This window comes from Epinephelus lanceolatus, chromosome 1 (genome assembly GCF_041903045.1).
Source record: "Epinephelus lanceolatus isolate andai-2023 chromosome 1, ASM4190304v1, whole genome shotgun sequence".
NCBI lineage: Eukaryota > Metazoa > Chordata > Actinopteri > Perciformes > Serranidae > Epinephelus > Epinephelus lanceolatus.
The window spans coordinates 15,408,256-15,541,784 of record NC_135734.1 but is presented as its reverse complement, the minus strand read 5'-3'; the positions used below and the strand labels follow the sequence as shown (position 1 = coordinate 15,541,784).

General features: G+C 40.2%; 10 protein-coding genes across 20 annotated transcripts; 7 read left to right on the top strand and 3 right to left on the bottom strand.

The window, feature by feature from the left end:
- Nucleotides 1-1,719: 1,719 nt before the first annotated feature.
- arfgap1 (ADP-ribosylation factor GTPase activating protein 1) lies at nucleotides 1,720-13,032 on the bottom strand. 7 transcript variants are annotated; one of them, XM_033626499.2, is made up of 14 exons: nucleotides 12,826-13,032; nucleotides 9,793-9,863; nucleotides 9,041-9,150; nucleotides 8,776-8,947; nucleotides 8,255-8,355; nucleotides 8,077-8,163; nucleotides 7,865-7,979; nucleotides 7,729-7,785; nucleotides 7,534-7,566; nucleotides 7,277-7,306; nucleotides 6,348-6,404; nucleotides 2,991-3,050; nucleotides 2,425-2,480; nucleotides 1,720-2,324 (listed from the first exon to the last, which is right to left on the bottom strand). In XM_033626499.2, the coding sequence occupies exons 2-14, from the start codon at nucleotides 9,850-9,852 to the stop codon at nucleotides 1,985-1,987; spliced, it is 1,278 nt and encodes a 425-aa protein (XP_033482390.2). In that variant the 5' UTR covers nucleotides 9,853-9,863; nucleotides 12,826-13,032; the 3' UTR covers nucleotides 1,720-1,984. The 7 variants fall into 7 exon arrangements, with proteins under 7 accessions (XP_033482390.2, XP_033482393.2, XP_033482392.2 ...); XM_033626502.2 differs by lacking the exon at nucleotides 2,991-3,050 and having other exon boundaries at nucleotides 2,425-2,474; XM_033626501.2 differs by lacking the exon at nucleotides 7,277-7,306.
- A 2,054-nt stretch (nucleotides 13,033-15,086) lies between these two features.
- Nucleotides 15,087-16,882, top strand: rh50 (Rh50-like protein). The gene has a single exon (XM_033627363.2). The coding sequence runs from the start codon at nucleotides 15,124-15,126 to the stop codon at nucleotides 16,588-16,590; it is 1,467 nt and encodes a 488-aa protein (XP_033483254.1). The 5' UTR covers nucleotides 15,087-15,123; the 3' UTR covers nucleotides 16,591-16,882.
- A 5,033-nt stretch (nucleotides 16,883-21,915) lies between these two features.
- Nucleotides 21,916-28,488, bottom strand: LOC117257470 (uncharacterized). The gene is made up of 6 exons (XM_033627694.2): nucleotides 28,318-28,488; nucleotides 23,773-23,889; nucleotides 23,648-23,684; nucleotides 23,462-23,523; nucleotides 23,307-23,386; nucleotides 21,916-23,159 (listed from the first exon to the last, which is right to left on the bottom strand). The coding sequence occupies exons 1-6, from the start codon at nucleotides 28,349-28,351 to the stop codon at nucleotides 22,911-22,913; spliced, it is 579 nt and encodes a 192-aa protein (XP_033483585.2). The 5' UTR covers nucleotides 28,352-28,488; the 3' UTR covers nucleotides 21,916-22,910.
- Nucleotides 28,489-35,390: 6,902 nt separating this feature from the next.
- LOC117256436 (translocon-associated protein subunit alpha-like) lies at nucleotides 35,391-42,497 on the top strand. Its single transcript, XM_033625855.2, has 9 exons — nucleotides 35,391-35,548; nucleotides 36,616-36,734; nucleotides 36,825-36,918; nucleotides 37,113-37,240; nucleotides 39,529-39,663; nucleotides 40,141-40,217; nucleotides 41,118-41,196; nucleotides 41,462-41,555; nucleotides 41,687-42,497. The coding sequence occupies exons 1-9, from the start codon at nucleotides 35,479-35,481 to the stop codon at nucleotides 41,749-41,751; spliced, it is 861 nt and encodes a 286-aa protein (XP_033481746.1). The 5' UTR covers nucleotides 35,391-35,478; the 3' UTR covers nucleotides 41,752-42,497.
- A 2,297-nt stretch (nucleotides 42,498-44,794) lies between these two features.
- Nucleotides 44,795-47,596, top strand: LOC117256601 (neuritin-like). The gene is made up of 3 exons (XM_033626112.2): nucleotides 44,795-45,065; nucleotides 45,863-46,019; nucleotides 46,763-47,596. The coding sequence occupies exons 1-3, from the start codon at nucleotides 45,014-45,016 to the stop codon at nucleotides 46,995-46,997; spliced, it is 444 nt and encodes a 147-aa protein (XP_033482003.2). The 5' UTR covers nucleotides 44,795-45,013; the 3' UTR covers nucleotides 46,998-47,596.
- A 4,100-nt stretch (nucleotides 47,597-51,696) lies between these two features.
- Nucleotides 51,697-58,498, bottom strand: sys1 (SYS1 golgi trafficking protein). Its single transcript, XM_033627035.2, has 4 exons — nucleotides 58,349-58,498; nucleotides 56,263-56,525; nucleotides 56,099-56,166; nucleotides 51,697-54,585 (listed from the first exon to the last, which is right to left on the bottom strand). The coding sequence occupies exons 2-4, from the start codon at nucleotides 56,422-56,424 to the stop codon at nucleotides 54,345-54,347; spliced, it is 471 nt and encodes a 156-aa protein (XP_033482926.1). The 5' UTR covers nucleotides 56,425-56,525; nucleotides 58,349-58,498; the 3' UTR covers nucleotides 51,697-54,344.
- Nucleotides 58,499-60,310: 1,812 nt separating this feature from the next.
- LOC117256459 (bile acid-CoA:amino acid N-acyltransferase-like) lies at nucleotides 60,311-75,901 on the top strand. 3 transcript variants are annotated; one of them, XM_033625887.2, is made up of 12 exons: nucleotides 60,311-60,510; nucleotides 61,776-61,900; nucleotides 65,566-65,718; nucleotides 69,970-70,069; nucleotides 70,240-70,430; nucleotides 70,528-70,703; nucleotides 70,844-70,960; nucleotides 72,805-72,890; nucleotides 73,230-73,323; nucleotides 73,433-73,513; nucleotides 75,103-75,238; nucleotides 75,403-75,901. In XM_033625887.2, the coding sequence occupies exons 1-12, from the start codon at nucleotides 60,359-60,361 to the stop codon at nucleotides 75,501-75,503; spliced, it is 1,512 nt and encodes a 503-aa protein (XP_033481778.1). In that variant the 5' UTR covers nucleotides 60,311-60,358; the 3' UTR covers nucleotides 75,504-75,901. The 3 variants fall into 3 exon arrangements, with proteins under 3 accessions (XP_033481778.1, XP_033481777.1, XP_033481779.1); XM_033625886.2 differs by having other exon boundaries at nucleotides 65,566-65,775; XM_033625888.2 differs by lacking the exon at nucleotides 75,403-75,901 and adding an exon at nucleotides 74,124-74,224 and having other exon boundaries at nucleotides 65,566-65,775.
- Nucleotides 75,902-77,046: 1,145 nt separating this feature from the next.
- On the top strand, nucleotides 77,047-104,115 carry LOC117256189 (acyl-coenzyme A thioesterase 1-like). Its single transcript, XM_078166081.1, has 12 exons — nucleotides 77,047-77,243; nucleotides 79,487-79,614; nucleotides 81,201-81,410; nucleotides 82,222-82,321; nucleotides 82,492-82,682; nucleotides 82,780-82,955; nucleotides 83,081-83,197; nucleotides 84,935-85,014; nucleotides 86,953-87,046; nucleotides 87,139-87,219; nucleotides 88,491-88,626; nucleotides 103,868-104,115. The coding sequence occupies exons 2-12, from the start codon at nucleotides 79,506-79,508 to the stop codon at nucleotides 103,966-103,968; spliced, it is 1,395 nt and encodes a 464-aa protein (XP_078022207.1). The 5' UTR covers nucleotides 77,047-77,243; nucleotides 79,487-79,505; the 3' UTR covers nucleotides 103,969-104,115.
- LOC117256968 (peroxisomal succinyl-coenzyme A thioesterase-like) lies at nucleotides 93,850-102,658 on the top strand. Of its 2 annotated transcripts, XR_013490751.1 has the most exons (9): nucleotides 93,850-94,005; nucleotides 95,357-95,566; nucleotides 100,737-100,836; nucleotides 101,007-101,197; nucleotides 101,291-101,466; nucleotides 101,598-101,727; nucleotides 101,953-102,038; nucleotides 102,385-102,478; nucleotides 102,615-102,658. XR_013490751.1 is itself a non-coding variant. In XM_078166088.1 (8 exons), exons 1-7 carry the CDS (start codon nucleotides 93,879-93,881, stop codon nucleotides 102,033-102,035), a joined length of 1,017 nt encoding a protein of 338 aa, XP_078022214.1. In that variant the 5' UTR covers nucleotides 93,850-93,878; the 3' UTR covers nucleotides 102,036-102,038; nucleotides 102,385-102,522. The 2 variants fall into 2 exon arrangements, 1 of the variants encoding a protein (XP_078022214.1); XM_078166088.1 differs by lacking the exon at nucleotides 102,615-102,658 and having other exon boundaries at nucleotides 102,385-102,522.
- A 14,829-nt stretch (nucleotides 104,116-118,944) lies between the features above and the next one.
- Nucleotides 118,945-121,862, top strand: LOC144462451 (peroxisomal succinyl-coenzyme A thioesterase-like). Of its 2 annotated transcripts, none has more exons than XM_078166095.1 (4): nucleotides 118,945-119,016; nucleotides 119,933-120,013; nucleotides 120,559-120,694; nucleotides 120,857-121,862. In XM_078166095.1, the coding sequence occupies exons 2-4, from the start codon at nucleotides 119,996-119,998 to the stop codon at nucleotides 120,958-120,960; spliced, it is 258 nt and encodes an 85-aa protein (XP_078022221.1). In that variant the 5' UTR covers nucleotides 118,945-119,016; nucleotides 119,933-119,995; the 3' UTR covers nucleotides 120,961-121,862. The 2 variants fall into 2 exon arrangements, with proteins under 2 accessions (XP_078022221.1, XP_078022218.1); XM_078166092.1 differs by lacking the exon at nucleotides 118,945-119,016 and adding an exon at nucleotides 119,071-119,844 and having other exon boundaries at nucleotides 120,857-121,860.
- Nucleotides 121,863-133,529: the final 11,667 nt, after the last annotated feature.

The window sequence follows — 133,529 nt, the reverse complement described above, 5'->3', positions numbered from 1 at the left end:
GATAAGAGTGTGAGGATATTTATGACACCAAATCCTCACAATACATAATGAGCAAGGTGCTGCAATAACACGGAAGTGGAGAATAGATCACACACAAGGAGTTGCTTCATACCAGATAAACTATACAGTGACTGTTCAGATCAGTTCAGTTGAGGTCACAAGTTACAGGCTCACAGGCAACACCATGCACTTCACAATGTAGTCTACATCTGTGTTCAGTTATTGAAACACACCCTCCACACACTCATTCTCTACATACAGTATATCACCCTGTGATGAGGGACTTCTGTGTAATTATCTACAAACTGTATATCTCATCTTTAAACACCAATTACTTAAAAATAACAAATGTTGTTGCTTGAAAATAAAATTACAAAATTATGGATCAAACAATTACTGATGTCCAACAAGTGGCTTTCAAAATATGAGACATTGTTCACTGTTTTTAGAGCATCACCTGGATTTACAAAACAACAAGGGAATACCGTCTGTTCTGACTGTGTGAACTCTGATTGGGAAGTGTCAATTCAAATACTCAGCCAGCTTCAAGGTCGGAAAAAGAAAGAAAAAAGAACAAACAAATACACAGTATAATAATACATTAATCCCCCTCCTCTCTCCCAGTAGATCAGTAACTATTGGCAGGTATTGTGACATTTTTTGATTTAATGCTTCAGGATTTAATTTTGCGACTGATTTCTGACATATTCTCAGCCCAAAGAAATTAATTCCAACTGTTATAAACACACAATGTGATTTATGTTTGATTGATTAATGCTGCAGTATATAGTAACATTACTTGAGGAGATGCATACCAAAAAAAATCCTAAAATAATGTTAAGGATGTGCTTAAACTGTTATTTTTACTTTACAATAAACATTTGAATGGGAGTCAATGACATGTCTTGTACTGCTGTTGACAACAGATAGTGACAGTATTGTATCAACCAATCAAAATTACTTTCAACAGCTCATTGATGTTAAAGACATTCATTTGGTGCATGACACCACGGTGATACAATACAAGCATTGAACCCTACAGAGATTTACCTAACCCTTTTACCAGATGGGCAGTTATTGATAAACTTTATGTGTTTAGGACACATTCAATTTAACTTTTAAGCATCCTGTTATATAATTTTGTGGTCTTGATAACATGATCATGTATATGCAGCTCTCTGCTGTCAAACCCATTGACTGTTTGCACATTTTAAACAAAAGAAATTAAATCAAAACTAAAAAACTATAAAGGTCATTTAGCTCTAGCTCATTACACATTCAATTATTTCATTTAAACTTTACATTCCCAAATAAATTTGATTAATGAGAGCCAATTTGTTAGTGATTATTTGTTCCTTTGATTTAAGACAACACTTTCTGACTACAGGGTAGAAAAGGCTCCAACTCTATTAGAGAAAAACAAACTCTTCATAATCAATTCTACAAGAACAAAATGTGCAAAAGGTCCAGGGGCAGAGCAAATCAATTTGATTGAACAAACAGAAAATCATGTCATTAGTGTTTAGTCAATCACACTGTATTTACAAGGATTTATATTTACAACGTCAGATTTCCTCTGTCATGCATCGTTTTTTTTTTTTAATGTGGTGTATTAAGAACCAGTATCGTTACACCCACACAGTATGAACACTGGCTTATTCACCATTAAGAGTAATATATTAGGGGAGCCCAGGCAGAAAGTTATGACCATATCTACACTGATTTATGCCTCATTTATTGTGATGGAGCTAATTTACAATAAAATACATGACGACATGTCAGTATAGCTGTACATTTTGAGAATGTGAGCTCAACTTAACCCTGGGCTTTATTTATTGTTTCTTGGGTTCATAATAAATATATTTTGAATGGATTGCCAGGAACTAAGCTGACACAGCTCTTTCCCTAAAAGTGCCAGTGAGATGAACAGAGAGAGAGAAACAGGGGGAAGAAAAGGATGAGGAGATGTATGGTTGTGAGGTCACTACCAGTCTGCATTATCCCAGGTTTCCTCCGCAGGTTTTGTGGGACTCTTCTTCGTCTTACCATCTGCGTTCTCCCAGTTGTTGTCCCAGGCTTCCCAGCTCTCCTCTGTGCTGTGTTTGTTGTTGGACGCTGCTTCGGAGCCCCAATTGTCCCAACTGTCAGAGCTCTTCTTTGCGGAATTATCTGCGATGGTCCAGCTGTCACTGCTGGGAGATTTCTTGGCCTTTAAGGAGCTGTTGCTGCCAAAGGTTTCCCAGAAGTCCCTTGACACAGGCTGGCTAGAACTGCCCTGATATCCCTCAGTGGCATCCATGTTCTGGTAGCTCTCTCCAGCAGACCTGAACAGTCACAACATGAAAACAGGCTTAGCTTTAAATCACACAGTACAAAAGATTTTGCATGCGGGAGATTTAAATTGTAAGAAGCGGTTATTATTACCCATCCTCCGGTTTTCCAGAGAAGATATTGGTCAATTTTGCACCAGCTCCCTGAACCTAAAAACAGAGGACACTTCAGCCTACAAGAATTTTCTACAGATGTTACTGCAGGTGTTAAAACACTGACACACTTTAGCATTTAACATGATCTAAAAATTGAATCAAGTGATAATAAAAGGAATACAAATAACACAATATTTGCGACACAACAAATATTATGCTGCAGTCAGAAGCAGTAACACTAAAACTACAGAGATGTTTGCTTTCTAACACATCACAAAGGTTCACCACCAAGTACTCACCGCCAGATTATAAATGGCAGCAAGAAAACAAGAGAATGACAAATTAGAATTGTTCAAACATTCATCATCAGAGCAAAACCAGTCTCTTTTGAGGGTTATGATGTTTGGGGACGGGGCAGCCTCTGCAGATACTGCCAGTCTAAGAGACACTCAGGTATTGAGACACCCAGGTATAAATTTATAAGTGTTGGATCAGAGCTGCTGCTGCTGGCTCAGGAGACTGGTTTTGCATCTGCACAGTGCGGCAGAGGTCTGCCCATCCTACCTTGTTTGCCAGCTCAGAGATGCCGACTGCCATTTCATCTAGCAATTTGCCATCTTTGACCTGAATGAGCCAAATTATTATTAAAACTAATGAAAAAAATACATCCATATATATTAACAGAGCATGTAGTGAGCAGCAGTTTGTTTTTGATTGTGAGAAAAGCAATTTGTGATTTGTTAAAGGCACTGATAATCAACATGAGGAAATTACATTTTGTTTGAGTCTTAACAGAAATAGCTCCACGGAAGCAGCTACAATCATTTAGCCAGAGAGCAAGAAGACTGTTACAAAGGCACAAACTATACAGACCTTAAGTCACCAACGGCAACTGTACATTAGACGACAAAACATTTGGTTTAATAGCAGTTTCACCACAAAGGGATTTTTAACTAATTAAAAAGTAAACTCTACTTAAATCTTCCTCCATTTTGATTTATGAACGTTAGCATGTTTTCATATGGCTACACAGGCCTCATTTGATCTCATTAAAAGACGCATCCAGGAGCTGCTCACTTGACACCAAGAGTTAAAGCAGGTGTGTGGAAACAAACTCACCATGACCTCAAGGATAGTGACATATAAGTGCATACATGATTTAAAAACAATAAAGCAACTGTCAACTGAAGAGCCCCAGGTTGAGTCTCTTAATGTTTTCTGAACTCAATAAGAAAATCTCACCATTTAAGAAACATGAGGACCAAGACTGTGGCACTTTATCTTTTGTGTGTGGCTTGAATTTCCAAGATAAAAGCCAAATTTGAGATTTTAAAATCATCTACCTCGCCAGATGAAAGGGAAATTAAATTTGAATATGATCTTTGTGTCAAATATACAGTACAGGCCAAAAGTTTGGACACACCTTCTCATTCAATGCGTTTTCTTTATTTTCATGACTATTTACATTGTAGATTCTCACTGAAGGCATCAAAACTATGAATGAACACATGTGGAGTTATGTACTTAACAAAAAAAGGTGAAATAACTGAAAACATGTTTTATATTCTAGTTTCTTCAAAATAGCCACCCTTTGCTCTGATTACTGCTTTGCACACTCTTGGCATTCTCTCCATGAGCTTCAAGAGGTAGTCACCTGAAATGGTTTCCACTTCACAGGTGTGCCTTATCAGGGTTAATTAGTGGAATTTCTTGCTTTATCAATGGGGTTGAGACCATCAGTTGTGTTGTGCAGAAGTCAGGTTAATACACAGCCGACAGCCCTATTGGACAACTGTTAAAATTCATATTATGTCAAGAACCAATCAGCTAACTAAAGAAAAACCAGTGGCCATCATTACTTTAAGAAATGAAGGTCAGTCAGTCCGGAAAATTGCAAAAACTTTAAATGTGTCCCCAAGTGGAGTCGCAAAAACCATCAAGCGCTACAACGAAACTGGCACACATGAGGACCGACCCAGGAAAGGAAGACCAAGAGTCACCTCTGCTTCTGAGGATAAGTTCATCCGAGTCACCAGCCTCAGAAATCGCAAGTTAACAGCAGCTCAGATCAGAGACCAGATGAATGCCACACAGAGTTCTAGCAGCAGACCCATCTCTAGAACAACTGTTAAGAGGAGACTGCGCCAATCAGGCCTTCATGGTCAAATAGCTGCTAGGAAACCACTGCTAAGGAGAGGCAACAAGCAGAAGAGATTTGTTTGGGCCAAGAAACACAAGGAATGGACATTAGACCAGTGGAAATCTGTGCTTTGGTCTGATGAGTCCAAATTTGAGATCTTTGGTTCCAACCGCCGTGTCTTTGTGAGACGCAGAAAAGGTGTACGGATGGATTCCACATGCCTGGTTCCCACTGTGAAGCATGGAGGAGGAGGTGTGATGGTGTGGGGGTGTTTTGCTGGTGACACTGTTGGGGATTTATTCAAAATTGAAGGCACACTGAACCAGCATGGCTACCACAGCATCCTGCAGCGACATGCCATCCCATCCGGTTTGCGTTTAGTTGGATCATTTATTTTTCAACAGGACAATGACCCCAAACACACCTCCAGGCTGTGTAAGGGCTATTTGACCAAGAAGGAGAGTGATGGAGTGCTGCGGCAGATGACCTGGCCTCCACAGTCACCGCACCTGAACCCAATCGAGATGGTTTGGGGTGAGCTGGACTGCAGAGTGAAGGCAAAGGGGCCAACAAGTGCTAAACACCTCTGGGAACTCCTTCAAGACTGTTGGAAAACCATTTCAGGTGACTACCTCTTGAAGCTCATGGAGAGAATGCCAAGAGTGTGCAAAGCAGTAATCAGAGCAAAGGGTGGCTATTTTGAAGAAACTAGAATATAAAACATGTTTTCAGTTATTAACTCCACATGTGTTCATTCATAGTTTTGATGCCTTCAGTGAGAATCTACAATGTAAATAGTCATGAAAATAAAGAAAACGCATTGAATGAGAAGGTGTGTCCAAACTTTTGGCCTGTACTGTAGATTTCTTATTCTTGAAGTTGGATGTTGCACAGCTTTGAAGCTGAACTGAAACATTTTTAAATGCAAGGGCGTAGGTTTTGTTTCAACGTCGGGGGACACACACATGAAACAGGGGTTTTTTGTGTCCTCTGCCAGACATTTTTGAGCATCAAACACTTAATGCTCTGCATTGTGGTGGATTTGTATGTCCCAATTTGTGCCTTTTCTCCATCAATTTATGGAGTAACTGTCTTAAATTTTGTAGAAGTTCCTCTGCTACTTTTACATTAACAAACTGTTAAGGTTTAAAGCTAGGATGTATTTCTACAGAATCTACAGTTACTTCCCTATGTGGCCTTTACGAGTATTGAGGGGGATGTGTTCCTTGTGTCTCCTCCAAAATTTATGCCTATGCTTAAATGTAGTGTTGATATGAGGATGCTTGTATAATTAAGTATAAAGATGGCTCATGTAAGTGACATTGAAACCTATTATAATTGCTATTTACAAAAAATAAAAATAAAATCAAATTACTCTTATGTTACTTTGAAACTAAAAAATGAATGCCTTGAAGTTGGCATCATGATATCCAAACAAAGACATAAGCTCCTAAAAGTGTTTAAATGTATTTTAAGCCTTGTAGAGTGACTGTGCTGGAGTTAACACTGACTCACATCCGTGACCAAACAGTTCACAGCTGTGTGCTTCTGCACATCCCATTGCTGAGTCACTAACTGGGGGAAACAAAAGGATTTTAACAAATTCTTTTTCTGCATCCTTGAAACCGTAGGTTCTGTCGTTTAATGTAAGCTGGCATAAAGCAGATAGACTGACACAGGCAAGCAGTGGAGAAAATAGCACATTCACATCTGAAGCTGTTTTTTTGCTATGAAGCACTGAATCCCACCACCAAGTCAACAACTTCAAACATCAATGTTACCTTTTCTTGGGTGGGTTTGATAACATTCTCATTTATTGTCTGTCCTAACTCTGTGGCCTAGTTGGGAGTCAGAGGGGAGAATTCACTTGAATGAAACAGAGTTTAACATTCACAGTAGAGCAAGACACTGAGCCGCTTGTTCTGCAGTTGCATTAAGTGACTGATCATTCCCATTCACCATGACACTGAACAAGCACTAGAGGGTGTAATGGTTCCAAAAAAACTTGCATCATCAGTGTACAGTACATTTTTCTTACAAGGCAACACTGCATACACCTTATTTTTCTGTGTAGTTAAACTAGAAGCCTTTTAAATGTACATCTGCAATGCTAGATATTAAAAAGACAACATCTTTGCTTTATTATTTTACCTCCTAAGCTCTGCAGGGTAACATGCTGCATAAAGGATTTTTCCAATTACCTTGTTGCCTTATTTATGGACAAATCACAAAATAGTTGAGCAGCCAACACCTACACATTAAACACCTACCAAATGTTGCTATGCTTTTATTTTAACGAATGCCAAACTTAATTGTTTTTACATACCATTACACCTCTATGACACAGTTAGCAGTCAACACAAACACATGCATGAATGGATAATCCATTATTAATGGATACAAGTGAACAGTTTATGGAACGTTTCTATATTAGGGGTAGGAATTACAGGCACTCCCCACCCCGCAATACAGTTACCAACTGTCTTTCACAGGTTATCCATAAACTCAAAGTACATGAACAAAGAATTAATAAGTATATCCAAGCAGAAGCGTGTAAAGGTGGCATTCACCATTTTGCAAAATGTTTGTTAAGCTGTGAATACTAACTGAAAAACTGACAAGCTGACGAAAATAAAGAAAATGGTTGATGCGTATTTTAAATAAAAAACATGATGCGGAAAAAGCGCCATGCACCTATTATCTGCTTTACCGGTTCTGGGGGCGCTTTATAGCCCCTTAACTACATCCAGAGAAGGCAAAGAGATATTAAAGTAGTAACACAGTTATTGCAGTTTGAGAGTTTACGTTATATGTTAACAGATTTACAAGGAAAATGGTACACATTAAGAAAATGTGGGGGTATTACTCAATAAAACAGATGGAGAAGGACAGGGAAAAACTTCAAATGTAATTCTGACTGACAGAAACCTTTAGCAGTGCAGGTACAGGTAACTATATGAGTCTTACCTTTAGGGTTGCTTGGTTTGCCAGTTTAGATGTCTGTGTGAGGGGGGAAAGGACAAACATGAATGAATGAACTGCCTTTACTTTATAAGGGTTGGTATTTAGATTGTTAATTTTTAGTTTTTTTACACAGAAATTCAGACTCAAATTCGACACTGCTGAAATATGATACAGCATTTATTGCGTAAATACACTTACATTATCTTTAGCAATAGAAGCAAACTTGCTAGCTCCAACAGTGAAACTGCTCCAACCCTGTGAAAAATAAAAAATAAATTACTAGGGGAAGAAAAATGCCACAAAAAGTACAACTCAGATTTATATTATGACTTACTGAATAAATAGAAGACATGGCATTGTTGATGAAGTCATCCTCTTTCTTCTCTGGGGTCACTGTGTTGCCGAAGCCAACATACCTATTCTCCTGATTCCCACTGTAGCCCCCTCCACTGAAGAGGCATAAAAACATTTTTAAAAACACTTCTTTTAAGGAAAACAACAGACAAGTGCATAATATAAGAAATATAAAGACTGTGAGGCTCTCACCTCTGATATGAGTTAACATCGTCACTCAACCAGTCTTCAAAAGCTTTGTCGTTAGATTTCCCTGAGCTTTGTCCAGGTCCTCCAGAGCTGTATGACAGAAACATGAATTCACAACTTTAACTCCTGTCCTGTAGTCTGGCACTGCACATAGTGTGTAAAACATTTCTAGCACTTTTACCGATGAGCGGATGAAAGGCTGGTCTTGGGTTGAGGAGATGTCCAGTTTCTGGCAGGGGACGTCTCAATGGACCACTCCTTACCCTCTGCTAAAGTCGCAACCTGTCATGTACAGTGTCAAAAGATGGTGAAACAATGTGATGAACAGAGGACACCCTCACAAGACAGTAATCTCACAGAAGCCTCAGTGACAATCAGACCATTCTGCAACTAGCTTTCTGGTTGAAGGTATAGATCTTGTCTGGCACACACACTTACAGTTAGAATTAAAGATCAAGTTCCCTCTTTGGTCAATTTCATGGTCAGTTACTCCTTTAGTTTATTTATTTTAACTGAATGAATGGACAAATGGATTACTACTGACAAACCACTGACATGCTTTAGCTTCCTGAATTAAATAATGGAGACCCGGACTCGGATAAGCGGAGGACGACGAGACGAGACGAGACGAGACGAGACTTAAGTCCTAAATGTGAAATGTGTAGGATATCAATAGTTGACCATTAGGTGTGCATATCTCACCTTGTCTCTAAAGAGCGCAGCAGCTTTGCTATTGTATTTCTCCTGTAAAGTCCAGGTGGGATCATAATCATCTTGGAGTTCAAGAAAAAGGCGGAATTTTCCATTTCCTCCCGCTTTCATCTTCTCAAGCTCAATATCTTTCCACTTGTCCATGGTGACAGAGCGCACAAAACTGCAAACAGGGCAGAAGAGATACATTAATCATTATCGGGCTGTTCAGGGTCTCCAAAATCATCAACACCATAATACATTCTACTATTCTTACCTGAGATGTACTCCCAGGCCCCGGTGCTTGCCAGAGCACTCAAGACAAATCCAGATCCCATAGGTCACACTTACCCACTGAGGGTTAAAAGCCCCACACTCAAAACACAGCTGATAAAACAAGACACAGGACAATTAATGAATTTACACATAAAAACTACTGAGATTGATTTACACACTTTTGCACATTGGATATCATATGAAGGCTGACCCTGCATTATAATACAAATGTCTAAGACAAACAAAAAGTCCATTAAAACCAATGTATTTCACCATTGTGCACCATTGTTCTTTATCCTAGAACAATCCTAAATCCTAAATCCTAAAACAAGACTATTAAACATTTACATTAAAAACATTTTTATAACATTGACATTTACTTGACTGATGTTTCAAGAGTGAGTTATTTTCTTTAAGCATGTCAGTTAACTAACAGAGCAATAATATATTTAATTATATGGTGTATTTATTTTTAGCTTAGGCGACATATCTGTCCTACTGTTACTGCCAGAGATGCAGGCCAACAAGATGTCCACTGGCAGCAAAACTGCCACCTAAAATTACTCCCACCATTTATTTGAACAAGGATAAAAGCGGGGACATTTTGTGGAGGACTATGGAAAGGTGCTGCTTTGCGAGCCTCCCAAACACCTGCTACCTGCTATGTGAATTATACGCTTCCAGTAGGTGACTCAATTATGACCAAGAAGTGAAAATGACAAGCCACATGAATAAGTTCCTGTGAAGACTTACATTGTTCTCGTCTTCTGTTCTCACTTCCTTCAGAACTCTTCTGGTCCTTGGACTCGCCATGTTGACCCACACTGAAACAGAACGGCAGATGAAGCACAGTTAATTATCAAAGCAGAGTACTGACACATCATTCCTACTGTATTGTCTCTTCAGGAGAAAATCCACCCTAAAATAGAGGTGACACTTTTTTTTAAATTATATAATAGAGGTCAATTTTAATTTGTGAATTTAAACCTGTCTGTGGTTCATAGCTGACAGCAGTGAGAGAAGATGTTTTGATGATGTCATCCAAAACAACCCTGGACCTGCTCCATGACAGCAGGCTTGTTTGAAATGAACTGTGCCTCGCCTGAAGCGGATGAAAGCAGCAGGCAGGTTGCAGCCAAGGGTAGTGACAAAGAGGCTGCAGTAAAACCTTCCCAGTGCAGCACAGAAAGTCAGCTAAAGCTTTTTAAACTTGTTATAAATGTAAATATATACAACTTTTCCCCCATTTTTTCCCCTTAAAGGGTTTTTTGGGGGACTTTATCCACTGTGAGGGTCCAAGGACAGAGGGATATCGTATGCTGTAAAGCCCGCTGAGGCAAATTGTATTTTGTGATATACAGCTCTATAAATAAAATCGAATTGAACTTTTTCAGGTCACAAATAATTACGGTTTACTGCTGTGGATGTTCTGAGAGATAAACCATATGAGAATCTCATCTACCTATACATATTGTTAGAGGGGCTGCAACTAATAATTATTTGGATTATCAATCAGTGTTTGGACTATATTTTTGATTACCTAATTATCTTTTTGGTCCATAAAATGTGTCAGAAAATAGTAGAAAAAAATTACAAGGTTATCTGTGTATTTGTCCAAAGGCATTCAATTTGCAATGATATCAAACAGAGAAGAAGCACCAAATCCTCCCATGTGAGAAGCTGGAGCGAGTGAATATTTGGCATTTTTGCATGGTAAATGGCTCAAAGATTCAACTGATGATTGAAAAATTGCTGTTAACTAATTTTCTGTTGATCCAATAATCAATTAATCAACTAATTATTTCTAAAATAGTTGTGAGCTTTTAATTCTTTAATTCTAAATGCACTATTTTGCATAGGAATTCCAGGTAATTAACCTGTCAACTACTGACATATTACCACCCAGTGTAAAGACATATCTGTGGCCGCCTCAATCCCCTAAGGTTATCGCTGCCCATGGCACTATGGCACCACAGCAAGTCAGCAAATACATGGACAACATGAGTCATGACAGATATGGGTACACATTAACTGCAACTATCTCTACACAGACTAGCGGGGTTGGAAATTAACTTTTTTGTCCATCTGCCTCAGTAGCTGGTGGACTTCAAAATCTACTAGCCACTTGAGTATTTTACCAGCATGTGGCCAGTGACTGTTGCTAACTTCTAACTCTGGTCTGGTGATGTGTGTTTCTTTTAGTCAAAACATTCCATGAAAGAGACTACAATTAACATTTAATTCATCTTAAGAGAAAAAAATCTATGAAGCCAAAGTCTGATGTATCTTATTGCTCCTGTTACAGGCCTGTAATGTCATCCCAAAACTATCAAAACATGTCAGTGAGCCACACCCTTACAATGGGTGACTGTATGGGCACTGTAGTTTATTTTGAGCCAATCCTACACCCAACTTCCTGCTGGCGTTAATACTCACGAAAGCACCAAATGTGTATTAATGCACAGCTGGAAATAGTCCCTAACAAATACCATTTTTAGTCCTGTTTGAATGATGACAGCTAAAATCTACAGTGCCCAGCTGTTGTAGATGTTTAAATTTATGTAGCCTTTTTCTGAGAATATGTGGGCCTGGTACTGAGAGTCACAGACAGGGCAAAAAGTCAGAGGACTAAGAGAACACATGAAGGTTGGTATTGATATTTCCGTGTAATTAGATTACACTAATAACCATAGAAAGATGGCAGCCTTCCATCAGACTGTCGGGTATGTTTTAACTTGTAGAAAAGTTGTCGCACACTGTCTAACATGCAAAAATAATGATTTTAATGATGCAGCATTTCAGTAACTAGACCTTCATTAGGTTTGCCTGATGAAGGTCTAGTTACTGTAACATTAGAGCAGTGTGCTAGAGTCTTTTCTACAGGTTTTATTCTTCTCGTCCCTCTCCTACGCACCTGTTTGGAAATAGATATGTGAAGTATTCCTTAATTTTTGGGTATGTTTTGGGTTTCGTTTGACCAACAGTCCCAAACCCAATTAAATATTATTTACAATAATATAATGATCGGCTGATTCTAATCATTACAGCAGGTTTAAAGATACTGGCATTATTATCCAAAAATCACAGAAGCAGCACAATACACAGTACAACCTCTGCATTAGGGTGGATATGAACTGTGCAGGTGTGGTGGTTTTACAGAGAAACCTTAAGAGAAACCTAAGCATAGACACCCTCAGTCGACTGGTAAGTTTACATTCCTCAAACCAACATTGCTTCACTGAGCAGAGGAAATGTCACTCGTCTCAACCAAGCACTGGCAATTTTGGGATTACTGGGAGCAACAGGATAGATTTTGATGGATATTCTTAATAACAACAGTCAGAAAAAGCGATGCTGCTAGTTAAGCTTATCAGATTTTAATATCAAGATTCACTTGAAGCGAGGCCTAAAGGCAAATAGCCATTACTATACATTTATTAACTACACATAATGTCGCAAATATCCTTCAGGTCATGATGACTTGTGTTTCTTGAGGAAATTCAATCAGTAATGTTGAAACTATTGAAGGTCTCCACACAGAACTGCAGTCGTGTCAACGCTTCTCGACTCGTAGCATTCACTACCGATGTCAGTCACAGGGCTCCATGTGTATTTGACCAGACACGTCTAAATGTTGTGATGACTTGAGTATGTCTGACTTCAGGTTATCATTTAAAGCTTATTCCCACACGGACATTACACTAAAATGTGATATTTAACTTGATTTATATGGTAACTATCGGAGATGCTAACGTTAGCTCCCCACCGAGCCAACCGAACCGTTACCTGTCTGTGATTGATGAACAACGAAGACGCTGTTTTCGGAGGGTCTGCTGGCTCCGCCGGGAAACTCTACGGAGGCTTTTCTTCTGTGGCGGAGGCTCAGCAGAGTTTATATTGTCACACACTGTGTCAGGCCCACAGAAGGGAAATATAACGATAGACTGCTGATGTTAAACACCGGTAGCCATGTTCCTGTTTGCATACGTTGGCAGTGCGGTGCATCATGGGAGTCGGTCTTTTCGTCGGTCTCTTCTTCGTCGCCGTGTTGTTTCTTCTTCTCTCTCTGTTTGTGTCTCTGCTGCCACCATCGCTTCGGAGAGTGAACATGCATGTGACCGTGATATTACAGACAGGTAAAGCTACAAAATCTAAATTTAGTTTGGTGCATTATTATCATTTAAGCAACATGGCAATAATAGTGTTGTAGGCATTGCTCATTAAATTTCATATACAAAAAATCGACCTCCAGGGTTGAAACACCAACACGAAAGTGACAAAAACTGCAGTTCCTTGAATGGCCACTTGAGGCTGGCTCCAGAAGCCAGTCAATTCCCAGAGACACCTGTGCTAAAATTACCAATGTCATTTAGTTAAGTCTTACAGTTACATATAATTAAGGGCACCAGTGCCCATAGCGTCCACTGCACCTCTCTCAGTCAAATCCACCCATTGCTCCTCCACAGTGCCAGCCTCTTCTCACCCAAATATGGCCACTTTTAGTTCTAAAAACCTAAGATGGGGACAGCCACAAACCACTTGGTGATATCACAGTAGCTGCATCTATTATTTTTTACCATCTACAGCTATAACATGAGAAAACCCAAGGTAGGCCAAGTGTAAATTAAACTCAAATTTAACAACTGCTAAGTGACACAGCACACTCAAAAAAAAAAAAAGCTTTGTTGTATTTACTTAAAAATGTCATGTCAATGTTATGTTATATTAACAAAGTTACGTGGAACCACTTGGCATAACATTTTTAAGTAAATACAACAAACCTTTTTTTTTCATTTACTGTCAGAATTCAGCCTTTATTGTGGATTTGTTCTGTCATTTTATCTTGTTTTACAAGACCTTTGCTAATCTATCTACTGTCAGCAAGTGGTATTATCGGTGGTAGTGGTTGTTGATTAGGTGGGTGCAGTACTAGGTAGATGGGTGGTCACTAGTCACAGAGGAGGAAGTGGGTACACTCCCTTTAATATCTTATTGGATATTACTTTTTCCAGTAACAAGTAGTGTAACTTAGTACTGTAAAATTTCAGTGATAATATTACAGTTACCCCAAAACCAAATAACTCGTAAGAACGTTACTTTTGTTATTACCCCACTACTGACTTGAAATACAACAATAAATCACATTAATCTTTAGGAAAATACCAGTCACAGACCCCCAGGTAAAAAATCATTTACAAGCTATCTAGCCTTGGCTGTGTCTACCAGAGTTACCCTGACATTCACACAGAGGCACATGAGAAGTCAGAATTTTGAGGGAAAAGGCACAAAATTACCAAATTTGTAAAGGTGTAACGGAAAAGTAATGTAACGAGTAGTGTGCTGAATTACTGTTGGCAGGGAGTGATAAGTAAAGTAGTTATATTACTTTTGAAAAGAGCAATTAGTAATGCATGATATTCTTAGAGTAACGAGCCCAACGCTGGTTATAATTGTTGATGCTACTGTTGCTACTGTTGCTTTCATCAGAGCTGAGCAACAACCACAGTTTCCACAGTTACTTTTGATGTCCCACTATCTCTGCTACTGGGGATAGTGGCTGTAAAGAACTTTAATTGATATTCTTCAGTCACTGGGGATAGCTACTGATAGCTACTTGGGAAAGCAAATGGGCTATCCTCTTACTGTTTTGGTTGTGCAGAGGTTGACACAGTACTTTGTGCCATGAATCAAGCCTTCATTTTCCTGAGAGATCGTACCTGGTGACAGACAGAATTGCATAGTGAAAACGAGGCTTATAAGGAACCAATCTAAATACAGATGATTTCATTATTTTATAGCCATTACAACATTTACCTCATGATGACAAGTTAAAGTAGGAGACTTGTCTATTTCCACTTTAACTTTAACTAGGACTGTGATGTGTAACAGGAGGGGAAGAGAGAAGGTAATTTTGAGAAGTCTGGGGGATTAAAGTACAATCTGCACTCAGGGTGCTGCAGTGTTAAAAGCCATGTCATCAGTGGGGTTATGCTCCAGTGCCATTAGTTGCTCTTATCTGATAAAACAGAGGTATAAAAGTGGCGTTGCTGCAGCTGGGGGAGTCACTGTGAGCTGTGCATCATCATGAATGTGTCTACAAGTTTGAAGGTACGCCTGCCCGGCTTCGTGCTGGTGATGGAGGTTGTCATGATAGTGCTTTATGCTCTTTTTGTCACTTATGACAACGATACCGACGCTAAAATGCAAAACAATGCCACCAACCCGATGGAGAACTCCATGTATCGAGACTATCCCTACTTTGCTGATGTGCAGGTGATGATCTTCTTAGGTTTCGGCTGCCTGCTGGCCTTCTTCCGATTCTACGGCTTCGGTGGGATGGTCTTCAACTTTCTTACGGCTACATTTTCGATCCAGTGGGCGATCCTGATGCAAGGCTTCTTCCAGTTTTACTATGATGGTAAAATTCACCTGGGAGTGATCAACCTGGTGAATGCAGAGTTTGCCTGTGCTGTGGTGCTCATCTCGTTTGGGGCCGTGCTTGGAAAGACCAGTCCTATTCAGCTTTTGGTCATGGCTTTGCTGGAGCTCCCTATCTTTGCTGTGACAGAGTGGGCTGTATTGAAATACATTAGGATCAACGATGCAGGCGGCAGTATTCTTATTCACCTGTTCGCCTGCTACTTTGGTCTTGGGGTGACTTTTGTGCTGTACCGCCCAGGCCTGAATGAGGGACATTCTAAAGAGACCACTAGTTATGTTTCTGACATCCTCTCTGTAATGGGAACCTTGTTCCTCTGGGTGTTCTGGCCTTCATTTAACTCTGCCCTGACCCTTAAGGGTGACGATCAGCACAGAGCAATACTCCACACTTTTATAGGTCTAAGTTCATCCACTATCACTGCCTTCGCGCTCTCTGCACTGTTCAACAAGAGAGGCAAGATCACAATGGCTGATATTCAGAATGTGACTCTGGCAGGTGGTGTGACTGTTGGGGCTTCTGTGGACATGATGATTTCCCCTGTTGCTGCATACGTGCTGGGCATCATGGGCTGCACTGCCTGTTTCTTGGGATACAAGTACCTGACCCCCTTTTTGGCCCAATACATGAGGATCCAAGACCAGTGCGGTATTCACAACCTCCACGGGCTCACTGGACTCATATCATCCACCGCAGGGATCTGTGCCATCCTCCTAGCCACTGAGGAAACCTACGGGCCCAGCATGTACCAGATCTTTTCCCACCGTGCTCCACCTGAGGGAGATCCAAAGCTCCTGGAACTGCAGCAGCTGATTCCCGGGCTGAAGCCGGGCTTGGGTCGTACTGGGCAGGAGCAAGCTCTCTTCCAGGTGGCAGCTATCTTTGCCACCATCGTAGCATCTGCAGTTGGAGGGATACTCACTGGGTCTGTTATGAAGCTGCCCTTCATGGCATCCCCGTCTGACAAGGACTGCTTTGATGATGAGCTTTTCTTTGACATGCCCTCTGACTTTGATAGTGTTGAAGTGCTCAAGACTGCCATAAGCCTTGATGAAAAGGAACAAATGAGCTCAATGGAAACCAAAGTCGACATACAGAGGCAGTCATTTTGAGTCATTACATTTTTAAAATTATTGTCATTGCAACTATTTCAAAATGTAGATGTTTTTCACACTTGTTTGTGAGTTTTACAGATTGACTGTTATTTCGTGTTGGAGAGATGAAATATATTTGGGATTTGAGCTGAAACATTGGCATTTACTGAAAAGCTGCTTATTGTTTTAGCTGAAATTAGAGTTTTGTATGTAAAATGGCAAATGGCAAATAAAAGTTTAAAATGTGAGAGTTAATATAATTTGTATTGTGTTTTATGAATTCACTTTGAAATAAATGATTTTTAAAATATCCTAAATAATGTGTCTTTTTATTATTATTTATAATGTGTTGTATGTTACTGGGTGGCATTTAAATATCATTGGCTTCCTTTCAGTTCTTCTATTTTATCTTACATTTATGATTAATTATCTCATGTGTAAGAATGTATACATTTGAATACATGAATTGATCTCACTGCAAAAAACATTCCAGTGTCACATCTTTGACTGTAACTGGACTTGGTTTCTTTCTCCCACAATACATGCAATCACCCATACATTACAAATTATTCAGTTTCATGAAGGCGACAGTAGCTCAGTCCATAGGGACTTTGGTTGGGAACCCGAGGGTTGCCTGTTCGAGTCCCCGTCCGGACCAAATAATGAGCGTGGACTGGTGGCTAGAGAGGTGCCAGTTCACCTCCTGGGCACTGCCGAGGTGCCCTTGAGCAAGGCACCAAATCCCCTAATGCCTGACGGCAGCCCCCTCACTCTGATATCTCTCCACCTTGTGCATGTATAGGTCCTGTTTGTGCATGTGTGTGTCTTTCGGACCTGTGTGTTAATGACAAAACGAGTGAAAAAATTGAATTAATAAAGTATATATATATATCAACCAAAGTTGACAGGGTGCTATTTTTATCTGGTCGTAGACCAGGGGTATCAAACTCATCATAGTTCATGGGCCACATACAGTACAGCCCAAGTTGTTCTCAAGTGGGTCGGACCACTAAAACCATGAATAAAAAGACTTCCAAAGTTTTCCCTTTCTCTTAGTACAAGTATAGACACTGAAAACATCCATTTACAATCCATGTACTAAACAGATGATGAACAACCTGAGATGTCTTGAGAATATTAAGTGCAGTTTCAACAGTGTGTCTCAGTGTACTACTCTCTGTCATTACATAAGCATTTTTTCATACATTTCCACCCCTACGTAGTAATGCTGGTATCATCACACTAAACTAAAGTGGTTCAAACAAGGTTAAGTCACCCCCTGCCAACAGAACACATTACAAGTTCCAAATTTTACAGTTCCACCTGTATTGTTTTAAGATAGAAGTCTGATACAGATTCTTTTGTACTGAAGCTGCTGACTGACAATATTTTGCACCATGTTTAATACATACACATAACTACATAACTACAAAAATGTTCACTGTTGTATCCAGAAAACAGTGAGAGATGCAAAAAGAAATCACTTCTCAAATATTATTCTTTCAAATTATAACAAGCCCCAAGTATTATTTAAGATCATTGACTCGGTCCTTAATCCCCCGCAGACTGCGGGCATTGAACCATCTCCTGCTATTTGTGAAACCTTTTTAAATTTCTTCATTGAAAAAGTTTCCTCATCCAGAGCTTCGATCACATTTCCTGCCTATGACCCCTCCATCTTGGTCCCCTACTCTGCTATTTTTGATGGGTTCGAGCCTGTTACTATGTCCCTCCTACAAGAGATTGTTGGCCACCTGAAACCTTCTGGGTCCCCAAGTGACGCAGTCCCTCCTCGACTCTTTAAAGAGGTCTTTCCCTCTGTAGGTCCGTCTGACCTTGCGGTTATAAACAGCAGTCTGCACTCTGCAGTCTTCCCAAGAATGTTTAAACATGCAGTGGTCCAGCCTCTGATTAAGAAACCAGCACTGGACCCCAGAATCCCTGCAAACTTCAGGCCTATCTCTAAACTGCCATTTCTTTCAAAAATCCTTGAGAAAATAGTTTATAGTCAATTAATGTCATTTCTGGAAAAGCACAATATTCTTGAAACCTTCCAATCTGGTTTTAAAAATCTCCACAGCACAGAATCAGCCCAACTGAGAGTTTTTAACGACATATTTTTAGCTACTGACTCTGGTGACAATGTCATTCTTGTGCTTTTAGATTTAACAGCTGCGTTTGATACAGTGGACCACAAAAATTTAATATCTCGTCTAGAACACTGGTTGGGTATTAGGGGTTCAGCACTGGAGTGGTTTCGATCCTACTTAGCAGACCGAACCTTCAGTGTCAACAATGGTGACTTCACATCCTCTTGTGCGTCCCTCCCATGTGGGGTACCACAAAGTTCGGTCTTAGGCCCTCTTCTGTTCTCTCTATATTTGCTCCCACTGGGGTCCATTTTACGCAAACACGGTATATCTTTCCACTGCTATGCAGATGACTGCCAGATTTACTTGCCCCTTAAAAAGAAAAATGCACCTTCCTTGGGACCACTTTTTAAGTGGCTTAATGACTTAAAGGCCTGGATGGCACTAAACTTTTTAAACTTAAATGAAAGCAAAACAGAGGTGATGGTCTTTAATGGTACTGTTAGGACCCCACCCGTTGATTTGGGTTCATTGGCTCAATATACTAAACCAACCATCAAAAACCTTGGGGTAATAATGGATCCTGGGCTTAATCTCAATAGTCAGATTAGGGCAGTTGTGAAGTCGAGTTTCTTTCAGCTGAGGCTGCTAGCAAAAATAAAACCTCTTCTCTCAAGGCAACACTTAGAAATGATAATCCACGCCTTTGTAACTAGTTGGCTAGACTATTGCAACGCTTTATATATAGGGGTTAGCGCATCCGCCGTCACCTGCCTCCAGATGGTGCAAAATGCCGCCGCACGTCTTTTAAGTGGCACAAACAAACGTGAGCACCGCGTTACACTGGCTGCCCATACGTTTTAGGATCCATTTTAAAATTCTTTTATTTGTTTTTAAGTCTCTTAATGGCCTCGCCCCACTATACCTCTCTGAGCTGCTAGAGCCATACACTCCTACACACCCTCTCAGGTCAGCTGACCAGCTGCTCCTGAAAGTTCCCAAAACGACAAGCAGGATCAGAGGGGACTGCGCTTTCTCAGTTGTAGCACCAAAACTATGGAATGACCTGCCTCTCCACATCAGACAAGTTCCATCACTGCATGTTTTTAAAAAGCGCCTTAAAACCCACCTGTTCTCCATGGCCTTTGATCCCGCATAAATTGATGTCTTTTAACTTGCTATTACTCATTTTATTGACTAATTTTACTTATGTGCTGTGCCTTAAAATGTTTTATTGGTTTTATATTGTGTTATTTTATTGCACTTTATGTTTTTATCTTTATTGTTTTTATTTTGCTTTGTTTTATGTATATTTTATGTCTTATGCCTATTGTGCACTTTATTTTTAATTGTGTACAGCACTTTGGTCCATTGGGTTTTTAAAGTGCTTTATAAATAAAGTTGGTATGGTATGGTATGGTATGGTATCAGAGAACTTTATTTTGGTCAGAGTAAAAAAACCTTCTCAAGCAGCATTTTACCTGAAGTAGGTTACTCACTGTTTAACTTGCTCCCGAAACCTTGCTGTTAAAAGTAGATCATTATTAGGTGTGCAAGCCATCCAGTGTTTTATACCCCTGTGTAGACCATACTGACTGGGGCCAATGTATGATTTACTGTAAATCACGCGTCTTCTGATCAATCATAAATGGACTTGCACTCGTATAGCACCTTTCTAGTCTCCAGACAGAATGTCCTTTTACACTACAAGTCACATTCACCCATTCACCCACAGGTGGTCAAATCTACTGTACAAGGTGCCACCCACTACCGATTTTTAGACATTCACACAGCCATCTGAAGCATTTGGGGGTTCAGTATCTTTCCAAGGATATGCGAACTAGAGAAGCCAGATTAAAAACTGCTGATCTTCTGATTAGTGGATGATCCGCATGTCCTGAGCCGCAGCCAGGGCACAGTTTGATTCAAAAGCTATCGCTACAAAGCCCTAATATTAAAATATGTCCTTCCAAAGATTATAAAACATTGAGTATCTGAGATATCATTAACTCGCCAACCTATAAACACCTGCCTAATGCCAAATCTCCTGCCAACACTTCCGGAGATCAAGGCATAGCGAGGTCTTCTTCACTTCTTCTTTATTTGATTCCTCAATTAGAAAGTTTATTGATTTACACTGTAAGCGCTTTTATGCTATTTACTGCTCTGTTATCTGTAGATTATTGGGCCACTTTAGCTCTTTAGATTTTTATCTCACTAAGATAAATGATGTGTTTAAGTGCAGAGAAAGTTTATTGTGTCCTTGAGAGAAAAAGTGACAGATACTAGATAACAGGTGTTGTTTTGTCCAGTCAGGACTGTGATTGCCTGCATTAACGTGCATGCCATTAGTTACAAAGGTTGGAGAATCTTCTCCATCATTATAGTGTCCTTTATTAACTGATAAGGTTTCCAGAAAGCCTTATGTAATCATGGACAATGGTCAAACAATTCAGTATCTCTACTAATTGCATTTTATATAAAGTTTATAACTCAGAGTGCTGATACATACTTTAATGCTGATTTGATCCTCCTCATGGAAAATTCCTCTGATGAAGAACTGTGTGTCACATTTACTGATAAGTAAGAATAATTTGGAGAACTTAATAAGCTCAGACATCATGATTTCAAGGGTTAGGACAGGACACATAGAATATTTAATGACTTACCATGACTAATATCTAATCACTGATATGGCAATCCATGCAATAGTTTTGTGAGTGAGCCATGAATGTTTTTGTGAATTTTGTGTGGATTCTTCCAGCAAATGTTGAGATTTTTCACAGGATAATTGTGAAAACTTTGAGCTGCTGGTGACACTAGATGAAAAATCAGCAATCCATCCAATCCTGAAACATTTCAGTCCGAACCAAAGTGGTGTAAAGACCGATCGACATTGCCATCCTTAGCGCCATGCTAATGCATGATGCATGTCTTTTGATTTTTTTTTTTTTTAGCTTTATGACCTTTTGATGCTACACAATGTCATCAATAATCAAAGAGTCATGGATAATCTGTCAGTCAGTTTTTATGCTCTGAAGTAGATAACACAGTGTAATCCCCCTCCCATGTGAACTCCCACATGCTGTTAGAGGACAATGTTACAACTGTCCTGCAGCCCACCATTAATCATGATAAAAGCGTATTATCTCCGACACTGATTATTGCTGACTTAAGTGTTATCACTGTCATAAATAAGGTTGTATGATAGAAAATACAAAGTGCAGACCAAAGCAACCTTTCCTCCAAGATGCCCGCTGTATAACAATATCTTTTGATTTTATTTCATTATATGAAGCAATGAGTATGGTGAAGGGAAACAGACATCGCCGTAGGGTACCTGCGTTTTGTCACTATGAGATTTTACAGAAATCACCAGTGAAACTGAAAAAAAAAACCAGATAAATAAGAAAGACTTGCTTTAAACAGAGTAATCTCAGTAATCAGTAATTTGACAGGTTTAAAGATTAATTTATCAAAAGGAAGTGACATTATTTGAACCTGCAGGAAAGATTACAGGAAGGAAGCTGGTATCTACAGTTTAACACAACTGACTTCACCAGTAGAGAATTAGAGGTCAGATATTGACCCATGGGCACCTGAGATGTATTTTAAAGTCCCCCTCCACTCAGAATTTTGCTTATTGTTACTTCAGTTGGATGTTTGAGCTTCAATGTGCAAAATTATTTTATGTGATTTTTCACGTTTATCCATTAAAGAGAGAAAGTTTCTCCGTGCTCACCTCAAATATAATTCTAACATGTAGGCTATTAGCATATTTTGTGACATCACAAAAAGCCAACTGTGATGAGGAAACCTGAAACTTGAAATTAAGCTTTTTGGTGTAAAAAAAAAAAAAACAAAAAAAAAAAACAGCAGAAACAGATAATAATTCAAAGCAGAGTATTTTTATCTTATGTCTTCAAACACATCAGGAGGAGATCTATACTAATCCATCATTTCAGTAAATGTTACACAATTAATGAATCCCAGTTTGTTAAAGCATAGAACCAACAAATTAAAGGTATAAGATATTAAGAATCAAACACATCGCTCTTACAAAAACATCTGCAACACCAAAACAAGGCAGGTCCAAAACATGTATCGAACATTCTCCAGTAAATACAGTTGTGTTCATGTGCATGGTGACATAGCTGAACAGAGGGCTTGTCATTTCTGATATAATGACAAACAACAAACAGTGCCATCCAATGGTGGAAGGTCAAGCTGCACAAAGACCATCTCATCTCAGAGATGGTTGGCATAGCCCTCCCCGCTGTCTGCAGTATCAATGGTTTTGGTGCGCTGATTTTGCACAGAGGCATATAGATCAGACATGGTGGAGAGGGCGTCTGCATTGCCTTCATCTTCCTTCTCTGACTCCAGCTGCTCCTCTAAATGAACCACATCTGAGTACTGTATTTGTGGAGAGCTGCGGCCAGACTGCGGCCCAGGAGGCTTCAGGGTCAGGTTGGCATAGCAATCCTGAGTTTTGGACTGGAGGAGGAAATAAAAAAAAAAACAGTTTTGCAAAGTTATTCAATATGATCCAAAAAATCCTGTCCTTTCCTCACAGAGCCCCCCTGCACCAAACCTTCAACTGGTAAGCCCTCAGTCTTTGTAATAGATGTATAAAGACTCTACCTGTGATTCAGAGTTGACTCTGTGTTGATCCCTCACAGATGAAGCGTATTGAGGATCAGCTCCAGTGAACAAAGTCATGCCTGTGGAAAACAACATCACACTTTGAACACACACAGATAAAAGCTCTGAGAGAGACACATGTACAACGTACTTACTCGTCTGCATGTAGCTTATATTTCCATAAATAGGATTATCTTCCATCTGCCTCGAGCTCCGTCTGAAATTGGACAAAGATGACATTTGTTATTTTCATTTTCAGTCTGGCAGTGATGTCTAAAAATGCAGACCATTAAAGAAGAGATCATTTTGCCTCTTCCATCGAACAGTAATAGGCTACATACCTTCGTCTTGTCCTTGGTTTACACCTCCCTTCTCCTGCTGCAGTAAAAGAATAATACATTCACCTTCAAATACATGAAATGAATTTGTTTTCATTAGATTTTTAATGGGTGAATAACATAATTACCTGAGCAACATTTTGATACACAGCAAAAAATATTCCAAAATAGTGAGAGGACCAGTATTGCGCCGATACCCCCGATTAGCAGCTGTACATTCAATGGCTTACAAAAGAATGCTGAACCTGAAGAAACAGAGAAAAAGAATTATATTTATTGTGAATCATTTCAAATTATTTGAGAACCCTACCAAATGTTTTTAAACACACAAAAAAATTGTTAAAAAATAATAAAATTATATTGACTTCTCACGTATTTCAATTTTTATTTTCACTTATAAAGTTTAATTGGACAGGATACTGTCCTCAGTGTCACTCCTCACTGGAGTTTGCATGTGTTTGACCTGTGTGAAGAAACAGAGGCACCTAGAGAAAACCTTTGCACACATAGAAACAATATGCAAACTTCCCACAGAAAGACCCCATCTACTCTGTGAGGTGACAGTTACAACCACTGAACCACCACCGTATTGGCCTGCACACAATAAAGGAGGGTTATTTTAAGACGTTTCTGTCTCCTGCCAGTTGCATGCATAAAGACAGTTGCAAGCATATTATAACGATGCATAAAAGACACCGATACAGCATAAGGAGCAGCAACTACATGATACTGTGAAATCAAGAACACTGAGACTGATTAGTGTCCACATACTACATCAGTTTGGCTGGAAAATGTCATTTAGTTTTTGGTTCACCTGCTGCAATCCCAACCTCATTATGAGGTCAGATATGTTGTATGTAAGGCGCATACTGAAACTGGAGAAAGCTGCAGGCTCTGATTTTTGTCTTTCAAACCTGGGCCACAGCAGGGGTGACCTTAAGCCACAGATTTACACCATCTCTGTCCTCAGTGGATCTGCTGTCATCTGCAGAAGAAGATGTGGTTTGTACTGAGATGCTTTCACACATGAATGTGTGAACTGTGTTTGCACAGTGCAGTCGGCTTCTGTTGCAAGAATACATGCTCAGCAAAACATGTTGGATGCATTTCCTATTTCAGCAAACACTTGCAAAGCCTTGTTCACCGTGCTGACTGTTCTAACATTTCACTGAACCTATAATTCGCTTAAATAAAGTCAAATATTCAATCAATAAACTATGTCTTTGTCTTCACCACAGCATTTATTGGAAAATGCTTTTCAAAATCCTGCTTTTGTCCCATTTGTTTTAACTGTTGCATGCTGATTTTCTTAGTAAAGCCTCTGAACGTTGTCCTCTTACTGTCCAAATGTCATTAGTCCAGATGAGAAAAGAGAGGAATTGACGAAAATGTTAATACACTCATCTTTCCATATCAACAGATTCTTTTGACCTTGGTTTCACTTCTCAGACTGCATAAAGGCTGCCCTACAGTACCTTATTGGTGAGGTTGTCTGGAATACCTGCAAAGGATGGATGTTTTTTTTTTTGTAAAATATAATGTAATACAATGCAGAGATGCTTTCAGACATACTGTATTATTTCCAGATGTGTTTTCTCCTGTTGATCAACTCTTCTTATTTAAAGTTATCCCTGCAGAGTCAACACATACAGTACAGGCCAAAAGTTTGGACACACCTTCTCATTCAATGCGTTTTCTTTATTTTCATGACTATTTACATTGTAGATTCTCACTGAAGGCATCAAAACTATGAATGAACACATGTGGAGTTATGTACTTAACAAAAAAAGGTGAAATAACTGAAAACATGTTTTATATTCTAGTTTCTTCAAAATAGCCACCCTTTGCTCTGATTACTGCTTTGCACACTCTTGGCATTCTCTCCATGAGCTTCAAGAGGTAGTCACCTGAAATGGTTTTCCAACAGTCTTGAAGGAGTTCCCAGAGGTGTTTAGCACTTGTTGGCCCCTTTACCTTCACTCTGCGGTCCAGCTCACCCCAAACCATCTGGATTGGGTTCAGGTGCGGTGACTGTGGAGGCCAGGTCATCTGCCGCAGCACTCCATCACTCTCCTTCTTGGTCAAATAGCCCTTACACAGCCTGGAGGTGTGTTTGGGGTCATTGTCCTGTTGAAAAATAAATGATCGTCCAACTAAACGCAAACCGGATGGGATGGCATGTCGCTGCAGGATGCTGTGGTAGCCATGCTGGTTCAGTGTGCCTTCAATTTTGAATAAATCCCCAACAGTGTCACCAGCAAAACACCCCCACACCATCACACCTCCTCCTCCATGCTTCACAGTGGGAACCAGGCATGTGGAATCCATCCGTTCACCTTTTCTGCGTCTCACAAAGACACGGCGGTTGGAACCAAAGATCTCAAATTTGGACTCATCAGACCAAAGCACAGATTTCCACTGGTCTAATGTCCATTCCTTGTGTTTCTTGGCCCAAACAAATCTCTTCTGCTTGTTGCCTCTCCTTAGCAGTGGTTTCCTAGCAGCTATTTGACCATGAAGGCCTGATTGGCGCAGTCTCCTCTTAACAGTTGTTCTAGAGATGGGTCTGCTGCTAGAACTCTGTGTGGCATTCATCTGGTCTCTGATCTGAACTGCTGTTAACTTGCGATTTCTGAGGCTGGTGACTCGGATGAACTTATCTTCAGAAGCAGAGGTGACTCTTGGTCTTCCTTTCCTGGGTCGGTCCTCATGTGTGCCAGTTTCGTTGTAGCGCTTGATGGTTTTTGCGACTCCACTTGGGGACACATTTAAAGTTTTTGCAATTTTCCGGACTGACTGACCTTCATTTCTTAAAGTAATGATGGCCACTGGTTTTTCTTTAGTTAGCTGATTGGTTCTTGCCATAATATGAATTTTAACAGTTGTCCAATAGGGCTGTCGGCTGTGTATTAACCTGACTTCTGCACAACACAACTGATGGTCCCAACCCCATTGATAAAGCAAGAAATTCCACTAATTAACCCTGATAAGGCACACCTGTGAAGTGGAAACCATTTCAGGTGACTACCTCTTGAAGCTCATGGAGAGAATGCCAAGAGTGTGCAAAGCAGTAATCAGAGCAAAGGGTGGCTATTTTGAAGAAACTAGAATATAAAACATGTTTTCAGTTATTTCACCTTTTTTTGTTAAGTACATAACTCCACATGTGTTCATTCATAGTTTTGATGCCTTCAGTGAGAATCTACAATGTAAATAGTCATGAAAATAAAGAAAACGCATTGAATGAGAAGGTGTGTCCAAACTTTTGGCCTGTACTGTACATGGGCATGATTTACGCCTTACATATGTATTATACCCTAGACCAAGTCATTGTTTTGCAAGTCACAAGTAAGTCTTACGTCTTTGCACTCAAGTCAGAGTCAGGTCCTAAGTCCTAAACTTCAAGTGTGAGTCCTAAACAAGTCATAATGCGCTCTTCACCAAATGTAATGCCATTTTAACAACAGAGTAAGAATAAATTAAATTTACAAATATCATGAATGCATTTTAAAATTCATACTTATTTGTTAAAACAAGTTCATTGTAAGTCGCTGCGCTTGTGTCTGTAATTTCAACCTGCATGTTTTGCACACTGCACTTTGCTTCCTGTTGACCACAGAATAGTTTTTGTAAGCAAACGAAATTATCTTTGGTGTGATTTTTTTCAACTGGCGCTAAGTGACGCAGTGTTAGTTCTTCATGGTTTTCTCCTGCTACATGACTGGATGCTGTCGGAGTGGTTCAAACAAAGTGGATCTGAAGAAATAAGTATCGAGAATGAATAGTGTTAATGTTAGTTGATTCAGGAAATGAATCGATTCTAAAACATTTAGTCTTTGGGCTCGGGAGAATATATCAAGTGTTTTCAAGTCAAAAGACTCAAGTCCAATTGCATCCAGAAGTCATTGGTTGGTGTTAAAGTACAAGTCGAGTTTCCAGTCTTTTTTGATTTGTCGACTACAAAGTAATCAAATGTGACTGCAGTCTGACTCGTTCGACTCATGTGACCATAGTTCACACCTCTGCTGATGTCTATATATACTTTCATACATATAAAACATCTCATATTATGATATATATACTATTATATGTTCACATGTGGTGGTGTGTGACTTCATCATAATGTGAAACCCATTCTGTGCATGATGTTGCATGTCGTCGCCTTTGGGCAGAGCAGCACCAACCTAATTAACAAACTGAGTGATACTTAAACAGGAGTCTGACTGTGTCTCACTGGCTGCCTTCATTTAGTCGCAGTTTCATCAGAAAATTTTGAAGATGAATAATTAGATCACATTGTTACCATGGTAGCACCCAGTGATGGAGGATTTATTTAGGTCCTTAACTCAAGTACTAATACCGCACTGTAGAAAATAATCTGTAACCAATTAAACACGTTATTTAAGTAAAATCTAAAATTTACTCATCTCCTGGCAACAGATTCAGCTCCTCAAAAAGAATATGGGTTGAGACTGCTGTAGGTTCTTGAATATCTAAATATACCATGTCACCTAACTAGTCGCTATAGTAACCACCGACTCAGTGTTTTCTTCTACCAACTGTGATAAGAGATACTTAATACATATGTCATAAATGTCAGCCCTTACATCAAGAAGGATCATGTTATGGCTCACCCTTAGATGACATTTTCTATATCTTAAATCAAGACTTACCACCTTCACGTGTCCCATTGCAACAGCTTTCCATGGCAACGAAGCTTTAATGTAGGATAATTCTCTCTTTCTTCCTCTGTGTTTCTCTTACTATACTGTAAATGTGATAAACAAGACTACAGCATCTGTTGCATGTTTATCCTCACACGGTGTGATGCTACTTGAGAGAAGAAGCTGTTTTTTTCAAAGGACTGTTAACAGGCTACAGGATGTGTGCTTTTGCAGAAAACCACAAACTTTTTTTAGACTGAGAATAACATCAAGGCAACAGGTTGACAGGCTGTGAACTGCTGGAGATTACCCTGAAAATTCCTTTAGGTATCTTTGAGAATACAAAAAGTAACATTTAACATATATTAGCCAGCAGCTATTTAAAGGTCCAGTGTGTAGGATTTAGGGGCATCTGGCAGAAATGGTATATAATATTCACAACTATGTTTTTATTGGTTCATAAGCAGCTAAAATTAAGAAGCATTGTGTTTTGCTACCCTAGAATGAGCCGTTTAAGTCTACATAGCGGGTCCTCTTCCATAGAGTCCACTATTATGTTTCTACAGTGGTCAAGGACAGACACATTTAAACTCTGGCTCTAGATAGGGCCAGTCCCATTTTCATTTTAGCCACCATAGTTCTCCTACATGCTTGGCACATGGGAGAAGTTTCACTTTTGCAACCTCACCACTGGATGCCACTAAATCCTACACACTGAACCTTTAATAATTATTATTCTCTCCTGTTTCAATATTAAAATATATCTTTTTTTATCTGGAAAAAAAAACATGGGTCCCTTTCATACGTCAACTCTTAATAAAACAGGATATTCAAATGTCACACAAAGATGATGCATTGACACCTCAGCCACATTCGTTGGTATCCAGTGACCACAGATCTCTATAGTATATACTTTTAACCTCAGGCATGAGCTGCCAGGGCAAAATACGCTGGTAAAACAAGACCAACAAGTGTGAAGAAAGATTCCATTATCAGTGTGATGCCCTTCACCTACAGAAGTAAGATAATGTTGATTTACCTTTTTTCATGATGACCTCATGAAACAGAAGCAAACCTCTGTAACCTGCAACACACTCTATACTAGCGACTGTGAAACAATTGACATCCTATAGGAGGTAGATATCTACAGAGATTATAGTTTATTATTAGTGTTAACAAGCAAACTGATCTCCTGGTTTTAAGTCTTGTACTGGTTTTGATCATATTGTGAGTATAATGTTTAATGCAGCACAGTCAAACCTGATTATGCAGCTCTCTGTATGCCTGGTTCTAATATTATCCACGTTGCTGTATCTGTTGGTGCAGCCATGTGTTTGGCATCTTTACAGCCATCAGATCCCTTTGATTTCTCTACAGACTGAGTCCTCTCAACATTTGAGGGTAAACCCAGTTTGTTCTCTAGAATCTGACCACTACAAAGCGATGTGAGATGCATACATGGAAGGGAATGATCAGAGAGACAGGGAGCTGGAATTTTACAAAGGTTGCGGCCATAAAAACACACAAGCCACCAGTTATTTACATCTTTTGCAAACAGCACATAAACAGTGTGATGTTCTGCAGCTCAGAGTCACTTCTGAAACCTGTTTATCTGTCAGTTGTTTTTGTCACCTCCACCCTTCAGTGGTTACAACAAAGACAGCTTTTCTTTATATATGGATTTAAATTTTTCAGTTTGACAGATGATACTACAGCCTTAACTACTGCTCTGTTTAAATGACTAGTTTTCTAATTATTTTCTTTTCTTTACTGCACCCTTTTCCACGTTTGAGATGACTGTCAGTTTAGTGAAGTGGCGACTCAGACCTGACACATCATCCAGCTGGTTCTCAGGTCTGTTTTTAACACATCCCACCCACCAACACTGGATGAGTTGTTTCTTGCAAGGAGTGTGGGCTACCATAGGTCAAGCCATGTCCACCTTCATATCATGATACATAGTTATTTAAAGAGATGGATCTACAGAGGAAGTTGTCAGGGTGTGTGTCTTTTTTAGGATTCATCAAAGGATATGTTGCTTACAGGACACACAAGAGCGTAATTAATATATCTGACATGCTGTAGTTAATAAAGTCTCTGTATGTCAGATTGCACAGCTCATCCTGGTGACAACGTGTTCTGTATTGTGACTCCGCTATTCTCTGCTCGTAACATGGTTTTATGGCAGTGTGTGAGATCAAAGGAATGGTTAGAGAAATAAAATGGGTGGCCCTCAAGTGGTGCAGTATATGTTATTGGTTTATGGTATGTGCTACTGGTGCAAATGAGCTACAGTGACATCTTGAGGGCCTTAGGTCCAACCACATCCTACGCTGTTTATATTTTCCTCCTCATGCTCTCAGCCAGTCTCTGAGCACTGATACAAAGTTTACACAAACTCAAGCAATTCAGAGACTGAATAATTTTTAAGCAGACTAAATATTGTGGAAAACTTGTTTTTATTTGAGGAGTGCAAGAACATTAAAGTTTTTTCTTCACAGTGACACTGCTGTGTGGTTTATCATAGCCTTTCTCTATATTTACAGGAATACCTAATGTCATAGTGATCTGATCATTAATGTGAATAGGCTCATACTGTGCATTGCTTGTTACAAGGTATTTTTTTAAACTCTATATAGGCTATTGGTCATATTTGTACATGAATGTTATAGTAATCAGTCAAAATTTAACTTTAGTAAAAGTAAGGAAGCTCTATGACGTACCCATCATGCAGCAGAGTAAACCCTGAGTTCATTGTAGTATTTCATTATATTGCTGATGCACTAACATGTAAAAAGGATTGCATTTCTGTGGCTGGTACAGCAAAAGCTCATTTCACATACTGTTGAGTACTTAAATCTACAATACTGCATTATTGTTCAAATACTTGTGCCTGACTTCAGTTAAAGGAGCAGTGTGTGGGATTTACTGGCACCTTGTGGTGAGGCCCTCACCCCTGTCTTTCAAAGCCTGTGGCAGAACCTATGATGGTCTTCAGGTAACGTAAAAAAAAAAAAAAAAGAAAAAAAAAAAAGGAAAGGCTTTTTCTGGAGCTAGTCTTGAGTTTTACCATTCTAGAATACAGTCGAAACATGGTGGTGCAACATGGCCAACTTTGTTAAAGAAGACCTATTCCCTATGCAAATTTTCTTTTCCTTTTATGGTGAACGTATGACCCACCCTGGCTATGTGCTCATTGCCTTTGTTGGTTGGGTTGGTTAGGTTTAGGCAAGAGGGGTGAGATTGTTTAGGGTTAGGGTAAGAATATCAGGGTAAGCCAATCAGAGGCAGAGTAACAAAGAGTAAAGAGGGTTATGCTTTTACCGTCCTGGGGAAAATAAATTTGCACTCCCTGTGCAGACAATATGATGGGCTCATTCTAAGTTGGTGAAAACAGAAGTCTTATTTTACTTATTTTAACTTATAGCTCTAACTTTAACTGATTTTCAGGTCTTTATACAATAATATACATGTTGATGTTTCACTGTTTCATTATATTTAATTTCTGTCAATAGATCACCCTAATCCTACACACTGGTCCTTTAAGTACAAGTATCAGTAGCCTCAAAAGGAAATACTCAAGGATTTTCAGGCAGGCAAGAAGGTCGTTCCTGTCATAGTTTCCAGAATATAAACAACAGTAGACATAATGCAAAGGTTGACTCTATTGTATGGGCTTGGAATCTTGCAATCTGCACGCTTTTCTACATTGTGGCAACAACAAACCCATATGTCACACAGATGATGACACAAGTGTAAGCCTATTTCACTATGCAACAACATTACTAATGTGAAAGCTGAGTGGCCGTGAGGATTCATTTCACAGCAGATATTTTCACATGTCATATTATAGTACCATTAATATATTATTATGATATTAAAAGCAGGTGTATTCAGTAACATTAGTGATAGCTGCATTCACTGGAATTGCTTACTGGGACACTTAATGTAACTGAACCACTGTTAATGTTATCCATTTCATCTGTGCTTTTTCTACAACGATGAGTCAAAATGTCTGCAGTGAAGAAGATCCATTGTAACTTATATCAAAAAGCCCCAAAATTCCCTTACCTTGTTGTCTTGTTTCCTCAAGTGTCTTACTCTTGAATGACCCTGTGGGTGACCTTTGACCCCCATTCTGAAAACTTCAAAGTGATGCAGAGATCAAGAAGTGCATTCTAGCCTCTCTTGGCTCACCATTGAGCAAAGGATTTTTTTAACTATGGCCACATTTTTTAGCTGCATTATTAACTTAAAAAATCCAGTATTTTTACTTGAGCAAATAATTTATTGCAATAACACACATAAACACAACACTAGATTTGCCAGTAATGGTCATATTGTGGTTCCCAGTCTAAGGACTAACTCATTGCAAAAAACTCTTATTTACAGAGCCATAACATACTGGAATAGTTTACCTTTCAAAATCCGGCTAATTAAAAATAAATTATCCTTTAAAAAGGACATACAGAGGTATCTGCTGGCCTGTAGATGAATGTGAAAAGTAGAAGGTATGCTCTGTGCGTGTTTACAATATTGTGTGTTTCTACAAGTTGTGCTATTTTTTCTTTGTCTTTTCTGACTTTTAAAAATATATATTTTTTCAATATATTGATTATTTAGTATTCTACTTTAATGTATGTAGCCTACAGTGTACCCAATTTTGAACTGAAATGACTGAATGTAATTCCTTTTTTCTTCTTCTTCTTTATTTTCTTTTTTTCTGTTTAACTTTCATATAAACATGAGCTTTGTATTTTATAATGTAAATTGATGAAATTGTATGTTTTATATGTAATGTAGTGTAATATATTGTATGTAAGGTGTGGACCCCAGGAAGACTAGCTGATTGCCAAGGCATTCAGCTAATGGGGATCCTTAAAATAAACATAAACATAAAGTGGCTGATGGTATGCCCCTAGCGGTTCAGTGGTGTTAGCCGATCCCTAGAGTGATATGCCACTCGTGTTCCACCGGCACACACAGTTTCCAAATGGCAGATGCAGTTGTCAGACTGTCACAGCAGCACCACCCCATGATACTCTACCATAAACTGTATTTTTTTTCTGTCTATATTGACAAGCTAGTTCAACATAGCGCTGTAATTAAAGGAATGTATAATTAAAGTCCATTATGTTCTTGAGATATGTGCAATGCAATTGAAATGACAGTAAAGTAATTTTATGGATATGTTTACCAATGTACCCTGAAACTAATATTAGAGCTAGTTTTATCTATTATGGCTGTTGTTAGCCTAGCCATTGTAGACAGTCTGGCTAATTGATAACAGAAAGTAAGAGACAGCTGATAATACTGGTGATTGTATTAGTTCTGGCATGTTTGATGTTCATAGTAGAATGTGATCACACTGTACATCATATTAAACTCCAAGTCATTAACCAGGCATTTGCTTTATTATTTATTATTCACCATAAATGCTTTGAATAAATAAGCAGTTGCCATTTCTTGATCTACTGAAAATTCAGTAGGCCTACCAACATTTTTTAACAGTGTTCTCATGGGAAAGAGCTCTAAATTGCTTTCAGCACCAACAAAACACAGCGAAATGTTTATTTAGACAGAAATGATGGTGCATTGAGCAGCCTGTTGTGTTACATATGTGTACTGCCTTTTAATACGGTGGGGTTTAATTCAGTTTGATTCATTCACATTTTATTAGCATGGCAAACTGTGCGCACAATAAGTGAAGATCTACCAGAATTTGGTTTATAAACACGTCGCTGCCTATAGACACACTTTTGACACACCTACCAAATGAGAGAAAATGCATCTCAAAGCCCATTGCACACTGTTTCACACCATTTCAAAGAAACATGTCATTTAACCAGGAAACCAGAGCAAAATGGTGCACATCATTTTGAGACTGAATGTGCTCCTAATGAATGTCGCAACCAACTTGGGCCCCAATAAACAAAGCTTTTATCACAGATAAAAAACAATAAATTGTGAAGACAGTAAAGCCTCCACTAAAATAGCATTTTAAGTCTTGTGTGTGATTTATTCTTCAGGGATTTATACTTCGGGATTCATCCAGTTTTCATATGAGCTGAGGAAATCTCCACTCGTCGCTAGGCTAATTTATATAATGTAAAATGCCATAGGCTGGCGCTAATAAAGTTAGCATTTTGCATTTGTTTGGAAAATGTGTTTAATATGACAGTTGTTTCATCGATGAATGTTGTGAGTTATAGGAGCCAAATTGTGTGACGTTACCTTTGTTAAATGTTGCTGTTGTCCCTGGTTTTATATGAGAACAGGAGAAGATCGCTAGTTGCTAGGCTAATTTATACAATGTAAAATGCCATAGACTTGTGCTAATAATGTTAGCATGTTGTATTAGTAAGGAAAATGTGTCCAGATTAGATGAAGACAAGTGTTTGTCTGTGACTGCTGCGAGTTATAGTGAAGCCAATTTGTGTACTTGTGTTTGAAATTGTCTCAATTAAGACATGTTTAATGTGTGTTTTATTTGTGTTTTGAATCAACTAAACTTTACAGCACTTCACAGAAACCTCCACCGCTGACCAGTGTTTTGGAGGTGTAACTGCAGAGTGACACAGACACACCACCACACAAGTAAAATGCTCACAAGGCGACAGGCGACATGTGTAGGCTAACCTATGAATCCCACGTTATTTTTGAAAAGCTGCAGCTCTTGATAGAGTTTAATTTTATTTTTTTCTGCAACTAAGTGACCAAAGAAATATTGCTGACTAATGACCTTTCTGGTCGACCACCGTTTTAGGGACAACCAACCCTGTTCTCCCCTACAGTGTGCAAAAAGAGGCATAATATGCAAAAGTTAGGAACAAGTATCTCAGCTGTCACCAGTATTTAATAAGGACTAAGTCTGTAAAAGAGTAAACTGACGGACTGACGGTCTGTTGTCATTTTTTACCCAATATTGTTTGAAAGCAAAAATGTGGACGAGTTGTTACACGTTTTCCAACACTAACTTCCTGCCTGCGGAAACCTCACCTCAAAGCTGGTGCTTTAAAGCAGACTGGTCCCTCCCATAGACAGTCCTCCTGCAGACAGAGCTAAAACAGGCGGGTCTACCGTCCTCGTGTCCCGCCCCCTGTCCCTGTACTGTCCTCTCCTCTCCAGAACGCTGATGTGTTACTAACTCCAGCTTCAACTCCAACAAAAATGTTCAATTTCGGGTCCAAAATTCTACTGCTGTTCCTCCTGGCCTTCCCCTGCGGGTTAATATCCATCGGTAAGTTACATTTCTCCTCTGAAACAGACTCTTTATGTCGTCGCTTTACTTCAGCAACACTTAGAAAGTTTTAAGACAGCCTCACATATTGACGTGGCATAGTGCCGCAGCTTTTCACCAGCAGCTGGAAGTCTTCACCAAAACTTTACCATCGTTAATGCATGCACGTTTTATCCATGTTCATTCATAGGAACAGGAAAGCTGTAGCTCGTCTGTTTTACTCTGAAAATGGTCGTCTGCAGCCAGCTGCTGCCGTACAAACGCGAAAAAAAGATGTAAGCCATTAAATGTGGAGTTAAATTTGACTGTGTGAGCTTTAGAGGTGATTTTAGGCAAAGTCTAAAAGTCCTTATGGATGCAGCAGCAGTTAACGGCTCCCTCAGGCTGGGACACGTCACCATAGATAACATGGTTACTCTCACTGTGTGTTTGTAGGTTTCTTAAACTTTTTTCCCGCTCACTTACATTAAAACTGGGACTTTTATTGTGCTGCTCTCATTTTATACCGACAACAAATGTAGCCAGTTTGCCTGCAAGGAAATACCAGGCTATAAGGAGAATGTATCAACACGTACAATGTGTCAGAAAACTCAGCCATTCATGTTACAGTGCATTGCATGTACGTTACTACCAGGTTAATCCAGCTGATGCATCACTTTAAAACGTTTTACTCATTGATTTGTTTTCTCAGTGTCATTATGGTGTGTAATATTCCAGCTACATATTTTACATTTTCATTTTTCTGGAGAAAAATCACTTTCTTTTCCCAGCTTCTCTTTTCTTTGTCCACAAACAACCACTTAAAACACCTTTATGCTGACATAAATTGTGGTGATCCTTAGGGATGACTGTTGGCATTTGCGGAAGATAGAGACACTCAAAAAATTGAATGAAAGAAAAAAATTAGTGAATGTGCACATAATGGTCCATTTCGCTCACTAAAAACGAGCCGTCAGAGACAATACACCGACTCAAACAGTTTTAACACCAGGAAAACACATTTAATCAGTATTATGATGGGACAAACTTTCGCTCACATATACCGTTTTGTCCTCTTCCCCATGCAGGCCATGTCTCTGCAGACCCAGACTCTGCTGAGGACATCGCTGAGGACACAGATGCTGCAGTAGATGAGGAGGAAGATGATGAAGAGGTGCTCATTGAGGAAGATCAGATACAACCCTCGGTATGTTTGTTTCATCATACAGCAGCACAGCAAACCATAGGTTTACCTGTAGATGTTCAAGTTACGATGTCATGTGATGTTCCTCCTCAGGAAGGAGACGAAGACGATGCTGACGAAGCAGGTGATAAACAGTTAGCGTCTCACCCTGATGCCGACACGACCATCATCTTTATGACCGGAGAAGGTTGGTTTTTTTATTCAGTGAACTTCCAAAGCTTTAACACTGTGTCAAGACATCATCTTAGACTGCTTTTGTTTTATGCGGTGACTTATCAGGCAATACTGTGGCTTTGTTAGTACATCTTATAACCTAGTCCCTTTGTTTTATTCATGTTTTTTAATATATTGATTATTTACTTGGATTCTTCACACATTTAGAATTCCCTGCCAATGAAATTGTGAGATTCCTGGTGGGTTTCACCAACAAAGGAAGTCAGGATTTCACCGTTCAGTCGCTGGAGGCCTCCTTCCGTTACCCCCAAGACTTCCAGTTCTACATCCAGAATGTAAGTTTGATCTCAACATTTAAAAAAACACCCAGAAACATTTTCTTTATCTTTTGACTTAATCTGGAGTATGTAGTAAATAAAACCATTAAAGAAATATGTCACCCCCCAAATGATCATTTGTATAATTACCCACCCTATGTTTACCGGAATTTGTGGTGAAAACTTTTCTCACATGCCTCCACAGTGAACAAAGAATCCAAAAACAAAGAAAATTCTTGATGAATCTGAGTCACAGGGGGCTGCGTTTAACAGCAGCAAAACTATATCAAATTATCCATTTACTAAGGGTGTAATGATCCCTGGATCTGGATCGATATATCGAGTCAGTGTTTATATCGTCATCTTTAGGATACGCTTTTATTTTGAAAGTCTGTGTCATCATCAAACAGCGGGAGGCAGATGGCAAGCAGCCAAGAGAAAGACGATGAAGCTAACCTTATCTACTCGGGCATGAATCAGCAGTGTGGAAATATTTTGGATTTCTGAGAAAAAGGGGTCAACAGACAGAGCACATGTCATACATAAACCATGCTGTTGTGACATAAAATACGATGTAACATCACCAGCCTGGACGGGCATCTCATTCTTCTCATTACAGCAACATTAAAAACTCTGTTTCAGCACTGTTCGGCTGAAAAAATGTGCATGCAGGCTTAAATTCAACTATGCTGTTCTGTATATTTACAACGGACATGCAGTGACTTAAAACAACGGCAAGTAAGAAAAAGTTTAAATAAGGCATGTAATTTATGAAGTTATAAATGGAGGAAAGTCTGCTAGCTGCTAGGCTAATTTATGCAACGAAAACATTCAGCCTATAGTTGGTGACTAACAAAAAACGACATGTCTGTGAACCTTGACAGTTTTTATTGAGCTGAATTTTGTACCTTTGTTAAACAATATTGTTATTATCTCAAAATTGTATTGGCAAATACCGTATTGTTGTCCAAAGAATTTATATGATATCGCATCATGATGAAACCAGTGATTTACACCCTGACCATTTACAAACTCTAAACCCCAACTTCCACATACTCTGTCTGCGCCGTGCCACACTGTGTAGCAGATACGCTCCCATTCTAGTGAATAGCTTCATTTCCACAGCGCGCGTTGTGCAGCATCTCTGGAGTGTCCCAGAAGTGCGCCAGGTCTATTTTTCAGTGACTGCGCATCCATAGCACATCAAGCCACGTAGCTAAGATCGCACCAGACCGGAAACAGAACGCACACAGCATCCGGTATATTTCAAAATACAGCACAATGCATGGACTACGGATTTTAAACTCTCAATTTTTTAAAAATCACATCACATCCTGTCGCACAAGTTGTCAGTCAGTGCGAGGGTCCGAGGAAAGATGGACGAGGAGAAACTCATAGTTAAAGTGGAAAACCATAGTATTTTGTATGACACCACGCATCCTTTCTACAAGGATACAAACCGAAAGGAGAAGACGTGGTGTGAAATTGCAGGAGTTTTGGGAGTGAATGGTGCTTTATATCGTGTGATTTCGCAGTTCCCACGTGTGAGCTTGTGGCTCTGCTACATGGCGCGGCACTCCAGAAACGCACCCAGTAGGTGACGGTACACGCTGTCGGTCGCTCCAGATGCGCAGACAGAGTATGTGGAAATTGGGGGTAACACAGCTCATGCAGTATAATCCAAGTCTGATATACCCAGTCGTATGCTCAGTGGTTCTCAAACAGTTGCATTTTCACTAAAACTGTTATACTTACAACACTTAAGCATAAACAGCACAGGCCTGCTGCTCCTCTTTGCATGAGAATGTTTATGGATAAGTGTTTGAAATTTTAAGGTTTTAGCAAAAATGTGAGTTTTGGAAGTACGGAGCATACGACTGGATAAATGAGACCTGGACTGTACTGTGTTACTTGTGTGAGAGTTTGTACATTGGTTAAAGTGTTGCTGTTGTTAAACGCAGCCCCCTATGGCTTTATTTCATCAAGAATTTTATCAGTTTTTGGATTCTTCTCTCACTATGGAGGCATGCAAGAAAAACACAGTTTTCTTCATGAGTTGTTGATATACAGATGAGTATTTGGGGGGTGGAGTATTCCTTTAGGCCTGTGTAAATTGAAATTTGTTACAGTATCGCACATGCTCACACACTGATGCTCACACACTGCACACCACATAGATGTCTAGCCTTTTTTATTTTTAGCAGAAGACAGAAAAATCCACAACATTATCATTTATGCCTCTACTGTATGTGTATGTTTGTATTGCCAAAAAAAGTCATCTTTTTAATGATGTATGTTTTGTGTAGTTCACAGCGTTGCCTCTGAGCACTGTCGTGCAGCCCCAGGCTCAGGCCTCCTTCGAGTACTCCTTCATCCCAGCCCAGCCCATGGCGGGTCGCCCATTTGGTCTTGTTATCCTCCTCAACTATCTCGACTCTGAGGTAAAAATGTTTGTCATTATTTATTCATGAAAAAATATATGTGGTAATGGTGGTCGGTGCTCGAGGTCGGTTCAGGTGGACATGTTAGAGAAGAGGCAGTGTGATGATGTAAGGCAGTGACTGTCAAAATGCTCTGCAGGAAGGTTTTTCCACAGCCCACCTCAAATTTTGATGATTCATGAAAATGGATGCCTGAGGAAGCCATTGTCAGCGCAGCAGTGTGTCTTTATATTCTTGATACAGCTTTATTTTTTTCCTATTTTTTGTGTAATTGGGAGGACAGGCAGCTCCTTACTGTCATTATTTTCTGCCTGCTGAGCTTTGACTGATGTTTCTGTGCTGTTAACAAATGATGTGACAGATGCTGACTCATAATGGCATTCAGATTGTTATAGAGCAGTTCTAAAAACTTGAGAAAGTTCAAGGTACTTGTTTACGAAGAGTATTTGCTTACTAGTTTTTTAATTTTCTCTTCAGGGCAGCGTGTTTCAGACTGCCATCTACAACCAGACTGTCACCATCACTGAGCTAGAAGAGGGACTGGACGGAGAAACGTAAGGCTTTCTTCTATGTTCTATCACGTACATAATTGTAAATGAAAATGTAGAAGATGTTTTTGCTCTTTCATATTATCTCACTGCAAAAATGAAAGGAAGCTCACAAGCTATGGAGTAGAGCCAAACTGACTGAATCAGAGTAGGCAGCAGGACATATTAAACCAATCTCAGTTCTGTGGAAGTGGTGTATAAATCTAATTATGTTTTCCACCTATTATTTATCCAAAATGTCCCTTAAGGCTACATCCAGCTCTCTAAGGCTTCACAATACCAGCTTTCCTAGACTATTGCACATGTAAGAACCTGTAAAAGGAGGTGTGAAATTGGCACAAAGAGATTAGTTGTCAGAATTGTGCTGCTGGTGCAAGATGCAGAAACTGTCACCAGCAAATTATTCAAGCCAAACAAAGTGTTTTGCATCCTAAAATCTCCAAATGGACTAGGAAATGTTGCAGATACAGATCAGTTGAAGGTCATTTAAGGGCAGTCTTCATGCAAAAAACTTGCAGTTGCTGTTAAAGGAAGCTATTTGTTGGAATATAGCTATTTTTGATGGCTTTCTTGTGCTGCATCATAATTAGCATACATTATTTAGCAAGTAGACCACACAATATTTGAGAGGTCAGAAATGTTTTCATACCACAGTCGTCAACTGAGCCTGGTTGCTACAGATATTTAGATAAATAGCATGGCAGAAAAAGCATTGGAAACATATTTAGCTCTGAACTGTGACTATGCATTGTAAAGGGGATGTAAGTAAATTAAACTGCAAGTTCTTATTTGTGTCTTAAGTCATCACTGACAGAGTATGGTATGCAAAAACACCTACTGAACTACTGAACTCCTTTTGTGATTTCTGTACACTGATTAAAGAAATCATTTTGTTTGTTTCTGCAGGATGTTCATGTACATCTTCCTGACTGGACTGGTGGTCCTGATGCTCTTTGGGATGTACCAGGTCCTGGAGACAAGGACGGTATGTGTTTGTCTTCCATCAGCTGCTTTATTTCTTATGTTTGGTCTGCTGTACTTGGGTGATTGATGAGTAATTTCCTCTGGTTTACCAGTGCAAATGAAATAAAATATTGTTGTGTATAAAGTCAAAAGCAGCACATTAACAAAGAGTGTCATCCATCCTCCTCCCTGTACAATCTGCTCATTAAACAGGGATTAATTGCACTTTAAACAGGCTTATGGATAAAATGGTTTAAAAATGAGACATGTCAACTTTTGTTTTGCAGAAAAAGAGACTCCCAGTGAAAATAGAGAAGGGCACTGGTGGGATGAGCGATGTGGACATCAGCTGGATTCCTCAGGAGACCCTCAATGTCATGAGTATGTTCATTTTTATCCCCGGCTGTCACAAGTAATATCAGGCCATACAGAGAAGTGATTTTTCTCATATTACTGTAACTCTCTGTCAGAATGCAGCAACATAAATCTAATCTTTATATGCTGTCTTCCAGACAAGGCTTCCCCTAAAGCATCTCCACGGAAACGAACCAATAGGGCAGCTGGAGCAGATCAATAAAAGCCGTCTGTTTCCTTCCATCATCATACTGTCCGTCAGGCTTTCAAAGCTCATTTCCTCACCACAGTAACCCGACTCTCATTTACAATGGATCAACATTTCCAGCCCGAGCAATGTGTTAGAGATGTCTGTACGGATCGCAGCCTCTCATCCTGCTGCACGGCTGGATCCACGACAACACGGCATCCTGGACTCTACTGCTCTGATCAGAACAAGACCATTTAGACACTAACAGGACTGAACTACAGTTCATATTTAAAGGGACTTTTTTATCAGTATGTTTGTGTGAAAGGTGATAAGAGATGAACCAATAAGTAATTAAACTTTTTTGTATGGAAAAAAAACGAAGGGATTTTGGTACAAACTGCCCCGCAGAAAGCTAAAGATATGCATTCCTGTTTCATCTGTTAAAGGAGATGAATCCCCCTCCTCTGGATCATGTGAACACCACTGTGCCTTATCTGTGTTATATCTGCAGTGCCCTGTGAAGGCTTTACGTTAAAAACAAGTAGATGTAATTGATTCAGAGGTTTCCCACTGAGTTGTTTGTCAGTGGGGCAAAGGCAGCTGCATTTACAAGCAATATTAAAACAGTGTTCTCTGGAGGTTTCTGCAGGTTAGTTTACCTGGATTATTTTTTTCACCTGCTGTTGTGATGTAACCGTTCTTGGTGGAGCAGTCTGTCAAACTGCTAGTTTTGGAAAAAAATATGTTTTCAAAAACAATAAAAGGGTGAACAAAATATATTTTGTCCCACTGGCTGCTCTCTTATTTCTATTTTTTCAATTATTATATTGTCTGCATTCTATAACAGTTTGTGATTTGTGCAATCGTGTTTTTGCAATCTCCAGTACACAGCATCAGGAAGATGACACCAGTGGATGCTGTCACTCAGACAAACGTGAAAGGAACTGGCATGTTAGGCTGCAACTCACAATTATTTTAATAATGGAATAAATGTTTGTTCTACAAAACATCTAAAAACTGAAAAATGAGGATGTCACCAGATGTCTTATTTAATCCAACCAACAGTCCAAACCCCCAATATGTTTAATAATAAAACAAGAAAAATAAGATAATTCTCATGTTTGACAAAGTGGAACAATCAGTTTTGCTTTTAATGAATTAACCAATTATCAGGAAATATTTCTGTTGATCAACTAATCGATTAATGGACTAATCGTTGCAGCTCGTAAGACATTTTGAGTCACATTAACCCCACATTTTTATGGGTCCATCAATTCCTGGTCAGAAGAAAAACTATATAGACCTAATTTGGCACAAACTAATGAAAAATCTAATAAGAGAAAGTGTTAAGTTGATCTACGTCAACAATTTCTTCCATTTATTTGGAAGAAATTGTTGATCTACGTCAACAATTTCTTCCAAATAAATGCTGAAGTAGTGTAACCTAGAGCGGTGGTTCCCAGCTGATGTGTTGCAGTCCAAAGATGGGACCTGGGTCCATTGTGAATGGACTGCAAGTTACTCGCAAACATGTTTGTGAAAACACACTTTTTTTTATCTTAAAAAAAGCTTTATTTTGGTGGGGTTTTTTCTGCACTCTGGTGCCTTTTCTACTTTCAGAGTACAAAAGTAAAATCCCAATATGAATCAGTGTTTAATTGTGAATTAGTGCGGTGGTTCCCAGCTGGTGGGGCATGGTCCAAAGTGGGTCGTGAGTCCATTCTAAATGGACCGCAAGGGACTTGTGACACTTTTTTTTAAAATAAAAAATAAAAAAGCTTTATTTTGATGGGTTTGATAGGATGAACATGACAAGTTTGCCAAAAAACACACTTTATTCTGAGGTACAGTGAATTTCCAGCACAGAGCTTTTATATTGAAGTGCTGTTTTCTGCTGTAGAGTGAGTGACTAACAGACAGCTATTTGACAGAGACAGCAAACTAGCTCAACAACATGGCCAAATGCAAGTATGACACTGAATGTATTAAACTGTGTCGCCTCGAACTAATGACTAAAGAGAAATCTGGGCCCGGTGGCTGAACCAGTTGGGAACCACTGACCTAGAGAGTCTCTCAGCCAGTGAACAGCAGGTCGGCAAAACATGCAATGTGCAATTTGTCTCTAAGTAAGCATATAATTAGATAGAAATGATGAATAAATGCTTACTTGGTTTTAATGTGCCAGTTTAAAGGAAATGCATCTGGAAATCAAAAATGTATTGCTTTCATTTGGTTAACTTTATGCTGCTATTTTGTGATTGACTGGATACATCAATAAATAATACAGCGAGCCAAATAAAAAAGGAATGGAAAAAGAAATTTACAATTAGAAATAATATATATATTCCTTTACCTCTATTCAGTTGATTATTAAATTAAAACTGTATTAGTTTTACTTTTTATTTTTCACTTCCTTAGCTACTTTTTAAAATTCCTTACTGTTTTGGTCTTTGCACACATGTAGAAAAATAGAACTTTATTCATCCGTGAAGCAAAATTCAACTGTCCAGTAGCTCATGAAAAACAACAACCACACTTCCCATCATCAACAATAATACAGTGGTATTAAAATTTAAAATTAAATAAAACAAATTAAAATAAGTGCATGAATAGAAATTAAAAATCAAATTAAAGTTGAATTAAAATTGTTCATTCCACAGTCCAGTCCAAACCATTCACATGAACTCTATTTCCCCAATGCAACACTGTACTTCTGTGATAATGAGATGGGTGTCTACATACTTTGAAACTCAAAACAACACTCTCAGAACTTTATCTGTATTTACCCATATAATTAGTACCAAATTATGTTGGTCTTCTCAAGAAATGATGTTGATGTACCCAGTCTCTGCATGGTGGGCTTGTCATACATGTGTTACAGCATGTAGCTCCTACACTGAGATAACAGATTATAATCTATAAAGTCAGACAAAGTGTGTGCTAATGAGCAGGGGCATCCTGAGAGTCCTCCCTGTGTTGCAGGAGCATTGCAGGGAGGTTGCGCGGAGGTTCCTCTCCTCCTCAGGGAGGTGAGGGAGCTGTCCGGTGCTGAGGGGGGAAGATGAGCTCAGCGCGCGCCGGGGGGCAGGTAACGTCAGCAGTCGGCCGGAGCTGGGAAAGACTGTATATACACACCCACCAAGTGTTTATCGCCGCTTAATCACTGATACACACCGACACACATTAATAATGGGCAGCTAATCAGCTCTGTGTGACTCAGCTGCGCTTCTTTATTCCGATTCATGAGTGCCTCGGCAGCATCCCGCGCCCTCCGCTTGGCTTGAAATGGGATGATATGGGATTTTTCATGTCGACGAAGATCGGAAGGATTCTTGCGTTTGCCTTGGGTAAGGTATCTCGAGCTGCTCCGTGGGTTTTATTTTGGGCTGCGAGCCACTTTGGATGGTTTGACACAGAAAAAACTGCCTTCCACCTTCTTTCTTATCTCCCTGCATCAGAAATGTCGCGCTATGATTGTAATCTTTATTTATCTCCATCACTGATCCATGACGAGACCTGCACGGTGGCCAACAGCTTGTAGTACACCCATCGACGATAGATACTGCTGGATGTCTATACTTAGATGATAGTGTGCAAGCTTTTGGACACGCAAGATCCAAAAATAAAAACCCACAAATTGATTTATTCTTCACAGGTGCCACTTTTACTAATATTAAGTGCTTTCACTGTGCGTATTTTGCATTGTCTTGTTGGGAAATATTAAATTATGGACATGTTTGAGCATTTAAATTGCAAATAGCTCTGAAGAGAGTGCTGCACCCCATGTGGAAGGAATGCAGAGGTCTGGACTATTATCTGCCAACATCTGTTTCACAGCCCACCGCCCACTGACATCTGTGTGAAGTTAAGTTCAGATGACATGATTGCAGGATCTTGAGATTCCCAAATTAATATTAAAACACTTGCATGTATTTATTAAGCAACGAAATCACACACGTTTTGAATCAAATATTGTGTTTTTGTGGAAAAAAGTTAAGCTGCATTTGAAGTAGGGAGGTGGTAGAGAAGGAGGAATCAGACTGAGACTGCTTCACACACAAGAAAAATACCACATATAACAAATATATTATAATAACTTGTAATAAAATCTGGTCAAATGAGCCACCCTGTGTCTGTTTTGCAGTATTCCTGCCCCTGATGGTGTCAGGAGACTCAGATGCAGACGTGAAGTGTGAGAACATTTATAAGGACTTTTCTGATTGCGTCCTGGAGCTGGGAGAGAGCATGGACAACTATCAGGAGAACGTGACCAGCGAGAGGGGAGTGGCAGCTGTGTGCAGGTGACAATAACTTTATCAGTCAGTAAGGGAATGTGTGAACAGTATGCAGCATCCATGTGTGCACATGGGGCATCCCCCAGTAGAGTGTGTGTGTTTTTATTTAAGCTGATTAAATCACTTTTAACCAGAGAAGGAGAGAAGTGAAAGACAAACTCAGCTGTGATGGGTTGGAATATAAAACTATGTACAGCTCTGTGCACAGAATTGTGTTTCAGTTCAATTTGAATGTAATAGTGCATGATTTAGTGAATGATTACAGACAGACACAGTATGAAGTCTGTATCTCTTGACACAATACTGGAGAGAAAGAGAGCAGATGCCCTGATCTCAGAGGGAGAATAGAGAAATGAATGGTGCTGAGACACTGAGCCATTGTACTAAATAATTTATGACTTTGCTGCAGCAGTAATGAAATTCTGGGGACATTTTTTGTCATTGTTACCGAACGCACATTACAACCCGAACACAGTATATTGAAGACAAAGATTTACACATAAGCCTTCCGCTGAAAATTGCCCTCTTGCAATATCATCTGTGATATTGTTTCACTCTCTGATGCAGTTGCCATGGTAATTAAAGCTCAGTTTGACTTACTTGAAGCCACCGTAGCCGTCTGAGTGATAGATTACTGGCAAGTGAATTAATCCACAACAGCCAGTGCACGTCTGCGTGCTGTAGCCGGGATGAATTCTGAGCGAAATGGCAGACGCAGCGTTGATCTGATGATCCTTTGTTTGCCACAGCCACTGGGAAGCTTTCCACACATGTGCCCTCACGGCGCTGTCCGACTGTCAGAAGGAAGTCAGCTCCATCTGGGAAACTCTGAGGCAGGACTCCAGGAAGATTCGCTTCCAGGGGAGTCTGTTCGACCTGTGCAGCCCGAGCTCCTCGCCAAGCATAAGTTCACCTCTTGCTGCCCTTACCCTGCCACTGATAGGCGTGTTGATCGTGGCTGGGCCCAACTGGTACCCTGTATAGATGGGGGTGAGGTGGATGGGAGGGGTGATGAGGAGAACCTCAAATCCCCCCTGGGTTCAGTCCTGCTGAGTTCAAACTTAAAGCCAAGGATTTAAGAGAGTGTTTTAATAAGGATTATTTTGACACAGAGCCACGGAGGTCTGTGGTTAAGCCAATCAATATTTGCTGTGGTGAATAATGTTTGAAATCTCTTCAAACACTTCAGCTTGATCCTCCCTTATGTCCAGAAACTGATAGAGCACTTGAGAAAATTACATTTTAGCTAGCTGATCAGTCCAGGCTGACTACAGCAAACACACGAGTATTCAAGGGATTTCAGATACAGTGTGAGCAGATCAGTCAGACACCTGTGGCTCTGGGTTACCAATATACAAGGAGTGGACACAATATCATGAACACCTGTACAATCTAATGCAATGAGTATGTTATTCATGTACACTATCATGTTGTGTTTTTGTGGATTTAAGTCTGAGGTCATTTTTAAAGCAGTATTTGTGGAGTTGTGCTGGTTTTCATTATATTCTAACACAGAAAGATGTTGATGTTTTTGTGTCCACTCCCTGTACCATGTGTTGTATGGTTTTATCATGATAATTAAAGGAATAGTTCAACATTTTGGGAGGTAGCTAAGGTCTATACCACTCTCATGCCTGTACTCTAAATGCTAATTTATAGTCCCTTTATGTACGAAAATAGATATGTTCCTTTCAAACATTCTGACCATCAATGCCCACATACTTCCATGTGTCCTTTATGTTGGCATGGATACATCCAATAGATGGCACCAGAGAGCAGAGTCAAACGTTTTTGACAACAAGGACCACAGCAACAGGGGAAGAGGTCGTAACAATACACCTTTGAACGGAGGAATTCCTTTCACAATATTACCGATTCATTCCATTCTGCCATTTTTAAAATATCTTCGTCGTGTCCTATGATCATGCACAAATATGGACCAAATAAGCACAGGATATGGCTGGAAGGCTCTGTCCATATCTGTATGCGTTTCTAACGTTGAGCATAAATGAGCCAATAATATGAAGCTACTGCCTGCAGCCAGCTAGCTTAGCACATCTTGTTTGGCTGCTTCCATCCAAGAAATTTCCATCCATCCATCCTTTTTCAATGGCTTGTCCAAAGCACACAAAGCACCCCAGACATCCAGCTCATCCTGGGGGATCCTGAGGCGGTCCCAGGTCAGACGAGATATGTAATCCCTCCTGGTGTTCTGGGTCTGCCCCAGGTCCTCCTGTCAGTGAAACGTGCCCAGATCACCTCCAATGGAAGGTGTCCAGGTGGCATCTTGATCAGATGCCCATACCGCCTCAACTGACCCCTTTTCAACACGAAGGAGCAGTGGCTCTACTCCGAGCTCCCACCAAGAAATCCAAGAAATAGTTTGACACGTAACTCCCAATGACTATGTATAAAGATAGGTGGCCAAAACATCTCAATCCCCTGCTGGTGGCTAGCTGCAGTACAGGCCATAAACCCAGCCCCCTACATGTTAGCGGATTCTTGAACCAAAAACATGTTTGGTGAGGTCACAGTGACCTTTGACCACCAAATTTCTTATCCGTTTATTCTGCAGTCCAAGTGAGGCAAATTTGAAAAAAATCTTTCAAGGTGTTGTTGAGATAGTGTGTCCACAAAAATGAAACCAATGCAAGGTCACAGTGACCTTGACTTTTGACCACCAAAATCTAATCAGTTAATTGTTGACTGCTGGTGGATGTTTGTGCCACATTTACGGAAATTCCCTTGAGGCGTTCTTGAGATATTATGTTCCTAAGAATGGGACAGACAGACAGACAACCTTTGAACATAATGCCTCCAGTTATGGCTAGTTATGGCACGGAGGCATAAAAATTCATAGCCGGGACATTTTGCTTCATTTTTGTGTAGTGGGAGGAAGTGGAGAGGCATTGTCCATCATTATATACAATCTGTGGTCTCTCTGCTTAAAAACACAACTTTAATATTTATACTTTTGTAAGGTTTAAACATATAAAATGTTAATTCGTGAGACTTAGATGTACTCAGCCAGCTGTTTCCCCGTTTCCTTTTGTTTTAGCTAAGCTAATCGGCTCCTTGCTGTAGCTTTATAATTAGTACAGACATGTGAATGGTATCGATTGTTGCATGTGCTATTCTGCATAAGTGGAACTATTCTTTTAATTAAGAGCTATGTTAGACACCAAAACACAGATTTCAATCTCCAGTGAGTTTGTATAAATACGCCCAAGCCATCGTGATGTAATTAGCTGTCACTTTGCAAGGAAACATTTAAAGGAGCATTTCACCAAAAACAACAGCAATCTCTCAGCAAATCTTTGCTCTCAGTCATTACAAAACTATTTGAATAATTTGTTTATTTATTGATCAGCAAAAGGACCAAAGGACTGAACCAGATATTAATCTGACAGATCAATAACACCGAAGCTAGCGACTAATCAACATTCAGATGTGCTATGGGTGAAATGCCCCTTTAATCTGTTTCTAAGTGTAGTAAATGTTTGTGTAAGTGACAATCAGGCCACTTGTATAAAACTTTTGACCCCCTATTCCCCTCCAACACTTCAGCCCACTGTGGCTGATGTTGCACGGCTGCTATAAAGACACCAAAAACAGACATCTTGACATGACATCACATGTTCACCTCTCCTCCCTCTCGCTCTCTCAGAGCCTCGCCCCACGTTTTGGTTCAGTCTTAATGCTTGATCAAACTTCTGACCTGTTTGTGTAAAAAGAAAAGTGTGAATGTTCAGTGTTGTTTCACTAATTCCTGCTCAACCTTGTGTGAAAATGCTCTCTAGCAAAATATTACTAAAACTTTAATTTTAAGTATTGCATAAGGAAAGTATGTCAAAGAGGAATCTGTATATAATGCAGCCTGAGGTATAATAAAATTATATTTTAATGCCAGAGTACTCATACACAGTATTTATTTAACTTTTAAACACCTAAAATAAATCTTGAATTTAAGTCAAATTATAAGCAATAGAAAAAGAGCAGCTTACTTTTTTAAATATCCATATACAATCGCTTTTCTATCTATAATATTCTAATTAAAGATCAGTCTATTAAAGCATTGCATAATTATGGTATTACACGAAATAAATTCCAAACTGTGCTGCTCCCTTTGTCTGTTTCATGCTTTTAATCAATTGCATTTTGAGAAGCTTTGGCTTGATTTGAAGCTTCAAGAGCAGCCAAGACTGACTGTAGTGAATCTCAACAGAAATAAATTTATGTGTATTACAGTTTTTAGAAATATAACTGGTATCATTCCAGCTCATCTTACATGTTTAGCCAATAAACCGTGTGAGGTATCACCAATTGTAATTGTCTTTTTATCACTATGAAATGAGGTGATATTCCCGCACATAAATCTGATGTTTTTGCTGTTACTGCAGCGGTCCCCTAGATTCAGAGCAAAATTAATGAGCGAAAGCATTGATTTGTTTTGTCTGTTTTCCAAATCTGTGTCAACATTTGCATATTTCCTTTAACTCTGATGGTCCTCACAGACATTATCAAAACATGGACGATCTCCTGAATATTTCCCGTCACCCCTTCGATCCTAAATGCATGATAATTTGTGACAGTGCTTCAAGAATAATCTGTTGATTTTACCTTGGACAACATGTACATCGATCTGTGCATGAAGTTAGGCTGTATATCTCCTCAGTGTTTCAGCATCCCCTTTTATGCAGATTCATTACCCACCCACCTCCGCCTCCCTTAGCATGTTTGTTCTAGTTGTTTCTATTTATTTCATGTCTCACGAGTGCTAGCATTATGTCATCCATTGTGTGTCTGGTAGTGTGAATACAAAAGCAAGTTGTGATGTCCTCAAAGCATGAGCAATATGTACGGTCACTTAAAGAGAGGACTGTTATCCTTTTTGTATGCTGTTGAAGAAAGCATGAAAATGATTGTGTTATCATAAAGCATTAGATCATAACAAATGAACCCTGATGACAGTTAAAACATGGAAAGAACCTCTGAATGTAAAACAAGTTCAGTATCCATGTGGGTTTTTTCAGTTTACTGATAGAAAAGCACACTATTTACAAGACTGTATAAAGCAATATATGGCAAAGTAATGTGTTTGTAATAATAAAGCACCATGTTTAAAACAAACAGTGTGTGTGTACATCACCGTCAGCAAAATAACGGATAGCAAAGATCTGGAAACACAAGGTGTTGGAACAGCAGAGCCTTTAATCGATGCAGTAAGTCCTCTGCTGTATGACTCTTTTACTATAATAGAGAATAGAGTTTCTGTTTTTAGCCCTCCCTGAAGCCAAGTGTTGGTAATGAGCACCGCAACCAGTGTTTTTCAACTCGTTAGTGCTCTCCCATCTGCTCCTTTCCACCTGGACACTTCCAGAAGAGGCAGTGGTTGGAGAAAATGAGGGATCAGGGCCCAGGGTGGAAAACTTTCAGAGATCTAAAGACACGCTCGTGGTGTGCCCCTCATTAGAAGACCTATCCTTGACATCTGAAGCGGAACGGCCAATTATTTTCTCACCTGCAGTTTCCGCACTGAGATTTACATGTTTCCATATGAGCTGCTAGTGTTTTATTAAACAGCATATGCACAAAAGCACTGGCATTGTACCATAACTCACTGATGCTGGTGCCAACACCCCCTTTTTTTAAACCTTCAGAGGAGAAAAAAAATATGTACACCTTGTCTGTGATGTTTCTGCACTAGAAACAAGTCAGGGAATTTAATCACATGAATAGGTCCATCTCTCGAGCTCTTTGTATTTAAATACATTATAAAAACTATGTTAAAGAATACAAAGGTGGTATTGCATGTGGAAACTCTCAGAGCAGCTGTAGTGGGAAATAATCAAATCATAGGTGACACTGGTTTAGACAGAGTACTCATGGGCTTGAACGTAACTTAAAGGAACAGTTCAATATTTTGGGATATACACTTATTCACTGTCTTGCTGAGAGACAAGAGGACCGATACCACTCATGTTTGTGTGGTAAATATAAAGCTCAAGCTAGCGACCAGTTAGCTTAGCTTACCGTAAAGAGTGGAAATGGGGGAAACAGCTAGTCTGGCTTTGTCCAAAGCACCTCTACAGCTCATTAATACATTAACTCTTGCATACTCTGTAAGATAAACCAAGAGAAGTTGCGCATGCCAACTGGACTCCAAGAGGTCTCAGGTCTCTGCACCCAGCCCAGCTAAGCACATAACTCCAGTAAAACCACAACTTCTCATTCTTACCCTTTAGTTTTAATCATCAGATCAGATATAACATGTTAATTCGTGAGGTGCTGGGTTTAATTTCGTCACCTCTGGACAACAGGTTAGCTTTTCATGAGTTTCCAGTCTAAGCTAAGCAAACTACTTGCTGAATGAAGCTTCATATTTAATGGACAGACATGAGCGTGGTATTGATCTAACTCTCAGCAAGAAAGCAAATAAGTGTATTTCCCATAATGTACAACTACAGTGGAGCAGGAATGAATCATAAATCCCAGAAATGAGTTAGCATTTTACCCTCCTCTCAGAGTCAGTGGGTTTTTGGTTAGATGCCTAAAATAAGGTCTGTGCTTAACACAAGAGATTTCAATGTTTTGTTCTACAATATAAAATATTAGTATATCAGTAAAAATCTCATTTGTGAATTTTTAAGCTTCTACGCATCTTAAAAAAGATTGTTGCTAACAAATGGCTAAATGACACTACAGAACGTCGTCATGCTGAGCGCAGTTTTACAGCCTCGTTGTGGTGGCATGCAATTGTAGTGTAATTTGTTTGTAGCCTAACGTTAACTTTTTACTTCTGGCGATTGCGTTTACTCTTCAAAATTAGGTGGGGGGCAGATGTTAATTTGTGAAGATTATCTTGCTGAACCAAACATGTAAGTATCATAAATGTTTACTTGCCACAGAGCTTACTTTCTGCACTGAACTGATAAAAAAAAATTGACTTTTTCATGAGGAAACCAGGGCAATGCTAACCGGCACGTTGGCCTACAAATTAACATCATCTGTGCAGCACTATTGTACAACTTTAACAAGTCACCCTCTGCATAATGATGTGCTTACAATAAACTTAAGAAACCTAAATTCAAACCTACGCACTGCATATTCCACACCATCAGAGCTGCAAAGGTTGATCTTACAGTCACCACACAGAATAAAAGGATACAAGTGTTACAGGATCTGTAATACTGTAACAATACGCATTTGATTAAAAGCCACCGCTGAGTGACAAAGCTGACAATGTTCCAGAAACCATCAGTGCTGCACATTTTAGTACTTGTCACATCACGTCCCCACAAACAGTAATAGTGTTTTCAGAAACACAGACACAGTCTGCTGTCAGAACACAGCTGGTGGCTGACAAACTCTCCCCAAAGTGGCCACTGAGTCTGCATAATACATCATAACATAAAGAAACGGAAACAAATAACATTAGCTGTGCAAAATGCTGTACAAGCTTGACAACAGAGGCCTAAACCGAGCACTGTGAAGCTGAAAGTAGAAATGTAACCCAGGAAGGTAAAAATAAGCCTGATTTTATATATGTGACTGTGTGTTGAGATTATTAAGGATTCCTACATTTGGATAGACACAATGATTGAGTATTTTGTCAGGGAACTATAGTCTACCTGTTTGAACACTGAACTTATTACACAACATTTAACTTTGATGCAACTGTAAAAACACATAATAAAAGATGCAACAGGTGACTCTGAACATTGCCATCTCTAAATTGCATTAAGATGTGACTGGAACATTCACATCTTAAAACCTTAATATCCTGTAACATGAGCATGTTTGTTTGCCAACCCAGCCAGCCTGTAACTATATCAACACAAATAGAGGGGAAAATGTCACTGTTGTTGCTCTCCTGCTGCCTTTTAAGACCATTTCTATCTGCTCTGAAGTTTCAATTCAAATGAAGACATGCACAAGCCCGAAAAAAAGAAGAATTACCCCAAAACTTAAAAGTAGGAGACTGTATGTCCTTGCTTATGTTCTTAACATGAACACAAAAATCCAATTATGAAGAATAAAATGTACAGGTTCAGAGAAAGGTGTAAACTGACGCCTGCTTTTATCAGCAAGAAAACATGTATCTTAATATGCTACAGAATTAATACTGCCCCACATTAAACAGACAGCTATGAATAAATAGATCAGTTCATCTGATGTGTCATTTGAAGAGCAGATGGATGACAATCCAACATCTACGTTGATGGAGGTTTGTGCTCCATTTCTTTTGCTAACAGTGAAAAAAAACCTTCTCTGAGCGAGTTCATCAGGGGTTAAACGTCCGCAGACTTTGAGTCTGGTGTCGGCAACAATTCACAGGTTAGATTTGGGTCCAGTATTGACTGGAATGGCCCTGAGCTCAGTCCGCATGCACAAGTACTCTCCGATTACAGCCATCAATGCCATGCAGGCTACATTGACGAGCCACCAGGACAGGGCCACTGGAAGATGAGCATTATAGATCCAGCAGCCAATCATATGAAAGAAGTGCACAGTAACTGTGAAGTCCAGGCACTGCTTCCCTCGGCGGATGAAGAACCACAGGCCCAGGGCGCTGCAGGAACAAAGACACAGAAAAGTTATGCTATTACTCAGCCATGCTCATTTATGTTATATTAAAGGGAAATTTCGGTTTATTTCAACCTGTCTCCTATCGTCCTAAATTTGTTTCAAGTGACTAGTGACATAAAAATAATAGTTAGCATGTTAGCCGTTAGCCTAGATATGGCCGGGGCGCATAGTAGCGTCAGACCTGTTAAAACGTAAGTGAACAGGCATACTTCAAGTGCAAAGTTAGTCCACTAAACAAGCTTTTTTCCCACAAAGACCGCCTCATATCGTTAGGATAAATGTCAGAGAACGTATAGAAAAGACATGTAAACGTGTTGTCTTACCTCACCGGTGTGGTGCCATGTTTGTTTACCATTTAGCTCTGCTTTCCAAACGCGACCGAAATATCGCGAGAACAAGCAGCGATCGCATAGCATGCCTGAAATCTCGCGAGAACAAGCAGCAGCAGCTGCAAGGCAGAACCAGACAGTAGCCTGAAAAGTTCATTCATTTATTTTATGAAAGATTTATAGAATAATGGCTGACTTTTTGGCAGACTTCGACTTTGTGGAGGAGGAATTTGATTTTGCAGAGTTTGATGGCTGCCCTTATTTATTTGAGCCAGAATACACTGATGAAGAGCTTTGTGAAACTGAAGAACGGAGGAGGAGAGAGAGAGAGGCGCAACAGGTAGAGGATGAGAGAGGAGGAATGGCTGCTGCAAGGCTGCGTAGCTCTGGAGATTGGTGGTGTACCTGTGAATGCTGTGCCCCAGTGCCCACAGAAGAGGAATGCCTCTGTTGCAAGGAATGGGACCGGTTGCAGCCTTATTTTCAAGGTCTGGATGTGACCAAGGACGAGACACCTCCACCTGGAGTAGTATCCAGCTGGGCTTTATCTAGAGCTCGCGAGATTTCAGGCCCGGTATGAGATCGCTGCTTGTTCTCGCAATATTTCAGCCTAGCTTTGGAAAGCAGAGCTAAATTGTAAACAAACATGGCACCACACTGGTAAGGTATGTTCTCTGACATTTATCCTAACGATATGAGGCGGTCTTTGTGGAAAAAAAGCTTGTTTAGTGGACTAACTTTGCACTTGAAGGGATGCCCGTTCACTTACGTTTTAACAGGTCTGACGCTACGGCTGTATCTAGGCTAACGGCTAACATGCTAACTATTATTTTTATGTCACTAGTCACTTGAAACAAATTTAGGACGATAGGAGACAGGTTGAAATAAACTGAAATTTCCCTTTAACCCTGCAAAGTTATAAGTGTTCCAGTCTTACCATGTACCAAATCTGGAGAAATGATCTTTTATTTTTATGCAAGTATGTAAATAAATATATTTTCTAACTGTGTTTAGTCCTACTGGTGGAAATCATTCAGTTGTGATGGTGTGAATAAATCTGTTATATCATTTTATCATGAGATGCTTGAACAACAGCATTTTAGTAAAAGGTGTAAAGAGCTCTCGTTTCTTTAAATATACAGAGAAAATACTAAAGACATTACTTACCAGGTGAGAGAGTTCAAGATGAATGCCATCATTGAGAGCCTGCCCTGCATTGTTGCAAACCCAAGGACCTGCCAAAGCAGAGCAAAGATTTAACTACCACTTCAGGAGTCTACAAATGTGCCACAAACATGCATCACAAAACTGGCAGAGATCTAATAACTTACCTCATAGCTGAAGATCTGGTCCAGTGACCGACTACTCTGCACCAGACTGTCCACTCCTGCTAACCACAGGCCCAAGAAGCTGTAATAGATGCACTGCATCAACACAATCTGACTCACAATGAGGACCGGGTCCCAGATGTAGCTACGGAAGTGGCTGGCCATTATGGACTGATGTTACATGTACAGGCCCAAACAATGTTAACAGCTGGCCCTGACTGTTACCACCTTGGCCATCCAGTGTGACCTGCACGTGATCTCAAAATCTGAAAAACAGAAAGTCACATTAAATGAAACACGTTAACATATTTTACATCTTGAGTTTGGAATATAAGCCCAACTGCTTCATTAAGATAAAACAAGACAATAACTGTAGGATCATGGCGACTTCAGTGACAATACAGCCAGCTGCATTGCTGTAAAGTACCTTATGAACAGTTGTCCCATTATCTTAACAGGTGGAATGAGAAGTATAGGCTAAAATCAAAAGAAACACACGAGCTCTATTTTATTAGAAAAAGCAGAAAATGCTATAACATCTTTTAGTTTGTATTATTGTGTGACACCTCAGGCATTTTGTTCTTGGGTTATTTACTTTGTAAAGAGCATATGATTAGTTTAAGCAGTACGAACAGTCCTTATTTGCTTTCCCCATACAGAGCTAACTACAACTTATCATTGTCTACAGGTCAGCTATGTCATCAGTACAATCTTGTCCCTTTTATCTTTAATATAAACTCTAAACCTTAAATGGAAGCTGGGCAACAAAAAGAAAATCAGATATCGTGATGTTTTTGACCAAATACCTCAATAACAATATTGCAACAGGTGCTTTCACAAATTATTTTACACACTGAGATTTTTGATAATCATCAGTAAATGTGGATATAATGACTAAGTGGGTAAAGGCGAATAAACAGCTCAGTCTGGTGAGTTCAGTATATTACATCAATTTACTGTAATGCAGCCTTTCAAACCAAGAAAAGAAAACACTTATAATATTACGATATCCGAAATCTAAGACCATATCTAGTCTCATATCCCCATGTCAACACAATATTGATATAATGCCCACTCCTACCTTGAATACAGCTAACAAGTACAATTTTTAAATTGTAGGAGGCAGGAATTGAGCTGAACTTTTATTACCAAACCAATATTGGGTATTTGAAGCTCATACTGATATCAATATTTGAGAGTTTATAGAGCCTGAAAACAATTTATTGGGCAATAGTTATTGGGCGTTTTTACACAACAGCAAAATATACACAACAATCTGTAATCAGTAACGGGGACATTGTTCTAAAATTACGTCAAGCCTTATTTGGCATTACTGTACTGCAATTTCTAGTTACCTAACGACCGAGATATAGCATTAAATGGATACCAATTTACATCATTTGAGCCAATATCATTTTTATCAGTCTGGCTCTATTTAATATATTTATTTGAAAGAGGACTGTGATGTCAAATTACCGTAAACAGACAACAGAAAAGCTATAATTAATTAAACCAAGAGCATGGGTTAATGCAAACATCAATCTCTGTATAGGAGCATCTACTTATGGTCTCGCATCTCATTAAAACAACAGCCACAGCTACTGCGTAGTGCTGTAAACACACATATAAAGACAGTTCAATAACGCTACATGTGATTATACAGGGAAGTGGAGGGTACTATCGATGTCCGTGAAATACACACGGGTGTATCCAACCTTGACTGTGTCACGTATGCTCACATTAAAGTCAGAACGGAGCACGAAGCTAGCTGTCCTGTCCACCAGCACAAACTCAACGATTAGACAATGCTAACGTTACCTTTTACGTTAACCAAGTACAGCCCGTTAGCGCCGTTTGGTGGGTGAATTAACCACCCAAAACCAGCTGTGACGTTCAGTAAAAGAACAGATAGAAAAGTCAAGTGAACACAGACATTTAACCGTGGGTAGAAACAACACAAACATTGAAGTCTCGTCGTCTAACGGTACACGACAGATGACCAACAAGTTACAACATGTTAGCATGGCTGTTTTCTTTAGCAGCAGCGGGGAACCCGTTTCAACCAAACATACAGACAGCTGATACAGACCTGAGTACTGGACTAGAAAGGTTTCAGGTGCCGCGTTAACGATAATCCACCCGGTTTCTTACTGTTTTTAGACTCTACAGATAATAAACCGGGCCTAGTAATCGTTTAGCTGTGCCTGGTTAACAACACGGAAGTCACGGCGGTGGATCCGGAAAGAAAATCTTACACTTAAAACTTTATTTCAGTGTAAAATACCTTATATGTATTGTTAGGGTAATCTGTACCGATTATTCTGCCATATTAGTTTTCTGCAAACAACCAAGAAAGAAAATCTTACAATTTATTATATAATCGCTAAACTTGTGCCGTGGACGATGGACTCACTGTTTTGTTTTTGTTTTTTCCATAATATGCAAGCGCAACCTTTATTTTGAAATCCTTTCCGTTTTACCTTCCGTAGGATGTAAGTACTTTCAAAGCGTTTCTAAAAAACAAGTTGTCATAATGATTATTATTATTATTATTATATCAATTATCATTATTATTATTACAACAATGGAAAGAAATAAAAATAAAAGTCAAACAATTATAGACTTTTATTTCTTTTTTTTTTTTTTTTATTTTATATACTTTATTAATCCCCGAGGGGAAATTCAATTCTTTCACTCTGTTGTCAATTACACACAGGTCCGAACACACACATGCACAAACAGGACCAAGCAACATATTTGTCCTCAGGGGTTTCTACAAATATATTCTACAAAGATAGAATCTGTTGCTTGCAAAAGAGTTTTGAAAACCAAATGATTAAAAATATATTTCAAAAAAGATAATCCATATACTACTATACGTTACTTATACTGTTATATTCAATTCCATTTCCATTCTAATTTCATCAGGTTGTCTGAGGCCAGGTTGTGGGGGCAGCAGGCTGAGCAAAGTACTTCGGGCGGCCCTCTTCTTAGCAACGCTATCCAGCTCCCCCTGAGGAATCCTTCTGCGTTCCCTGGCCAGATGAGATCTGCAATCCCACCAGCATGTTCTGGATCTGCCCTGGTGTCTCCTGCCAGTTGGACGTGCTCGGAACACCTCTAATGGGAGGCCCCAGGATCAGATGCCCGAACCACCTCAGCTGGCCCCTTTCAACACACAAAGGAGCAGCGGCTCTACTCCGAGCTCCCTCCAGATGTCTGAGCTCCTCACTCTATCTAAGGCTGAACCTAGCCACCCTACAAAAGAAACTCATTTCAGCAGCTTGTATCCGCAATCTCATTTTTTCAGTCACTATAAGTTCTCTGGCAGAGAGCCATGGCCTCAGGCTTGAAGGTGCTGAATCTCAGACTCGGCTGCAAACCACCCCAGTGCATGCTGGAGATCACGGTGTGATAAAGCCAACAGAACTACATCATCTGCAAAGAGCAGAGATGCAATTCAAAGATCCCAAACCAGACTCCTTCCACCCCTGATTGCGCCTTAAATTTCTGTCCATGAAAGTCACAAACAGTGGCAGTGGAGGTCAACACCCACTGGACACATGTTTGACTTTGTGCCGGCTATGTGGACACAGCTTTCGCTTCGGTTATACAAGGGCTGAATGGCCCCCAGTAGCGACACGGGTAGCCTATCCAATATTCCCACAGTACCCCCTACACAACTTCCTGTGGAACATGGTTGTAAGCATTCTCCAAGTCCACAAAATGCATGCACATCTATCTATCTATCTATCTATCTATCTATCTATCTATCTATCTACCTTTTTGGCTGTCTTCAGTGGGAACATGGAGCATAGTGGATCAGGTAAAGTATTTGGCCTTGTGGTATTAACTACTGCTGGAATAGAAGGGAAATCTAAGAAAATTGACATAATCATTGATTAAGCAAGGAGAGACGTGTTCAGGCTCTCTCTCAAAAACCTAGAAAACAGAGAATATATAGAAGAGTATGAAATGGGTGGAAAGGGGTCGTGAGATTTTAGTTAAAATCCAGTAGTTGGCGATAGTGCAACATTGTGGATGCAAACCATCATTAAAATCAAAGAAGAAGAAGACGAAGTTGCGTTCTGTAAGGGTCATGTTTGCTTTGCAAATATTTCCCGTTTTGATTTACTTCACATTCCGAGACATTAAACTCTGTGTCAGCCGTGTGTGTGCACGTTACTCAGCGTGTGTAAACACAACAGTGCGAGTCTGGAGGTGCAAAGTCAGCTGGATCACTGAAATCAGGTGAGCTTTGGTGACCAGACTGCATTCCTTCTTTTCGGAGCATGTTAGTTTATATGCGTGGTTATTACTGCAAAACACGCACTTTCTGTCCAGAATAGGAGAGAACATCCTAGCGGAGTGGAGGGTGTTGTGGAAACTTCGAGTCCTATTTATACATTTTCCTCGCATTTTAGGATGCATAATAATCCACCTCATTCCTTTGACACTGTGTCATGATCTATATGAGCTTATTATTCTACTATGAGTATTAGGCCTGTTGCTTATCACTGTTGTTGTGATGTGGTATTGTAATATTTATCATTATATATTTCGAGGAGTGGAGAAGAAAATGTCATGCATTTGTCACTCCACATGTAGGTCAGCATACAATAGCAAAAGATACACATTTTTGTCATTTCTAATCTTGTTTTTAATAGCTAATTAAAAGAATAATCAGTGGCAGGATAATGTAATACAGTCAGGGTAATTAACTTTGATCACAACTTTTGTTGAAATTGTGATATGAATATGGAAACTATAGCAAAAAGAGTTGTAAAAAGTAGCTTAGTATATTTACACTAGTAACTACTGTGATTAAATAAGTTCTGGGATACTCGTACTTTAGTTGATTTTTTTATGCCTCTTCCTTTTCACTCCACCACATTTACAGCTTACTTACTTTAAAATTCTTGATCAGTATGTAAAATGTGATATAAAATGTTACTGTATTTACAGATGTGTTCTTACACATCTCAACAATAAAAAAAGGAACATTAATATAATTAGAGAATAAACATATTGTAACTTTGTAACAAGTGTTTTTATTCTTGAGACTTTTTTTTCTCGTTTATTTTTTATCAGGGACCATGTAGAGAGAACGTTGGACTGAACAGAGTAAAGATGCACTGTGCCAGATTATAGCTTTTTAGCTAGTTTCCATCTGCAGTCCCTGAAGTGTTGATTACATCTATACAAATGCAATATTGCTACTTTTTGCAAAAGTAAAGGGCACTTTTGTAAAGTACACTCCACATTTTTCAGAACTTAGCCAGTCATAAATTAGCTTATTATAACTGTTTTCCAACACATGGTTTGGAAGTTATTTAGGCCAAAGGTGTGAGGGGGAGCAACCCTGAGTCTGACAAACCTTTGCAGCAGATCAGTTGTAAGGTTTAATGTGTAACCTCCACTCACTGGACAGATTGACGTTATTTCACCAAACAGACGTGACTCTGCAATGTTTCATGTATCTTGAAGTTTGACCTCCACTCATTTCTTTTTTAAAGGGGAGACAGAAACACCACAATGGTCAGAGCTCATGTGTGTACTACAATACGGCAGCTCATAGAAACCAAGATGATACCATGCATCAGTGTACACCGGAGCCTGGCATGTTTGCATCGTGCTGTGGGTAAGATTGTTGTTCTTTATTGTGTTGTTATTTGAGACGTTTGTGAGTTGGGCAGTGAAATCTACTTTGACTCTGAGTAAATGTGTTACTATAATACTGCAGGTCTACATCTGCTGCTTTTATATGAAGGTCTGAGCCTCAGATAATCTGATTTTCCCTTCAGCCACTGCTGTTCCAAATGTAAAATAATCACAAAGAAATTCTAGAAATGAAGCAAAAATAATTTCAGGAATACTTTTGAAACTATAAATGATTTCCTGCCATCTCCACCAGGGAGGTTGTGTTTTCTGCACGATTTCTCTTTATGATTGTTTGTAAGAGAGCAGCTCAAAAACCTGTTGAGAGATACACTGCCTGGCCAGAAAAAAAGTCACCACCAAAAAAAAAGGTCATACACTCTAATATTTCGTTGGACCGCCTTTAGCTTTGATTACGGCACGCATTCGCTGTGGCATTGTTTCGATAAGCTTCTGCAATGTCACAAGATTTATTTCCATCCAGTGTTGCATTAATTTTTCACCAAGATCTTGCATTGATGATGGTAGAGTCTGACCGCTGCGCAAAGCCTTCTCCAGCACATCCCAAAGATTCTCAATGGGGTTAAGGTCTGGACTCTGTGGTGGCCAATCCATGTGTGAAAATGATGTCTCATGCTCCCTGAACCAGTCTTTCACAATTTGAGCCCCATGAATCCTGGCATTGTCATCTTGGAATATGCCCGTGCCATCAGGGAAGAAAAAATCCATTGATGGAATAACCTGGTCATTCAGTATATTCAGGCAGTCAGCTGACCTCATTCTTTGAGCACATACTGTTGCTGAACCTAGACCTGACCAACTGCAGCAACCCCAGATCATAACACTGCCCCCACAGGCTTGTACAGTAGGCACTAGGCATGATGGGTGCATCACTTCATCTGCCTCTCTTCTTACCCTGATGCGCCCATCACTCTGGAACAGGGTAAATCTGGACTCATCAGACCACATGACCTTCTTCCATTGCTCCAGAGTCCAATCTTTATGCTCCCTAGCAAATTGAAGCCTTTTTTTCCGGTTAGCCTCACTGATTAGTGGTTTTCTTAAGGCTACACAGCTGTTCAGTCCCAATCCCTTGAGTTCCCTTCGCATTGTGCGTGTGGAAATGCTCTTACTTTCACTATTAAACATAGCCCTGAGTTCTACTGTTGTTTTTCTTCAATTTGATCTCACCAAACGTTTAAGTGATCGCCGATCACGATCATTGAGGATTTTTTTCCGGCCACATTTCTTTCTCAAAGACGATGGGTCCCCACTATCCTTCCAGTTTTTAATAATGCGTTGGACAGTTCTTAACCCAATTTTAGTAGTTTCTGCAATCTCCTTAGATGTTTTCTCTGCTTGATGCATGCCAATGATTTGACCCTTCTCAAACAGACTAACATCTTTTCCATGACCACGGGATGTGTCTTTCGACATGGTTGTTTAGGAAATGAGAAGCAACTCATTGCACCAGTTGGGGTTAAATAACTTGTTGCCAGCTGAAAGATAATCGCCCATGCAGTAATTATCCAATAGGAGGCTCGTACCTATTTGCTTAGTTAAATCCAGGTGGCGACTTTTTTTTTGGCCAGGCAGTGTATCTGTAGAATTTGATGTAACATACGACCACAGGTCAGGGAACAAGTTATCAATTTAAGTTGCTAAACCAGGGATTTTTTTAATGATATTTGCGCACATTTCAAAATATCATTAAAAAACCTTATTGCTATTCTGCCATGGACTACTGCTCTGAAAACAGTCTCCTCATTGACTATAGTTAGGTACATTTTGATGCAGAAACATACAGTTCAGTAGTAAAGGAGGCTGACTTCAGGTCAGGTCATGGTTGTCTATTAACCGTAAGTTTAGTGATTGATTCCCAGTTCCTCATGTCCACATGTTAAAGTGACCTTAAGCTGGACCAGGGCTTCTCAAGCTTTTGTTATTTAAGGCACACTTCTGATTATTAAAGTACTTCAGTGGACCCCTGAATAAACTGGAGCATAATGTTAGCTAGTGAACACTGGCAAAACATGTTTGTCTCTCCTAGGCTTGGGCAGTATCTATTTTTTCATACCTTAGTGAAATTTCATGGTATATGGTATGTGAAGATATTGTGTGTGGTGTTGCCACAACCCTACCCGACCACTCCCCACTGGCAACTTAGCTGTGTTTCAGTCTAATAAATACACTAAATATCCTCAAAAATGCCAAGGAATGTAATATTCTTACACTTACTTTTCTTATTTAACAGCAAAATACAACATATACCCTCTGAATTTGGGTTTACCTCTTTTACCAAAGTAAGACTAGCTTCACTGCCTTGTTAACTCATAGTTCAGTCAGGAACACTTTAGTCAAAGGAAACTTTATTTCGATTTTCAATTTTAATATTTGGCGGTATAGCTTTGTTCTGGGGCCTCTATGCCTTTCCTCAGGCCTATGCAGAAAGCCTCTTCCATGCGCCTACGTGGAAAGCGTAAGGTGGAGAGAGCACACCTCTCCGCCCCTCTGTGTGCCTACGTGGAAAGCCCTAAGGCGGAGAGAGCAAACCTGTCTGCCCTTCCACGTGCAAATGAGGAAAGCCTTGAGGCAGAGAGAGCACACCTCCCTGCCTTTCCATGCGCCTACATGGAAAGCCTAAGCAGGGAGAGCAGCAGCAAAGACCCCACGGGAACAGAACAGATGACATTGATAAATCAGACACAGCATGAAAAGGAGGAGCTGGGGTGGAGGCATGTTGCAAAGCAGCTTGCAGAGGAAGCAACAACAGTAGGCAGGCCAGAGCAGGTTAAATAGGGCGTCCTGAATGAGATTTGCCAGTTGGTTGCATAGAGAGCAATCATGTGATCTATCAGCTGACTCCCTTCCATCATTCAGCTGCTCAATCAGTTGATTGGGCTGTTTGAGATCAACTGATGTAACTGGGATGTGAGCTGATCTTGACATCGTGTCCTGCCTGAACTAACGCTATGCTCAATTAAAACACTCCCCATACAACCTTGACAGAAACAAAATAAAACCCACCAAAGCCATGTTGGTTAGTCTTGTTAGTTATTTAGTTCATTAGTCCACTGCTCCAGCAAACAACAGCTGTGGACTGATCAAAATTATCCCTCAATTCACTGCGTTAGATGTGAAAATATACTTTTTCCTCTGTGTCTCTCTGTTGTTTTTGGCCGGCTGTTTACAGTGCTGTTAACGTAATCCCTAACTCTCTCCACCGGTCACCATGTTTTTCATTTATGTTAAGTCTTGAGCACATTTAGATTTAAAAATAATTAGCTTTGTAAATTACAAAGAAAAAAAAAAATCAAACCATTTGGCAGGACCTCCTAAGGCCCACTCTGTGGCACTCCGGGGTCCACCAGAAAGTTGCTGAGCCGCTCAAGAAACCTAAAATTGCTCCCAGTGGCTGTGTATGGAGGGAAGTAAGTAAGTGACAAATGGACAAAAAATTTTGCCATATGCATGAAAAATCTAGAATTTCTCCACATCAAGGTCTGTTGGATCTTTATCAGCCCTCTGATACTTGATACAAAATCTAATACTTTGACATCAGAGCATTTGAATTAAATTATCATCTGCAATACCTCTCAGAGTTTCTTTTGTAAAACTTTAAAGTTCACAGGTATATTTTTCTTCTAGGTGGAGTTCGGTGGAAGAGCAGCTTTAGACCAGCCCCTCTATTGACAGCTGCTCCTGCTCGTGCCCTCGTAGATGAACCGATCAGCATTAAAGGACGTTTCCTGCCCCCACACAGTCCTGTCACAGTGTGTGCACAAATGCACAGTGATGATGGTGAGCTGTGGGAGGCATTCGCCCATTGTAACACAAATTCAGATGGCACTGTCAACTGTGAGTCACACTGAGTTTCATAGTACAGTATATTATGTGTTGGATTATATGTAATGCTGTTGTAATGTTATTACCACAAATGTAATGTATTAACTTGTTACAATTTAGTTTACAGACATAAAACAGGAATTCAAGTAAAGGTTAGAAAATGCCATGAATTATGTGAGATTAACACTAAATTCTATTTCACTGACCCGCCATTCAGGTAGATAAGTGTTCACGTCTCTTTTAATAAAACTTAAACAGTTACTCAAAATTAAAAAGAGATATGAACTACTTAAAGAGCAACTAAGCTGAATCAAGTGTTACGTTTTAACTAATAGAGCTATTAAGTATGGTTGATGAATGTTACAAGTTAAAAGGACAGTTCACCCCAAAATCAAAGATACATATTTTTCCTCTTATTAGTAGTGCTATTTATCAGTCTAGATTGTTTTATTGTGAGTTGCCATGTGTTGAAGATATCTGCTGTAAAGATGTCTGCCCTCTCTCAAATATAATGGAACTAGACGGCACTCGGCTTGTGGTGCTTAAAGGGCCAGTGTGTAAAATGGGTTGAAAACCGTTGAAAACAGTGACATCAGTGGTCAAATTCTAGATTGCAGGGCTCACTCGCTCACCCCTCCCGTCGGGTAAATGACGGTGGCCTCGTAGGGACAAAAAGCCTTGCGCACAAGTTTTTCAGGAGTAGGTCTATCTAGCGACGAGGTGAATGTTTATTTAGAAATCTAAACCATGTTACCATATTGTAATGAATCCCTCACGAGCAGGAGACCAGAGGAGCGTTCGGGAAAAAGGCCGGTTTATTTGAGCACTCCAGAAACTCTGGTAACACTCCACTCCGTCCCAAATTCTGACTCTTCTGGCGTAACAGACACACTTAATAACTTTACACACATACTCGTTTACGATACTAAGTGGGGACCCCCCCTCCCCTCTCTGCTCCACCATACACTTGTATAAACATATTAATGGGTAGAATATTCAGATTCAGATTCAGATTCAGATTTGACAATAAACCATGCTAAATATTACACACTGGCCCTTTAACATTAGTGTCTCTTTCCAGAAGTCATGACGTGATTACTTAAGATAAACCACACCCCTTGTTGTGAGCAGTTTCACATAGGAACTATTTTCTCTCTGCTGAACTACACTTTCCAACATCAAATAGTATCACTACACAGAAGGAAGCGTTCATCTACTGCTAGCTCACTTAGCACCGTTGCGCAAGCTAACGTTGAGGCCCAGACACACCAAACGGACATTAAAGAACCAGTGGAAACAAAAGCCAACTGTTGCGTCACCTTACGGCAGTGTCTTGGCCAAAAAATTACACAAGCACACACCGCAAAGACTATAGCCGACGGTCAACCAGCATGAAAGTTCTGCACCTACATGAGAGGAAATAATTCTCCACACCACCAGACAGTGGTTTTCTGTATTTGTCATTCAAATAGGGGAACCGAAAGACCATCTTGGCACCAGTTAGCCAGTTAGCACATTAACAACACCACCCAATGTTGAAAGAACAGAACATATTTACTGTGCACCAGTGAACAATAACACAAACTATCATGAAACACTTGCTCAATGGCTCAAGAAAAGCAATCTTGTCTTATATAACAAGTTTGCTCTTGTCCATGAGTAGATGCACGCTTCCTTCTGCACAGTGTTACAGTATAGTTTGGTAGAAAGAAAATAGTTCCTACTGAAGCTGTCACACAGTTAATTTTTTTAAATTGCAATTAATCGCTGAATTTCAACAGTTAATCGTAAATAATCACACTTTTTTATCACAGGTTTGAAATTTCAGAACTTTGCATTTTAAAACAGTTTTTAAGTCCATATGAACAACGTGAGTGTTTTGATTGGGAATCAAATTAATGCAAAGAAATGTACTTTATGATCTTGAGTTTTAGATTTATTTCTTAAAAATCAGTGCTGAGCTGTTACAACAATGTGGTCGAAGAGGCAAAATGGCAGCACACAATTAGCCATCTGAGCCCCACATATTGTAGACCCATGTTTTTTTCTTTTTTGGGAGGGGGCTGGGGACATTTTGGGGGAGATAACAGGTCAACAATATATGGCACATATGTCACCTGAGAGGTGGAAACGATTAATTTGAGATGCAGCTCAGCACTGTTTATCAAGTTTTTACATAGATATTTGATAAATATTGCGTGCAAAAAATGCATAATTTGTGCCCAATAATGCATGGGACCAGCATAAAGTGGGCATATTTGTAAAGGGGAGATTTATGGGTATCCACAGAACCTATTTTCATTCAGATATCTTGAGGTGAGAGGTAAGGAGACCCCTGTGAAAATGGCATTGCTGTTTTTCCCTCAACTAAATTTAAATTTGGAGCATTATTTATCCCACTTTTTGAGAAGCTAGCATAACATAGGAATATGTCTTAGGTCTTCTAGTTTCATATGATACCGGTATCATCACTCTAGCTCTGAAAATCATCCATCTATAGCCTCTGAAAGACAGGGGACAGCAAAAATAGCAGCACATGATTTAAAGAAAATCAACACATTTCGTTTAGACCATAATCGCATCGTAAGTAACGTGTTAATGCTGACAGCCCTAGTTCCTCCATGAAACTGCTCACAGCAATGTCTGTGGATTATCTTCAAATCAAATCAAATCAACTTTATTTATATGGCACTTTTCATACAACAGTAACACAAAGTGCCTCACAGAGGTTAAAAACAACAAAGATCCAAACAGAAAACAAAAAGAAAAGAGAAAACCCAACCCTCCCACCCAACAAAAAGCTATTTAGCTCATAAAATTGAGTTAGTAGCTAGGTAAGAATGATCTAAAACAGAGACATAAAATACATCAAAACTAAAACCTATAGGCTAACTAAAATAACAAAAGATAAAGGTTAAATGAGATAAGAATGTAAAAAGAGGAAGGGTAAGAATATAAAAAATAAATAAAAAATAGATAATAGATGGATAAATCGGTTATAAGAGGAATTTAAAATAGATAAATAAAGAGATCAGTTAAAAGCCTGATTAAAAAGATGAGTCTTGAGCCTCTTTTTAAAAACATCAACAGTCTCTGCAGCTCTGAGGTTCTCCAGCAGGCTGTTCCACAATCGGGGGCCATAATAATTAAATGCCGCCTCCTCGTGTGTTTTAGTCCTAACTTGTGGTATGGTTAAAAGGCCGGTGCCGGAGGACCTCAGGGTCCGCGAGGGTTGATATGGTAAAAGCAGGTCAGATAAATAAGAAGGCCCAAGACCGTTAAGACATTTAAAAACTAATAAAAGAACCTTAAAATCGATCCTGAAGCGCACGGGGAGCCAATGCAGCAATTTTAAAACTGGTGTAATGTGCTCCTGCCCTCTGGTCCTTGTCAGCACTCGTGCAGCTGAATTCTGTAATAATTGTAGATTTGAGATACTCTTTTTGGGAAGACCAAAGAGCAGGGCATTACAATAATCTAACCTACAGGAGATAAAAGCATGCATCAGCACCTCCGTGCTGGCCTGAGAGAGAAACGGGCGGACTCTGGCTATATTCTTAAGGTGGTAGAAACCTGCCTTTGTCATGTTTTTAATATGTGGAATAAAACAAAGCTCAGAGTCAAAAATCACACCCAGATTTTTTACAGATTGTGTTGGTTTAAAATCCTGTAGTTTTGGCAAAAGTTTCTCTCTCTGGCCTTCAGGACCAATGACTAAAACCTCTGTTTTGTCCTGGTTGAGCTGCAGGAAATTCGCTGCCATGCATGACTTTATATCTAAAATGCAGTTAAAAAGGGCATCAATTGGCCCTGTGTCATCAGGAGACACGGCGATGTACAGTTGCGTATCATCAGCATAACTATGAAAGCTGATGCCGAGTAACTGGGTCATGATTCTGCTATTCAAATGTATATTTTGGCACTTTTTGGTGGCTTTCAAGCCAAATGCCATCTAATCCCACTATACTGAAAAGAAGGCAGACATCTCTATGGCGGGATATCTCCAGCATTTGGTGACTCACACCAGAACAACGTTGATTAATAAATGGCACTAAAGTAAGAGGAAAAATATGTATCTTTGATTTTGGGATGAACTGTCCTTTTAACGAAAACAAATTTTAGAAATTAAATAATTTGAACCATTTAGATTTTTATGCAGGCAGCTGCTGATCTTCTCTCCTCTCTTTCTTTCTGTTTCTTCAATAGTGACCAGGGATCCTTCAATCGGGGGTTCATATTTGGGCTGTGAGCCGATGGGACTGTTCTGGGGACTGCAGCCGGCTCCTGGTTCAAGAGAAGGTTTAAGGCAGGTGGTGAAAACGAGCTCACTGAGAGCTAAAGAAACTTTAAAACAAGTTTGTGGCATCAAACCTGACTGTGTGTCGTCTGATACACTTGTAGCAAAGCTCAACATCTCTACCAACCCTTTTACTGTTATTGTTTCATTTCCTGACTGAAATGTGCTCTTTCTGACAGGCTGAGAAAGAAAAATGTAGAGACTCCATACGTAGTGCTCATGTCCTTAATGAAGGGCCACGTTTCACCCAGTGAGAGACAGAGCACCGAGCTGGCTGCTGTAACTACTGAGCGCTGGTACATGGCACCTGGTGTACAGAGAAAAGAGATTCGCCAGGATGGAGTTGTCGGGACGTTGTTTTTACCTCCTGGTGAGCACGAGATTTGAAGCATTCACTCACACATTTTAAGACTGCCCTGGACAAGCTGTATCCTCTGAACAGCACCTACTGTACTGATTTCCTGTAGGCCCTGGCCCATTTCCAGCCATGCTGGACTTGTGGGGAATGGGAGGAGGACTGGAGGAGTACCGCTCCGCACTTTTTGCATCCAGGGGCTATGCCAGCTTGTCCCTTGCCTACTTCAATCACAAAGATTTGCCTGGCCCGCGAAGCCAAATTAATGTTGGTGATCCATATTTCAAAGTAAGATGAGAGACTTTAACCTATTACTTGCTATGTTCTCTCTGCAACATGTGCATGTCTCACTTAAATAAAGCTCAGATTTACTTTAATGATTTTGTCATCACCTCAAAAATCCAAAAAAAAATGTTTTGTTTGTACAGTCAGCATATCACCTACTTCAAGATCATCGTCAGGTCTGTGCCGACAGAATTGGGATCATCGGTCTCTCCTATGGAGTCTACTTGACTCTTCGAATGGCCACTCAGATTGGTGTCAAAGTACGTCAGAAAGGTCTCTCTCTGTCATCTTTTTCTGAATTGACAGTTACATAGCGTACAATACATACATACAGTACAGGCCAAAAGTTTGGACACACCTTCTCATTCAATGTGTTTTCTTTATTTTCATGACTATTTACATTGTAGATTCTCACTGAAGGCATCAAAACTATGAATGAACACATGTGGAGTTATGTACTTAACAAAAAAAGGTGAAATAACTGAAAACATGTTTTATATTCTAGTTTCTTCAAAATAGCCACCCTTTGCTCTGATTACTGCTTTGCACACTCTTGGCATTCTCTCCATGAGCTTCAAGAGGTAGTCACCTGAAATGGTTTCCACTTCACAGGTGTGCCTTATCAGGGTTAATTAGTGGAATTTCTTGCTTTATCAATGGGGTTGGGAGCATCAGTTGTGTTGTGCAGAAGTCAGGTTAATACACAGCCGACAGCCCTATTGGACAACTGTTAAAAAATTCATATTATGGCAAGAACCAATCAGCTAACTAAAGAAAAACGAGTGGCCATCATTACTTTAAGAAATGAAGGTCAGTCAGTCCGGAAAATTGCAAAAACTTTAAATGTGTCCCCAAGTGGAGTCGCAAAAACCATCAAGCGCTACAACGAAACTGGCACACATGAGGACCGACCCAGGAAAGGAAGACCAAGAGTCACCTCTGCTTCTGAGGATAAGTTCATCCGAGTCACCAGCCTCAGAAATCGCAAGTTAACAGTAGCTCAGATCAGAGACCAGATGAATGCCACACAGAGTTCTAGCAGCAGACCCATCTCTAGAACAACTGTTAAGAGGAGACTGCGCCAATCAGGCCTTCATGGTCAAATAGCTGCTAGGAAACCACTGCTAAGGAGAGGCAACAAGCAGAAGAGATTTGTTTGGGCCAAGAAACACAAGGAATGGACATTAGACCAGTGGAAATCTGTGCTTTGGTCTGATGAGTCCAAATTTGAGATCTTTGGTTCCAACCGCCGTGTCTTTGTGAGACGCAGAAAAGGTGAACGGATGGATTCCACATGCCTGGTTCCCACTGTGAAGCATGGAGGAGGAGGTGTGATGGTGTGGGGGTGTTTTGCTGGTGACACTGTTGGGGATTTATTCAAAATTGAAGGCACACTGAACCAGCATGGCTACCACAGCATCCTGCAGCGACATGCCATCCCATCCGGTTTGCGTTTAGTTGGACGATCATTTATTTTTCAACAGGACAGTGACCCCAAACACACCTCCAGGCTGTGTAAGGGCTATTTGACCAAGAAGGAGAGTGATGGAGTGCTGCGGCAGATGACCTGGCCTCCACAGTCACCGCACCTGAACCCAATCGAGATGGTTTGGGGTGAGCTGGACCGCAGAGTGAAGGCAAAGGGGCCAACAAGTGCTAAACACCTCTGGGAACTCCTTCAAGACTGTTGGAAAACCATTTCAGGTGACTACCTCTTGAAGCTCATGGAGAGAATGCCAAGAGTGTGCAAAGCAGTAATCAGAGCAAAGGGTGGCTATTTTGAAGAAACTAGAATATAAAACATGTTTTCAGTTATTTCACCTTTTTTTGTTAAGTACATAACTCCACATGTGTTCATTCATAGTTTTGATGCCTTCAGTGAGAATCTACAATGTAAATAGTCATGAAAATAAAGAAAACGCATTGAATGAGAAGGTGTGTCCAAACTTTTGGCCTGTACTGTACATACTAAGCTTCATGTACATGAAATATCACAACTAGAATGAACAGCTATAAAAACACTATAGATATATAGTATAGGCTGAGGAATAGAGATTTTGGTGAGTTTACTTTGACTTTAAACAACTATTGTTCTCCCTTCCAGCCATCCTGTTTGATTTGTATCAGCGGCCCAGTAGGAAGCACCGTCAAGCTCTCAGATCCAGATGGCAGGACTGTAGACGTTGATAGGTAAATAGTAATTAGAGATGCAGCTTGTAGGATATTACTGTCATGACATCACTGTGGGGTTATTGCAGTAATCCCTTGGATCTGATCAGGTCTAGTATCAAGTGTGAAGTCTGTTGACAACAGTACTAGTTTTTGTCTTGTAGACTAACAGTTCATTGTTAATTTAATTGTCTAAATGATGGATAGCTAGTAAAATAGCTTTTTTGGTATTCAACCCAGACTTTATGAAGCTCAGAAGCAGAACATGTTAATCACACAGGATGTTTTCAAAATTTTCACCAAAGACAGATCAAAAAAATAATACGTGATGCATATTTCTCTGTCAACTTGTCCTTACAGTAACGAGAAATATAGGACGTATAATGATGAAGGCTATGTGAGTTTCAAAGACATCACCTTGCCTGCAAACCTTAATCCTAAGGGCAAAGTGAAGGTGAGGACTTAACAGTCAATATGCATATTGATATCTTGTATGGATGAACAAAACTTTGCTCCAGAACGACATCTTGTGTTTTCTTTCTTTCTTTTTTTGTCTTTTGCAGTTAGAGCACCTCACCTGTCCATTGTTGTACATAGTGGGTGAAGATGACCAGAACTCTTCAATCATAGAGAACGCAGATGTGGTAGACTGTCTTTTTTTTAACTTTTTTTCCCACTGTTGCAAATTATTGTTGTTGGAAAGCATTTATAAAGTATTCCTGGACAAATGTTCAGTGCAAACCATGTTGTTCATAGTATTTAGTTATATGTGGTCTTTGTTATGTCAAACATTTGAGCAGTCAAAGACACAATAACTTTAGTCGTAAATGAAAAAGATTTTTAAAGTTGTTAGCTGTGAGACTCACTGTAATGCTCTAGTATGCATGTGTTTATGAGCTCACTGCAGTGGCGCAGCTAGAATTTTTTTCTAAGGGTGGCCAGATGGGGCCACTGAATCTCTTGGGATGACACAGAATTGAAAAACCATTACTGAAGTTCAAGGATGCTATTAAGCTATTTTAGTATAGGCGAGCTGAAAACTGTTGATATGAGAGTTAAGGAATCACATACTGACATACTTAATTTTATGATTTTACAGTTGATGTACATAGACTAATACCTGCACAGTTAACATTTTGAGTTCCACAACAATCCTGTTTTAATGTGTTATGTACACCCCCAATTAAAAAAAAAGCTGGGACGCTGTATGAAACGTGAATAAAAACAGAATGCTATGATTTGCATATCTTCCAGATTGTTTCTGAAAATCATGGACGTTGTGTCCTCTGGGCTAAAGAGGAAAAGGACTGTCCAGATTGTTTCCAGCTCAAAGTTTAAAGCCAACATCTCTGATGGTATGTGGGTGTGTTAGAGCCCATGGCATCATGGGTAACTTGCACATCTTTGAGGGCTTTGTCAATGTCAAAGTCATATATCAAGCAAGAACGGGAAAGAATTTCACTTCACTGTTTCAAAACATCGACAATTAGTGTCCTCAGTTATCAAGGTGATATAATACAGGAGTAAATATGCTCCTGTCCCAACTTTTTTAGAATGTGTTGCAGGCATCAAATTCAGAATGAGTGTATATTTACAAAAAGCAATCAATTTAATCACATTGAACATTAAATATCTTGTCTTTGTACTGTATTCGATTGAATATAAGTCAAAAAGGATTTGCAAATCATTGCATTTGGTTTTTATTTAGGTCTTACATAGCGTCCCAACTTTTTTGGAAATGGGGTTGTATCTGCATGTGTTAGGCGATTCACTGATCTTCAGTTCATTGTCCTCTCTCTTAAAAAGACAAATATACAGCTTTAATATGAATGAGTACATTTATTGCGAGGAACACATCGTTGACTTGCAACAAGCCCTCTCAAGGAGACTTGTGGGTACCATAGAACCCATTTTCATTCAGATATCTTGAGGTGAGAGTTCAAGGGACCTCTTTGAAAAATGGTCATGCTAGTTTTTCCCTCACCAACAATGAGTAGCCCCCATACCAAAGGATGCCTTAGGTTGTGTAGTTTCACAACATACCACTATCTATTTAATCTAACTAGCTATCTTAAAATGAGGATGCAACAGCCTCTTAGAGACAGCAATGTCTTTAAGTAATTAATTTGCCAGAGGGGAGCCGTTATAGGAATTGTTTCAGGGTGGCCATGGCACCATTGGCTCACTGTAAAGTGTTTGGTTGTTGTTTTAGCTCTGTTTTATTGATCATCAGATCGAGGAGACCCTGAAGGCTGCAGGAAAATCCCATCTGTTCACCCGTGTGTCGTACCCCGGTGCTGGTCACCTGATTGAGCCACCTTACACACCACACACAAGAGCTTCCCTGTGGAGTGTCAAACCCAAAAAAAGTGAGCCCTGTCCCAGAGCTGCATTTTTTTGTTCAGCCAAATCCCATTTAATAACTCTTTTGATTGCATCGTTAATGTCAGACCAGCAAGTGTAATAGAAAGTATTTAACTATTATGGAAAATAATAGTGATAGTAAATCTGTCCTGCTTTGTTTCTCCTGCAGTGTTCACTCTGTGGGGAGGTCACCCTGCACCCCACGCTGCTGCCCAGGAAGATGCCTGGAAAAAGGTCCTGGATTTTATGGAAACTAATCTGAGACGATGAATCTTGACATTAAAAATATCTCATCACAGATGTGATGGAAAATGCTTCATGTCTCTGAGTTTTACATTCAGAGAAGTGAGGGGGGGGAAGACTTTTAAGATAAAAAGGACCTCCCAGAACTAATTAATATAAACTGAATCTGAATGGTGCCTTGCTATGAACCTTGACTCTGTCGCTCCTCTTACAACCAGAGAATGCACTTGGATGAAATCAGCGCCATGGTTGTCAGAGGGCACTCAAATGGGTTTGAGAAAGGCTTGAATGTTGGTGGTGTATGAAAAGGAGACTGTTCGCCTTGCCTGGGTCAAGTGTTTTAAGTAGTATAAATGTGTATTCTCAGCTGCTATGACAACATGTTTTTCTTACCTGATTAACATCAATAAAAATAATCCAGTTTCTGTTTGATGCTGTTGTTAATCAGATACAGAATACCCCTGCCAATAGCTCTTCATTCAATGCTGGTGATTTTCTGAAATTTTTTCAAGTAGGATTGACTCAGTTAGAGATAAAATTACTGGTTAACACTCCTCTCAGAATGACGGCTATGAACTTTCCAATACTTTGACCTATGTGGACGCTGAGGTTTGGACCAACGGGACCCTTCCACAGTTTGAAATAATTTCCCTTTAGGACTATACCAGTGTGGTAACTGCTTCCAAATCTACAGCCTGTATATTAGATCCTATATTGTCTGATCCAGTGATACTCAACTTGTGGGCCAAACCTTGTCCACATTAGGGTGCCAGGGTGGCCCGCTGACCAGTCTAGAGATTTTATTTTTCATAGTTTGAATGAAGATAAGGTGCTAGAGTGCAGAAAAAACATCAAAATAATACTTATTTTATTAAAAAAGGGAGGGGGGGGGGGGGGGCTTCAAATGCTCTGAGTGTGCTTAAATCCTAGACATGCCCCTGCGTACACCTGACCTGTGGATTTGCCTCTTCGCAAGATGAATAAGGACATCAAATGTTGAAAGGTTTAAGACAGGCAGTTAATTTATTATACACTCATGTCATATTGCAAAAGTGGCCCCCAGGCAAAACAAGTTGAGTATTCCTGCTAAAATCTAAAAGGACCTATTTCCTGGATAGAGTAGTCAGATTATTGAAATTATTATCAAAGTCACTTTCTACAGTATGTGCTCTGTACCCTCAGATTTTAAACCTGCTGCTATTAAATCTTGTCTTAAAAATCCTTACATTGATCTGCAAAAGCTCAACAATTTCAGACCAATTTCATGTCAAAATTACTTCAGATTGTTGATAACTGATCAATTTACCAGAGGAGTCACCAGATGTGTTTACATGCACCCTGATATCTGTAGTATCGTACTGCTGGAAGAGCAAAAAATTATAACACTGACATGATTATAAATCCAGCAAGGAGACATCTGAGTGTTGTAGTTTCTGGAGATACGCCTTTAGGCTCTCTCAAACCTGGAAAACATAATTTCTAGTAGAGAAATGGGTGGAAAGGGTCGTGAGATTTTAGTTTAAATCCAGTAGTTGGCGGTAGTGCAACATTGTAGATGCAAACCACCAGTAAACCGAAAAGAAGAAGGAGGGGGGGTCGCCAAGGTCCACCTTGTCTCGTAAATATTTCCCGTTTTAATATACTGTACAGTTAGAGCCCAGAGACATTGAACTCCGTGTCAGCTCTTTGTGTGTATGTGTGGACATGTCTCTGCGTGTGTAAACAGGAGTGTGTGAGTCGAAGGAGCAGCTGCACGGCTGAGGTCAGGTGAGTGGTAGTTTGATCAGACTGCGATCCTTCAGAGAAACTGTCGCAGCATGAAGCGGTGTTACGATCTGTAGGAGCTTATTATTTCATGACTGTGCAAATCATCATTTCTGATCACTGTTGTGATATGATATTGTAATATTTCCCATGATATATTTAGAGGAGAAGAGTGGAGCAGAAAAGCTGATGTCACTCCACAACGGTAGACTACATACAAATATGTTTATATTTATAAATAAATATTTGTCGTTTACAGCCTTTTAACTTTAACTTGGATCACAACTTTTATTCAAAATGTGAAAAATTGTGAGAGAAGGAGAAATTGTGTGTAGTAAAATGACTAGTGAGAAGTTAGTACGCATGTAGGGGAGACTGGGGTTGGTTGTCACACTTTATACTCGTGTGAATTGCTCATCACCAAAACATCTTTCAGTAGTCATTCGTTTATTAAATGAAAGCTTAAGGCCTTTGCTTGAAATGGGTATCCCTGTCACTTTTACAACTTACTGTGACAAGATGTAATGAACCATCAAAGACACTCTGACACATTGTGACAACTAGTCCCATCATGAGGTTGGTTGTCCCTGCAGTTATCAGTGGAGTTTCAGGAAAAGATAAATAAAAAATGATGTAACTTTTTAGTTTTTTAAGATAGAAAGACCAGTTTTGAAATGAAAACCACTTCTATAAGAGTGCTCATCCATGCCCCTTGTGTTTCAACCATGAATTTGAACCAGGTGATTGTTTGAATTATCCTCTGTAATGAGAAGTGAAATGGAGGAATTTACATTACTGAAAAAAAAATCTAGCTTTCATTAAAGCCATTGTTTCATAAGAATTCATTGTGAATATAACATTAAATGAAACAGGTATAAACACATGGTTTTCACTAAATACAGGGAGGAGGGATTACAACAGTCATAATTAATATGTTATATGTAAGTGAGTGTATCTATATGTTGTTTTCGTTGTTACTGTTGTTGTCGTATGTCGTTGTCATTATTGTAGTCGTTATTGTTGTTGTTGTTTCTTGTTCTTCTTGTTATTATTATCATTACTATTGTTGTTGTTATTACAGTATAATTATTATTATTGATATGAATATTGAGTGAACAAGGGGTAGGACCAGATAAGTTTATACTTCTTCCTACTCCTTTTGAACATGTAAATGAGATGTGAATATATTGTTTTCTTCTCTTTCTAATTGTTTTAATCAATTGCTTATTTATTTATTTTTTTTTTTTTTTACATCTTCAAATAAATAAAAAATAAATAAATAAATAAATAAATAAATAAAAAACAGTGAGACTGGAATTGATTAATCTTCATCACAATATGACCAGGAAGTTTAGTTAACATATCAAACAGCCGAGGTTAAAGTCTGTTACTTTTTAGTTACAACATTGTTTTATGATGAGGAACTAAAGTCATATTTTGTGTGTGTGTGTGTGTGATAGAAGCCGGCTACAACATGGCTTTAGCTTGCTCACTAAACGTTGACTCAAATCAAAGCTATTACCTTTAACCTTTTATATAAGTTTGATTTTTAAATAACTAATAACCTACAAGCTTTATGCAAAAAAAACCAAACATAATCTGACCCATAAATATTACAAAATATCTTCTCACCTCAGTGTTTTGTGTGTGTTGCACAAAAGTGTGGCTGCAATAAGCACTTTGACAACCAACCCATGTGACAACCAACCCCGGTCTCCTGTACTGTGTACTAAGTTTTGGGGTACTTGTACTTTAGTTGATTAAGATGATATGATTTTGAATGGAGGACTTAGTTGTAACTGAATATATTTATATTAGTATTGCTACTTTTTACAAAAGTAAAGGACACTTTGACACAGTAAGAGGAAACTGGAAAAATACACATTTTCAGGACTCCTTTATCAATTCATTAATTATCTATAACCACGTCTCCGGGCACAGGGTCTGGATCCTATCCCAGCTGACACTGGGCCAGAGGTGGAGAACACTCTGAACAAATAGCCGGACTATCTCGCTGACACATGCAGACAGACACAGCATCACGCTCATGTTCACACGATTCACGTCTGAATCTGACAAACCTTTTCAGCAGAGTGTACAGTCACCCTTGGATCAGTTGTAAGGTTTAATGTGTAACTCTACACCTCCACTCACTGGACAGATTGACTTTATTTCACCAAACAGACGTGACTCTGGAATGTTTCATGTATCTTGGTGTTTGACCTTCACTCATTTCTTTTTTAAAGGGGAGACAGAAACACCATAATGGTCAGAGCTCATGTGTGTTTGACTACAATACGGCAGCTCATAGAAACCAAGATGATACCATGCATCGGTGTACACCGGAGCCTGGCGTGTTTGCATCGTGCTGTGGGTAAGATTGTTGTTCTTAACTGTGTTATTATTTGAGGTGTTTGTGAGTTTGGCAGTGAAATCTAGTTTGAATGTTTAAATGTGCTACAATAATATTACAGGTTTACAACTGCTGCTTTTATTATAAAACGTTTGAGTGTGACGTATGTGAGCATCTCAGATAATTTAATTTCCTGCCAGCTACATGCAAATATTATTCAGGATTAATGTTTAAACTGAAGTCCTTGTCTATAAATGATTTCCTGCCATCTCCACCAGGGAGGTTGTATGTTCTACATGATTTCTCTTTATGATTGTTTGGACTCCACAGCTTCCTGAAGAGGACAAATCTGCGTGACAGGCCTGTCCAAGCAGTTTGTCCTGGTCTTGAGCTTTAATTGTCGCACAAGTCCTCCTTTATCTGGAGCAGCGTCAATAATATTCCCCACAATGAACCAAGAATTACGAGGTGTAGAGTCATCCACACTGAGCACAGTATCACCAGGAATGAAATTTCACCTCACTCTGGTCCACTTCTGACCTTCTTGAAACTGCAGCAGCTACTCCTTTGTCCATCTCTCCCAAAACAAATTGGACATTTACTGTACTATTTGCATCTGGGCACTGCATCCTCCATGTCAAAGATACCAGGTGGCAACGATGGTTGACCCTTGGAGAGCAGAAGGTGGTTGGAAGTCAAAGCCTCTAAGTCATCAGGATCAGCGGGTGCCTTTGTTATTGTTCGGCTATTCAGAATAGGCTGTAAATATGTCAGCTGTTAATGTTGTAATGTTGTGCCTGAAGCCTTTTACCCAGGAAATATTCTTTTAGGCTTCCCAACACATCCCAAGTGTTTGTGTTTAAGTGTCTCTGGAGCTTTGATGGTTTTTAGCACCTCATTTGACAGGATTTCACCACATTGAACACGCTGTGCTTTTGGCTCATCATCACAACCTGTCATTATGAATCCAGATTTAATGTATTCAGAATCATATTTCCTCACCACACATTTTGATTTTCAACTTTTACTGGAGCAGGGTTGTCTCACATCATTTTTCTTTTTCAAAAACTGATCTGTTTTGTGTCACTGCATCTGAGGCAATGTTAGCGAGCTAACAGTAGCAAAACACTTCTCGAGCTGATGTGTTTGGTGTGGTGATATTCAAATATAACTGGTCGCTGAAATTCTGCCTTTTCATTTGATGTTTTTTATTTGTGTTAAGTTTTGATCATATTTAGATATAAAAAGCTGGCTTTGTAAAATACAAAAAAAAAAAAAAAAAAAAGAGAGTTTGATCTAACCAATTTGCAGTACCTTCTCAGTCCTCTAGATGCCTCAGCCCAGTTGACTGAGTTAGACAATGAACCCAAATTTCCCCATGGATGTGTACGTGGGGAAGTATGTAGGTCGCTGTGGAAAAAAATCATCCTTCAAATGCATGAAAAATGTTTAAGTTTCACTACATCGAGGTCTGTTGGATCTTTATCAGCCTCTGATATTACTGATACTGATCTCTGACATTAGAGCATTTAAAACAAACTATCTGCAATACCTCTCAGAATTTCTTTTGTAAAACTTTAAAGTTCACAGGTATATTTTTCTTCTAGGTGGAGTTCGGTGGAAGAGCAGCTTTAGACCAGCTCCTCTATTGACAGCTGCTCCTGCTCGTGCCCTCATAGATGAACCGATCAGCATTAAAGGACGTTTCCTGCCCCCACACAGTCCTGTCACAGTGTGTGCACAAATGCACAGTGATGATGGTGACCTGTGGGAGGCATTCGCCCATTATAACACAAATTCAGATGGCACTGTCAACTGTGAGTCACGTTGAATTTTATAGTACGCTATATTTAGGTAGTTTGTTTATTTTTATTTCATTCATTTGACAAAATGTGTAATGCTGTTGTAATAATATTACCACAGATGTATTAACTTGTTACAGTTTAAATCATAGACATAAAAAGGGTTCAAGTAAATGTTGGGAAATGCCATGAATTATTGTGAGATTAAAACAATTTTACTTCAGTGACCCGCCATTCAGGTAGTTTAGTGTTCACATCTCTTTTAATAAAACTTAAATAGTTTTTAATAATTAAAAGGAGATTTAAACTACTAAAATAGCAACTGAGCTGAATCAGGTGTTCAGTTTTACCTAATTCTGAGCTGTAAAATTTGGTTGATGAAAGTTACAAGTTGAAGGGACAGTTCACCCCAGCATCATAAATATATATATTTTTCCTCTTATCTGTAGTGCTGTTTGTCAATCTGGACTGTTTTGGTGTGAGTTGCCGAGTGTTGGAGATATCACTTGTGGAGATGTCTGCCTTCTCCTCAGTATAATGGAATAAGACGGCACTCGGCTTGTGGTGCTCAAAGCACCAAAAAATACCCTTAAAAAATTATAACTAATCGATTGATAATTAATAACCCAGCAACTCTAGATAATCCACAGACCTTGTTGTGAGTAGTTTCATGTAGGACTATTTTCTTTTGTTGAATTGTCCTTTTAACATTGAATCTGTGTATCATGAAAACAACTGTTAGAAATTAAACTATTTGAACCATTTAGACGTTTATGCAGGCAGCTGGTGATCTTCTCTCCTCTCTTTCTTTCTGTCTCTTCAATAGTGACCAGGGATCCTTCAGTCGGGGGTTCATATTTGGGCTGTGAGCCGATGGGACTGTTCTGGGGACTGCAGCCGGCTCCTGGTTCAAGAGAAGGTTTAAGGCAGGTGGTGAAAACGAGCTCACTGAGAGCTAAAGAAACTTTAAAACAAGTTTGTGGCATCAAACCTGACTGTGTGTCGTCTGATACACTTGTAGCAAAGCTCAACATCTCTACCAACCCTGTTACTGTTATTGTTTCATTTCCTGACTGAAATGTGCTCTTTCTGACAGGCTGAGAAAGAAAAATGTAGAGACTCCATACGTAGTGCTCATGTCCTTAATGAAGGGCCACGTTTCACCCAGTGAGAGACAGAGCACCGAGCTGGCTGCTGTAACTACTGAGCGCTGGTACATGGCACCTGGTGTACAGAGAAAAGAGATTCGCCAGGATGGAGTTGTCGCGACGTTGTTTTTACCTCCTGGTGAGCACGAGATTTGAAGCATTCACTCACACATTTTAAGACTGCCCTGGACAAACTGTATCCTCTGAACAGCACCTACTGTACTGATTTCCTGCAGGCCCTGGCCCATTTCCAGCCGTGCTGGACATGTGGGGAATGGGAGGAGGACTGGTGGAGTACCGCTCTGCACTTTTTGCATCCAGGGGCTATGCTAGCTTGTCCCTTACCTACTTCAATCACAAAGATTTGCCTGGCCCACAAGGCAAAGTCAGTGTTGGTGATTCATATTTCAAAGTAAGATGAGAGGCTTTAACCTATAATATGCTATGTTTTCTCTGCAAAATATATATGTCACTTAAACAAAGCTCAGATTTGTTTTGTCAATCCCTCAAAATGTTTTTTTTGTTTTGTTTGTACAGTCAGCATTCCACCTCCTTCAAGATCATCATCAGGTCTTTGCCGACAAAGTTGGCATCATCGGTCTCTCCTTTGGAGGTTACATAACTCTTCGAATGGCCACTCAGATGGGTGTCAAAGTATGTCAGAAAGGTCTCTCTCTGTCATCTTTTTCTGAATTTACAGTTTGATCTATGCATAGCTCCAAGTACATGAAATACCACACTTGTTTGTTCAGCATGAATAGCTACAATAATACTGTAAACTAGTCCATACCCATTGGTAGCTTTGTCACCTTCTACCTATGCCAATCCTCAATGCCTATGTGCAGTTTCACATAGATTGACCACATCAGTGAGTAGAAAAATGTGGGACAGACAGAATGAATGACTGACAGTTTCCGTGATTATGTACAGCATACCATACCATGATTTAGTCATACCAAAAATTAAAACAAACAAACAAACAAAAAAAAACAACATTCAGCCACAGGGGGAGCCACAGTGATCGGTTGCATTTTAGCCATTTCTAAGCATTTTTCTGTTGTTATAGCGCCACCCAGTTGCCAATTAGAGTTAAATTTCTCCAGTCACCTTGAGGCATCCTGTTCTACATATCTACCAAGTTTAGTAAAAATCGATATGGCGGTTAGGCCTAGATAAGAAATTAGCTCTCTAGCGCCCCCATTTTGTTTGATTGGGTCAATAATGGAGGGGTCCCCTCAGATTATGTGTGGGGTTAGGTTTGTTCCTCATGAGGAGAGGCATCTCTGTGCAAAGTTTCATGTCTCTACGACATGCGGGGCATGAGATATGCCCATTCAAAATTTGCAATTTCAGTCGGTTGCTATAGCGCCCCCCTTTGGCCAATTGATGTAATATTGCTTCATTCGCATCCTCCCATGACCCTCTGCCACTGTGCCAAATTTCACATGGATTGACCAAGTCAGTGAGGACAAAAACGTGGAACAGACACATCCAGAGTTTTCGTCATTATATAGTAAGATACTGTAATTTTGTTGTGTTACAACCTTTAATTTAAATCAGTTTTTTTGTAATGGACCTGCACAAAATAGTAAACATTGGTGAAGTGAAATGGAAAAAAAAAAACACAACTGAAAAGTGGTGCATCCATATGTATCCATCCCCATTGCCATGACGCCCCTAAAAAAGACCTGCTGCTTCCAGTTACCTCCCACATTCTGAGAATCCTCTCAGGGAGCTCTTAACTTCGCCTAAAAAAATTTTAGTAAGGAGTCCTAGCTTAGGAAAGTTCTCAGAGCAACTCTGAGCAAGGAAGGAACAGAAACTTTGACCTTAGTAAGGAGGTGTGGTTGACCCCATTGCTAGGTATTACACATTCTCACATCTCTAACAGATGTGATGGGTTGTCACAGACACGCCCTTATGTGAGCCTGCAAGGTGTGGACACCCAGTGGAAATGAAATGAACTGCTGACTGTGAAAGTGTTGTCATTGTTAGTGTGATCACTCTGCTGATGGAAGGGTGAGACAGACTCAAGTCATCACAGCTGCACTGCTGCATTTTCCCAGTTTTCCAAATATCTTAGTGTTGTGAGCATTTTATTTCTAGCGTTATAACGTTATTTAGTTAGGTGGGTAATGTGTGCATATCCCTAATTAGATCGACCACAAAAATTAGCCCTGCACAATCTAATTTATTGCATTTCGGTTACTCACTGTCATCCAGCGTTTGGAAAATATCTCTGCGGCCTCTTTGTTTCTGTCATTTTCTCCTCTGCTTAGGAAACTCTTAAGCCTCTTAAAAGTCCTCCTCTCTGCTCCCAGCAGTGTTTAACCTTAGGAGCTCCTTTCAGGGCTCACAATGACATTAAACAATTAATTTTCTCCCCTCCAGCCATCCTGCTTGATTTGTATCAACAGCCCACTAGGAAGTACTATCATGCACTCAGATGTAGGAGGCGAGATTATTGAAAGGTAAATGGCAATTAAAGATGCAACTTGTAAGATATTATTTGCAAGACATCACTGTGGGATTATTGCATGAATCCCTCTAATCTGATCAGGTCTAGTATCAAGTGTAAAGTTTATTGACTACAGCACTACACTGCTTAAAAAATTAAGGGAACACTAAATCATCAAAGTATAACACCAAGTCAGTTAAACTTCAGGGATATCAATCTGCCCATTCAGGAAGCTCAAGTGATTGTGAATCAATTTCAGCTGCTTCGGTGCAAATGAAAGTGACAACAGGAGCAATGGAGACGCAAAAGTAAGACAATCCCCAAAAAAGGAAATGGTTTTACATGTGGTGGCCACAGACAGTTGCTCTCTCCTTATCCTTCCTGATCGATTCTTCTCTAGTTTTGTGTTCTGCCAGTGTCCTCGTCACTACTGGCAGCATGAGGTGGTACCTGCAGCCCAATCAGGTTGCACAGGTAGTCCAGCTCCTCCAGGATGGCACATTATTAAGTGTGGTCGCAAGAAGGTTTGCTGTGTCTCCCAGCACAGTCTTAAGAGCATGGAGGAGATACCAGGAGACCAGCTGTTACACGAGGAGATCTGGACAGGGCTGTAGAAGGGCATCAACCCAGCAGCAGGATCGGTATCTGCTCCTTTGTGTGAGGAGGAACAGGAGGAGCACTGCCAGAGCCCTAAAAAATGACCTCCAGCAGGCTACTGGTGTGCATGTTTCTGACCAAACTGTCAGAAACAGACTCCATGAGGGCAGCATGAGGGCTCAACGTCCTTTAGTGGGATCTGTACTCACAGCCCCCTGCAGTTCAATTGGCATTCGCCAAAGAAAACAAGGATTAACTACTGGCACCCCGTTCTCTTGACAGATGAGAGCAGGTTCACACTGAGCACATATAACAGGCTTGAAAGAATCTGGAGACGCCATGGTGAACATTATGCTGCCTGTAACATCATCCAGCATGACCAGTTTGGCAGTGTGTCAGTGATGGTTTGGGGCAGCATATCCTTGGAGAGTCACACAGACCTCCATGTCATAGCCAGTGGTACCCTGACTGCTATGAGGTACCCGGATGAAATCCTCAGAGCAATTTCACAGACCTTACACTGCTGCAGCGGGCCGTGGGTTCTCCCTAGTGCAGTGGGCCGTGGGTTCTTCCTAGTGCAGCGGGCCGTGGGTTCTTCCTAGTGCAGCGGGCCGTGGGTTCTTCCTAGTGCAGTGGGCCGTGGGTTCCTCCTGGTGCAGTGGGCCCCTCCTGGTGCAGTGGGCCGTGGGTTCCTCCTGGTGCAGTGGGCCCCTCCTGGTGCAGTGGGCCGTGGGTTCCTCCTGGTGCAGTGGGCCGTGGGTTCCTCCTGGTGCAGTGGGCTGTGGGTTCCTCCTGGTGCAGTTGGCCATGGGTTCCTCCTGGTGCAGTGGGCCCTGGGTTCCTCCTGGTGCAGTGGGCCCTGGGTTCCTCCTGGTGCAGTGGGCCCTGGCCCATGCCATTGACTGGCCCTCTTGTTCCCCTGACCTAAATCCAATTGAGCACATATGGGAAATTATATTTCAGTGCATCCGATGCTGCCAAGTACCACCACAGACTGTCCAGGAGCTCACTGATGCCCTGATCCAGGTCTGGGAGGAGATCCCCCACGACACTATCTGCCGGCGTGATTTTGAATCCAGCCCTCAGTGGGTTGATGATTTTGGTTTCCATTGACTGTTGTTACATCATTTTGTTCTTAACAAATTATAATGTACATCAGTAAAGATTTTCAACTTGAGTAATTCATGTTCCCTTCATTTTTTTGAGCAGTGTAGTTTTAGTATTGTAGACTAACAGTTCCTTGTCGGTTTCATTGTGAGCTGAGAAGCAGAAAAGGTTGTTTTCAACAAATTTCCCAAAAAGCGATTAAAAAATTATATGAGATGTGGTTTCCTCTGTCAACTTGTCCTTACAGTAACCAGAAATATTGGACATATGATGATCAAGGATATGTGAGTTTCAGAGACATCTCCTTGCCCACAAACTTTAACCCTGAGAGTATGTTGAAGGTAAGTATTAAACAGTCAGTGTTCACATGAATATTTTCTATAACTGAACACATTAATTTATTTATGTATTTTATTTATTCATTTTTTTGCAGTTAGAGCACCTCGCCTGTCCATTAATGTACATAGTGGGTGAAGATGACCTGAGTGCTTCAAGCGTGGAGACCGCAGACGTGGTAGATTGTCTTATTTTACTGTTTGTTTTTTTCCACACTATCACAAAGTATTGATGTTAGAAAGCATTTATAAAGTAGTCATGGATAAATGTTCATTGCAAACCATGAAACCATTGAATTTCCCCTTGGGGATGATTAAAGTTATTCTTATTCTTATTCTTGTGTTGTTCATAGTATTTAGTTTTGCGTGGTCTGCGTCAAGTCAAACATTTGAGCAGTCAAAACACATTCACTTTAGTTGTAAATGAAACAATATTTTAATTTGTTAGCTGTGATAATAAAATAATAAGATTAAACAGAAATAACTATTTATGTCCAATGGTTTAGCTTAGTTTGCCACGTATTTTAAAATTTACCAGCCATAACTTTACCTCAGCAGTAGAGGGAGGAGCAGAGAGGACAGGAGGACTGAGACTGACTGTGTTCTTTATTCTTTCTAAACTTCACTCAGTATTGTGATGTCAGGAATATGGTTTATTTCACTGACATTTTAGATCTGTTTCCAGTGAGATATTACGTTTATATTGTGACATTGCTGTTTTAGTATGTTTAGTACTGCTGTTGCTCTATAAACATTTAGTCACAAAATGTGCAGTTTTAATCCTGTCCTGGGAATAATGGGAAAGAATTTCACTTTTACAATTACAACAATTAGTGGCCTCAGTTACCAAACGTTTACTGAGTGTTGTTTAAAGAAAAGGTGATGTAACACAGGGGTAAACATGCTCCTGTCCCAGCTTTTTTAGAATCAGGGTTGTAGGATGTGGTGGAAAATTGTGTCAAATGCAGCACCAAGATCCAATAAGACGAGTACAGAGATGAGTCCTTTGTTTGAAGCAATCAGAGAGTAATTTGTAATTTTTTTACCAGTGCTGTCTCTGTGCTATGATGCACTCTAAATCCTGACTGATAATACTCAAACTATTTTTATGTAGAAAGTCACACAACTGGTTTGTGACTACTTTCTTAAGAAAAAAGAGAAAGCAAAGATCAGAAGTAGGTCTGTAGTTGGCTAAAACCCCTACATCAAGAATGGACTTTTTAAGAAGAGATTTTATTACAGTTAAATGTGCTACAAAGGGTATTACTAAAAGACATATTGGTCATATTTAATAAGAAGATACCACTATGTAGCTTATCTAATTTAGCTAACTTAAAAAGATAGGGCAGCAATCATCAGGAGGGTCATAGCCCCCCTGATACAATTGCTTATATTAGGCCACAATACAAGATGTTAGCTGTTGTTATAGCTCTGTTTTATTGATCATCAGATCGAGGAGACCCTGAAGGCTGTGGGAAAATCCCATCTGTTCACCCGTGTGTCATACCCCGATGCTGGTCATCTAATTGAGCCGCCTTACACACCAAATGCAAGAGTGTCCCTGTGGAGCGTCAAACCCAAAAAAAGTGAGCCCTGTCAGAGCTGCATTTTATGTTTAGCCAAATCCTTTTTTAATATCTGTTGTAATTACATTTTCACTTTGAGACTGGTCATTGTAGTATAGAACATGTAACTATAATGGAAAGTAAAAATAATCCTAACAATTTCCTGCTTTGTTTCTCCTGCAGTGTTCACTCTGTGGGGAGGTCACCCTGCAGCCCACGCTGCTGCCCAGGAAGATGCCTGGAAAAAGGTCCTGGATTTTATGGAAACTAATCTGAGATGATGAATCTTGACATATCTCATCATATATGCAACTGTGAAATGCCTCATGTATCTGGGTTTTACATTCAGAGAACTGAGGATGAAAATAGAATAGTTTTTTAGATGAAAAGGACTTCCAAGAACTAATCAGTAAAAACCGCAGAGACAATCTGAATGGTGCCTTTCTCACAAACTTGACTCTGTCGCTCCACTTACAACCAGAAAATGCACTTGAAGGAAGTCAGTGCCATGGTTTTCAATGGACACCTCAGTGGGCATGTAGCTGGGGTATAACTTAACAGTAGACTTTTCGCCTTGTGGGTCAGAAGGTTAAGGGAGCACTCTCAGCTGCTATGACAGCATGTTTTTCTCACCTTTTTAACATCAATAAAAACAATCCAGGGGTTCTGTTCGATGCTGTTGTTAATCTCACACAGAATACCCCTGCGAATAGCCTGCCATTTAATGCTGCTGATTTTCTGAAATTCCTCACAATACGATTGGCTCAGAGATAAAATTACTGGTCAAAACTCCTCTCAGAATGACAGCTATATACACTCCAGTACTTTGATCGATGCAGACACTGAGACTCAGACCATCTGGACCCTTTCGAAATTTGAAATAATCTCACTTGAGGACTTTATAATTTGGTAACTGCTTCAAAACCTACAAACTGCATATTATACCCTCCCTATATCTTCTAATCTTTTCAAGGAACTGCTTCCTGGATTAATTAGTCACATTCTTGAAATTATCAACAAGTCACTTTCCATGGGCTCTGTGCCCTCCCCTTTTAAAACTGCCATTATTCAATTGCTGCTGCAAAACCTAAATTCTAAACAGTTATAGAACTGTTTCCAATCTTCCTTTCATTTCGAAATTACTTCACAAAAGCTTTCGCTGATCGTCTTACTGCCTACTTACTCAACAACAACCATCTCATTCCAGTAAGACTGCCTCGGCCATAGTAGTCACTCGGTGTGTTTACATGGATCCTTATATCCCACTAGTAATCAAAATAATAGCCCGATCTGAATAAAATAGCCTGGGTCGATGTAACCAACTCAAACGAAAGAGACTGGCCTATTTTAGATGATCCTTAATTAAACAGCTCACTTCTTGTGTTTGGTGGTCAAGTCACATTTATATGGTGAAAAGATACTGATTGCGCATCTATCGTGGACCAAGCAAACAAAGCACAAAGAACACATATTTAAAGTTCAAAAAAGTTGGGTTTATCCTAGTCCCCCCCATGACGTCAGAGCTCTTGGTTTAGTCCAAGGGATGGCCCTCTGCATAAAGCCAGGCTCTGCCCTTAGCCCCATCTGTTGCCAGACTCCAACCAAGCAGACTATAAAGAGGAGAAGTCACAGCACCATATTGCCTCATATTACTGGGGTACAACACATGCGCAGTAAAATCCTGTCTTCACTTTCCTAAATGCTCAATAGCTGGTGCACTATCAGAGAACATGGGGATGATTGATTCATCTCACTATGGCGTCCGCAGTCTGAAATATATCAAAAAAGATATGGGTGAGAATTACAATTCTGCATTTGCTAAAAAGAGCTTCAATTAAAGACCAAACACAGATGCCTTCCATATGAAAACCTTCCACTGCATATCGGCTGCCATCCATTCGAGCATATCCAATAAGTTCTGTCAGGCCAAGCGCACCCAAGGAGGCTAAAAATAGTGTACCTAAAAGAGCACCTGAGCAGACACCATCTATTAATTTCTAATGCTGTCTGCTGTAATCCTCCAACACTGCAGCTCCAGGTACAGTGTGCATGTGTCATACCCCATATCTCCCATGGGGTTAGAAAGTTTGTCCCACCCTCTTTTGAATAGCCTTGACTCTAACCAGGAAGTGGAAACAGCTACAGGTACAGGTTCAAGACAAAGGAATTTATAATTCACAAAATGAAAAAACAAAATGTAAACTAAAGGTGCACACTTTGTCTGTTGTCAAAGTGCTAATAAATACATTTTTAATTAAACAGACTGGTTGTTGTATGTAATATACGTGACTGCAAATGAAAGGTAGCTGAACATGTGGTAATAGAGTGGGTGAGTATGTGAATCATTCCACCTTTTGTTTGGCTGTGGACACGGCCATCACAGCATTTAAGGGCTAAATTGGGGTTATTATACAGCAGGGCAAGTGAACAGTCAGTGAATGAAAGAGAAACTTTGGGTTAGGCCTATCCACCTTATTCCTGGCCCCTTGCATGAATTACTGAAGTATTTTCCAGTGGTAACAGTTAGCTAACGGTACACAAATCCAATTTTCTTGAGCGATTAGGAAATAAAACAAAGAACACATCTCCTGTTACACTTCAAGAGGGATAATGTGATCATACCTCTGCCATCTTAAAGCATTAGTTCTCCTTTTTTTAACCAAGCATGTTAGCGATTAGCTGGCCTTGCTCCATTAACATCTAATTATCAAGCCAGGAATCTCTGTCTGTCCGTCTGTCTTTCTGTATGTCCTTCGCATATCTCAAGAATCATTCATCTGATCTACTTCACATTTGGCAGATGTCTTGCTGGGGATCCAAGGACGTGCACTGTCAAAATTCACTGCAACCTGCAACACATTCAGTGCTAATAAACTTTAAATAAACACGCAAACAGCACTCACTGTGTTCACTGTTGTGTTTGAGTACCTGTGATCTTTGGTGTATTTCTTTGCCATACTAACCTATAACCAGGGGTGAAAGAGGGCTGGTACAGTCTGGTACTCTACAACTGAAACATTAAATACTGGTGTGCAGTACCAGAAAGAGCGGACAGCAACTGCCTGTCTAAAGCAATTTGTCAATGTTGGAATAATATTCACAGATTCAAACTTCCCAGATCAATAACTTGGTAAAGGTAGCTAATCTCCTCATTCATGATAACAGTACATGGGCTGAATTTTTATGTAACTCATCAGATTACATTTAATAAAGGCATAATGTTATGTGTATTTAAGGGCATATAAGTTAGAGGTGGATGTCATACGTTGACAAGCCATTGTCATCGATGTTGGTTAGGTAACCTAACTGTGGTGTATAGAATGCACAATTGACTTGAAAAGACATAATTTACTCCACTTTTATAGCATAATTTCTCACCGTGGTCAGTTAGCCTGCCCTGCATGAGTGCTGTGTTTACATGGCAACTCGCATGAGACTCGAGAACTAGCACCACCACTAGCCATCAGCTAGTCTTGCGCGAGTTGCCATGTAAATTACGTCTTTTCAAGTCAATTTTGCATGCCGCGGCTTCAGGGCACTTGGATTGCGACAAATGAGCCATTCTGACGTTTTTGAAATGCATTAGCGGCGTTTTATTACATTTTTAAAATGTGGGTTCCATGCACTTCAAGTGTATGGAAAAATCCGGCTGGCTGTTATCCTCCAATACCCCGAACGAGTTTTGTGGATTAAAAAACTACACTGGACTTCTTGTCAGCATGAGGGTGAGTAAGCTCTGTCTGTATTTTCATTATAAAGTGGCCATTTCCTTTAAGGGTGGGGGGAGTGTAATGGTGTCACCTGGGAGGGGAACTGTGGACACACTGTAGGGAGTGGCTGCACCTGTGCTTGGTGAGGACTGGGGGGACGGACTACAAGGGTTGCGAGGGAGTGAATTGAGTGCGGATGGGGTGGTTCTGGGAAGTGGCGTTTGGTGCAAGGTCGTCGAATAGCCAAGCCAAAACAGTGCACCCTTTGGTGGGAGGTGGGTGCCGTTCACATGCCAGTCAGGGCTGCTGCCGGAAAGACAGGTAGCTGGGCTGTAAGGCGAGGTTCGTTAAGGCAGGGAACTAGTGCGGATGAGGCACTAGGGAGTGTGACATCCGTTTCCCAGTTTGTGTAGAGGCTCTCCTGCAGCATAGGGGGACTTCACAGCGCTGGACCAGCATGCTTCCCCGGTTCCCCCATCTCTAATCTTGACAAGGCCAGACCAGCACTAAAGGTCAGACCCCATGGGAGGTCTCAGAACCTGGGAAAGCTAAGCCGTATAAACAACTTTTTAAATCATTTTGTTTGTGTCTGTGTCAGTTATTGTATTGTTAGTTTTGCAGATTTCATTAGAACAGCTCAGCCACAGTGTTGCCAGGGAGTGGGAGTGTTTAGGGAGATTGTCTATACTGGATGCCATCTGTGTGTGTCCTATAAGTACTGGTAGTGTGGTGGTGTAGTGTGATGAGTATCTGCAGTGCATTTTATTGTGTGTGGTGCCCTTAGGGGATGGGGTGGCCTTGGGAGGCACTGACAGTGTGATAAATACTGGCTAGATGCCCATACAGTCATTACAAGGGCGGCATCTGAGAAGGGAGAGAAGACTGAAACTTTCCCTGGTTATACCTGATTGGCAGCTGTATGAATTCATTGTAACTAAGGTTTATCTGTGTTAATAAGTCCTGTCCTACATTTTTGCTATTTAATTTCCAACAAGGCTATATTGGACACCTAATCAAGGTTTATTACTCTATCTATCGATCTATCTATTGATCTAATGATCTATCTTAAGTAGGAACTTTCTCTGCTGACAAGTCAGTCAGTAAGTATGAGGAATGATGCAAGACATGTGGCCTATAGCTGCAGACACACCCACAGTGGTAATGAGCTTCACCTCAACCAGCTACATTTAAATGCTGTCAGTAAAATTAATGTAAATAGAGACTAACACACCATGAAACTTACAAGCACTTTTACTTATACTTTAATTGTGTTTTGCTAATACTTGTGAACTGTAACTTAAGTACAGTTTTGAATGCAGGACTTAATTGTAATAGAATCTGTTTATATTGCAGTGTTACTACTTTTTACATAAGTAAAGGACACTTTGACACAGTCACAGGAAACTGGAAAAATCCACATTATTCAGGACTTAGCCCATCATAAAGCAATGTCTTACATCTGCTTTCAAACAGATAATTGGCGGTTATGCAGAGCAATGTCCTGTGTTTAATTTCCAAGGCTGACAAATTGTCACAGCCAGTTCAACAAGTCATCCAGGTTTAATGGCAGATACACCATTGTGGATCAGAGCTCCTATAAGTTTGACAGCAACACAGCGACTCATAGAATTGAAGATGATACCATGCATCGGTGTACACAGGAGCCTGGCATGTTTGTGGCATGCTGTGGGTAAGAATATTCTTTATTATCTTTTTATGGGTCTTTGGAGAGCTTTTGTGTGAGTTCAACAATGAAATTTACTTTGACTGAGTAAATGTATTACAATAATACTGCAGGTCTACAACTGCTGCCTTTATATGAAGGTCTGAGTGTGATATTTGTGATTATCTTATAATTTAGTTTTCCCTATAGCCACTGCTGTTACAAGTATAAATAATCACAAAACATTTTGTAGAAATCATGCAAAAAATATTCTAGCAATAAATATTCAGGCTGAAGAGCTTTCAAAGATTCTAAGTTAGCAGCTCAAAAACCTGTCGAGAGATATCTGTGGAAGAAGGGATTTAAAAAAAAGAAAGACAATTGCACATATCTCAAGAAATAGCATTAAAAAACACTCTTGCTATTGTGTCATGAACTACTGCTCTAAAAACTGTCTTCTCACCGACTATAATTATGTACATTTTGGTGCAGAAATATACAGTTCAGTAGTAAAGGAGGGTGACTCAGGTCAGGTCATGATTGGCTTTTAACTGTATGATTCCCAGCTCCTCCTGTCAACGTGTTGATGCTGCACAATCAGTGGAATAATAATATCGTTCACGAATTTGGCCTCCTATAATTAAATTAATATGACTGACTGTGATATTGACATTTAACACGTGTGCTCCGTCCATAAAACCCCCTGCTCCATATCAAATCAAGCACTCCCTCAACAAACAGCCATGACAGATGTCATGCCACTGCATGCACACTCTGCAGCAGCAGCCTGTAAAGAACATTCCTGAATGTTGCAGCTGGAGTCCAGTCCAGAGTGGAGGAGTAATATACAACTAAGAGCAGACGGGCAAACCGAAAACCAAATGTCTGGAGTGGAAGGCGAAGAACTCCCTCAAAATGAATCACCAGCCATTGTTTGGGAGTGTTTTGGGTTTAGGTTGAGAAATGTTGAGCAAGAACAAATATGTAAGGCGTGCATGAGACTTGTGTCTGTACCACAAGGCAACACACCTAACCTGTTCAACCACCTGAAAAACAGTGAACTGCAGGACAATGAATGTATGAAGACCAAGGAAGAATAACATGGCTAATGTAAAAGAAATTGTGATTATCATTTCAGTCATAACCATGGAGCCCTATAACCTTAAGGTAAACAATGAAATCAAATTTTCTCCCGCTGGATGTGTACGTGGGGAAGTATGTAGGTTGCTGTGGACAAAATCATCCTTCAAATGCATAAAAAATGTTTAAGTTTCTCTACATCAAGGTCTGTTGGATCTTTATCAGCCCTGATACTTGACATAAAATCTAATTCTTAATTATTTTGTAATACTTTAAAGTTCACAAGTTTTTCTTCTAGGTGGAGTTCGGTGGAAGAGCAGCTTTAAAGCAGCCCCTCTATTGACGGCTGCTCCTGCTCGTGCCCTCGTAGATGAACCGATCAGCATTAAAGGACGTTTCCTGCCCCCACACAGTCCTGTCACAGTGTGTGCACAAATGCACAGTGATGATGGTGACCTGTGGGAGGCATTCGCCCATTATAACACAAATTCAGATGGCACTGTCAACTGTGAGTCACACTGAGTTTCATAGTACAGTATATTACCTGCTGGATTATGTGTAATGCTGTTGTAATGTAATTACCACAAATGTAATGTATTAAAGGGCCAGTGTGTAAAATGGGTTGGAAACAGTGACATCAGTGGTCAAATTCTAGATTGCAGGGCTCACTCACTCACCCTTCCCGTCGGGTAAATGATGGTGGCCTCGTAGGGACTAAAAGCCTTGCACAGACACGAGTTTTTCAGGAGTAGGTCTATCTAGCGACGAGGTGAATGTTTATTTAGAAATCTAAACCATGTTACCATATTGTAATGAATCCCTCACGAGCAGAAGACCAGAGGAGCGTTCGGGAAAAAGGCCGGTTTATTTGAGCACTCCAAAAACTCTGGTAACACTCCAGGGGGTAAAAGATTCCGTCCCAAACTCTGACTCTTCTGGCATAACACACACACTTCATACACACATACCCGTTTACACTACCTAGCGGGGACCCCCTCCCCTCTCTGCTCCACCAATCTCCAGCCCGCACACTGACTGACAGCGTAGCCGGTAAACAGTGCTCAGCTGTTTATTTAGCCTAGCAATATCTCCGGACTATAGTAGCAGCAATGGACGACTTTGAACGCGATTTTGAAGAGTTTCTTGTAGCGGACACAGACCCAGAGCCATACCTGTTTGAGCCGGAGCATACAGATGAGAGCCGGAGTACACTGAGCGGGCGAGAAGAGAAGCTGAATCCTCCGCTCCCATTTTGCTGCACAGAATGGGATTCGGTGCTACCATCGTTGGGGAGATATATCATCAGGGGGAAAAGCGCCGCTTAGAGTGCATCACAAGGAGTGAAGTTGCGTCTTCTTTTCCTCGCAGATGACGGTTCGGGTTCATTCTCTCCTGTTGCGTGGTAAGTGTGGTCCATTCGCAAACTTTATAACTAAAAAAACTTTTCACTACTCTCTATCGAGGAACTACTAACACTCTCTGCTGTTTCCTCCTCCTTCTTCCTTCCTCCCGCTGTCTTCATTGGTTCATTTATACACGCGAAACGCGTTCTCTGGCTGGCTGGATTGTCCGCTCGGGCTGCCTTACATACATGGCGGCGCAAGATGGCGACCTCTCTAAAGCAAGGCCCTTGCTATATACAGTACAGGCCAAAAGTTTGGACACACCTTCTCATTCAATGCGTTTTCTTTATTTTCATGACTATTTACATTGTAGATTCTCACTGAAGGCATCAAAACTATGAATGAACACATGTGGAGTTATGTACTTAACAAAAAAAGGTGAAATAACTGAAAACATGTTTTATATTTTAGTTTCTTCAAAATAGCCACCCTTTGCTCTGATTACTGCTTTGCACACTCTTGGCATTCTCTCCATGAGCTTCAAGAGGTAGTCACCTGAAATGGTTTTCCAACAGTCTTGAAGGAGTTCCCAGAGGTGTTTAGCACTTGTTGGCCCCTTTGCCTTCACTCTGCGGTCCAGCTCACCCCAAACCATCTCGATTGGGTTCAGGTCCGGTGACTGTGGAGGCCAGGTCATCTGCCGCAGCACTCCATCACTCTCCTTCTTGGTCAAATAGCCCTTACACAGCCTGGAGGTGTGTTTGGGGTCATTGTCCTGTTGAAAAATAAATGATCGTCCAACTAAACGCAAACCGGATGGGATGGCATGTCGCTGCAGGATGCTGTGGTAGCCATGCTGGTTCAGTGTGCCTTCAATTTTGAATAAATCCCCAACAGTGTCACCAGCAAAACACCCCCACACCATCACACCTCCTCCTCCATGCTTCACAGTGGGAACCAGGCATGTGGAATCCATCCGTTCACCTTTTCTGCGTCTCACAAAGACACGGCGGTTGGAACCAAAGATCTCAAATTTGGACTCATCAGACCAAAGCACAGATTTCCACTGGTCTAATGTCCATTCCTTGTGTTTCTTGGCCCAAACAAATCTCTTCTGCTTGTTGCCTCTCCTTAGCAGTGGTTTCCTAGCAGCTATTTGACCATGAAGGCCTGATTGGCGCAGTCTCCTCTTAACAGTTGTTCTAGAGATGGGTCTGCTGCTAGAACTCTGTGTGGCATTCATCTGGTCTCTGATCTGAGCTGCTGTTAACTTGCGATTTCTGAGGCTGGTGACTCGGATGAACTTATCTTCAGAAGCAGAGGTGACTCTTGGTCTTCCTTTCCTGGGTCGGTCCTCGTGTGCCAGTTTCGTTGTAGCGCTTGATGGTTTTTGCGACTCCACTTGGGGACACATTTAAAGTTTTTGCAATTTTCCGGACTGACTGACCTTCATTTCTTAAAGTAATGATGGCCACTGGTTTTTCTTTAGTTAGCTGATTGGTTCTTGCCATAATATGAATTTTAACAGTTGTCCAATAGGGCTGTCGGCTGTGTATTAACCTGACTTCTGCACAACACAACTGATGGTCCCAACCCCATTGATAAAGCAAGAAATTCCACTAATTAACCCTGATAAGGCACACCTGTGAAGTGGAAACCATTTCAGGTGACTACCTCTTGAAGCTCATGGAGAGAATGCCAAGAGTGTGCAAAGCAGTAATCAGAGCAAAGGGTGGCTATTTTGAAGAAACTAGAATATAAAACATGTTTTCAGTTATTTCACCTTTTTTTGTTAAGTACATAACTCCACATGTGTTCATTCATAGTTTTGATGCCGTCAGTGAGAATCTACAATGTAAATAGTCATGAAAATAAAGAAAACGCATTGAATGAGAAGGTGTGTCCAAACTTTTGGCCTGTACTGTATATATATATATGTATATATATATACATATATATATATATGTATATATATATATATATATATATATATATATATATATATATATATATATACATTATAGCGATTATACACTTATATAAACATATTAATGGGTAGAATATTCAGATTCAGATTCAGATTTGACAATAAACCATGCCAAATATTACACACTGGCCCTTTAACTTGTTAACAGTTTCTAAAGAAAACACAAAAATATGGTTAATAAAAGTTACAAGTCACAGGGACAATTAATTAAACATACATATTTTTTATTTTTACATATTTTTCCTTTTATCTGTAGTGCTATTTATCAATCTAAATTGTTTTGTGTGAGTTATCCAGTGTTGGCGATATCAGCCATACAGATGCCTGCCTTCTTTCAAATACAATGTAACTAGATGGCACTCGTCTTGTGGAGCAAAAAAGCAAAATTGAAAAACTGAAAAACTCAACAGCAATCATGACCCACTCACTCAAGATAATCCACAGACCTTGTTGTCACCATTTCATGTAGGAACTAATTTCCACTGAACTACACCTGTCAATTGTATCAATGCGCAGAAGGAAGCGTGCATCTACTCATGAACGAGAGGCTTGTGACAGCACAGGAAGTAAACATTAATGGCGTCCTCCTCAGCTGAGCTGTACCATTCGCTAGCTTAGTAGGGCTAGGTGAGCTAGCAGAAGATGAAAGCTTGAAATATCTATGTATTTATTTAATTACACATGCCACCACAAGCTGAGTGCCACCTAATTCCATTATATTCGAGAAAAGGCTGACATCTCAATGGCCGATATCTCCAACCCTCAGCAACTGTCCCTTTAACCATTTTCAACATCCAGTATCACCTTAACAGCATTTAGATCATTATGGAAGATTTAAACAAGACTAATGAAATGTTTGCATTTTCTTGTATAATTTTTACTTAAGGTGTCTTTAAAGAAGAGCCTCCATCATGTGTGATGAATGAATCTAACCTCTAAAGTTTTCTTTATGGCTCCTATGCTCATCTCGGGGCAGATGCCAACACCCTGGGTAACAGACCCACGCATGGAAATAAACTCCAAAACTCTTATTTTAAACATTATTCATGCTAATTTTGATACTTTAAAAAGAGTGTCCCCATTAGGAGGGATGCAGGTCACGGTAAATATTACATACAGTGAAAACATTTAAAATGTCCACCCTTTATTACTCCACTGAGGGAACGAAATTGGTTGGCTTCCCAGCTGGAGGTTGTTGTTATGATAGTGTGTAGAGATCAGTTAGACATCAATCTACAAATGAAGAATTTGAGTTGTTATGTTTTCTTTGATTTGTTATATGTACTGTATGCAGTACCTCTGCTTTTTATATTTTGTACCTTTTATATTTATTATTTTTGTGAATATTTTTGTAATATCTGTGACTTTAAGAGGTATGCGATTCTTTGCTCTTGGTGGTGCATGAGGTGTGGCACTGAAAATGGCAACTCTCACTTGTGGACTGTCTAATAAATCTGAAATCCTGTTCAACTCTTTAACTTTAACTTCTGGTGGTTGCCCCATGGCTTTGACTGATCAAACAGGCAAAAGCAGGCATCACAGAGGTCAAAAGAAGACAAAATAGAGGAGCTGATAATGTTAGTGACTGAGTACCTGGAGTTATAGAAGGACAAACAGAAGCAAACCTGAGCAAACCTGAGCCTGGGATAATATTTCCACCAAATTTCAAATGACTTGTATAAATCTTTGGTAATTTCAGTGATTTCTGCTGTCTTGTTATAGTACACAGCTATAAACTAGCTTGTACTTCTGCCAGTGTTCACCAAATCACCTGCATGTTCTCGCAGCCGTGGACCATAGCAGCAACAGCTGCTTTTAAAAATGCTAAGTAAGCGATGTCAGGGCAGTAACCACGTAGCAGTGCAAAAGCAACTTTAGGAGTTCTACTCAACCTGACTGAGGAACTTTTTCTAGGTAGATTCCATAGCCCACTGTTAGCGGGATGCAGGGAGTCTCATCGTCCTCCATTTGTGGTTTGTCAGCTGTGTCTTTGGTGTGTGACTGCATCAACATGAAATTATGTGAGGCAGGTAGACATTATTGTTCTTTTCTTCAAGTTTGAAAGTCTTGAAGTGGTCCTATCAAAAGGTTTTTGATAAAGTACCACAAGCCAAATGCCATCTAGGTTCATTGTAATCTAGGGAAGGCAGATATCTCTGTGGCATCACCAACACTCAGCAACTCACACCAGCACAATTGATTTTGATTTTGGGATCAACTGCCCTTTTAGCATTGAATCAATCTGTGTATAGTAAAGGCAACTTTTAGAAATAAGACTATTTGAACCATTTAGACGTTTATGCAGGCAGCTGCTGATCTTCTCCCCTCTTTTTCTGTCTCTTCAATAGTGACCAGGGATCATTCAGTCGGGGGTTCATATTTGGGCTGTGAGCTGATGGGACTGTTCTGGGGACTGCAGCTGGCTCCTGGTTCAAGAGAAGGTTTAAGGCAGGTGGTGAAAACAAGCTCACTGAGAGCTAAAGATTTTTTTTTTTAAAGTTTTGGCATCAAAACCGAAAGTGTGTCGTCCTATACACTTGTTGCAAAGCTCAACATCTCTGCCAACCCTGTTACTGTTATTGCTGCATTTCCTGACTGAAATGTGCTCTTTCTGACAGGCTGAGAAAGAAAAATGTAGAGACTCCATACGTAGTGCTCATGTCCTTAATGAAGGGCCACGTTTCACCCAGTGAGAGACAGAGCACCGAGCTGGCTGCTGTAACTACTGAGCGCTGGTACATGGCACCTGGTGTACAGAGAAAAGAGATTCGCCAGGATGGAGTTGTCGCGACGTTGTTTTTACCTCCCGGTGAGCACGAGATTTGAAGCATTCACTCACACATTTTAAGACTGCCCTGGACAAACTGTATCCTCTGAACAGTACTGTACTGATTTCCTGTAGGCCCTGGCCCATTTCCAGCTGTACTGGACTTGTGGGGAAGGGGAGGAGGACTGGTGGAGTACCGCTCCGCACTTTTTGCATCCAGGGGCTATGCTAGCTTGTCCCTTGCCTTCTTTAATCACAAAGATTTGCCAAGTCCACAAAGCAGAATCAATGTTGGTGAATCATATTTCAAAGTAAGATGTGAGGGGTTTACGTTAATTCTCTCCGCAACATGTGCACGTCTCACTTAAATAAAGCCCAGATTTACTTTAATGACTACGTCATCACCTCAAAATATCCTTTGTGTTTTGTTTTGTTTTGACAGTCAGCATTCCACCTCCTTCAAGATCATCGTCAGGTCTGTGCCGACAGAATTGGGCTCATCGGTCTCTCCTATGGAGTCTACGTGACTCTTCGATTGGCCACTCAGACTGGTGTCAAATTATGTCAGAAAGGTCTGTCTCTGTCATCTTTTTTTAAATCAACAGTTTGATCAATGCATAGCTCCATGTGCATGAAATATCAAAATTTTAGAATGAATAGCTATAAAAATACTGTAGATATAGTATATGCAGAGTCATAGAAATTGTGGAGAGTTTATAGATATATAGTATAGGCCGAGGAATAGAGATTTTGGTGAGTTTACTTTGACTTTAAACAACTATTGTTCTCCCTTCCAGTCATCCTGTTTGATTTGTATCAGCGGCCCAGTAGGAAGCACCGTCAAGCTCTCAGATCCAGATGGCAGGACTGTAGACGTTGATAGGTAAATGGTAATCAGAGATGCAACTTGTAGGATATTACTGTTATGACATCACTGTGGGGTTATTGCAAGGATCCGTCTGGTCTGATCTGATCGGGTCTAGTATCAAGTGAGAAGTCTATTGACTACAGTACTAGTTTTAGTCTTGTAGACTAATAGTTTGATGTTAATTTAATGTCTTATCGATTGAGAGCTAGTAAAATAGCTTTAATAGCTTTTCTGGTACATAATCCAGACTTTATTATTTTAAAAAAGAGTATCGCAGAGGTTGTTTTCAAAAATTTCCCCAAACACTTATGAAAAAAACAAAAAACAGATGTGGTTGGTCTCTGTTAACTTGTCATTTTAGAGACCCGAAATATTGGACGTATGATGGTCAAGTCTATGTGAATTTCAGAGACAACTCCTTGCCTGCAAACCTTAACCCTGAAAGCAAAGTGAAGGTGAGGACTCAATCAATATGTCAATATGCATATCAGTATTTTATATCAATGAAAGAACCTTCCCTCCAGAATGATATCTTGTGCATTTTTTTGGGGGGAGGGGGGGGGGTCTTTTCTTTTCTTTCTTTTTTTGCAGTTAGAGCACCTCTCCTGTCCATTACTGTACATAGTGGGTGAAGATGACCTGTGCACTGCAAGCATGGAGAACGCAGATGTGGTAGATTGTCTTATATTGATTTTTAAGTCTAAATTATTATTGATGTTCAAAAACATTTATAAAATAGTCCTGGATACATGGTCGGTGTAAACCATATTGTTTATAGTGTTGTTGTTTTTTTTTAAATGTGGTGTAAGTCAAACATTTGAGCAGTCAAAAACACATTCACTTTAGTTGTAAATGACACAGATTTTTAAAATGTGTCAGCATTGACAATTGCGTATATAGTTTAAGTATGTAGGCTAGTTTAAAGCTATAACAATATATATCCTTATAAGGAGAATTAAGGAATCGCATACTGTAGGCTTTGTTTCATGATAATATTACTAATTTCCTAATGTGCATAGACTAATACTGGTACGGTTAACGTTTTGAGTTCCACAACGATTTTGATGTGTTACGTACCTGTGCACGCCTGTGTTCGGTGATTTATTGTTCACTGAATAGGCTCGTTGTCTTTACTTTACTTTTAAAAAGTACGTTGATAGTAAGAGACAAAACATTTATTGGGAACAAGCCTTCTCAAGTTTATGGGAGACTCATAGGTAGCCATAAAACCCATTTTCATTCCGATATCTTGAGGTGAGAGTTCAAAGGACCCCTCTGAAAATCATAATGTAAGTTTTTCTCTTGCCAAAATTTTGCCTGAGTTTTGAGCCTTATGCTTGAGCCTCAAGCTATGGTACCAATGGATGCCTTAGCTTGTGTAGTTTCACAAGATACCACTAACTTCATGTTTGCTTAGCTATGGGTTTAGTGGGGTCAGGGCCAGGGGGTGGTCATGGCCCCCTTGGCCCTCTATTCGGGTGCCACTGGCTCACTGTAAAGTGTTTAGTTGTTGTTTTAGCTCTGTTTTATTGATCATCAGATCGAGGAGACCCTGAAGGCTGCAGGAAAATCCCATCTGTTCACCCGTTTGTCGTACCCCGGTGCTGGTCACCTGATTGAACCACCTTACACACCACACTCACAAGCGTCGCTTTGGAGTGTCAAACCAATTAAAAGTGAGCCCTGTCCCACAGCATTTTTTGTTCAGCCTAATTCCATTTAACATCTGTTTTGATTGCATTGTTAATGTCAGACCAGCAAGTGTAATAGAAAGTATGTAAATCTAATGGAAAGTAAAAATAATCACAATAATCAAACACTTTCCTGCTTTGTTTCTCCTGCAGTGTTCACTCTGTGGGGAGGTCACCCTGCACCCCACGCTGCTGCCCAGGAAGATGCCTGGAAAAAGGTCCTGGATTTTATGGAAACTAATCTGAGAGGATGAATTTTGACATTAAAAATATCTCATCACAGATGTGATGGAAAATGCTTCTTGTCTCTGAGTTTGAGGAGTATAAACGTGCACTCTCAGCTGCTATGACAGCATGTTTGTCTCACCTTATTAACATCAATAAAAATCAGCCACAGTTTCTGTTTGATGCTGTTGTTAATCAGATACAGAATACCCCTGCCAATAGCTCTTCATTCAATGCTGGTGGTTTACTGAAATTCTTTACAAGTAGGATTGACTCAGTTAGAGATTAAAATTAGTGGTCAACACTTCTCTATGCTGTGAGCAATACTTTAATCCATGCAGACAACCCTTTCAAAGTTTGAAATAATTTCCCCCAGAGTCACTTTCCATGTGCTCTGTACCCTCAGTTTTTAAAACTGACATTAAACTGCTTAAGCTGCTTAAAAGACCTAACATGTTCTAAACTAATTTCCAATCTTCCTTAAATGTCAGAATTACTAGAGACAGCTGACGCTGATCAACTTACTGCCAATTTACCCAACAACAACCTTTTTGATAAATTTCAACCTGGCCTTCAGTCCTATAATTCCACTGAAACTGCCTTGGTCAGAGTCGTCACTAGGTGCGTTTACATGGACCCTAATATTCCACCAATGGCTCAAACAAGGGTCAGACAACACGACTGTGCTCTATAGACTGTAATGCAGTTGTTTCAGATTTCTTTCATTTTCAGGCTGGTTTTGTGGATTATGAGTTAAACATTTTGCCTGAGGCATGTCACTCATCACCGGGAGAGGTTGAAAGGAGATAAACATTTCAACCCCATACCAAAACCATAATCAAACCTGGAAAAGTGTACTGTTAGCTAGGTAGCTTGCATATACAGTACAGGCCAAAAGTTTGGACACACCTTCTCATTAAATGCGTTTTCTTTATTTTCATGACTATTTACATTGTAGATTCTCTCTGAAGGCATCAAAACTATGAATGAACACATGTGGAGTTATGTACTTAACAAAAAAAGGTGAAATAACTGAAAACATGTTTTATATTCTAGTTTCTTCAAAATAGCCACCCTTTGCTCTGATTACTGCTTTGCACTCGCTTGGCATTCTCTCCATGAGCTTCAAGAGGTAGTCACCTGAAATGGTTTTCCAACAGTCTTGAAGGAGTTCCCAGAGGTGTTTAGCACTTGTTGGCCCCTTTGCCTTCACTCTGCGGTCCAGCTCACCCCAAACCATCTTGATTGGGTTCAGGTCCGGTGACTGTGGAGGCCAGGTCATCTGCCGCAGCACTCCATCACTCTCCTTCTTGGTCAAATAGCCCTTACACAGCCTGGAGGTGTGTTTGGGGTCATTGTCCTGTTGAAAAATAAATGATCGTCCAACTAAACGCAAACCGGATGGGATGGCATGTCGCTGCAGGATGCTGTGGTAGCCATGCTGGTTCAGTGTGCCTTCAATTTTGAATAAATCCCCAACAGTGTCACCAGCAAAACACCCCCACACCATCACACCTCCTCCTCCATGCTTCACAGTGGGAACCAGGCATGTGGAATCCATCCGTTCACCTTTTCTGCGTCTCACAAAGACACGGCGGTTGGAACCAAAGATCTCAAATTTGGACTCATCAGACCAAAGCACAGATTTCCACTGGTCTAATGTCCATTCCTTGTGTTTCTTGGCCCAAACAAATCTCTTCTGCTTGTTGCCTCTCCTTAGCAGTGGTTTCCTAGCAGCTATTTGACCATGAAGGCCTGATTCGCGCAGTCTCCTCTTAACAGTTGTTCTAGAGATGGGTCTGCTGCTAGAACTCTGTGTGCCATTCATCTGGTCTCTGATCTGAGCTGCTGTTAACTTGCGATTTCTGAGGCTGGTGACTCGGATGAACTTATCCTCAGAAGCAGAGGTGACTCTTGGTCTTCCTTTCCTGGGTCGGTCCTCATGTGTGCCAGTTTCGTTGTAGCGCTTGATGGTTTTTGCGACTCCACTTGGGGACACATTTAAAGTTTTTGCAATTTTCCGGACTGACTGACCTTCATTTCTTAAAGTAATGATGACCACTCGTTTTTCTTTAGTTAGCTGATTGGTTCTTGCCATAATATGAATTTTAACAGTTGTCCAATAGGGCTGTCGGCTGTGTATTAACCTGACTTCTGCACAACACAACTGATGGTCCCAACCCCATTGATAAAGCAAGAAATTCCACTAATTAACCCTGATAAGGCACACCTGTGAAGTGGAAACCATTTCAGGTGACTACCTCTTGAAGCTCATGGAGAGAATGCCAAGAGTGTGCAAAGCAGTAATCAGAGCAAAGGGTGGCTATTTTGAAGAAACTAGAATATAAAACATGTTTTCAGTTATTTCACCTTTTTTTGTTAAGTACATAACTCCACATGTGTTCATTCACAGTTTTGATGCCTTCAGTGAGAATCTACAATGTAAATAGTCATGAAAATAAAGAAAACGCATTGAATGAGAAGGTGTGTCCAAACTTTTGGCCTGTACTGTACATGCTGCGTTTGCTTTTTAATGATTAGCCTATAACACTGAATAAAGACCTACCCTGCTCTACAGGGACCAATGAAGGGCAGCAGGGAAACTTTGCCAATATACAACCAGCTGTGTGTCATTGCAGTGTGTCCAAATGAACAGTGTTTGGCTTTGCCCAGAGCTCACCACCTGTCTGGTGGCAGAGGTCCAGCAGCTAAAGCTAGGATGCTGGCTGCAGCACAGGGGGAGGCCAAGCAACATTGTTAAAATCAAGCAGCAACCTCTTGAGCTAAAAAAAAGCCAATGCAGAAGTACCTACCTACCTGGATTTAAAAGGATGAGAAAGTGGTCCACTGTAGTATAACTGCCATAGCTTTCATACCATTAAAATGTTTTGTTGACTAATTTTCTATAGAATCTAGAATTAGCATTGTCACAGATAACCATAGCTGTAAATGCACAGTGTGAACCAGCATTAGTGCTCATCCAAATTATTGCTCAGTCCACAAACCAATAGGTGATTTCATGGTGGCTATGTCCATTATTTTATAAAGTCAATCAATCATTTCAACCAATTTTATTAATAAAGCCCAGTATCACAAATCACAATTTCCCTCACAGGGCTTTACAGCATACAACATCCCTCTGTCCTTAGGACCCTAAGGGGTGGCAGCGGCAGTAGCGGCAGTAGCTCAGTCCATCGGGACTTGGGTTGGGAACCGGAGGGTCGCCTGTTCGAGTCCCCGTCCGGACCAAAAATATGGAGCGCGGACTGGTGGCTGGAGAGGTGCCAGTTCACCTCCTGGGCACTGCCGAGGTGCCCTTGAGCAAGGCACCGAACCCCCTAACCGCTCGGGGCGCCTGACCAAAGGGCAGCCCCCTCACTCTGACATCTCTCCACTTTGTGCTTGTATAGGTCCTGTTTGTGCATGTGTGTGCCTTTCAGACCTGTGTGTAATTGACAAGCAAGAGTGAAAACATTGAATTTCCCCTCAGGGGGATTAATAAAGTAAATAAACTTAAACTTAAACTCGCAGCGGATAAGGAAAAACTCCCCCAAAAAAACCTTTAACGGGGGTAAAAAAATGGTAGTAACCTCAGGAAGAGCAACTGAGGAGGGATTCCTCTTCCAGGACGGACAGGCGTGCAATAGATGTCGTACAGAACAGATCAACATAATACATTAACAGTAATCCGCATGACACAATGAGACAGAAAGAGAGACAGAGAGACAGAGAGAGATGCAAGACAGACGATAATGTTAATAGCTTACAACAACATTAATGAAATAATATTATAATTATAATTCCGGCTATTGTGGTACAATACGTTGAAAGTATATATTAATATCTGATAGTATACATATGTGACAATAATCATATGTGTATAATAACAGTAGAAGTATGACTAATGATAACAGCAGCAGCAGGAGGCATCTGGCAGGACCACGGCAGCAGCACAACCACACGTCACACTATCCAGCAGGGGCGATTCTAGGATCAGAGGTTTAGGGGTGCTGAGCACCCAGAGAGCCAGGCAAGATAAATTTCACTGTTTTGTACATTTTAACTCAATTTCATTCCCACATTTGTGAAAGAAAAGCACAACACTTTTTGGGAAAGTCTGTGACTAAACCACCAAATCTGACAAAGGTTATGTAAATGCTGAGCCACAGCAAAAGAAGAATGAACTGGAATCATAAAAGAAACATATCGTAACCCTAATGTCTGGGGGAAGACAACTCATTTTGATACAGCAGCTCCTCAACATACACATAAACAGTATGTATGTTTCTGGATTAAACCAGCCCCCTATAGTGAGTACCAAAAATACCAAGAATACTAATAAGAATACTAATAAATAAAGTCCTCTCTCTGCTCCTCTCTCTCTCTCTTTGTACTGTCAACCAATGCATTTTATATCTAATAAGAGATATAAACTGATACATTGACTTACAACATCATTCTAGATAGATAGACCATTTGATCTTACACTCTTACCTGAACCTGGCTCTTTTTTTTTCCGAAAAAACAATCTTATGTCCAATGGCCTATGGCTAAAAACACATTCTGTCTGGAGCACACAGCCCTACAAACCACACCCACAGCTGGTGTTCATAGCATTGGTAATGACGGTCAGTGACTGGACAGATGAATGTTTTTTTCACGTAATAGGCGTGACTCTGTAATGTTTCTTATCTTTGACCTACACTTCTTTTTTAAAGGGGAGACAGAAACAGTATAATAGTCAGAGCTCATGTGAGCTTGACTACAATACGGCAGCTCACAGGAACGAAGATGATACCGTGCATTGGTGTACACAGGAGCCTGGCATGTTTGTGGCGTGCTCTCTGTAAGAATTTTGTTCTTTATTGTCTTTTTATGGGTCATCGGAGAGCTTAGTAAATGTGTTACTATAATACTCTAGGCTTACAACCGCTGCTTTTATAAGAACATCTGAGTGTGACGTATTTTAACATCTCACATAATTCAATTTTCCCTGTAGCTACTGTTGTTACAAATGTAAAATAGTCCCAAAACATTGTCAGGAAATTGAGCAAATATAATTTAGCTGAAAGCTTTGTCAGCAGAAAAGTCTTTATTTAAACTTTTATCAGTATGGACATGATACACACATCATTAGCTCAGTTAGATTTTTCACAATTCAATTGTTCCGTTCATTTCACCAAAACCATGAGCACCATGGAAGACCATTCAGATTTACTGGCCTTGTAAACAAGAGAGAGGGGAAAAAAAAGGTGGTGACTCCTTACCACTGAAGTAGTCATAAAGTCGGAATATTGTGTCCATTCCTATTTTTATTACTTTCGTCCTTAAGGGTCCACTGATCAAAAGAATCAAGAGGGTTTTTCATGAGAATTCATCCAAGTTGTAAATATTGTTTCAGGAGAACAAAGTGTGTCTGTATCCTGGCTGCTGTAATCCTCTGTTGCCATTTGTAACTCTCTCTCTCTCTCTCTCTCTCTCTGAGCACCAGCCAGTAAGGATAAGGATAGACTTTATGATCCCCAGAGTAAAATTTGTCTTGGACAACAATGCAATAGCTGCAATTACAGTTCATCACTCACATGTATCACAATGCAACAAAATTATGGATCTTTATCCCTAACTTTAATCAAGAGAGTGGTCTATCAGTTTGAGAGCATTATTTATTGATTTCACGTTCAAAAACCCTGCCCTTGCACTCAAATAGCCTCTCCTTGCACTAGGATCTACTCTGTTTATATATATATATATATATACATACAGTACAGGCCAAAAGTTTGGACACACCTTCTCATTCAATGCGTTTTCTTTATTTTCATGACTATTTACATTGTAGATTCTCACTGAAGGCATCAAAACTATGAATGAACACATGTGGAGTTATGTACTTAACAAAAAAAGGTGAAATAACTGAAAACATGTTTTATATTCTAGTTTCTTCAAAATAGCCACCCTTTGCTCTGATTACTGCTTTGCACACTCTTGGCATTCTCTCCATGAGCTTCAAGAGGTAGTCACCTGAAATGGTTTCCACTTCACAGGTGTGCCTTATCAGGGTTAATTAGTGGAATTTCTTGCTTTATCAATGGGGTTGGGACCATCATTTGTGTTGTGCAGAAGTCAGGTTAATACACAGCCGACAGCCCTATTGGACAACTGTTAAAATTCATATTATGGCAAGAACCAATCAGCTAACTAAAGAAAAACGAGTGCCCATCATTACTTTAAGAAATGAAGGTCAGTCAGTCCGGAAAATTGCAAAAACTTTAAATGTGTCCTCAAGTGGAGTCGCAAAAACCATCAAGCGCTACAACCAAACTGGCACACGTGAGGACCGACCCAGGAAAGGAAGACCAAGAGTCACCTCTGCTTCTGAGGATAAGTTCATCCGAGTCACCAGCATCAGAAATCGCAAGTTAACAGCAGCTCAGATCAGAGACCAGATGAATGCCACACAGAGTTCTAGCAGCAGACCCATCTCTAGAACAACTGTTAAGAGGAGACTGCGCCAATCAGGCCTTCATGGTCAAATAGCTGCTAGGACACCACTGCTAAGGAGAGGCAACAAGCAGAAGAGATTTGTTTGGGCCAAGAAACACAAGGAATGGACATTAGACCAGTGGAAATCTGTGCTTTGGTCTGATGAGTCCAAATTTGAGATCTTTGGTTCCAACCGCCGTGTCTTTGTGAGACGCAGAAAAGGTGAACGGATGGATTCCACATGCCTGGTTCCCACTGTGAAGCATGGAGGAGGAGGTGTGATGTTGTGGGGGTGTTTTGCTGGTGACACTGTTGGGGATTTATTCAAAATTGAAGGCACACTGAACCAGCATGGCTACCACAGCATCCTGCAGCGACATGCCATCCCATCCAGTTTGCGTTTAGTTGGACGATCATTTATTTTTCAACAGGACAATGACCCCAAACACACCTCCAGGCTGTGTAAGAGCTATTTGACCAAGAAGGAGAGTGATGGAGTGCTGCGGCAGATGACCTGGCCTCCACAGTCACCGGACCTGAACCCAATCGAGATGGTTTGGGGTGAGCTGGACCGCAGAGTGAAGGCAAAGGGGCCAACAAGTGCTAAACACCTCTGGGAACTCCTTCAAGACTGTTGGAAAACCATTTCAGGTGACTACCTCTTGAAGCTCATGGAGAGAATGCCAAGAGTGTGCAAAGCAGTAATCAGAGCAAAGGGTGGCTATTTTGAAGAAACTAGAATATAAAACATGTTTTCAGTTATTTCACCTTTTTTTGTTAAGTACATAACTCCACATGTGTTCATTCATAGTTTTGATGCCTTCAGTGAGAATCTACAATGTAAATAGTCATGAAAATAAAGAAAACGCATTGAATGAGAAGGTGTGTCCAAACTTTTGGCCTGTACTGTATATATATATATATATATGTATATATATGTATATATGTATATATGTATATATATATATATATGTATATATATAATGTAAATAGTCATGAAAATAAAGAAAACGCATTGAATGAGAAGGTGTGTCCAAACTTTTGGCCTGTACTGTATATATATATATATATATGTATATATATGTATATATGTATATATGTATATATATATATATATGTATATATACAGTACAGGCCAAAAGTTTGGACACACCTTCTCATTCAATGCGTTTTCTTTATTTTCATGACTATTTACATTGTAGATTCTCACTGAAGGCATCAAAACTATGAATGAACACATGTGGAGTTATGTACTTAACAAAAAAAGGTGAAATAACTGAAAACATGTTTTATATTCTAGTTTCTTCAAAATAGCCACCCTTTGCTCTGATTACTGCTTTGCACACTCTTGGCATTCTCTCCATGAGCTTCAAGAGGTAGTCACCTGAAATGGTTTCCACTTCACAGGTGTGCCTTATCAGGGTTAATTAGTGGAATTTCTTGCTTTATCAATGGGGTTGGGACCATCAGTTGTGTTGTGCAGAAGTCAGGTTAATACACAGCCGACAGCCCTATTGGACAACTGTTAAAATTCATATTATGGCAAGAACCAATCAGCTAACTAAAGAAAAACGAGTGGCCATCATTACTTTAAGAAATGAAGGTCAGTCAGTCCGGAAAATTGCAAAAACTTTAAATGTGTCCCCAAGTGGAGTCGCAAAAACCATCAAGCGCTACAACCAAACTGGCACACATGAGGACCGACCCAGGAAAGGAAGACCAAGAGTCACCTCTGCTTCTGAGGATAAGTTCATCCGAGTCACCAGCCTCAGAAATGGCAAGTTAACAGCAGCTCAGATCAGAGACCAGATGAATGCCACACAGAGTTCTAGCAGCAGACCCATCTCTAGAACAACTGTTAAGAGGAGACTGCGCCAATCAGGCCTTCATGGTCAAATAGCTGCTAGGAAACCACTGCTAAGGAGAGGCAACAAGCAGAAGAGATTTGTTTGGGCCAAGAAACACAAGGAATGGACATTAGACCAGTGGAAATCTGTGCTTTGGTCTGATGAGTCCAAATTTGAGATCTTTGGTTCCAAGCGCCGTGTCTTTGTGAGACGCAGAAAAGGTGAATGGATGGATTCCACATGCCTGGTTCCCACTGTGAAGCATGGAGGAGGAGGTGTGATGGTGTGGGGGTGTTTTGCTGGTGACACTGTTGGGGATTTATTCAAAATTGAAGGCACACTGAACCAGCATGGCTACCACAGCATCCTGCAGCGACATGCCATCCCATCCGGTTTGCGTTTAGTTGGACGATCATTTATTTTTCAACAGGACAATGACCCCAAACACACCTCCAGGCTGTGTAAGGGCTATTTGACCAAGAAGGAGAGTGATGGAGTGCTGCGGCAGATGACCTGGCCTCCACAGTCACCGGACCTGAACCCAATCGAGATGGTTTGGGGTGAGCTGGACCGCAGAGTGAAGGCAAAGGGGCCAACAAGTGCTAAACACCTCTGGGAACTCCTTCAAGACTGTTGGAAAACCATTTCAGGTGACTACCTCTTGAAGCTCATGGAGAGAATGCCAAGAGTGTGCAAAGCAGTAATCAGAGCAAAGGGTGGCTATTTTGAAGAAACTAGAATATAAAACATGTTTTCAGTTATTTCACCTTTTTTTGTTAAGTACATAACTCCACATGTGTTCATTCATAGTTTTGATGCCTTCAGTGAGAATCTACAATGTAAATAGTCATGAAAATAAAGAAAACGCATTGAATGAGAAGGTGTGTCCAAACTTTTGGCCTGTACTGTATATATATATATATATATATATATATATATTACTTTCGTCATATATATAAATATATATGTATACATATATATATATATATATATATATATATATATATATGAGGGATAATGTATAGTGAGCCGGTGACTGTAGCCTACCCGCCCGGACGGGACACTCTATTACTAAAGTGAGCGCGCCCACAAGGAGGCAGGGATCATTTCATTGGTCAACAGTAAACCTGGCGTTCTATTGGTTGGGGGATTTTGACAGGGTTGTTACAAAAAAATTCCAAGCGCAGGGCAGAAATCTGAGAGCAGAAATTCCGCGAGCGCACAGAAACAGTTTGAGCGTGAGGAGAAAAGCCGAAGCTCGAGCAGGAAATCTGTGCAAGCAACATTGTATCTGAGTGCAACCAACATGGTATCTGAGTGCAAGCACACAGTTTGAGCAGAAACAGAGTAGATCCAAGTGCAAGCAGAGGCTATTTGAGTGTGAGGGCAGGGTTTTTGAATGTGAAATCAATAAATAATGCTCTCAAACTGATAGACCACTCTCTTGAATAAAGATAGGGATAAAGCTCCATACAAAATAATCATACAAAGAGACACAAGACATAAGGCCCGTTTCCACTGAAGAAGTTCCTGGTACTATTTGGGGGGCAGGAACTACTACAGGAACGTCCTCTCGCTCAGCCCTCTCAACCGCTGTGTCTCCACTGAGAGAGCGGAGTAGGAGTAAGGTTCCTGTAAAGTTACCGGGCTCTGGAAGTGACGTAATCGTTGCGCGACCATTTTGACCGGGGCGACGTAGGGACGTAGTTAGCTGTTAACCATTAGCGGTGTCTGTATTAACTCAATAACTCAATAAACGGTCCGTGGAAAAAAATATTTTTCCAGCAGATGTCTTATTTACAACATGATTGAGCTAACTGGAGTAGTTTCATGTCGTATCCGACAACAGGTGGCTTTTAACAGATGACGTCCTGATGTTAGCTTTGCTGCTGCTGTTAGCTGTCCCTGTCAGCTGCAGCCACTGATGCTTTCTAGACATCGTGATTTCCCAAAACTGAATAAATACCACACATAGCAACACAAAACTGCTTTGCTAGCTCAATCATGTTGTAAGATATCCGCTGGAAAAAATATTTTTTTCACGGACCATATATTGAGTTAATGAGTTAATACAAACACCGCTAACGGCTAACAGCTAACAGTTAGCCCATCTAATCTATGATAACCATAGTAATTACAAAACGTCACATCCCGCCTTGAGTATATCCAATCAGCACCAAGTAAACCCCAAGGGGACCGTTCTGAGTACCTACTCCGAGGCAGGGATTTGTTTACCCTCTGTAAAAGTTCCGGAACTTTGTCCTTTGGGGGTGGTTCCTGCGGTGGAGACACACACCAACAGCCCTGGCCCCGTAAAATTACCCCAAAGTTCCTGCGGTGGAAACGGGCCTATAGACACATGAGTCAGCGCCTAACTTCAGTGCATAGGTGTTTCTAGCCCATTTTTACTGTATGTCCCTTTTTAACAAGCTAAAAAAGTGTCAAAACCATACAGTACTTGGTTGCAATGTAATATTTTAACAACAAAAATACAGCAGAACCCTCAAATATGGTTTGATCCACCCCATCCCTGCCACCTTTCCCCAACCCGGGCTCTGGGTTGTGGCACATTTCCTAATTTCTACCACTCAATACCAACACATTATTATCATTACCGGTCCTCATTTTTGCTGCATTTCATCGTAGGTCACTGTTTATGTTGTTAGGTAGGAGTTAGCGAGGTAGGAGTTAGCTGACATTTTTTCTAGCTAGGAAACGTTACAGGTGGTCAGTACCACTGTCCTCTGTTTGAATTGGAATGAGAGAAGCTAGCTGTTGTGTCATGTGCATGTGTTAATATTAAAGCCAAGGTGCTACTGACTAGCTAACTGACTGGATGCCCATTAACATTATAACTCCTATTGTGTGTATTTATTATTATTATTTTGTAGATTTCAAGCACTTTTCTTTTTTGAAGTGTGTTTTTATTTACATATTTTTTATTATATAATACAGACAAGAAGGAAAACGGCAGAGACACACATTGAAAAAGTCAATTACTGTTAAAGTGTTAATGTTACATGTTGTGCATTGCATTTCAAATAAAAGTCCAAAAAATAAGTCCAAGGTCCATTTTTGGTATTTTTGGTACTCACTATAGGTTTAATCCAGAAACATACATACTGTTTATGTGTATGTTGAGGAGCTGCTGTATCAAAATGAGTTATCCTCCCCTAGAAATTAGGGTTACGATATGTTTCTTTTATGATTCCAATCCATTCCTCTTTTGCTGTAGCTCAGCATTTAAATAACCTTTATCAGATTTGATGGTTTAGTCGCAGACTTTCCCAAAAAAGTGTTGTGCTTTTCTTTCACAAATGTGGGAATGAAATTGAGTTAAAATGTACAAAACAGTGAAATTTATCTTGCCTGGCCGGGCAGCTCTCTGGGTGCTCAGCACCCCTAAACCTCTGATCCTAGAATTGCCCCTGCTTCAGTGTAAAATAAATAACATTACAGGACACTCTATGTAACATATATTGCACCGCCCCACTATGAGTGCATAAGTCCTCAAACACAGATAATTGCACTGACTGTGACTGTATTGCACAGAATAAATTAAAAACTTACAATGATAAAAGAAAAGAAATTGAACAGTAACTACTGTTCTAGCAGCTCATTCTCCTAAAAACACAAAACAAAACCATAAAAACAAATAAAAATGATACAATAGCACAGACATGTTTAAAACATGTTATAAGATAACAGAAGTAAAAGATAAAAGTAATAAAAGCAATCGATAATTGCACACCAAAGGAAGACAAAAAGGCAGAGGGCACAAAAAACTTAACATATAGACTCGTGTCCAGATATTTCGGGGTTGAGTTCAGTAAATGGGTCAGTTTGTCACTTGGTGACAAAAGCTGCCTCCATTTGCATCACTTGGCACTATGCATATTTTATGACACAATATTAGAATTCAAATACTCAAATGTCAAGATTCTGACGTAAATCAGTCAACACTACTAAACACCCATATATATATTGGTTTTCAAATGAAAAAGGTGGCCTGTGGGTTTAGTTACTCTTTAATAGAAAATTAACCTCAATCACTAATTTGGCTTCCCACAATTGAAATCATGTGATTGACTGTGACATTAACATTGAAAGCAGTGCTCTGCTCATAGAGTGTGTGCACAAATGCACAGTGGTGATGGTGACCTGTGGGAGGCATTCGCCCATTATAACACAAATTCAGATGGCACTGTCAACTGTGAGTCACACTTCATTGTACAGTATATTATCTGTTGGATTATATGTAATGCTGTTGTAATAATGTAATTACCACAAATGTAATGCTTAAAATTTCTACTCATACAATGACTCTTGACCAATGCTCGTTATAGATGTTTTTTTGTTTTGTTTTGTTTTAAAAAAGATTCAAATAAATGTTTGAAAACACCTTGAACTAGTATGACGTTAAAACTGAATTTATTACAATGGCCCCGCTAGTTTTGTAGTTGTAGTTTTTTTGCAGGTAGATAAGTGTTTACAACTCATTTTAGAAAACTGTAGAGGGAGTAGAACCACCAAAACAGTAATTAAGGAGAATCAATTAAGTTTCAACTTAATCAGAGCTGAAAAAAAATGGTTGATGAAAGTTACAAGTTTGGTGGACAGTTCACCCCAAAATCAAAAATATATATTTTCCCTCTTACATGTAGTGCTATTTATCACTCTGCATTGTTTTGGTGTGAGTTGCACAGTGTTGAAGACATAGGCCATACAGATGCCTGCCTTCTCTTCAATATAATGGAACTAGATGGCACTTGGCTTGTGGTGCTTAAAGTAGTAAAAAAAAAACATTTTTAAAAACTCACCTGCCGTTGCTCTCTCCAGAAATCATGACCCGGTTACTCGAGATAATCCACAGACCTTGTTGTCAACAGTTTCATGTAGGAACTGTCTTTTTCCTACTGAACTACACCTGCCAACTGTATCACCACGCATCTACTACTGTGCATGAACTAGAGGCTTGTGCTTGTGACAGCATGTGATATAAACATTAATGGTGGGGTCCTCAGCTGAGCTAGAAGAGCTAGCAATGGTTTACTGTTACCTCGCCTATCGCCGAGCAGAAGGAAGCATGTACCTGTTATAGATACATACTTCCTCCTTTGTGGTGATACAGTTGGCAGGTGTAGTTCGGTAGAAAAATAGGGGTCCATGTCATTGGTCCGACAGCCCATTGGTTCGACATCCCATTAATCCTGTCCGCGGTGCTGAACGGCTCACGGCGGGCGTATGGTGCGTCGCGACCTGCTTGAGGCAGAGCAGGCTCACGGCTTTTGTGTTGGCCACTTTCTTTTTCATTTTAACCCACACCATGATCTTTTCCTGACCCTAACCAAATGGTTTTTGTGCCTAAACCTAACCAGACCTTAACCACAGGGCGTCATGATGATTTCGGAACGGACTTCGGAACAATGAGTTTAATATGGTCGGATCAATGGGCTGTCGAACCAATGGGCTGTCGAACCAATGGGCAGTTCCCGAAAAATAGTAGCTCCTATGAAACTGCTCACAACAAGGACTTTGGCTTATCTTGAGTAATAGGCTCATAAATAACAGCATTTGTCTTGTAAGTCTCCCAACCCCCCTCCTCCTCCCCCTCCCTTTGGTTCTCTCCCACCCCAGCCACCCTGGATCTTATGGACAGCAGGAGTTTGTTATTGTAATTGTTTGCTTCCAGTGGGAAATATTTTCTGTTTTTCTTGGTGCATACTGACAGCCCCGTGCTCCGTGTTTGCTATGTCTATGAAATCAAGAAGCCATCTTTGTATACTGACAAATGAGGAGCTTTCAGTCTACAAGCTATTAGTTGCTTGGCAGCTGTAAGGCTAGCTATCCAGATATTTCTCTGTCTAACACAGAGTTCCAGGTTGGAGCTGTCATTAAGAAACAGGACTTCTGTCTGGTAAGGAATTGTTTAAGGCAGTATGTTTAATAGTGTCTCTGAAACCTAAGACTGCCCTGGACAAACTGTGTCCTCTGAACAGCACCTACTGTACTGATTTCCTGCAGGCCCTGGCCCATTTCCAGCCATGCTGGACTTGTGGGGAATAGAAGGACTGCAGGAGTACCACTCCGCCCTTTTTGCATCCAGGGGCTATACTAGCTTGTCCCTTGCCTACTTCAATCACAAAGATTTGCCAAGTCCACAAAACCATATCAATGTTGGTGATTCATATTTCAAAGATGAGAGGCTTGACTTTAGTCTATGCTATGTTCTCTCTGCAACATGTGTACGTCTCACTTAAATAAAACTCACATTTACTTTAATGACTATGACATTACCTCAAAATACCCTTTTTTTGTTTTGTTTGTTTGTTTTGTTTTGGACAGTCAGCATTCCACCTCCTTCAAGATCATCCTCAGGTCTGTGCCGACAGAATTGGGATCATCAGTTCCTCCTATGGAGTCTACGTGACTCTTCGAATGGTCACTCAGATTGGTGTCAAAATATGTCAGAAAGGTCACTCTGTCATCTTTTTCTGAATTGACAGTTTGATCCATGCATGGCTCCATGCACATGAAATATCACACCCGTGTCTTCAGAATGAACAGCCATAAAAATACTGTAAATATAGTACTGTATATGTTGAGGAGTGGAAAGTCTGGTAAGTTTATTTTGACTTTAAACAATTAATGTTCTCCCTTCCAGCCATCCTGTTTGATTTGTATCAACGGCCCAGTAGGAATCAGCGTCAAGCCCTCAGACGCAGATGGCAGGATTGATGATGATGATAGGTAAATAGTAATTAAAGATGTAACTTGAAGGATATTATTGTCAAGACATCACTGTGGGATAAGTGCACTAATCCCTTGGATCTGATCAGGTCTAGTACGTGTGGTAGTAGTAGTGTGAAGTCTGTTAATGAAAGTATTAGTTTCAGTTTTGTAGGGTAACAGTTCCTTAAAAATTTCAAGGCTATTCAGCAAAGACTGGGACATGCTCTCTGACCCCATGGAAGCAATATCGTGTGATACATTAGCAATGTCACTGGAGCTGCATTGTTGGAGGTTTACAGCAGATGGCACCAGAAATAATGGCATGGTGTCTGCTCAGGTTCTCTTTGGGTGCACTCAGCCTGAAAGAAGTTTTGGGTGCACTCAACTGGATGGCGGCCAATGTACTAATAGAATGTTTGCATACAGAAATCATTTGTTTATGGTAGTTTATTACAGATCTTTTCAATAATTACAGAATTGTAATTCTCACCCATACCTTTATTTTGCGTACAGGGATAGAATGTCACTGAGCATGTGTTGTACCTCGTTGGTATCACGTGATATGATGCTGTGACTTCTCTTCCTTTTAACCTCAATTAATTTAAATGCTTGTAGCTTCACTGGTATTTTACCCAGACTTCATAAATTTAAGAAGCTGAAAATACGTACCACAGAGATTGTTTTCAAAAATTTTCTCAGAGACTAAAAATAATACAAGGTCTGGTTTCCTCTGTTCACTTGTATTTTTGTAGTCACTCAGAGTTCTTGACATATTATGATCAGGGATATGTGAGTTACAAAGACGCCACCTTGCTTGCAAACCTTCACCCTGAGAGCAAAGTGAAGGTGAGGACGTACCAGTTAATGTGCACATGGATGTTTTGTATCAGTGAAAGAAAATTCACCCCAGAATGACATCGTGTTGTTTTTGCAGTTAGAACATCTCGCCTGTCCATTGATATACATAGTGGGTGAAGATGACCTGTGCAGTTCAAGCATGGAGAACGCAGACACGGTAGATTGTCTTATTTACTGTTTGTGATTTTTCCACTATTAGAAATTATTGATGTTGGAAAGCAATTATAAAGTATTCCTGGAAAATCTTCAGTGCAAACCATGTATGGAGCTTTTTTCCTATCTTTATTCAAGAGAAACCTAACCTAACCATGCAATTTATAGTGTTTTATGTGTTTTTTGTTTGGTCAAACATATGAGAAGTCAAAAACACCTTCATCCCTAAAAATGTTTTTGGTGTGGCCACTGAAAATCTTGGGGTGGCACGCCAAAACCGTCACTGAATTTCAGGGGTTCTATTATGCTGTTTAAAACTATGTCAATATGCAAGTTATGGAACTGCCGACTGATATAATTTGGTTTAATATTTCATAGTTAATAACACTAATTATCTCATGTGTATAAACTAATACTGATACAGTTACATTTTTAGTCCCACAACAATCCTGTTCCCGCAGGAATTGTGTCAAGGTGACCATGGCGCCCCTTTTGTGGTGCCACTGAAGTTGCTGGTTGTTGTTATAGCGCTGCTTTATTGTTCATAAGATCGAGGAGACCCTGAAGGCTGCAGGAAAATCCCAGCCGTTCACCCGTTTGTCGTACCCCGGTGCTGGTCACCTGATAGAGCCACCTTACACGCCACACTCAAGAGCGTCCCTGTGGAGAGTCAAACCAATTAAAAGTGAGCCCTGTCCCAGAGCTTTTTTTTTTTTGTTCATCCAAATTCTATTTAATACGTGTTTTAATTACATTTTTAATGTCAGAGCAGCAAGTGTAATATAAATCATGTAAGTATTATGGCAAGTAACAATAATTGTAACACTGCCCTGTTTTGTTTCTCCAGAAGCATTTTTGCTGTGGGGAGGTCACCCTGCACCCCACGCTGCTGCCCAGGAAGATGCCTGGAAAAAGATCCTGGATTTTATGGAAAGTAATCTAAGACGATGACACTTGTTATTAAAAAATATCTCATTGTAAATGTGTCTATGAAATGCTTCAGAGTTTTAATTGCAGATAACTAAGGACAAAAAAAGGAAAAGTATGTTCAGATGAAAACAACCTCCTGGAACTAATTAATAAAAACCTTGCTTAAAACACTTGACTCTTACAACCAGAAAACACCTAGATGTAATCAGTGCCATGATTTTCAGAGGGCACTCATGCGTTCAGACAGATTTAAAAAAAAGCTTAAGTGTAGATGGGGGGTGTGAAAAATCAGGAGACTTTTCACTTTGCCTGAGTGTTTTAAGGAGTATAAATGTGTATTCTCAGCTGCCATGACAACATGTTTTTCCGTACTGATTGACATCAATAAAAGTAATCTGTGGTTTCTCTTTGATGCTGTTGTTAATCAGATACAGAATACCCTTTCCAATAGCTCTTCATTTTCTGAATTTCTTTACAAGTAGGATTGACTCAGTTAGGGATAAAATTACTGGTCAACACTCACACTTTAATCTATGCAGACACTGAGACTCAGACCATTCGCACCCTTTCACAGTTTGAAATAATTTCCCCCAGTCACTTTCCATGGGCTCTGTGCCCTCAACTGCCATCATTAAACCACTGCTTAATAGACCTAACATTGATCCACAAATTCTAAACAATAGTAGACCAATTTCCAAATTTGCTTTCATGTCAGAATTACTGGAGACGACTGACGCTGATCAACTTACTGCTTACTTACCCAACAACAACCTTTTTGATACATATCAACCTGGCTTTCAGTCCCATCATTCCACTGAAACTGCCTTGGTCAGAGTAGTCACTAGGTGTGTTTACGTGGACCCTAATATTCCACCAAAAGCTCAAACAAGAGTTCAACAACACAGCTGTGCTCTATAAACTGTAATGCAATCGTTTCAGATTTCTTTAATTTTAGGCTGGTTTTGTGGATTACGAGTTAAACGTTGCTTTTTAATGATTATTACGAGGGACCAATGGAAGGAAGTAGGGAAACCTTGCCAAACTTTGCCACCTCGGATGGCCATCTCAAAGCATTAGTTGTTTAACCAAGCATGTTAGTGATTAGCTTGCCTTGTTCTGTAAAAAATTAACGACCTAGCAATGAATCTCTGTCCGTCTGTCTGCCTGTCTGTGTGTCCTTTGCATATCTCGAGAACCATTAATCTGGGGATTCAAGGACGTGACCTGTGGTACGCCTTTGATAACACTCATAAAGCTGGACTGATAGCCATCAGCAACAACAGCTTCTGTACTACCGCTAAGATCATTTGAAAACCAGTTACAAGATTTTTTCAAATACAATAGATTCTAGTTGTTTCAAAAGAATTTGATTGTCCACGGTAATGAAAGCCTTAGATAAATCAAAAAAAGGCCAGCACAATCCTGTTTGTTGTCTAATGCACTAGCAATATCTTTCAAGACTTTCGATGTAGCCATCACAGAACCATGCCCCGGTCTAAAACCTGATTGATAAGATTTTGAAATGGAGTGTTGTGATAAAATGTTCTCACCTGATCATTTATTTGTTTCTCTAATACTTCAAGATTTGTAAAATGCTTTAAGGAAAACATCTGAGTCTGCTCAGCAGTGCACTGTGCTCAAAAACAGTTTTCAAACACATAACCTATTGAAATAAGGTGTTAATTGAATGCATCACATATACTCTTCCCAGCTAAGATAGTAGTAGAACCTTGAAAAGTTTCACAAGGTAAGGATGAATTAGAGTTATGAGATAATGATTCAACCGTTTTCCAAACTTTTGCTGGATTTCTTTAACTTACACATAATACTTAGACCTAAACTGATGACTTAGCATTTCTAATAACAGTGGGGCACTTTTACGCTGGGGACGTTAAGTTTGCCAGTTGACGGATAATTTAGTAAAATGCGTTTTGTGCCAGGCAGCTTCCCTTTCATTTAAAATATTTGCATTTTCAGGAGAAAACTAAGGATCGTTCCTGTTTTTGACTCTCTCTCTCTCTCTCACACACACACACACACACACACACACACTATGAAGTCCTATCCATATCAAAATAAGCAGACACACGCGCAGCAACGTGTGTGTGCATGTGTGAGACATAGTAAATTTTGGTACGCGCACGTGCGTTGTTACGTGCGGATTGTATTTCACACGTAAAGTATGTAACAAGAAGATGCGTACTGTACTTACAGCGTGTGCACGTCCGTCTGTCACTGTTGGAGAAATGTTAAGTGTCCACACACACGCGCGTTCACATTTTTTGATACTACGCAACCGGAAGTTTATCTGCATCACGCGCACCAGTCCCATAGATATATATATAGGCCTACGTAGATGCCGCATTCAACGGTGCTCCTCATTGGAGCGATACGTCAACGCGGCCGCCATCTTGCCCAGGTGGAGCCGCGCTGCCTAATGCATGTATGTCTATTGAGGCAGGAGACTATTTATGATTAAAATCATCATTACTCGCTGAATTCTCAACCGATTTTCATGCGGTTTGGTTTGTTACAATTGTCAGACATGTAGTTATGATACAGGATACTTGGTTAAATAAATAATGCAGTTGTTCATACCAAAATATTTGATCTTATGTACATAAAGTAACAGTAATAGTTCTACAACACATTTAAACTAAACTTTCCCCATGTAATAAATATTCTTTTTCCTTACTAGATGTACAATGCCCACCATGATGTCATTTAATTATTAATTTTGACTATAAATGTTTATTCACATTTCACACAATGTGCAAAAAATAGTGTATCAGCAGGGTTGTGCCGAGCTGCAGTGTAGATTCTGATTAACAAATGTTGGTTTTGTACAAGTGAAAATAAATGACTTAGAGCTGCATGTTTACACAAAATTTTGCTTTAATCTCTTAGCCTATGTATAACACCACAGTGCTCATGGGAGCCTGGACACAGAACTGTTTACATTATTAGGTCATATTTACAAAAAATACAGTGTACAGTAGCTAGTATTATTTTTAGGAGTCTGCCCAGTCCTGTCGAAGTCCTCAGGTCTGAAGTGACAGCTGCGGATGACTGAGGAGTCACTCGGGACAAAGTCCTTTCTCCTCACTGCTGTATCATAATTTTATAAGTAATATTATATAAATGTTAACCTTTTTTCTTTAAGTTGTGTGACATAGCGTTAGCTTAATTTGGCATTAGGACCAGATCAGGACAGTTACTTTACTTGATTAGCTTAAAAGAAGGATCACTTTTTGAGATATATATCTCATTAAACATGTTCGTAACAGTAAAATATTGTAAAACAACTTCTTACCTGTGGAATGTTATTCCCTTCTGCTTGGTTTTAACACTTCTTTCGTTCGTACACCCAAATGCCGAGTCTGACACGGGTCTGAACCGGTCAGAGCACCTAGGCAAGATGGCGGCGGTATTGACGCATCCCACAAGCCAGGGTGCGGCATCTATGTATATAGCCTATATCTATGCACCAGTCCGCGTGCATGAACGCCTCGCGTAGTTTCCTTTTCCATTTCATTCTATTTCTGTGTTCCATTTTCATCCAGTAGATGGTGCCATCGAGCCAATAATACACTCTATATAGACATATATAATTATAGTTGTTTTTTTTTAAGTATTATTATTAGATGTAATTGGAAAAACACGGACACAAAGTTAGTAGCCTAGATACAGTTTTTTAGTATTGTGGAATAAAGTATTTGCATGAAATTTTTATTGTACTGTTATTACAGAGAGCAGAGTTAGCTCACTGGGTAAGGTGTTAGGCTTACAGTCTAAACATTATAGGCTTAAATCCCACTGTTATCATGTTTGTGTGTGTGTGTGTGTGTGTGTGTGTGTGTGTGTGTGTGTCTGTATTAAAAAAATTATTAGATCAAACTGCAAAAGAAGAACAGAAAGTCTGAAGCCCAATTTTGTATTTTCTTCAATATCAGCCAATTTTGGAAGAAAATATTTGACAAAAAAATTATGGTAAAGCTCACTAGGCAAGGCAAGTTTATTTGTATAGCACATTTCAACAACAAGGCAATTCAAAGTGCTTTACATAAAATATACACCAGGTAAAAGCAATAGGCAGCATAAAAAGACAATCACATCAATGTAACTACAATTAAGTTAGAATTAAAACCTAGATAGGAGACAGAAATAAAACCTAAACAGAAGACAGATGAAACAGAATAAAAGTTAGTGCACTGTGAGAAGAAGAAGGCTCATATTTGATTTAATCAAAGGCAGCAGCAAACAGAAAAGTCTTCAGCCCTCATTTAAAAGAACTCAGAGTTGCAGCAGACCTGCAGTTTTCTGGGAGTTTGTTCCAGATATGTGGAGCATGAAAAAATGAAAAAGAAAACTACGTGAGGCGTTCATGCACGCGGACTGGTGTGCGCGATGCAGATAAACTTCCGGTTGCATAGAATCAGTAAGTGCGAACGCGCGTGTGTGTGGACACTTAACAACATTCTCCAACGGTGACAGACGGACGCGCACACGCTGTAAGTACAGTACGCATCTTCTTGTTATGGTGATGTAGTTTGCGCACGTTATAGTACGCGTACGTGTGCGCGCGTGACAAAAATGTTCTATTATCTTCATTTGTGCGTTTATGCATGCGTTTGCAAAAAACGCATAAATGTTACGCGTAGTCACTCCGCGTCGTGTGATACGCGGCGTGCAGCACGTGCACGCGTGACCGTTATAAGTCAATGGGGAAACTACGGCCCAATTCCAATCCGGCCCCTAAAGACTCAAGCCCTGAACCCTCACTGACTTAACTGACGTCAGCTGTAAGTGATTGAGTGTGAGAGTCTGAAAGGGCTCCGGATGCTACAAATAGGAATGGGACAGCACTTATCCCCCTCTCTACAAAATGTTGTTAACATTGGCGGCTCTGGGCGTGATCATTTATCGGTTATTGTCATCATATATTCCACACACAAAGAATATATATCTATATATATCGATAGATAGATAGATAGATAGATCTATCTATCTATCTATCTATATAGCCTATATATATATATATATATATATATATATATATATATATATATATATATGTGTGTGTTCTTTGTGTGTGGAATATAACCACTGGTATTCCTCTGACTTCATGTGTGTTTATGTACCATCTTAAATCCTTGTTAATGTAATGTTTCATTGTTTATCTATCTGTGTTTTCGCTCTCCTTCCATAACGTTAATGTTTGCATATCTGCCGACCGTGTTACTTCCGGTGTTTCGAGGGCAACCCCTGTATTTGAGGTCACAACGCTATGAACTGTGGGTAATTTCCTTACCGTAAGTCCGCATCGATGCTGACCTACGGTAAGGGGGCATAAAGGGCTCACTCACTAACTCACTGACTTGACGATTTGACAGAGGGACAGCCCTCACACACTCACGCACTTCACATGAACGCGCCTCTAAGTCAGTGAGTCTGTAAGGGATCGGATTGGAATTGGGCCCAAATGACACGTCAGGCATTGCTTTGCTGCACAGGCGTCAAAGCACACGTGTGTGACACATCCAGGCGATAGCTGCGCACGTATATTGAAACGTATGGTACTCCACACACACACACACACACACACACACACACACACACACACACACACAACTGCCCTATCAATTAAAGGCCAAATAAAAACTTAAAAAATAAAAAAAAAGAAATTCCTTCTGACAGTGATACAAGGTTTGAATCTTTGTAGTTTTATGTTAAGGATACATGCTGTTGGGCAGTGGTCACCAGGCACGGTGCCAGGATTTCAGTTTTGGATGGGCCAGACCAATTGTGGGTGGGCCTTAAATTACAAATGTTAGTAGATCACTGTTTAACTTAATAATAATAACTGACTGATATACTATATTACCTGTGCTTGCTTTATACAAATTTTAATTACTTGATGCTTCTTAAGTATTTAATTGAATTTTATAACATTTCAGTGCATAGGACGGACCTACCCGTGATCGCTCTCCTTGGTTCTGACCAAAGAAGAGCTCTAGGCAGCACTGGGTGGGAGCTTGGAGGTGCTTCAGCACCCCCAAAGAAGCCCATAATACTCCTGTAGCACCCCCAAGAAATGCTCAAACAAAATTTCATTTTTTCACTGTCACTGAATAAAATTGTTTTAGTTCAATTGTGTGACATTATCTGGTGGTCATATTATTAATAGGCTATCTATGAATAGGCTAATGCATCAATTAGCGAAGTACCGTAAATAATGTATTATCGGGTGCCCAATAATACATTATTTACGGTACTTCGCCCGAGCGCAGCACCTCTTGCCTCCAGCGTTTGAAGACATACCTGAGTAACAGCAGTGGCGATAAGCACAAGAGTAACCTGGCATTCTTGACCATAAACACCAGGAGGACCAAAGCTCTGGAAGCAGATAAAATCATTGATGCCTTTAACAGCAATCACAATAACAGACACATCGTTCTTCAGTAAAGACATCTAGTGGTGAGTAATAATATGTTAGCCTGACATAGTTCTGGGATTATTTTTTATTATACTCTGGCATAGTCGATAGTGTTGTTGTTTGCATCAGTGTGGGCCGTTTCAGGGCCAAGGACAGTGTCCGTGATCAGCCACTCTGTGTGGCTGATCACGGACACTGCCACTGTGTTCTAAGGTAAGCTTGGATTCTTGAGTTGAACATATTGGATATTTGAGATTTGTCAAAGGAGATTGGGAAATTTAGTTTGAAAATTAATAAAGTAACAGAGGATATGGCATGTCAGCCTTTAAAACACAAAAGTTTACAGCAGAGGGGCAGAAACTGAAGATCTACCCAGTTGCAGGTAGTTTCCTGACATCCTCTCCAACCTCACCCACCAGCTCTAAGACCAGGAAGCCAAACCAGCCTTAGATGCAGAAGGCAGGGAGGGGAGGTCATAAAACTTACAATATTCGCAACAGTTTAACTGGCTGGGGATACAGTCCAAATGACTTACCTATTTTGCCCCCAGAAAGACATGGTTCCTTACACACCTTATGACAACTTGAGGTGATGATCTCATATGTGCAAAACTGTATTTGGTATTTTTTCTTTTTATTCTTAAAGCACTTACAACAGTCAAAGCGTTGATGATGAAAATCTGAAAAGAATCTCACATCATTCTGCTGGTTTCAGGTGTATTGTCAAATATTTTGGTGACATTTGGTTGAAAATTAGATAAAATAGAAAATGTTGTGCATACAGTACAAATTACAGCAAGATATTAAATATCACTGCGGGCTCACCATCATACTGATCTGAACACCATTTCAAATGTAATATCTAGTATCCAAAGAATGTTTGTGTCAATTTTGGTTGCACTTGAAGCCTTTTGGAGATATAGATGTTAACTGATTTAGCATAGTCTTAAAAATACGGACTTCAGTGACGGACTTCTGGTTGCAGCTTGGCAAACTTTTGTCATAATTCCAGTATCCCTGTCGCTGATTATGAGATACAAGCTTTTTGCATTTGTGGCACCCTCCAGTCACAGAATATCCCAAGATCGATTACAAAAGCTCGGACAAAGCATCCACACATGTGAACTAAGTTTGGTTACATTTGCTTAAGCCATTTTTGATTCATGAGTATCTATGTAAAATTGAACATAAAGACAAATGTTTGAAAATGCGAAACTTCACAATGGATTGACCTATCGAAATTCCTTTGATGTTTTTTAATCAGCAATGTCTATAGAGGATTCTGCCGAAGTTTCAGGAAGATTTAGCCGACAGTCTGGGACAAGTATGATTTACAGAAAATTGGGGCAAAGATGCAAATAAATTGAGAAATCAATATGGTGAAGGAATGTTTTAGCATTAGTCAAGCCATTCTTGAGATAATGGCAAAAATGTTAACCTGATTGTTACAGCACCAACTTAAGGTTAATGAATGTCGTTTTTTTGTGCCTACATAGTGGGTGGAATTTGCAACCCAATTTTGGTGACTTATTGTCATATGGTTTTTGCTGCACAAACGCTTTTAGCAGAGAAAAATAATCAGAAGAAAAAACAATAGGACTCCAGCAGCAGTCACTGCTTGGACCCCTAATTATGTACTGTTAAAAGCTGCTATGACTAGATGTTTTGAGTGATGTTGCAATGATGATTGGCGCAGGGATAGCCAACATATAATGAAACAGCAAGGGTAGTTGGTAATGCTCTACGGTAGCAAGCAACCAGTGCTTACTTCACAGCTGATAATTCTACCAGTGACATGCTGGCAAGAGATCAGTTCATAACACACTTTGCGATGGGTTATTTTTTCGGTCAGTCTGTTGAGTCCAATGCCTAGCACCCCAGAATCTGCCATTGATCTGGTGTCAGAAATGGAACAGAAATTTAGAACATGCTCATGTGATGTCCCCCTCCCTTTGGTTTCAGACATCACATGCACATGTGATGTTTGAAACTAAAGGGAGGGGGATATTGGGGCATAAATATAAAAGTGATGAACAAATGAAAGTGCTGTAGGGGGTTGTGGAAAGTCAAGGCAGGAAGTTAAAGGTCTCCAAACCATTATTAACAATATACAATCAACCACAAAGGAGCAAAGGCCCACTTAGCTCTCTGTGAACCCAGTCAGGACCTCCAGGGTAGGGCAGTATCTTATGGGGCCTCAGATTCTTGGAAAATGGCAACCCCTGCCAGTTTGATTCTCTAGCATTGTGGCTTGTCGTGCCTTCTCAGGAAATTCTCTTAGGGTTTGACTGTCTTTTGCAAATATATTGCTATGGTGGATTTTGGCAAAAATGAATGTGAAATAATGGGTAAAATGACTCCCCTCCTTGTGCCAAAAGACATGGCTAAGCCCTGAATGATCATAGTCCCTGATGACACAGTAATTCCTCCTAGTAGTAAATTCATCATTGCTGGCAATGCTGGACATGCACTTGGGTCCTGTTGCAAGGGAATGTTGGAACATTCAGATTCAGTATCTAACCATTGTCATATATTGGATGCTTGGGTGGTCTGTAAGGTGGAGTATGGTCTGTCAGGGTGATTGATATAAGTGATGATCCCCTCACATTAAAGGGGGTGATGAAAGTTGGCACCCTACATACAGATATTGAAGTGGGTGGCAGGGCAGAATATTTGGGTGCAGCAGATGAGGAAGGTGACCCCAATGTGCCATGGACATTTGACAAGCATTTTGGGTTATGACAGAATGGTTTTGCCACCTCTGAATTGGCAGACATCTGTGATGTGTTACAAAATCATTTAGAGGTATTTGGTGTTGGGGAGATAATTTGGGTATAACTCATTTGACTTTGCACCAGATTGATACGAGGGTTGTAGAACCAGTTAAACTGCCACTCCACCTGGTTTCACTCCGTTTGCAGCAGCAGTTAGTCAGCTCTCTTAGAGTCCCTGAGCAGCACCAGTGGTTCTTGTACACAAGCAGGATGGTAGCCTCTGCTTCTGTGTTGATTATCACAGGCTGAAAAATTTAACCTGGAAGAATACTATTCATTACCATCAATTGATGATGTACTTGACAGCTTGATTAAAGCCTGTTGGTTTTTAACTTTGGACTTAGCCAGTGGAAAAAGAAGATGAGGAAGAGGAGGCAGAGGTGGAGGAAGCAGAAGGGGATGTGTGGGGAGTTCTCGAGGATGGTGCTGAACTGGCAGAAAAAAAGCCACTGCTGGAGCTGCTTTTGGTACCTTTCCTTGCTCCACTTATGTTGAAAGCCAAATGATATGAGTATATGTGTATGTGATCTATGTTGAGTAAAGGTGCTGGTTACAGGGTTCAACGCTAAGGTTTGTTTTCACTTGCCCGGTCGGGCAAGTTGGTCAGATGTTTACTTGCCTGAAGTCAGTTTTTACTTGCCCTAAAAAAATTGTTTAATTTAAGCGGCTATCAAATAACAAAGACTGCAGTTATTTTTATGTTATGTAATCTTTATTCACACTGTATGTATTAATTAAAACAACATATGTCATGTATTGTAGCTTAATTCCTACACAAATATGACAGTGTCAGGGCTTAAAGTGAAAAAGTGAAAAATTTGTCCGTCTATAATTTTGCACCCTACTTGAGCCATGCCCACCTCTATTTATTTTTCACCCCTCTCTCCAGTTCTGCTGTATTAACACCGGGTTTAATATATTTTGCTTCCATCTCTCTGCCCTGCTCTACTTGACTTCAACACTAGCTCTCTCTCTACTCTACCAGTAGACTACCACATCCACCTGTTGCGCAAAACGCACACAGCAGTGTTTCCCCTAGGATGGAGTTGTAGCAGGGGAGGTGAAGCACACGCATGAAAAATAATATTCACATGCGTGAAACTTTTTTGTATGCTTGTAAAGCACAGCCTGCTGGGATGTTTCTATGTATCTACTGGCACCAGAAGGGCTCTTTAGGACTAAGTACATACAGTACATGTGTGCACAGTATGAGCAGGTGAAATGTCTGTCTAGCTTACATATGAGGTGTCTCAAGATTTAGGAAAGTATACAATTGTATTGAATATAATAAAAGTAAAAAGTCACTTGACATGCTGCTGTTTTGTGCTATGACCTATTTAAGTGTTGGAAGTTGTTATTTACGTGACAACACCTGAACGCAACACAAGCTCAGCATGAGTGCCGTGCTGCGCTGCAAGCAGCTGTTTGTCTGTGCGTAACAGCAGTCTGTTGGTGGTTATTTACACAGTGTCCATAACAGTAACTTTGTCAGCTGACAAACTGCACCGGGCTCGGGGTCAGGTTTGGTCAGGAAAATGCGGCCCCAGCCACTCTAGCGTGCTCACCTGTGTGTGTGGCGGAATTCCGCTGTGCGCGATACAGAGAGCAGAGGAGACATGTTAACGCGTGACCATGTAGAGACAGAAATGACATGATGACATAACACCATAAATAGTATAATGTTATTTTATTATATTAAGCGTCCATCACGAAAAATAATATCAATGGGGGCTGTGGGCAGGACATTGTTACACAGCTGTGCCTGTGACTTCAGGCAGAGAGACCGCCGCATCAGAGCCGAAGGAGCACGTTTTAAAATACATTTATTTTATCAATTAGTTATTAACTTTTACTATTTTTAGCAACTTGCCCAATAGGGCAAGTGAGTTGTTAGTTTACATGCCCGACCTTGAGTTTTACTTGCCCCGGGCAATCGGGCAATCCTTATTGTTGAGCCCTGGTTAGTAAAAAAGGATGTTCAGTTGCATGCAAGACTCTGCTTCTGTGAAGCCTTAGCTAACTTACATTAACTTAGCTTTGGCAAAGCCAACTACACAATAAAATTACTACAAAAGATCACAACAATAACTCATTGAATAGCATCAAATCACAATTAACAAAAGTTTTACAGTCTTGTTTAGCCTGTACAGTGTTAATGCTGTGCCCACTTGTTATGTGACCCGTCCATGAATAGAAGGACGAGTTGCTTTGTTTTGCTGCTTCTAAACCAGCAGTCTTCCATTGTGGACAAGCCTGGCTTATCACAACATCCTCAGTGCCAGGAACCTGGATCCTCTGAGGCCTAGAGAAGCTCATCACATCGTCTAGGATGAGTTTCAAGTTGAGCAAGACTAGGCCATTGGTGTTGAAGAAGGGACAAGCAGTGGACAAGTTCTGCTTCACACTACCTAGTGATACCATTCTATCCATTACTGAGAAACTGGTGAAGATTTTGGGAGAGATCTTTGACGCCAGCCTCAAGGACTCCGCTTCCATCCAAAAGACCATCAAAGACCTTGAAGAGTGGCTCACAAAGGTAGACAAGTCAGGTCTACCAGGAATATTTAAGGCCTGGATTTACCAACACGCCATCCTGCCCAGAATCCTGTGGCCACTGCTGGTATATGAGGTCCCGATGTCAACAGTTGAATCAATGGAGAGGAGAACCAGCAGCTTCCTTCGCAGATGGCTTGGTCTTCCTCGCAGCTTCAGCAGCGCAGCACTGTATGGCAGCCGCAATATCCTGCAGCTCCCCTTCAGTGGACTAAAAGAGGAATTCATGGTGTCCCTGACAAGAGGTCCGGATGGGCAGGAAGTGAAGAGCAGTCAAGGCACTTGAGCTGGCGGAGTCTCGGCTAAGGCAGGGGGAGCTTGTGGGGTATGTGGCCAGAGGCCGAGCTGGCCTTGGTTACTTCCCCAGGATTCTGATTACTAAAGCCAAGGGCAAAGAGAATTATCTTCTTGTCCAAGAGGAGGTTCGAGCAGGCATGGAAGAAGGGAGAGTGAGCAGGACAGTGGGTCTGAAACAGCAGGGAGCATGCACACAGTGGGAATCTGCAGAGCAGCGGAGGGTCACATGGGATAACATCCTGTGTGCAGACTACTTCCGAGTCAGAGTTCTGATTCAGGCTGTTTACGATCTCCATGCCTGGGGCGAGAGCCCAAGAGCGAAAACGTGCCTAGTACCAGGGGCTGATGAAGCAGCGCAAGAAGCAGGGCTGGAATGCTATGAGCCTGTTGAGGTGGGATGTCAGGGCTTTGCAGGCCAGTCACTCTGCAGAGTCTTCACAAAGCTGGGGATAGTGGAGCTGGTGAAGAACAGGGCCATCAAGAATGTCATCAATGCCATGATGGACATGTGGGGAATGGAAGGAGGACTGG

What these genes read in the sequence shown, in the direction of transcription:
- arfgap1 (XM_033626499.2), bottom strand. Translation starts at nt 9,852, where the DNA reads ATGGCGAGTCCAAGGACCAGAAGAGTTCTGAAGGAAGTGAGAACAGAA. An exon ending in GGCCTGGGAGTACATCTCAG is followed by an intron (nt 8,948 to 9,040) that starts GTAAGAATAGTA and finishes CCCTGTTTGCAG; the next exon opens with TTTTGTGCGCTCTGTCACCA. An exon ending in TCTCTGAGCTGGCAAACAAG is followed by an intron (nt 2,481 to 2,990) that starts GTAGGATGGGCA and finishes CTCTGTTTTTAG; the next exon opens with GTTCAGGGAGCTGGTGCAAA.
- rh50 (XM_033627363.2), top strand. Translation starts at nt 15,124, where the DNA reads ATGAATGTGTCTACAAGTTTGAAGGTACGCCTGCCCGGCTTCGTGCTG.
- LOC117257470 (XM_033627694.2), bottom strand. Translation starts at nt 28,351, where the DNA reads ATGGAAAGCTGTTGCAATGGGACACGTGAAGGTG. An exon ending in CAATGGGACACGTGAAGGTG is followed by an intron (nt 23,890 to 28,317) that starts GTAAGTCTTGAT and finishes CTGTTTCTTCAG; the next exon opens with GTTCAGCATTCTTTTGTAAG. An exon ending in TATAAGCTACATGCAGACGA is followed by an intron (nt 23,387 to 23,461) that starts GTAAGTACGTTG and finishes TGTTTTCCACAG; the next exon opens with GCATGACTTTGTTCACTGGA.
- LOC117256436 (XM_033625855.2), top strand. Translation starts at nt 35,479, where the DNA reads ATGTTCAATTTCGGGTCCAAAATTCTACTGCTGTTCCTCCTGGCCTTC. An exon ending in CTGCGGGTTAATATCCATCG is followed by an intron (nt 35,549 to 36,615) that starts GTAAGTTACATT and finishes TTCCCCATGCAG; the next exon opens with GCCATGTCTCTGCAGACCCA. An exon ending in AGGTCCTGGAGACAAGGACG is followed by an intron (nt 41,197 to 41,461) that starts GTATGTGTTTGT and finishes TTTGTTTTGCAG; the next exon opens with AAAAAGAGACTCCCAGTGAA.
- LOC117256601 (XM_033626112.2), top strand. Translation starts at nt 45,014, where the DNA reads ATGGGATTTTTCATGTCGACGAAGATCGGAAGGATTCTTGCGTTTGCC. An exon ending in GATTCTTGCGTTTGCCTTGG is followed by an intron (nt 45,066 to 45,862) that starts GTAAGGTATCTC and finishes TCTGTTTTGCAG; the next exon opens with TATTCCTGCCCCTGATGGTG. An exon ending in GGAGTGGCAGCTGTGTGCAG is followed by an intron (nt 46,020 to 46,762) that starts GTGACAATAACT and finishes TGTTTGCCACAG; the next exon opens with CCACTGGGAAGCTTTCCACA.
- sys1 (XM_033627035.2), bottom strand. Translation starts at nt 56,424, where the DNA reads ATGGCCAGCCACTTCCGTAGCTACATCTGGGACCCGGTCCTCATTGTG. An exon ending in ACCAGATCTTCAGCTATGAG is followed by an intron (nt 56,167 to 56,262) that starts GTAAGTTATTAG and finishes CTGCTTTGGCAG; the next exon opens with GTCCTTGGGTTTGCAACAAT. An exon ending in ATCTTGAACTCTCTCACCTG is followed by an intron (nt 54,586 to 56,098) that starts GTAAGTAATGTC and finishes TTGTTCCTGCAG; the next exon opens with CGCCCTGGGCCTGTGGTTCT.
- LOC117256459 (XM_033625886.2), top strand. Translation starts at nt 60,359, where the DNA reads ATGTTTGCTTTGCAAATATTTCCCGTTTTGATTTACTTCACATTCCGA. An exon ending in GACGTTGTTTTTACCTCCTG is followed by an intron (nt 70,431 to 70,527) that starts GTGAGCACGAGA and finishes GATTTCCTGTAG; the next exon opens with GCCCTGGCCCATTTCCAGCC. An exon ending in CCACTCAGATTGGTGTCAAA is followed by an intron (nt 70,961 to 72,804) that starts GTACGTCAGAAA and finishes TCTCCCTTCCAG; the next exon opens with CCATCCTGTTTGATTTGTAT.
- LOC117256189 (XM_078166081.1), top strand. Translation starts at nt 79,506, where the DNA reads ATGGTCAGAGCTCATGTGTGTTTGACTACAATACGGCAGCTCATAGAA. An exon ending in ACCCTGAGAGTATGTTGAAG is followed by an intron (nt 87,047 to 87,138) that starts GTAAGTATTAAA and finishes ATTTTTTTGCAG; the next exon opens with TTAGAGCACCTCGCCTGTCC. An exon ending in GAGCGTCAAACCCAAAAAAA is followed by an intron (nt 88,627 to 103,867) that starts GTGAGCCCTGTC and finishes TTTCTCCTGCAG; the next exon opens with TGTTCACTCTGTGGGGAGGT.
- LOC117256968 (XM_078166088.1), top strand. Translation starts at nt 93,879, where the DNA reads ATGGCAGATACACCATTGTGGATCAGAGCTCCTATAAGTTTGACAGCA. An exon ending in TTCAGATGGCACTGTCAACT is followed by an intron (nt 95,567 to 100,736) that starts GTGAGTCACACT and finishes TCTCTTCAATAG; the next exon opens with TGACCAGGGATCATTCAGTC. An exon ending in GACGTTGTTTTTACCTCCCG is followed by an intron (nt 101,198 to 101,290) that starts GTGAGCACGAGA and finishes GATTTCCTGTAG; the next exon opens with GCCCTGGCCCATTTCCAGCT.
- LOC144462451 (XM_078166095.1), top strand. An exon ending in GAGAGTCAAACCAATTAAAA is followed by an intron (nt 120,695 to 120,856) that starts GTGAGCCCTGTC and finishes TTGTTTCTCCAG; the next exon opens with AAGCATTTTTGCTGTGGGGA.